The following is a 144,179-nucleotide window of genomic DNA, read 5'->3' as shown; positions in this document are numbered from 1 at the left end:
GGTGTACAGCACAATGTTTCAGTCATACATGTACATACACATATTCCTTTTCATTCACCACTTCTTTAGCTTTTAAAAAATTGTATTATATTAAGAAGAAATTTTTTTGTTTGGTCTTCTCTTCGATGCCTCTTTAACACATGCTCATTTCCCTTTTTTAACAAAGTGAGAGCAAGTCTCAAAGTCAGCTAGTGCCTTTATTAGTATTACACTTCTTTCGGATCCTTGGTCAATGTATCAGTTAGGATTAGATTCCACAGCATGTAACAGAAACCCAAATTACAGTGGTTTAAACATGATAAAAGGTTATTTTTTTTCTCCCAGGAAAGGAGCTTAGGGGTAGGTATCCGGGGCTGATATGGCAGCCCTACACACATCTAGGACCCAGGATTCTTCTTTCTGCTCTCCTATATTTGGTACATGGCTCCGGTCAAGATTGCTTCATGGTCCATGATGACTGCTACAGCTCAGCCACTATCTATACACATTCTAGGCCGCAGGCAGGAGGAAAGGGCCAGGGCCAAAGATTAAATGACTTGCATTAGTTAGTTTCCTTTACAAAGCTTTCTCATAAGTCTCACCCAATGACTTTTGTTTTCACCTTCTCAGTCATCAATATCTGCAGGGAAAGCTGGAAAAGTATTGGTTTATAGCTGAGTGCATTGCCACAACTAATAATACAGAATTTCTGTTCATAACAAAGAAGGGGAGAATGAACGGTGAAGAGGCAACTAACAATCTGTAAATCTCAATGATTGTAATTTTGTGAATTGTTTGTAGCATATTCTGAACACTGCCACTTTAAGACAATAGAGGTCATCCTGAGGGGTCAGGATGGAGGATCTTCCACAGGGTTCCCTCACAGGGGAGGGCTTTCCACAGCCCTTTATCCAAAGCCATCCTGGATGCTTCCTCTTCTTCCTTTTTTCTTGCCAGTGCTGTGACCCTCCCGCCTCTTACATGCCAGTTCTCTTGTTTGGGTTTGGTGACTCACACACTGATGCCACTCTAGGCTCCTGCTTGTGCCACTCAGCCTGGTGACCTACCCAGTTCCCCTTATTTCTGATCTTAAATCCTATCCCATTTCCAACTTTCCCATTCTCAGGTGGTCCCTGACCCCTCAAAGCATCCAGCCTTACATAAGGAATAAATTTCAGTCCTAATGGCTGATAGTTACTATCTCCATCTACATGTTTATCTATTAAATCATAGCCCTCAAATGTGGAATTTTTAATAACTAAGGGTAAATTGCTTAGTGGAAAGAGCACCAATCTAGCAGGCAGGAAACCTGGGTTCTACAGCTTCATTCTTAATTTTTTCAACCAATAGTTTTTTGAGCATTTATTTTGTGTAAGTCACTGGCCCAGCTCTGCTACTAATCACATGTGGGAGCTGAGGGATGTCACTTCACCTCTTCATACATTTTTCCCTGGGCTGAATGAACTTGAAAGCCATCTTAGTTTGTGTTCTTCTAGAGGAAGACCCCAAAACAAGGATTTGGAGGAGTAGCAGGTGTTTTATAGCATGTCCTCTAAAGGGAGGCTGGTTTGGTGTGTTTTTCTCATGCTTATGGGTTTAGGGGAGAGAGACCACAGAGATAAAGTGTAATTCTCATCACATGATATCAAGTGTACATACTGTCAGCATGACATCACTCTTAATGTTGACCTTGACCACCTGGCTGAGATAGTGTTTGTCAGGCTTCTCTACTGTAATTCTGTTCCTTCCCTCAACTTTCTATTCTCTTCTCTTTGTAAGGACATTACTATGTACAGCCCACACATAAGAAGTGGGGAGACATATTCTACCTCCTAGAAGACGGAGTAGCTACATAAATTACTTGGAATTCTTCTGCACGGAGACATTTGTCTCTTCTTCCCTATTTATCTGTTTATCTATTCAGTCATTTATATCAGTATGGACTCATGAAAACTTGGGTTATAACCCAATACTATTTTATTTATTTTGTTACTCAAATTGTCTTTGGCCACTGGGAGCTGTTTCAGTTGACTCTTTGTCTTTTGCCATACCCCCCAGGTGTGTGTGTGTGTGTCTGTTTAGTATTACTTTACCTTCTGGCACTACGAGATGCTCTGGTCTTATTTTGTATATTCCCTGCCTCCGCTCTAGAATCAGCCATTTCTTCAAAGAGCCTGGGTTCCTTTTTTTTAAAATTAGAAAATGGTATTAGAAACCAATATCTAGGTACTTGGTGTGTTTATTGCTACAAGCTTATCATTGCTTCTAGGCATTCTCAGCTGATGGAGCAAGGAAATATATGTGTGTATACTAACCAGTGTATATCTACATATTTATAAATATTTCTATATGTATTCATCAATATCTATATTAAGCTAAACGCATCTCCATACTGATGTCTCCAGCTCTAATCCAGTACCATGTGGATTGTTCTAGCCTTCTCCTCCTTGCTTGTATGGAACCTCCCACTCTAACAGTGAGAAAACTGGCTCCCATGATCTGCCATCTATTTACTTAATTGTTCACTTCCAGTACACATGTACAGCAGCGCTAGAATTGGTAACATCTACCCTCCATGGGAAACCACTTTATTAACCAGAATATAGTGCTATATACAGTTTCTTTTGTTTTTAGTCTTACAGTATCCACTCACTTCCAAAGTTACTTAGGAACTTACTTACCTTTTCCCCCACCCCCTTCAGTGATGTTATATCATATATTTGTAATGCAGGTAGATTCTTTTGTCACAGTCTGTATTCCACCCTGGGATCCCTTGATCTCCTAAATGACTTCTAAAAGAAATTTGCACACATTAAGCTCACTCTTTATGCTGTAAATTTCTATGGGTTTTTGACAAATGCATAGCATCATGCATCCACCATGATAGTATCATACAGAATAGTTTCACTGACTTAAAAATCCCCAGTGCTTCACTAATTTGACCCTCCCCCTTCCTCAAACCCCTAACAACCACTGATCTGTTTACTGTCTATACAGTTTTGCCTTTTCCAGAGTGTCATATAAATGGAATCATATGGTACATAACCTTTTCAGACTGGGTACTTTCACTTAGCAATATGCATTTAAGATTCATCCATATTTTTTGCATAGTTGGATAGCACATTCCTTTTTATCATGGAATAGTATTCCACTGTATGGATGTACCATAGTTTGTTTATCCATTCACATATTGAAGGACCTCTTGGTTGCTCTGGTTTTGGGTAATTATAAATAAAGCTGTTATAAACATTCACAGGCAAGTTTTGTGTGATATAACTTTCAAATCAGTTGGGTAAATACCTAGGAGCACAATTGCTATATTGTATGGTAAGACTACGTTTAGCTTTGTAAGAAATTACCAAATGGTCTTCCAAAGTGGCTGTACCATTTTTGCATTCTCACCAGCAGTGAATGAGAGTTTCTGTTGTTCCACATCCTCACCTGCAACTAGTATTGTCAGATTTCTGGATTTTAGTATTCTAATAGGTGTTTGCTGGTATCACATTGTTAAATATAATCTTTGGTGGAATGTAGTATTTCTCTTGCTCTGACATTTTATGTTGCCTTCCCCTTGGGGACATCCATCTGGGCAAGATTTAGGGCATAAGCTCCTCACCTTCTCTACATTTCTTGGTGGAAGAAGAGCTAGCTGCAGCCTTGGATACAGCTTCAAGTGCATTGCTGATATGGATGATATAGTATATCTCTGTAATGAAGTGGGTGTCTAAAACCAGTACTTCCTCACTCACATCCTTCAGACAGCATAGCATTGAAGGTGTAATTCCAAGTTTTTGCTAGCACTTGGCTAGCCTGAGATATGATGCCCGGAGAACCAAATTGCTCCAGAAACTAAAAAGTAGCTTGCTTAAAACAAATTCTGAGCCCTTTCTCATCCATTTCTGCGGGGAATTCAAAACTCTGTCTTGACCCAAACTCATAGTACAATTCAGTAGCCACCTGCCCACGTGTAGCTGGGCAAATGTTTGGTGCTTAGGTGGCCTCTGGGGGCTCACCAGTCCTCTCACCATCTTTCTTTCTAACCAGCTGGCCACATCCACATGGCAGTCTGGGCCCCACTTCAATATTCTTTTATTATAAAATAAAACACAGACAAACACATAAAACAAGTGTATAGATTAGTGAATTATTATGAGATCACACCTTTATAACTACCATCCATCCAGGTGAAGAGGTAGTACTTTGCCAGCCACTCCAGAAGTCCCTCCATGCCCATGATCCTGATTTTTATAGTCATAATTTCCTCACACTTCTTTATGGCTTCATTATACAAGTGAGCGCCCTTAAACACTCTAGTTTAGCCTTGTTCATTAAAAAATAATTGAGTCATCTTTTAAATCTCTTTTAATCTAAAGGTTCCCTCTTCATCCCTTTCTTCTCCTTATATTTTACCCATTGAAGAACACGAACAATTTGACCTATAGAGTTTCCTACAATTTTGAATTTTTGCTGATGACACATTCAGGGTGCATTTCAACATGTGTTCTGCCCACAGCTTTTCTTGAAAATAGTTATCTGGATTCAGAGGTTTGACCAGATGTAGGGTGGATTTCTTTTGCAAGACTCTAAGCAATGTTGAGTTCGTTCATCAGGAGATATTGAATGTCTGATTATGTCTCTTTTTGCAACATTAGCAGCTGTTGATTCTCATTGTCTAGATCAATTAATTCATTGAGAGTTGCAAAATAGTGATAATCTAATTCTGTCATTTTATTTGCATGTATTAGTTGGAGTAATTTTATAAAGAAATGCTTCCCTGAGGTACTATTTGATTACCTAATGGTATAATTTCTGTTGGAAAAGCAGGATATATGTTTGATTCTTTCCCTTTATTCTTCAGATAATTTAAAAATTTTATTTTTAGTTTTCAGATGATGAATTGTTTCCCTGATAGCCTCCAAAATGGCTAGTTTTAAAATATCACCATAAATTTAAAAACTTTAAACATACTTAATGGGTTTTAATCCATTATATTTAAAAAAATTGTGGTCAAATGCACATAACATAAAATTTACCATTTCAACCATTTTTAAGTGTGCATTTCTGAGGTATTAAGTATTCATTGCATTTTATACTTATTTGAGCTCAAATTGTCTCATCTATTCTAATTTTTAAAATCTTTAAATATTTCTTAGAGCAGAGCCTCTTGAATAAAAATTAGCAGAACCCTAGTCTCACATTTACTTTCGTCTTATGTCCCTACTTTCCAATCAGCGCAAGCAAACATAAGCCAAAGTGAGAAGTGAAACACCCTGCCTCGCAGATGCTGTCTGCAGTGTCACAAGTTATGACTCACGTTTCGCCCAGAGATTGTCGCCAGAGTCAGCAGGAGGAGACAGGCTCTAAAACTGTGCCAGAGTTGAGGTTTCAAAATTAATACAGTTTAAATATTGATGATGTTTAAATCTGAGTTGAAATTTCCTCTGTCCTGCATACAAGCTCTATTAAAATTCATCACTGGATTTTTAATGTATGAAAATGTTTGGGTTAAAAATACTTGAACATTTTTTTAATTGGAAGATATGTGCATATAGAGCTTTCCCTTTTGAACTTTAACCCAGGCTTCATTAGCTAAATAGACAGCTGCCGAAAACTTGCACAACACAGTTGAATAGACATGTTGTTCTAACCTTTATCGATTTCTCCCCTTTTGAGTCCATTGATTTCCTATTTTTATTTCCCACTATTTTCCTCCTGGGTTTACCCACTCAGTTGGACAAATAGTTGGGAACCCAACCTATAAGTGTACAGGGAGGCATTACAAGTTTCTAAAATCTATAGGAAAAATTTTCATAAAGAAATCAAAGCTCATAATGGAATGAATTTCGGAAAAGTAAGAGCCCACGTAAAACTGTGCTAGATATAAGGAAACATTGCATCAGGCACCATCCCGAAATGCTTTAAAAATTACAGTAACCCATGTACCTCAGTGATGTGATACCACTGTCTTAGGTACTGGAGGGAAAAGCTTACTTGGGGTGACAATGACAGGAGACTGATGACCCTGTCAAGTAAAATGGTATTTCCAAGTCTATTTATGGAAAATAAAGAATAAATAAAAATGAGTAATTTATTCATTTGACAAATATTTCTGAAGTGCCAATTAAGTACAAGCCCTGGGCCCAGCACTGGGAGTGTGACTGTGAAAGCTCCTCATGGGTCCAAAGGTTGAGAGTAAGAAGCTACTGATGTCAAGAACTGTGAAGGTTCTCAATTGGATAAAGCAGATGTGGTCGATACATACAATGAGATACTTAAGAGCCATTAAAAAAAGAAGGAAATCCTGCCATTTGTGAAGGATGGATCTTGCAGGCATTATGCTACGTGAAATCAGCCAGACAAAGACAACTACTGTATTATTTCAGTTATATGTAGAACCTAAAAAAAACGAGAACAACAACAACAACAAACCACCAAAAAACCAAATTCATAGAAAAAGAGATCAGATTTGTGGTTGTCAGAGATTTGGGTAGGGGGAGGAGGGATTGGATGAAAGTGGTCAAAAGATACACACTTTCAGTTGTAGGATAAATAAGTAGTAGAGATGTAATGTACAACATGATGACTGTAGTTAACACTGCTCTATGGTATATTTTAAAGTTGCTAAAAGAGTAGATCCTAAATGTTCTCATCATAAGAGAAAAAAAATTTTTCACAGGTGATAGATGTTAATTAAATATGTTGTGGCAATCCTTTTGCAATATCTGTAAGTCATGTCATTATACTGTACACCATAAACTTATAAAAGCACTGTATGTCAATCATAGCTCAGTAAAACTGAGAAAAAATAAACATTTTTATTTTTAAAATAAATCATGAAGGGTTTTGAGATTTTACCCCATTAACTTGCCAGTTTCCTGGATGCTGGCAAGAGACATGTGACTTCTGGGTCAAAGGCAAAGGATTTTATGACTCATGGCGCAGCAAGCAGACTTGCTTCCCAGGTCTGATAAGGCTGATGTGGATAGGCTCAGATGGATGCCTGCACTCACAGCAGATGGCGTTACATGAGAAAAACTCCAACGTTAGGGAGCTTGAATCTTTTATAATAGATAATAAATAAGCATGCTTGCCCTTTGCTCTGGAGGGAGATACTATCCCTGTCTTCCAAGCCTATGAGCTATACAAACATCCATGAAAAGACAGTCCGAAACAAGCCAAGCCTAGTCTAGATCAGCCAATAGGCAACTACTCCCAGACCCCATGTGTGAATGAAGCTCGCCAGGACCAGCAGGGTTGCCGAGCTGGCCTCCAGCTGACCCCAGATATGTGAGCATTGAGTGCTGCTGTATATCACTGAGGTTCTGTGGTTCCTTGTTACACAGCATTATTACAGCAGTAAACAGCTGATACCATCACCAACAGCTTCTTAATTCCCAAATCCAATTTGTGTTTCCCGTTGTAACCAGAGTTCTCCTTCTTAAATACAGATCTTATCAGAGCACTTTCCTGTCTAAAAGCCTTCAACTACTGACTGCAGCCCAGACATGGAATCCAAAATCCTTGCTGCTCTGGTTCCCATTTTCATTTCCAACTTCATCCTTCACCTCTCTTCCCCTCCGTCCTCCTTCTTGCTTCTGGTGTTCCACTCATATAGACCACAAAATGTCCCTGAACTTAAAAAAAGAAAATAAAATTCTTTGGAACACTTTTTAAGATTCTAAAAATTAGTTACTCATTTTAATAAATCTGGGAAGTACAGAAAAGTGCAAAGAGCATCACTCAAGGCCACCCTCCCCTCAAGTCTTTTTGCATATATGGTGTATGCTAATGTCGAAGAATTTTAAAAATTATCACTAGGTGTGAAGGTATTTTGTATTTGGAAAATTTGGAGAAATTAAAAAAAAAAAAACAAACACCACCACCACTAATGATATTAAAAGACAAGTGAACACTTAAGAAAAGTAATTACAGTATCTATGAAGACCAATGGAACAGAATCAAGAGCCCAGAAATAAACCCCAGCATATACAGACAACTAATATTTGACGAGGATGCCAAGAATACACAATGGGGAAAAGATAGCCTCTTCAATAAATGGTGTTGGGAAAACTGGATATCTACCTGCAAATGAATGAAATTGGACCCTTACCTTACAACATACACAATAATTAACTCAAAATGAATTAAAAACTTAAACATAAGACTTGAAACCATAAAACTTCAAGAAGACTTCTAGAAGGGAAACATCTCCTTGACATTGGCCTTGGCAATGATTTTTTTTGGATATGACATTAAAAGTTCGGCAACAAAAGCAAAAGTAAACAAGTGGGACTACATAAAACTAAAAAGCTGCTTCACAACAGAGGAAATATTCAACAAAATGGAAAAGCAACATACAGGTTGGAGGAAAATACTTGCCAACCATATATCCAATAATGGGTTAATATAAAAAAAAAAAAAGGAACTCATACAATTCAATAGCAAAAAAAAAAAAAATCTGATTAAAGAATGGGCAAGGGATCTGAGTAGACATTTTCCCAAAGAAGACATACAAATGGCCAATATCTACATGAAAATGTGCTTAGTATCACTAATCATCAGGGAAATGCAAATCAAAACCACAATGAGATACATCACCTCATGCCTGTTAGGTTGGCTATTACCAAAAAGGCAAGAGATAATAAGTGTTGGGTGAGGATGTGGAGAAAAAGGAACACTTACTTGTACACTGTTGGTAGGAATGTAAACTGGTACAGCCACCATGAAAACAGTATGGAGGTTCCTCAAAAAATTAAAAATAGAACTACCATACAGTCCAGTAATCCTGCTACTGGGTATATATCCAAAGGAAATCAAATCAGTATCTCATAAAGATATCTGCACCCCATGTTCATTGCAGCATTATTCACAATAGCCAAGATATGGGAACAACCTTAGTGTCCACTGACTGATGAATGGATAAACAAGATGTAGTATATATATTACAATGGATTATCATTCAACCTTAAAAAAAGAGATCCTACCATTTCCTGGAAGACATCATGCTAAGTGAAATAAGCCAGACACAGAAAGAAAAATACCGCATGTTCTCACTTATATGTGGGATCTAAAAAGTTTGAATTCATAGAAGCAGATAATAGAATTGTGTTGGTTACCAAGGGCAAGAAGGTGAGCGAAATGGAGGAGATGTTGATCAAAGGGTACAAAGTTGTAGGGTGAATAAGTTCTGGAGATCTAATGTACAGCAGTGATGACTATAGTTAATGATACTGTATTGCATACTGGAAATTTGCATAAGAGAGTAGATACCAGCTCTCACCACACACACACACACACACAGGCACACATAACATGCACACACAAATGGAAATTATGTGAGGAGCTGGATGTGTTAATTAGTTTGGCTGTGGTAACCATTTCATTATGTATATGTGTCTCAAACTTCATGTTGTGGATCTTAATATATACAGTTTTTATTAAAAAAGAAAGCAAATAGAAATGACAAAATTCCCCAAAATAGGAAATTGACTTAGTTATGGTATATTCAAGCAATGGGTTGTTATATGCCCATTAAAATTTTAAAGTAGAGCTATATTTATTGACATGGAAAGATGTGCAGATGTTAAGTGAGAGAAGTGGGATACAGAACTGAATGTTTCAGACGGTCACCCCTATATATACCCAGGGGAATACAGTATTTCTTTATCATATATTATAATTTATTATATATGTATATATAATTAATACATATAATTTATTTAAAAAATACAGCAAGATATGAGTGGTTATCTCTGGGTGGTGAGGTTTTGTAATTTTTTTCCTTTTTTTTAAATATTCACTTTTTAATTTGTATAAAATACAATATTGATTAATTATATATTTAATTGGGGGAACAACAGAGGATTGATTGGTGTTTTAGTTATTTTAAATTATATTTTCTTACATATATTATATATACTCATAGCCAACACAGTAGGAAATGAGTTCAGAACGCTCTTCATGGGCTCCAGACATCAGGCCACTTCCTAATTACTCTCAAGTTGGAAATCTTTAGCCCTTCTTTCATTTAGTCCTTGGGTGGCCACCTGAGGCAGGGAGCCCTGGATCTCTGTGAGGGGCTTTCAAGACTCCCAAGCATGGCACCTGTTCAGAGATTCTTAATTCGACTTGGATCAAGCATAGTTCATTTGGTAAAATTTTAGAATGATGAGTTTGCTTGCTAAAGTGGGGGAGGATTTAAATATAAAGTGGCATGGATGCCAAAGGCTTAAATAGGATTTCCTATGGGAAAATTCTGATGTCCTTCTCTCCTAGAATCCATACTCTTTACCTTCTTATAGTTCCTGTATTATTTTATCTCTTACTGCATGACAAATTATTCTAAAACTTAGTGGCTTAAAACAATAATAATCCTTTATTATCTCTTATGGTTTCTGTGGGTCAGGGATTCAGACAGGGGACAGTAGATACAGCTTGTCTATGCTCCACAATGTCTCGGCCTCAACTGGGAGGACTCAATGACTGGGAGCTAGAAAATCAAAGGGTCACTCCCTCACATATCTAGTGGCTGATGATGGCTGTCAGCCAGAACACCTACACGTTGCTTCCTCAGATGGCTCACATATCATGGTGGCTGGATTCCAAGAGTGAGTATCCAGAGAGAGACAGTGCAGAGCCGAAGCCGTATCCTTTTTATGACCTAGGCTTGGAAGTCACATTAGCATCATTTCCGCCACACATCATTGGTTGGATCAGTCATGAACTTCCACTTCATTTCCAGGGGAAGGAACACATACCTCACTCTTCGGTGGGAGGGATGCCAATGTCCCATTGAAAGAAGAGCATGTGGGATGGCATATGTAGAGTGATGCGGCCATACTGGGCACATACAGTGTATCACATTTCCCAAATTTCTACAAGAACTTTCTTGGATCTTGGATCTATATTTGTAAAAAAAAAAAAAGAAATCAGAATCTCAGAGGACTTTCTTTTCTTTCTTCTTTCCCTTCCATCCTCCCTCCCTCCCTCCCTCCTTTCAGTTTTAAACAGCACAACCATCAGTGAGTTATTGTCTCACGGTGTGAAATCTTGCCAGCAGGCTCATTTTCATGGTCTGCCTGGCGCTCCCTAAATAATTTTATTTTTGCTATGTTTACATTTTAGTTTCCACATTGCCACCAGAACGCCGTCCTTCCAGTCTTTTGTTGTATCACACCCAACTGTTTTCAAGAAACATTATATAACATTAAAAAACTTTAGAATTGGAACAATGTTTTTATTTAACAAGTACTTTAACATGTGCACCATGTGTCAGGCACTGTTCCAAGCAGACCCTTTACAAATATTAGCTTGCTTAATCTCCATACTATTATTCTCAATTTGTAGATGAGGAAACGGAGACAGAGAGAAGTTAAGTAACTTGCTTAAGTCACAAAGCTATCACATGGGTGAGTTTGATACCTGTATCGGCTCCCAAATCTATATTCTTAACCATCATGTTATGCTGCCTCTCCATCATCGTTTTATTCCACTGGCCCCTTACTAACTTGAGCAATAAGGAATATACAGTCTCTGGAAAAAAATATGAGCCCTCAGATGTACAAAATAATGGAAAACTAAGGAAATATGCCTGGATGCCTGGGACAGGCCTGGGAGGAAGGGATATGTACCCCCAATCCAGCCCCTGCTCCTTTCTCAGCAGTTTCACAGGGAGCAGGCTGCCCCCTGGCTGCCCACCCCTAACAGTTCTCTGCCCCAGAGTGACTGACTAGGACAAGGGATAGTAGTTTGCTAGCTCTCCTGGGGTGAAATATACAAGAAATGCAGAGCATTCTGTTAATATTTCATAATATTTTTCTCATAGAATTTCTGTTAAAGGGGTATTGTTGCCTCCGTATTGCAGCTGGAGAGAGACAAAGAGATTTAGGGTGACTTGCTCACATCACACAGTCAAAGGACTTCTGAGAAGTGAACAAAATTCTGCAGACATCAGGCCTCTGGCTTTTACCACTGCAAAGTAATCTCGCCGGAACAGTCTCTCCCAACAATATCAGGTTTCCTCAGCTGAGTATTTAGGAGGCTGCTGGCAAGTCTAATCACCTGGGACATCTTAACAACCAAAGTCACATTTGATGGAAAAACTCATAAAGAAGCTGTGGGTGATTGAGGGCATCTTGTCAGAAGTCTGGCTCCAAATATGCATGATGCCACATATTTGGAATTCTGCGAGGAGAATGCAGAAATATTTCAATAACAAGTATCAGAGAAGTTTATCTGATTCTTTGAATACAGTGTTTTCAAAGGAGAAACAAGTGTTTTCAAAGGAGAAACAAGTTCCCCATTAGCTTAAAAGAACCATTTGTTCAAAACAGTAAATGAAATATTTGTTATCAGTGTAAACAAAGACACAAAATGGAACCTCAGGCAGACTTTCAGGAAACCAGGAGCGAAGGGGAGCAAAGAAAGAAGAACCGAAAGAGAGAGAAGGCTTAGACAAAGAAGCAGTTTTTGTGTTGAACGTTTGCCAGGGAAAGCTGGGTAATGAAGGATGAAAAACAAAATGAAAAGGAAACAGGCTAAGGAAAGTGCTACAGGGAATAAATGGCTGGTGACGTGGTCCATATAAATGAAAAGATCCAAATCTCATAGTGGGTGGGGGTGGGGTCGTGGGGGTCAAACTCCGGGTTACAAAAATAATGATAATGGCAAATCAAGGAGCAGAGGGGAAAAGCTGAATAAGGAGTGAGAATAGAAAGAGGAAAGGAAGCGCTTTGAACAGGAAACCAACTGAAATAGACAAGTACAGATAGTGCCATGGGAAGGGAGAGGGGGAGAAGGGGCCATTAACACTAGGCCAGCAGAGGAATTCGAGGAGAAATGGTTTTAAATATTAAAAAATGCAGGCCTTTCAAATGACCTTCCAATTCTAGCTCTGTGAATTAGAGAGGATGGAAGCTCTGGGTGTTGTCACAGGGATGATTGGCTCCTATGATTTTCCATCCCAGAAGTCAGCCATCTTTCAAGGCCCCTGGGCAGGATCCTGATGGCCAGTTTTTTAAGTGCTCCAAAAGCTTAGGGAGAGGGGCAGGGGGATGAGAGATGAGCGAGGCCCTGAGGAAGGCACTGTGAAGGATGGGTGGGTTGGTTGGCCAGAACCCCTGACCACCTGGTTGCAAATGTCAGAGTAGGGGCCCAAACGTTGCCTGGTCTCAGAGAACTTCGTCCCTACTGCTGGGGCTGCTCGATGTCCATCTGTTGGTGCAGGCTTCCCTAAGCTTGAGGGCAAATTTTGGCCCCAGGCTGGACTATCTCAGGAGCCCTGGCCCCAGAAGTTGGGACCTAGAAACAGGGCAGCCTTGCTGATAATGTCATTTTGACCTTGGGCATTTTGCCTCCCGAACTGGAAGCCACAGTTCTACTTTCGACCCTCTCTTGGTCTTGGACTTTTTTTCTTTGTATTTAAGGCCCTGCCTTGGGCACCTGTCTGGTTCCTAAAACTCTCAGGCTGGGAGCCCTGACTTAGCCTTGATGCGCTCCTTCACAGAATCCCAAGTAGTACCCAAACCCTTTGCCAGTGAGTGGCCCCAACTACTGGAGGCAGATGACTCTCACCGGCTGCCCGTCTGTCCCCCTCGCTCTCCAAGCATCACCTATGCTTGGATTCACATCACATGCTCTGAGCACCTTGAGGGACATTTTGTTCACCCAAGTTTGTCCTTCCTAATGCTACGTACATCACACGGTCAACTGCACTTTGCCACGGCTGTCAGATGCCATGGGCTCTCTGCTATGCTGAACTGCTCTCATGCGAGGTGCTGGGTCTGTGCCCCACGTCCCCACAGCTGAGGCTGTCCCACCAGCATCGGTGCCATTCCAGGGCGGAAGGGGGGAGTTTGAGATGTGAGTCCTTCTTAGCCTGCCCCATCTTACGGCAGCCAACCCAGTCATTCCCAGGCAGCTTCTGAAAGAAAGGAAGGAAGGAAGGAAGAAATATAATAAATAAATAAATAAATAAATAAATAAATAAATAAATAAATAAATAAATAAGAAAAAATATAAATAATAAAGTTTCAGTATCTTCAAAAATATTTTACTGATAGGGTTGTATATTCAACTACATGAGAGCCCAGAAGAGACTGGGAAAGGCATTTTGAATTCAGAGACATGGCTGACGCTGTCAGTGCCCCACTCACAGCACCTTGGCACTCACTGCCAGGCTCCCTACGCACCTGTGACTCAGCCTGTGCACTTGCTCTCAACTGTGGGCAGGGCAGGCAGGAAATGCCAGAGAGTTAACACACCCCTGGGAGCAGTCCTCAACCAAAGATGAATAGGAGTTGAGGATAAATACCTTCGCTTCCTTCCTTCATTGTGAGGAGGTGACTAGACACCCCCAAAGTGTGTTCCACCTTAGCGCCCAGAGTTCCCCAGAGGGACGGAGGCTCGGTTGCTCATAACTGTAACCTGCTCAATGACTCACACTTTTTGGCTTCCTTCTCTTCTCCACTTCATCTTCCCACTCTCCTACTGATAGTTCCTGAGATCATCTCCTCCCTGGCCCCCAAATTTGTGCTCAAATTCTTGTCTTGGGGCCTGCTTCTGGGGGAGTCCAAACTAAGGCAAGAGATAGCATATCCAAGGTTAAGGATTTAACTGTTTCCTGAGAAGGTACACCTGTTTTGAACACTAGCATGATAGCATGTAATAATATACTTTCTATAATGTATTATTAGAGGAAAAAATGCCAAAGTCCCCTCTGAACAGCACTTTCTACTTGGGTTGCATGAACTCTGCTGGCCTTTGACATGCTAATTGGTGTAATGAGATTTGGGGGTCAAACATGCTTGGGTTAAACAAAATTAAGCAGATTTCTTCACTTCAGTGCTCCTATAGTCTTTAGGAAATTAATGGACTTTGTAAATTGCCAAAAGTACAGACTATAGGCTTCCCAAGTTCGATTGATCTTGGAATCCCTTTTCCTCAAGAAGCCTTGTTAACACCTTGCAGGAGGTTGGCATCTCAGAGAGCACAGTGTAGAAAAGGCCTTGGTGTCCAAACAAAGAATTAAAACATAATATTGAGATGTACATGAAGCAAGTGTTTCCAGTGGCGAGAATGCTGCATTTCAGGGCATCCATGTTTTCTTTCATGTCTCAGCCAACTAGAAGAAGGACAGCCACCTACAGGCTGAGCTTAGATGTTAATATTTCTCTTACACGGAAAACCAGTCATTTAATTTGTTTGATCCGAATATTCATTGAGAAGACAGGTGGAGAAACTTGTTCTTCAGATTGCAGTCTGCGGACCAGCAGCATCAGCATCCCCAAGAAGCTTGTTAGGAATGCAGAATCTCAGATACCTTCCCAGACCTACTGAATGAGAATTTGCATTTTAACAAGAGCCCTAGATGAGTTTAGGCACATGGATATTTGAGAAACACTGGCAGAGAGGTCAACTCATCCAAACTTGCACATGGTGAAAGAATCTTCTCCTGTCTGACCTTGGAGAGTAATTTGTCACCCAACTTCTCCTTGAAAATTCCCAGTGGCCAGAAACTTACTATCTCGTTGAGTTGTTAGAAGGTCCGATCATCAGAAAACAGATCCTCCTCTTGGCCAAAGCCTGCCCCTCTATACCTTCTACTTTTGATCCTTGGTAAGGAATGACACAAAACAAACGGAGCCCTTCCTCTATAAAGCAACCTCTTGGATATCTGAAGGCAACTAAAGGGTCTCCTCTAAGTTTCATCTTTTCCTGGTTAAATGTTCATTCAACTTTCAAATATTTATAGACCATCAGTTATGCGCCAGACACTGTGTTAAGAGCTGAGGATACAGCAATGAACAAGACAGAAATGATCCTTGCCAACACGAAGCTCATGGTCTAGGAAGGGAAACAATTCATAAAATGTTATCTCTTTTGACTTCCACTTCTGGAAATAAGACAGGTGAAGCAGAAGTACTTTTTCTTATCCCTCCCACTAAGAACAGCTGACACCCCTGGGTATTATACACAAAACAAACATAAGAAAATTCTGAAAGGTGGTGAGATGGCAGACTAGCTGGGGATCTAGGACCTGCAGGATGACATGATGACAGTGAGTTCCCTGGGTTTTCCTTCATCCGTCCCTCTGGACACTGGAGAAGCTGGCAACCCAGAAATGCCAGCCTTTACCAGTCTGTAAGGAGGGACTCTGAGCCTCTACCAGGGGGTGTCAGGACTTTCATACCGAGTGGGTGGTAACAAGGCTCCCCTCTCTGGTGTTAGTGGGAACTATCTGGGGGATTCTGGTCATCTACCTCCACCCACCAGTAATGGGAAGCCCCTTCCCCTCCTTGCTGAGGTGGTGTCAGAAGAAGCCTTCTGAAGATTCAGGACTCTAACCACTGCCCAGGAGCAGGAGGCCACCCCCTGCCTCGGTGTCAACAGAGGCAACATAGGGACAGTAATGAGGTCTCTGTCCCCCTCCCAGCCAGGTATCAGCGGAGGCCTAATGGGGAGCCTCAATGCCCACGCCTACCCAGAGGTAACAAGGGGCCCCTCCCCACCACTTCCCCAGTGTCAACATAGGCTGAGTGGAGAAAGGGGATGTCTAGGCCTACCAAGCAGTAATGAGGTGACATCCCCCATTCTCTGGCCAGAGTGGTGCCAGAGGAGGCCTATTAAAATACACAATTGAAATAACATCCCAGGTCTCATAACAAAGCTTTCAATAGAAAATCACTCATCAAACCAAGAGCCATGGAGATCTCAGCCTGAAAAAGCCAATCAATAGATGCTACTACTGAGATGACAAAGATATTAAAGTTATCTGACAAGACTTTTAAAGCAGGCATCATAAAAATGCTTCAGTAAGTAATTATGAACATGCTTAAAACAAAAAAAATAGAAAGTCTCATCAAAGAAATAGAAAGTCTAAGCAAAGAAATACAAGATATAAAGAATAACCAAATGAAGTTTTTAGAACTGAAAAATATAAACTGAAATTTAAAGAAAAAATGAATGGGCTTATAGCAAAATGGAGAATACAGAGGAAAGAACCATGACCTTGAAGATAAAAAATAGAAATGACACAATCTGAACGACAGAGAGAAAACAGACTGAACAGAAAGAATAGAGTCTCAGGGATGCATAGGACTGTAATAAAATATCTAACTCTTGTCATCAGAGTCCCAAAAGGAGAGGACAAAAGTATTCAAAGAAAGAACTGTTAAACATTTTTCAAATTAGGCAAAAGACTACAGATCAAAAGCTGAGTGAACCTCCAACAGGATAAATCTCACAGAAATTCACACCAAGACACATCATAGTCAAACTTCTGAAAACTAAAGACAAAGAAAAATTCTTGAAAGCAGCTAGAGAGAAATGGCACATTATCTGTAGGGGAAAAACTATTAGAATTACAGTGGATTTTTCATCAGAATCCACAGAGGCCAGAAAGAGGTGACGCAGCATTTTTAAGTGCTGAAGGAGAAGAACTGTCAACTCTGAATTCTGTATGCAATGCAAATATCCTTCAGGCATGAAAGGGGAAAAACAAGGCATTCTCAGATGGAGGAAAACCAAGAGAATTTGTCACCAGCAGACCAACCCTAAAGAATGGCTAAAGGACGTTCCCTAAACACAAAGCAAATGATAAAAGAAGGAATCTTGTAATATCAGGAAGGAAGAAAGCACAAAAGGAGTAACAATATGAGTAAATTCAGTAGACTTTCCTTTACCTTTTGAGTATTATAAATTATGTTTGATAGTAGAAGCAAAAATTTTAACATTGTCTTATATGATTCTAAAATGATATAAAGGAAATATTTAAGACAATTACAAATTGGGGGAGGGTAAGGGGTACAAAGGGAGATAAGGCTTCTACACCACTCAAACTGGTAAAATGGTGACACTGGTAGGCTGTGATAATTTGTATGTGTGTGTATGTGTGTGTGTGTGTATATATATATATATATATATATATATATAAATATGAGTATGAAGAACCAATAAGAAAACTATACAAGGAGATACATTGAAAAATACTATAGATAAATACAAATGCAATTCTAAAAAATATTCTAGAAACCCAGAGGAAGGCAGGAAAAAGAAAACAAATGAGAAGCAGAGAATAAGCAGAACACAAAAAATAAAAAGGCAGACAAGATTTTACATAGCAATAATTATATTACATTTAAACGGCCCAAATGTACCAATTATAAGACAGAGAATGGCAGAATGGATTTAAAAACTGACTCAATTATATGTTGTCTATAAAAAATACACTTCAAATATGATAGAGGTTTATTGAAAGTAAAAAGGTGGGAAATTTCATAATTCAAATATTAATCAAGATAAAGCAGGAGTGGCTATATGAATATAAGAAAAAGTCGACTGCAGAAAAAAGAGATCACCAGGAACAGAGAATGAAATCACATAATGATAAAAGAGTTAATACACCAGGGGGAGGGATAAATTAGGAGTCTGGGATTAACAGATATACACTACTGTATATAAAATAGATAAACAAGGACCTACTGTATAGCACAGGGAACTATATTCAATGTCTTGTAATAATCTATAATGGAAAAGAATCTGAAAAAGAATATATACATATATATATGAATCACTTTGCTGTACACCTGAAACTAACACAACATCATAAATCAACTATATTTAAATTAAAAAAAAAAGAGACTCAATACAACAAGAAGATACAGCATCCCTAAATGTGTATGCACCAAAAAAACAGAATAATTAAATATGTGAATCAAACACTGGTAGAACTGAAAGGAGAAATAGACAAGTCCACAATTATAGTTGGAGACTTCAATTCCCCTCTCAACAATTAATGAACAGCTGGACAGAAAATCAGCAAGGGTACAAAGGAATGCAACACTGCCATCAACCAACAGGATCTAATCAACATTTACAGAACACTCACCTCACAAAAGAAGAACACACATTCTTTTCAAGTGTCCATGGAACATACACCAAGATAGAACATATCCTGGGCCATAAGACAAAGCTCAACAAATTTTAAAGAATTGAAATCATAGTTGTTTTCTGCCCACAATGTAATCAAACTAGGAATCAACACCTGAAAGATACCAGGAAGATCTCCAAAAACTTGGAAATGAAACAAAACACTCCCAAATAATACAGGTGATAAAGAGGAAGTCTCAAGTGAAATTTAAAAAAAATATATTGAATGGAATGAAAATTAAAATGAAAACACATTTTATCAAAATTTGTGGGACACGGCTAAAGCAGTGCTGAGAGGGAAATTGATAACATTAAATGCTTACATTAGAAAAGAGGAAAAGTCTCAAATCAATAATCTAAACTCCCACCTCAAGAATCTAGGAAAAGAAGAGCAAAATGAACCCAAAGCAAGTAGAAGAAGGAAATAATAAAGATAAGGGCAGAAATGAATGAAGTTGAAAACAAAACAAAAAAAAAATAAGAGAAAAATCAATGAAACAAAAAGCTGGTTCTTTGAAAAGACCAATAAAACCTGTGGTGGTTGTTACACAAATCTACATACATGACAAAATGACACTGAACTATACACGCATTATACCAATGTCGATTTCCTGGTTTTGCTATTCTGCAATAATTATGTCAGATGTAATGATTGGGGAAAACTGAGTAAAGGGTTCATGGGACCTCTCTGTACTATCTTTACAACTTCCTGTGAATCTGTAATTATCTTAAAATAAAAAGTTAAAGAAATTGCAAAACATCTGTACAACTAAAAATCTGTTTATATTACAGTGTTATATAAATTCCTCACAGGAAAACTACAGGATATTCAGATAGCTTATAACAAATGGGCCCTATTCCTTAATCTGTTTTTAATATTACATGGTTCCTTGACATTCTAAAAGCCTGAATGTTGTCTAATTTGTCAGTGTCCTTAAATACTGATGCCCAGAAGGGAACACCTGCTTTGGATGGAATAGCACCTCCCTTGTTCTAGACACTATACCTTTATTAACATGGCCATGGTCTTCTCTGGCTTTTCAAAGGAGTCATAGCACACATTCTTGCATGGTTTTTGGTCCTGTAGTCATGTAAAATTTTCAGCTCCTTTCATATGAATGGAAAATATTCTCACCATTAGTACTTAAATAATTGGTTATCATGAAGCTCAATGGAAGATTTTTCATTTATCCTTGTAGGATTTAATCTTGCTTGTTTCTGTCCAGCTTTTTTCCAGCCATCAAGATAGTTTTCAAATTCAATTTAGTTGCCTATCACAAGAGCTATCTTCACATTTTGAGTCAGCTGCAGATATGTTAGTATCTATCATTCTATGGCTTCATCTCAGTCACTGCTATAAAAGTGCTGAACAGGACAAGGTACAGTAACCATGGAGGTATTCCACTCTGATGTTCAAGAAGGAACTTACCATTCAGCTGCACGGAATGCAGTTAACTTCATGCACAGAATGCAAGTAACCTTTACAGTTAATGGCTTCAGGCTCTGCCTCAATTTTTTTTTAAATTGTGGTTTAAAAAAAACATGTAATATGAGATTTACCCTCAACAATTTTTAAGTGTAAAATACAGTGTTGCTAACTATAAGCATATGTTGTACAGCAGATCTCTGGAACTTTTTCGTCTTACATGACTGAAACGTTATGCCCATTGAACAGCAACTCCCCTGCACTCCCTAGCAATCACCAATCTCCTTTCTGCTTCAATGAGTTTGACTACTTTAGATGCCTCATATAAGTGGAATCACGTAGTATTTGTCCCTCTGTGACTGGCTAATGTCCTTAGCATAATGTCCTTAAGGTACATCCATGTTGTAGCACATGACAGTATTTCCTTCTTTTTATGGTTGAATAATAATATTCCATTGAACCTATATACCATTTTTTCTTCATCCATTCATGTGTTGAAAGACATTTAGGTTGTTTCCACCTCTCGGCTATTGTGAATAATGCTGCAGTGAACACAGGAATGCAGGTATCTCTTTGAGATCCTGATTTCTATTCTTTTACATAAATAACCAGAAGTTGGATTGCTGAATCATATGTAATCCTATTTTTAATTTTTTGAGGAACTGCCATACTGTTTTCCATAGTGGTTACACCATTTCACATTCTTACCAACAGTGCACAAGGCTCCAATTACTCCATATCCTTGTCAACTCTTTTTTTTTTTCCATTTTTGTACTATGTAGTGTTTTTTTCTTTATTTCCAATTTTATTGAGATGTAATTGACATACAGTACTGTGTAAGTTTAGGCATACAGCATGATGACTTTACTTACATCATGAAATAATTATCACAGTAAGTTTAGTGAACATCCATCATCATATAGATATAACATTTTAAAATAGAAAAAAATTTTCCTTGTGATGAAAACTCTTAGGATTTACTCTCTTAACAACTTTCATATGTAACACACAGCAGTGTTAATTATATTTATCACGTTGTACATGACATCCCTAGTACTTACTTATCTTATAACTTGAAGTTTGTACCTTTTGACTGTCTTCATTCAATTCTCCCTTCCCCCATCCCTGGCCTCTGGTAATCACAAATCTCTTTTTCTATGAGTTTGTTTTTGAAGTATAATTGTCTTACAACACTATGTTGGTTCCTGTTACACAATGTAGTGATTTGATATTTCTATACTTTTCAAAATGATCACCGTAAGTCTAGTTACCATCTGTCACCATACAAAAAGATTGCATGGTTATTGACTATACTTTCCACACTGTACACTTCGTAACTGTGACTCATTTATTTTGCAGTTTGTACCTCTCAGTCTCCCTCACCTATTTCTTTCTTTTGCCCACTCCCCTCCCCTCTGGCAACCACCTGTTTGTTCTCTGTATCTGTAACTCTCTTTCTATTTTATGTTTGTTCATTTGTTTTTTAGATTCCACATATAAGTGAAATCACACAGTATTTGTCTTTCTTGCCAACTCTTGTTATTTTCTGTTATTTACTTATTTTTATACTGTCCATCCTGATAGATCTGAGGCAAAACACATTGTGGTTTTGATTTGCATTTCCCCAATTCTTAGTGGTGATGAGTATCTTTTCATATACCTGGTTGGCCATTTGTAAAGTCTTCTTGGAGAAATGCCTATTTAAGTCCTTTGCTCATTTTAAAAACAGAATTATTTTTTGCTATTGACTTCTATGAGTTACTTATATATTTTAGATATTAACCACTTATCAGGTATATGGTTTGCAAATATTTTCTTCCATTTCATACAGACTTTTCACTCTGTTCATTCTTTCCCTTGCTGTGTTGAAGCTTTTTAGTTTGATGTAGTCCCACTTGTCTAGTTTTGCTTTTGTTGCCTGTGCTTTTGATATCATATCCAAGAATTCATTGCTAAGACCAATGTCATGAAGATTTCCCCTTATATTTTCTCCAAGGAGGTTTATAGTTTCAGATCTAATGTTGAAGTCTTTAATCCATTGAGTTGATTTTTGTGTATGATATAAGGGTCCAGTTTCATTCTTTTTCATGTGGATATCCAGTTTTCCCATCACCATTTATTGAAAAGATTATCATTCCCTCATTATATATTCTTGGTCCTCTTGTTGAAGATCAGTTGACCATAAAATGCATGAATTTATTTTGAACTCTTGATTCCATTCTATTGCTCTATGTGTCGATTTTAACTACTTTAGCTTTATAATATGTTTTGAAGTTAGTAGGTGTGAGGCCTCCAGATTTGTTCTTATTTCTGAATATTGCTTTGGCTATTCAGGGTCCTTTGTTGTTTCATATCAACTGTAGGATTGTTTGACTTCTATTTCTGTAAAAAAAAAAAAAAAGCCATTGGAATTTTGGTAGGGATTGCACTGAGTCTATAGATGGTTTGGGGTAGTATGGACATTTTAACAATATTAATTTTTCCAATCCATTAACTCAGGATATCTTTCCATTTATTTGTGTCTTCTTCAATTTCTTTTATCCATGTTTTATAGTTTTCAGCATATAGATCTTTCACCTCCTTGGTTAAATTTATTCTAATGTGTTTTATTATTTTTAATGCTATTGTAAATGAAATATTTTTCTTAATTTCTTTTTCAGATAGTTCATTCTTACTGTATAGACATGCAACTGGCTTTTGTATGTTGATTTTGTATCCTGCAGCTTTACAGAATTTGTTTATTAGTTCTAATACTTTGTGTGTGTGTGTGTGTGTGTGTGTGTGTGTGTGTGTGTGTATCTTTAGGGTTTTCTACATTTAAGTTCATGTCATCTATAAAGAGAAATAATTTACTCTGGCTAGGACTTCCAGTACTATATTGAATAGAATTGGCAAGAGTGGGCATCAATCTTAGAGGAAAAGCTTTCAGCTTTTCACCATTGAATATAATCCTTTCTGTGTGCTTGTCACATATGGCCTTCCTTATGTTGAGGTACATTATTTCTAATTTGTTGAGAGTTTTTTGTTATAAAGGGATATTAAATTTTGTCAAATGCTTTTCCTGCCTCTATTGAAATGATTACATGATTTTTCTCCTTCATTCTGTTATTGTGGCTATATCACATTCATTGATTCACATATGTTGAATCATCTTTGCATCCCAGGGGTAAATTCCACTTGATCATGGTGTGTGATCCTTTCAGTGTACTGCTGAATTTGATTTACTAGAATTTTGTTGAGGATTTTTACATTTATGTTCATCATGGATATTGACCTATAATTTTCTTTTCTTGTACTGTGCTTTCTGGTTTTGGTATCAGGGTAATGCTCATCTCATAACATGAGTTTGGAAGTGTTCCCTCCTCTTCAGTTTTTTGGAAGAGTTGGAAAAGGATTGGCGTTAATTCTTTACACGTTTGGTACAATTCACCAGTGAAGCCATCTGGTCCTGGACTTTTCTCCGCTGGGAGGTTTTGATTACTGATTCAGTCTCCTTGCTCATTATTGGTCTGTTTAGATTTCTTCATGACTCAATGTTGTTAGGTTGTATATTCCATGAATTTATCCATTTCCTCTAGGCTATCTAATTTGTTGGTATATAATTGTTTACAGAAGGCTCTTATGATCCTTTTTTATTTCTGTAGCATCAATTGTGATGTTCTCTTTGATTTTATTTATTTTGATCTTCTCTCTTTTTTTCCTAGTATAGCTAAAAGTTTGTCAGTTACATTTATCTTTTAAAAAAAACCCAAGTCAATTTCATTGATTTTTTTTCCTACCGTTTTTCTGTTATCTGTGTTATTTACTTTTACTCTAATCTTTATTATTTCCTCCCTTCTGCTAACTTTGGGCTTAGTTTGTTCTTCCTTTTCAAGTTCCTTGACTTATAGAGTTAGGTTGCTTGTTTGAGATCTTTGTTCTTTTCTTAATGTAGGAGATTATCATTGTAATATTCCTTTTTAATACTGCTTTTTGGTACCCCATAAGTTTTGGTATGTTGTACTTTAGTTTTCATCTTTCTCAAGGTATATCTGATTTCTTCTTTGACCCGTTGATTGTTCTGGAGTGTGTTGTTTAATTTCTGCGTATTTATGAATTTTCCAGTTTTCCTTCTGCTATTGATTTATAGCTTCATTCCATTGTAGTCAGAAAAGATACTTGGTATGATTTCCATCTCCTTAAAGTTGTTGACACTTGTTTTATTGGCCTAACGTGTGATCTATCCTGGAGAATGTTCCCTGTACACTTGAGAAGAATGTGTATTCTGCTGCTGTTGGGTGGAATATTCTGTAAATATCTGTTAGGTCCATTTGGAGCATAGTATTGTTCAAGTCCTCATTTCCTTATTGATTTTCTGCCTGGATATTCTACCCATTACTGAAAGTGGGCTTTGAAATGTCCTCCTATTGTCATGTTGCCATCCATTTCTCCCTTCAGTTCTGTCAATATTTGCTTCATATAATTAGGTGCTCTGATTTGGATGCATATCTGTTAATAATTGTTATATCTTCCTGGTGAGGTGATGCTATTATGTAATGTCCTTCTTTGTCTCTTGTGACAGTTTTTGACTTAAAGTCGATTTTGTCTGATGTTACTGTAGATACTTCTGCCCTCTTTTGGTTAGAATCTGCATGGGATATTTTTTTTTCCATTCATTCATTTTCAGCCTATGTGTACCCTTAAATCTAAAGTGAGTCCTGTAGACAACATATAATCAGATCTTTTTTTATCCATTCAGCCACTCCATGTCTTTTGATTTAAGGAGTTTAATCCATTTACACTTAAAGTAATTATTGACAGGGAAGGACTCACTACTGTCATTTTAATAACTGTTTACTGTTTGTCTTGTAGCTCTTTTGTTCTTCTCTTCTTTTCTTGCTGCCTTCCTTAGAGTTTCATTGATTTTTTTTTTGTAGTGACATACTTTGATTCCTTTATTTTCTTTTGCATATTTTCTGTAGATATTTTCTTTATGGTTCCATAGGACTTACATGAAACATCTCATAGTTGTTGAAATCTATTTTAACCTGATAACAATTCAATCATATATAAAAACTCTACCCTTCTACTTCTCCCCCCTCCACTTTATGTTATTTATGTCGGAAATTACATCTCTTATATTGTGTATCTATTAACATGATTTTATAATTATAGTTATTTTTATACTTTTGTACTTTAACTTCTGTACCACAATTAAAAGTGATTTATGCATCATAGTTACATTATGACAGTATTCTGTATTTATCTATATATTTATCCTTACTAGTGAGCTTTCTGTTTTCATATGCTTTTGTGTTGCTATGTGTTTGCATTTCAACTTGAAGGACTGACTTCAGCATTTCTTGTAAGATTGGTCTTGTGGTGATGAACTCTTTCAGCTTTTGTTGATCTGGGAAAGTCTTTCTCTACTTTATTTTTGATGGACAGTTTTGGTAGACATAGTATTCTTGGTGAGCAGTTTTTTTCCCAGTACTTTGAATATATCCCTTTCAGCCTACAAGGTTTCTGCTGCCAAATCCACTTATAGTCTTAGGGGGATTCCTTTCAATGTGATGAGTCACTTCTCTTGCTGCTTTCAAAATTCTCTCTTTGTCTTTGACTTTTGACAGTTTGATTATAATATGTCCATTGGGGTCTTGGATCTGGATGCTATTTCCTTCCCCAGACTTGGGAAATTTTCAGCTATTATTTATTTAAATAAGCTTTCTCCCTCTTTCTCTCTCTTCTCCTTCTGCGATTACCATAACATCTGAATTGATCCACTCGATGGTGTCCCATTAATCCCCTAGGCTTTCTTCATCCTTTTTCATTTTACTTCTTTGATTGGATAATTTCAAAATGAACTATCTTTGAGTTTGCCAAGTCTTTTTTTTCTGATGTTGAACTCTTCTAGTGAATTTTTCAGTTCACTTATTGCATTCTTCATCTCTAAAATTCTTTTGGTTCTTTTTAATATTCTCTATCTTTTTGTTGAACTCATTATGTTCATGCATCATTTTCCTGAGCTCATTGTACATCTTTATGATGGTTATTTTGAATTCTTTGTTAGGTAATTCATATACCTCCACTTCTTTAGGATCTTTTTTTTTTTTTTTTTTGAGATTTATTTTGTCCCTTTGATTGGGCGATTTCCCCCTGTTTCTTGATGTTACTTATAACTTTGTGTTGATATCTGTTGATATTGGAAAAAGCAGCCACCTCTGTCTTTTTGGACTGGTTTTGTACAAGGGAAGACCTTCACCAATCAACCTGGCTAGAAATTCTGGGGGCTTCTCAAACCTTTCCTGTGGTTGTGTCTTCTCTGGACTTGCACATGTAGATTTCTCATTAAAGAGACTTGCTTATTTCTTTCATTCAGGAGCTCAAAATCTTTTGCTTACTCTGGTGACTGTCTGCTGTACTGTGGGTTCTCTGAAGTAGCAGCATGCCACCTAGCTTTTTTTTCCCCAGCGCCACCCAGGCATCTAGAGTATGCCAGGTCCAGTCAGCACCCCAAGTTGTGCTAGACAGAAACCAGTCCCTTGGGCTGCCCCCTGAAAAACTGGAACATTAAACATACATTCTACTCTTCCCTTTCTGCCTGAGGGAAAGGCCCCTTGAGTGAGAGGCTCTGTCTGCTGAACTGCAGGTCCTCAGAGGCAGCAGCATGCTGCCAGCTCTTTTTGTTGTTGTTGTTCTCTGCGGCCCCCAGGCATCTAAATTATGCTGGATTCTGTCAGCGCTCTGAGAGAGGCGAGACAGAATCCAGTCCCTCGGGTAGCCCCTCCTGAAAAGTCAGAATGTTGGATGTACAGTCTGGTCTTTTCTTGCCCTCCCTATGGAGAAGCCAGGAGCTGGAAGTTTCCTCACGATCATATGTAACTGTGCCAAGGGAAGGGACTATCGGGAGAGGATGCCACAAAATTTTCTACTTGCTTTAATATAGCTGGTTTCTTGCTTGCCTAGGGTACAGGAGCATTTTCACTGGTTCCTGGATTTCTCATAAAGGAATTTCTCATCCAAGTATTGTTGAATTGGTGTCTCCATGGGAGGAAGGAAGGTCGTATTCTGCCATTTTGCTGACATCACTGTGCCTCAGCTTTTGAGCCAAGGCCTTTCTCTTCCTCGGTTGCTCCCACACGATGTCTGACTATGGTGGGGGTACTAACTAGACCCTTGCTGTGGCTGCAACGTGGAACTCGTGTAATGGGCAATCGTCACTTTGGAGCTCCCCAGTGTGTTGGCTGAGCCTGTCAAGTCTGAAGCTGGCCTTGCCTAGCCTGCATTCTCTCCCTTTTAACTTTCACAAGCATTACCTACGAATAAATCTCCTCACTCCTAACTCTGTCTTAACATCTGCTTCCCGGAAGACTCAACTAATAAACAAGTCCGAGATCAATGTCTTGTGGCTCTGCCTCACAGTCTTCATTTTTGGCTAAACTGATCACTCAGTGAATATCCTTTGGGGAAAGTTGTTCAAGTGGTCTCGCCTCAGTTCATCCTCCACCACCACTAATTTGCTTGTGGCAAAAGACTGACTGGTTGTTCACCAAACCGCTTAATTCTTCTTGGAAGCATTGCTAGACTACATTTCCCACCCTCCCTTGCAGTTAGATGAATATCAAAGAAAATACATTTATTTTCTTCTCTTGATACTTGTAGTGGTTCAGGTGTGTTGAAAAGAGTATATGATGGACTTTGAGATGTATGACCAGTGTTTCCTTTTTCTTGGTTCTCTCATCTAGAAGGGACCATATTTCAACTAACTTTTAAAAATGGACTCTGAGAGACTAGATGGAGAGATATGCCCTTGAATGGCAAAGAAAGGCAATGTCACGTTGTTTTGCAAAACCTCACTGGGAACTCTTTAATTGGATGAGAGGGGTTAGAGTTATTGTTCATCACTGCCACCACCTGGAGGTAATGTTAGAGCGTTCATTACCATAGGGCTCCAAAAACAGAGGTACCTGTGCTTTTAAGGCCTGTGATAGGCTCACCCCAGAGAAACCCAGCTCCCCATGGTGCCTGCCTGTGAATGCTGAACATTGTTCACAGTTATTGTTCTGCAGTGACACTTTAGGCATTGGTTATGAAACCGGAAAATACTATTTATCCTTTCTGGGAATGACTTGAGGCCACTATTCTAACCTGTGCCAAATTCTCAATGAAGCTTTAAATGTCTTAATTAATGATGCTATTCCAGAGGCGTTGATATTACAGAAGAACATCATCTGTGGCATGTCTAATGATCCTCCATCCTCCCAGATCCATGACATTTACCACCTAGCCGCTGCAGCATCTCCTTGCTGTCGTAAGCAATATTCCATGGTGTAATCTCTCTAGTAATGGTTGACAACATGACAAAGGTTAATAACCTATCTAAACTTTACTTGGAATGCCACCAGCATACTTGCCTTTGTTCTACTATTATTACCATTGTTCGCTTAATTTCAATTTTTATTTTCTTTCATGGGCCACTTTAAAATAAGTTACACATTGGCAAATGTTTAGCCACTTTGAATTTTTCCATTGTTTCCATTTCTAAATTATCATAGAGTAAAATAGACTTTTTTCTTTGGTATACAATGCTACAAATTTTAAACTGTATATAGATTTGTATAACCACCACCACAGTCGGGGTGCTGAATTGTTCTGTCACCCCCAAAACTCCCTCATGCTTCCTCTTTATAGTCATATCCCCTCACCCCAAACACCATTGATCTGTTTTCTATCTCTTTAATTTCACTTTTGTGAGAATGTCATATAAGTGGACTCATACAGTATATGACCTTTGGAGACTGACTTCTTTCACTCAGCATAGTACCTCTGAGATTCATCTAGGTTGTTCTGTGTAATAATAGTTTATTTCTTTTTATTGCCGAATAGAACTTCATTATTATGGATGTATCAGTTTGTTAATCTGTTCGCCAATGGAAAGACATCTGGGCTGCTTCCAGTTTGGGGCAAAAGAATTAGAGGGGATATAAAAGTTAATGTACAAATTTTTGTATGAACATAAGCTTTTGTTCATCTAGGGCAGAGGCTGGCAAACATTTTCTGTAACGGGCCAGATAGTAAATATTTCAGGCTTGATAGGCCACATAGTCTCTGTAACATATTCTTAAAAAACAACAACAACACAATTCTTTAAAATTATAAAAAGCATTCTTAGCATACGGGCCATACAAAAGTAGATGCTTGCTAAGTGAAGTAAGCCAGAAAGAGAAAGAAAAATACCATATGAGATCACTCATATGTGGAATCTAAAAACAAAAACAGAAACAAAACAAAACATAAATACAAAACAGAAACAGATTCATAGACATAGAATACAAACTTGTGGTTGCCAAGGGGGCGAGGGATGGGAAGGGACAGACTGGGATTTCAAAATGTAGAAGAGATAAACAAGATTATATTGTATAGCACAGGGAAATATATACAAGATCTTGTGGTAGCTCACAGTGAAAAAAAATGTGACAATGAATATATGTATGTTCATGTATAACTGAAAAATTGTGCTCTACACTGGAATTTGACACAACATTGTAAAATGACTATAACTCAATAAAAAAAATGTTAAAACAAAAAAGTAGATGCTTGGCTTCATTTGACCTGCTTACTGTAGTTTGGTGACCCCTGTTCTAGGGCAAATACCTAGAAGTGGGATTGTTGGAACATATGGCAAGTATAATCAACTTTATAAGAAACTGCTGTACTGTTTTTCAGAGTGGCTGCACGATTTTGCCTTCCAACCAGTAGGGAATGATAGTTCCAGTTGCTCTGTGTCCTTGGCAGCATTTGGTATTGCCAGTGTTTGTTTTGTTTTATTTTGTATTGTTTAGCTAGCCTAATAGGTGTGGGGTAGTATCTCATTGGAATTTTGTTTTGCATTTCCCTAACAGCTAATGATGGTGAGCATCTTTTCATGTGCTTATTTGCCATCTTTATATCGTCTTTGGTGGAAGTCTTTTTATGTCTTTTGCCCATTTTCTGTTTGTTTTGTTACTGTTGAGTTTCGAGAGTTCTTTATTTATTCTAGATACAAATCCTTGGTGAGATTTGTGGTTTGTAAATTGTTTCTCCTAGGCTATAGCTTGTATTTTCATTTTCTTGACAGGATCACTCACAGAGGAAAATTTTTAATTTTGATGAGGTCCAATTTATCAATTTTTCCTTTTAAGGATTGTGCTTTTGGTGTCAAGTCTAAGGATTATCTGCCTAGCCCTCAATCCTAAAGATTTTCTTCTAGTTTTTCCTAAATGTTTTCTAGTTTTATGTTTTGCATTTAAGCCCGTGTTCCATTTTTAGTTAATTTTTGTATAAGATGTGAGGTTTAAGATTGTATAAGATTGAGATTCTTTCTTTCCCCTAAAGATGTACAGTTGTTCTAGCACCATGTTGAAAAGGCAATTTTCCCTCTATTGGATTGCTTTTGCACCTTTGTTGAGAATCAGTTGTACACATTTCTGTATGTCCATTTCTCCATTCTCTTTTCTGTTCCATTGATCTATGTGTCTATCTTCCTGCAAAATACTGCACCATTTTGATTACCGTAGCTATACAGGGAGTCTTAAAATCAGGTAGTGTGTTTCCTCCAACTTTATTTTTCTTTTTCAAAACCATTTTAGCTCTTCTAGTTCTTTTGTCTTTCCATATAAATTTTAGAATCAGCTTGTTTATATTTTTTAAAAAATGCTGGGAATTTGATTGAAATTGTGTTACATTTGCTGATCAGTTTTGTAGAATGGACATCTTTCCTCTGTGGAGTCCTCCAGTTCATGAAGACAGTATGTCACTGTATTTATTTATGTCTTTGATTTCCTCCATCAGCTATTTCTAGTTTTTAGTATGCAGATCCTATACATGATTTGTTAGATTTATACTTTGGAGCTATATAAACGGTATTTAAAATATTTTGGTTCCCAAATCACTAGTATATAGAAACATGATTGCCAAATTGTTAATATACCAAAATATTGTGTGTTGACCTTGTATCCTGTGACCTTGCTAAATTCCCTTATGAGTCCTACAAGAAAATTTCTGTGGATTTCTTGGGATTTTCTGCATACACTACCATGTTGCTTGTAAAGAAGGCCAGTTTTATTTCTTCCTTTTTAATATGTATACCTTTAATTTCTATTTCTTACCTTATTGTACTGGCTAGGACTTCCAGTATGAAACTGATTAGGAGTAGTTGTTGCTTTGTTCCCAATATTAGAAGGGTAGTGTTCAACGTTTCATCATTAACAATTATATTTGCTGAAGTATGTTTTGTAAATGCCTTTTATCAGATTGAGAAAGTCTCTTTCTATTCTTAGTTTGCTGAGAGGGTTTTTTGTTTTTTTTAATGAATGGATGTTGATTTTTGTCAAATACCTTTTCTGTCTTCTTTGATATGATCATGTGGTTTTTCTTGAATATTCTGTTGATAAGATGGATTACATAGATTTTTGCACATTAAATGAGCCTTGCATTCCTGGGATAAACTCTATTTGGTTACAGGGTATTCTTTTTATATATTCCTATATTTGATTTGCTAATTTTTTTGGATGATGTTTGTGTCTATTGTCATAAGGGATATTAATACGTTGTTTTCTTTCCTTGTAATATCTTTATCTGGCATTGGTATCACAGTCATGCTGTCTTCATAAAATGAATTAGGAAGTGTTCTATTTTCTGAAAGAGATTGTTTAGAAGTGGTGTTATTTATTCTTTATATGTTTGGTCGAATTTGCCAGTAAAACTATCTTTCCCTTTTGAAAGGTATTTAAGCATGAATTCAATTTCTTTAATAGTTACTGGATTATTCAGGTTATCCATTTTACCTTGAGTGATCTTTTAATAGTTTTTGCTTTTGTGAGGAATTGGTCCATTTAATTTGTCAAACTTTTGTCCACAGAGCTATTCAGACTATTCCTTTATTATTCTTTAAATGCCTAAAGGGTCTGTAGTGATATTCTCTCTTTCATTCCTGATATTGATGATTTGTGTCTTCTTTCTTTTTCCTTGTCAGATCAACTTTACTGATCTTTTCAAAGGACCAGCTTTCTGTTTCATTGATTTTGTTCTATTGATTTTCTGTTTTATTTCATTGATTTCTGCTCTTGTCTTTATTATTTCCTTCCTTCTGCTTGCTTTGAGTTTCTTTTGCTCTTTTTTTTTTCTAGTTTTCTTTTTTTAGCATAGAAGATTAGTTTACTGATTGGAGATCTTTCTTCTTTTCTAATATCAATATTTGATAAATATCCATCTAAGTACTTCTTTAGCTGCATCCCACTAATTTTGAAATGTTAATAGTTTCATTTTTGTTCAGTTGAAAATATTTTCTTATTTCAATTGAGGTCCATGAATTATTTAGGAATGTGTTGTTTAATTTCCTATTTGAGATTTTTCTGTTACTGACTTCTAATTTGACTCCACTATAGTCAGAGAACATACTCTATGATACTAATTCTTTGAAATGTATTGAGTTTTGTTTTATGAGCCAGGATGTGATCTATTTGGATGAATGTTCCATGTGCACTTGAAAGGATGTATTCTGCTCTTGTTTGGGGAATTGTTATATAAATATCAATTAGATCCAGTCGACTGATGGTGTTGTTCAGTTCTGTATTTTTGCTGGATTTTCTACTAGTTCTGTTGATTACTAGGAGCAGAATGTTGAAATCTCCAAATATAATTGTGGACCTCCCCCGCATTTTAGTTCTCTCAGTTTTTGCTTAATGTATTTATTTTTACAATAATACTAGCTTTAATAATTGCCCATGTGTTTACTTTTACAGAGAGTTTTATTTCTTCATATGGATTTTAGTTAATGTCTAGTGTCCTTTCATTTCAATATGCAGGATGCCTTTTAGCATCTCTTGGGGCAGGTCTAGTGGAGTTTTTGCTTAATGTATTTTGAAACTTTGTTTTTTATTGGTGTGTGGAGACTGTTTATATTTAATGCAGTTATTGATATGCTTGCATTTAGGTTTACTATTTTATTATCTGTTCGTTCTGGTTTTTGTTCTATTTCTATTTCCTGCCTTCTTTTGCATTATTTGAACATTTTCCATTTTACTTTAACTTATCCATTTTTGAGCTTTTTGTGTAGTTTTTTTCATGTGTGGGGGGAGGGTTACTCTTAGGATTACAATAGACATACTTTTCAGTCTACTTTGAGTCAGTATTTTACCACTTCAAGTAGAATATATAGGTCCCACTATATAGGTCCCTTTATCTACCTCTCTTTATGTTACAGTTGTCTTACATACTACGTCTACATACATTGAAAATTCCACCAGTGATATTCTTTTTACTTTCAATTATCAAATATATTATTAAAAAGTTGAGAGAAGAAGATTGGTCTATTTTATCTACTCAGATATTTACCATTTCTATTGCTCTTCCTTGACTCCTTCTGTTATTATTTCCCATCTGTCTGAATAACTTCCTTTAGCAATTCTTTTAGAGCAGTTATGCTGGCGATAGCTTCTCTTAGTTTGCCTGAAGATGTCATTGTTTCACCTTGATCCCTAAAAGATATTTTCACTGGCTATAAAATCCTGTACTGACTTCTTTCAACACAAAAAATGTGTGCCACTTCCTTCTTATCTCCATGGTTTATCATAAATAAACTGCAGTCATTCAAATACTTGTTCCCTGATAGGTATTACCTTGTTTTACTCTGTCTGCTTCCAAGATTTTTTTTCTTTGTCTTTAGTTTTCAGCAGTTTCCTCCATCAGCTTTAAGTGCCTGGGTATGGAATTATCTTTGCTTATCTCTTGGGGATTCATCAAGCTTTTTTAATCTAGAGGTTTAGGTCTTTTACCAAATTGATGAAGTCTTCTGTCACTATTTCTTTAATATTTTTTTCAGCACCACATTCTCTTCTCCTTTAGCTCAGATAACATAATTGTGAGCCCTTTTGTTATCATCCCACAGTTCTCTGAGGCTCCACTAATTTTTTCAATCCTTTTTCTCTTGGTTGTTCAGATCAAACAGTTTCTCTTGATCTACATTTAACTTTAGTATCTCTTTCCTCTGTCATCATCATTCTGTTATTGAGCTCATTCTATTGAGCTCATCTTATACCTTGAGGTGCTCCATACTCTGAACCTCAGAAATGTTTTGCTGCTCAGAGTACAACCTTGTCCTTTATGCATTCACAAAAGAGCTGGTCTAAGAAAATCAATCATCACTGAAATATTAGTAATAATAAAAAGGAGACATTATAGGAACTATATAAAAATATACTCAAGAATAAAGGTGCATGACCAAGAGAAAGCCAAAGAGCACACACCAGAAATAGTTGAACCATGGAAAAAAATGGAAAATCATGACTAAAGATTTATATAGGAATGCAAAAAAACACTTAAAACAAAATCTATGAGTTAGGAGCTTAAACAGAGATAAAATAGCTTAAGAAAAATAAGATAAAGGCATAAAAATGAGCTGGCAAGAGTTCAAGAAAGAAATGGAGAGACATAGAAATAAAGGAGAAATGAAGGTCATAATAGAAACTGCAGAAAGCAAAAGAGACATTGCTGAAAAAAAAAAAACCATGAGCATGAAAGAAATACTTGAGAAAGGTGAGTACAATGAATGAGAATATAACAAATAGTTTTTAAAAGTGTAAAAGGATTAGAGAGAAAATGAGAAAATGATACATAGAACAAAGAAGATCTACCACATGTATGATTGGTGTTTCTGAATAAGAGAATAGATTAAATGGAACAGCAACATCAACAAAAATGTTCAAATGTATAATTCAAGAGTGCTTCCAGAAAGAAGACTTGAATTTTAGCTTGAAAGAACAAAACTGTCCCAGGTAAAATTGATATAGAACAACTAACTTTAACACAAAACCTGACTAAATTAATGGACTTCAGAGATAAAAAAAGAATCCTATGAGAATTCTTGCAAATAAGCCAAATCACTTGTGAATGGGGCAAAAAATTGTCTGGCTTCCAGTCTCTCTGTAATAGCAACCAACATTAGAAGATGGAGGAGTAATGTCTACCAAGTCTTCAGGGAAAGAGAATGTGTGCCAAGTCAGACTGCCATCCAAATATAATGGTGCAAACAGGTTTATTGCTCCCAAGAGCCTTTCTTGAAGACACAACTGCCTGATAAATTTCTAACAGATATAAAAGTCAAAATGACTAGTAGTGATCAATGGGTCCATTAAAGGCTATGGCAACTATAGAATATCATCTGAATGTTATATATACTATGGTGATATAGATAGAAATCATGATCTAGCCAATCAAATGCTGGAGATCCTAGAGGGGGAAAGCATGGACGTAGTGTAGGTAGGCCAATCTCCTTATGTTTTGAGAAGTATTTAAATCCAACAGTAGAGACATAAGTATTTTTCTCTGAAGGTATAAATTCACTTTAAGAAAGTTGTTATGTGGGAGGGGGAAGGTAGAGCTCAGTGGTAGAGTGTGTGCTTAGCATGCACGAGGTCCTGGGTTCAATCCCCAGCATCTCCATTTAAAATAAATAAATAAATAAACCTAGTTACCTCCCCTCCCCCCCCAAAAAAAACCCAAAAGAAAGAAAAGATTAAATTGAAGAAAGAAGGTTGTTATGTGTAGAGATTAAAGAACATTTATTTATTTTTAACATTTTGCTTTAAAATAATTTTACATTTATGGAAGAGTTGCAAAGATAGTACAGAGTATTTCTGTATCATCTTTACCCAGTTTTCTCTAATGTTAACATCTTACATAACCATTGCTATGATATAAATGTTTGTGACCCCTCAGAGTTTATATGTTGAAATCCTCATCCCCAAAGATGATGGTATTTAGAGGTAGGGACTTCAGGAGGTGCTTAAGTCATGACAGTGGAACTCTCATGAATGGGATTACTGCCATATAAAAGAGGCTCCAGAAAGGTCCCGACTCCTTTCCACCATGTGAGGACACAGTGAAAAGGCATCTAGTATAAACCTGGAAGAGGGCCCTTACCTGACCATAGTGGCACCTTGATCTTTGATTTCCAGCCTCCAGAACTGCGAGAAATAAATTTCTGTTGTTTGTAAACTACCCATCTGTGGCATTTTGTTATAACAGCCTGAATGGACTGAGACAACCTTGGTACATTGATCAAAACTAAGAAATTAACATTGATACAATACTTTTTTTTTATTGGTACAATACTTTTAATTAAACTACAGACATTATTTGGATTTCCCCTTTCCTCTTTCAAAATCTGATCTAGGATATCACATTGCATTTAGTCATTATGTCTCCTTAGTCTCCTCAAATCTGTGATAATTTCTTGGTCTTTCTTGGTCTTTAAGAAACATTTATTTGTAAAAACTTTTTATTATAGAAAACTTTAAAATTATATATATATAATAAAATTATATATATAATTTCAGTAAACAGCTCTACCTAATAAGGACATTGAAAATAATATAAATACTATGCCACTATTGCATCTTAGAAAATGAACAATAATTCCTTAGTTTCATCTCATCCCAGGTTATATTCAAAGTCCTCCAATTGTCACAGAGATATAACTTTCAGTTAGTTTGTTCACATCAGGGTTCAACCAAGTTTCATATGTTGCATTTGGTTCTTATAGCTCTCAAGTATTTTTTATTCTATAATGGCCCCACCTCCTTTTCCTCCATATCCTTGATTTATTGGAAAACCTGGGATCATTTATCCTGTAGGGTGTATTATATTCTAGATTTCGTTGATTGCTTCTGCAGGGCATCATTTAACTCATTCTCTGTTCCCTGTGTTTCCTGATAATTGGTAGTTAGCTATAGAAGCTTGATTAGATTAGTGGGTTTTTTATAAGCAAAAATATTTAATGGGTGATGCCGTGTACTTTCCATCACATTACATCAAGAGGTAGATAATGTGTGTCGTCTCTCTTGTAGTGATGCTAAAATTGATTAGTGGGATTGCGTGGTGTTAGCCCGACTCATCTGTTGTAAGGTTTCCTACCAATCTTTTCCCTGATGGTTTTAGCAGCCATTCGTGATCATCACTAAGATCTGTTATTTTACTAGGACCTGAAAAATGATGATACTCTTATTTTATCATTATTCTGCACATGAGCTAATTCTTCTAAAAAGAAGAATATTCTTCAAGTATTTGGCTACTTAGAAATTCAGTTCCTATACAGGAAAGGCAGGATAAGTGTTCAATTTTTTTCTCTCTTTTTAAAAACAAAATTTCAGAACAATGAATTGGTGCTTTAGCAACCTCCAATGATGACAACTGAGCTTTCTGTTTCCTTCTTTATTTTTTAGTATCATTGTGAGCTCATAAATTTAAAAAAATTGATGTTTGTCCATCAGTTGCAATACTTACTCAGTTTGATGCTTAAATTATTCCATCTTAAACCAGTGGGTGCACCTTTAAGTTGGCTTCTGTGTCCTTTTGACATAACCCCCCCAAGTAGTCACTGATAGCTTCTTTGCTCATTTTATACACTTCCAACTTTTGAGTGGAACCAGCCATTGTTTCTAAGGAGCCCTGTTTCCTTTAGGCGAAAATGGTATTTAGAGACCACCATTTTGGTACTAGTGTGCTCACTCCTATTTAGGCACTATTGCATCTAAGCCTTTTCAGTGTACAAAGCTAAGAGATGCCATTTTTTAAAAAATAAACTAAATCATGAGTTTATACTGATATTTCCAATTTGAATGTATGATTAAAGGGCTTGTACTTAATTTATTTAGTTTTATACTAGCATCTCTCTTTACTCTTTTGTGGAAAATCTTGATTCCTGGCAACATTAACATAATTATGAATTAGGCTTATCCTCTGTATATGTGTGAAAATAGCAATATTAATGTTACTAGCTCAGACTGCTGAAAGCAGTTTAAGATATTTTTTTAGAGTGCTTTGTCCTTAGGGCATATTCCACTGGGTTTGTGTAGTCAGAACACTGCATTTTAAACAATTTGAAAAAATGATTTTTCACTGTGATACCATGCTATCATCTGATGCATGCGTGCCTCTAATTGGCATAACCCAAATCACATCCAAAAGCCTGGCTGCAAAGGAGCCTTTAATCTTTCCAGGCTCAACACACTGAAATGTGTGTTGAACAAGTCAGCCTGCCGAATCTACCTCTATAAGGTTACAGGTAAGGGATTCAAGGTCATCTGCTGAAAGGTTAGTAGGGTAGAGGATCAGAAAACGTGGTCACAACTTAGAATACCTGCTTTGGAGAAGTGAGAGGAAATGGACCAGGAGACACATAGATTTCTAATTATAGTGCTTAGGACCCATCTGAGAAAAGAGGGCCTAATGGCATTCCTAATGGCATTGTAGGCACGACTGCATCTGGAGCCCATGTAAGAGGTGAGGACAGTGGACTTTGCAATGGTGGGAGTGTAAAAGAACAGGGGGCTCAGGATGCTGGGGTGCTGGCAATAAAGGAATTGATGTGATATACCATGAAGCTCTAGGCTGGAAGAGAGAAGAAGTTAAACTAGACAGAAAGATAATGATAAGCACTTGCAATGAGCCAGACACTGTCTTCAGCACTTTGTATCTGTTAACTTATTTAATTCTTACAATGTGTTAAGGCATGTATTATTATTACCATCCCAGTTTCACAGATCGAGAGACAGATCCTGAGAGGTTAATTTGATCAAGGTACACATCTAGTCAGAATTTAAGAGCTGGAGTTTAAACCCAGCAGTCTGGCTCCAGACACAGAAGCAATGAGACGTTATTTTATACCCGTAATTTGGCAAAAAAAATTTATAAAAGGTTTTATACCTATAGCTTGTGGGAATGTGGATTAAAGAGTACTCTTGTACATTGCTGGTGGACACTGAAGTATTACAGCCATTTTAAAAGCAATATGGTAACATCTGTTAATATTAAAATATTTCATTTCCCCAACAACTCCGCTCCTGGGAATCTATCCCATAGGAATGAAAGTACTAGTAAGTAAGGACATATGTAAAAGGATGTTTTATTGCAGCATCGCTCAGAGTTGCAAAAAAAAAAACCCAAAAAACAAAAAACAAACTAGACGCCAAGTAAAAGCCTGTGAGTAGAATAATGGTTGAATAAATGATAGTACATCCAGACCACAAAAATGACGCAGCCATTAAAAACGATGCCTTAGGGCTATACCAGGTGTCTTGAGGGAGTCCCGTGAGGTATTGTGAGTTGAAAAAAACCAAAAAACCAAGATGCAAAATTGCTAACAGAAGAAAGGGAATAAATTTGAATATCATCATTTTATAATCTCTAATGAATTAATGGATCTAGGTATCAATCACCATAGCTACTAACATCACAAAAATTGCCAACCAGACATTTTATGCTTCCTGAAGGAAGGATACATCGCCATCTATGAAGTAGTAATAAAAATTGGACCTGAATCTGATTAAGCCTCTAGAGTCAACTATAAACTTACAGGAAGTACAGAGGAAAGAGCATCTTAAACTAGACCGTGAGACTACAATCACCAAAATCTAAACTGGGAAATGCTACAGGACAAATGTCTTGTTTTTGTCAACAAATAAATTGCAAGAAAAAGAAAAGTAATGGAGGGGGAGGCTATAGATTTACAAGAGACTCAAAAGACATACCGATCAATTGCAAGCATTAGCCCTCATTTGGATCTTGATTTAAGCAAACCAACTGTTTTTTAAAAAGCCAGGTACAATATTTATTGGACAATTGGAAATTTGACATTGGATATTCAGGGATATTAATTATTTTAGCTAATGGATTTGTGTTTTAAAAAGAATCCTTATCTTTTAGAGAGGCATATGAATTATTGACAGATAAAATGATATGTCTGGCATTTACTGCAAAATAATAAGAGGACAGAGTGGGTGGGGCTAGAGATAACATGAAATTGGCTCCAAGTTGATAATTGTTGAAGCTGAATGATGGGTAGGTGGGGTTCATTATACTATTCCCTCTACTTTTTAAAAAAATTTTTTGAAGATTTTCCATGATACAGTTTTTCTAAAATATTCTGGGAGGGGTCCTAGATAGATGCCATTTGTCCCTCCAGATCCACTCTCCCACCCTTTTCAGCTGTGCCGTGTCTGGGAAGCTGACCTCTGGGGATAGAATCAATGGGCTCCTGTGCCCTCTGTTGGGCTTGGAAAATGGGATACCTATAGGTGATGGAAGGAAGGAAGGAGAGTGAGGTTGGCGTTTTTAATTTCCCAGGCTCTCTCCCTGATGAGTCACAGTGAGCTGGCTGCTTTCTCTAATCAACCACAAGCCTCAGTTCTTGGCAGGGCCTTCTCTACCCATCCCTCTCTACTGCTGGTCCCTCCTCTTGCCCCAGGGTACTGCCCTATCCACAGTGATCTCCCTATACGCTGCCCACACTTTCATAAATAACCCTTTATTAAACTCTTCTCAAATTACCCAATTTAAGTGTGCCATCTGTTCCTTGCTGGGCCCCCGTCTGATGCCAGAAGGTAATCAGCAGCAACAGGCAGAATCAGGGGAGGAAGCCCAGGGTAGTGGGGAGGAGGCAGTAGGGGTGATTGAAGTGAAGATGAGAAGCAGCTGAGGACAGAGGTGATTGCCAAAATACTTAACAACTGGTAGACCACAGGTACTTCACCATCAGAATGGATTCTAGGTGTAAACAGCTAGTGCTGATATTAGCACTGAAACATCCCCGCTGAATCTCAGCGCTGCTTGAGTTGGATACAGATCTGCAGGACAGGACTGGTTGGGTTGTTTGAACTCAAGTTTTCCCAGATGGTTGGGGTTTGGTAGTTAGCGGGACCATCAGGTTCTCACGTCCCTGGGGAATCTCAGCAGGGGCCCTGGTGCAGCTGCAAAGCCTTGGTGGCTTCTGGGAAAACAGCACTTAAATTCTCCCCGGGGAGCTGGAGTAGGAAAGAAGAGGTGCCTCTATTAAAGGATAGTGTTCAGGTTGCAAAATCCAAACCTGGGGCCAGGGGAAGAGTCTCCTTCCTATGCTGACATCCTGGTCCCATATAGCAAAGGAAACTGGGTGCGTGTGTTGGGGCGTGGGGGAGAGGCGGCTAATGCTATAAAGATTATGTGGTTCCCCAACTCTATTGAACCAAAGCCTCTTTTAAAATGTTTTAATTTTAAAACACATGCATTTAACATTTTCAATAGCTGATAGTTCAAAATGGTGCAGAAATGAACAGTAGAGCCAGATACACGGTGAAAGATGTCCCTCTAAAGCCTGTCCCCGGCTACCTAGTCCCCTTCCTTCTGAACTAGGCAGCCACTGTAGCCTTCCAGAGATTTTTTTTTTTTAATGCAAGTATGAGCAAATATGTATATATATATATATATCCTCATTCTCCTTTTAACATGATGTGTGCTCTATTCGGCTTTTCCCCTTAAAAACATATTGGAGATCCATATTTTATTTATTTATTTTCTTGAAATATAGTTGGCTTACAATATTGTGTTAGTTTCTGGTGTACAGCAAAGTGATTCAGTTACACGTATATCCGTATTCTTTTCCACATTCGTTTCCATTATAGTTTATTACAGGATATTGAGTATAGTCCCCTGTGCTAGCTTGTTGTTTATCTATTTTATATACAGTAATTTATATTTGCTAATCCCAGACTCCTAATTTATCCCTCCCCTATCCCCTTTCCCCTTTGGTAACTATAAATTTGCTTTCTATGTCTGTGAGTCTATTTTGTAAATAAGTTCATTTGTGTTATATTTTAGATTCCGCATGTAAGTGATATCATATGATATTTGTCTTTTTCCTCTGTGGTTGCCTCAATTGAAGTTAGTGCCCTGTGGGATCCATCTACCCAGCTGGGCACTGTCACCAACCCTCTTTGATCGCAACATGTCTGAATCTAAGCCAGACCTTCTATATTAGTGTTCTGTGGCTGTAGTAACAAATTACCACAAACTCAGTGGCTTAAAACAATGTGAATTTACTACTCACCATTTCATGGGTGAGGAGTCCTGGCATAGGTGAGCTGGGTCCTCTGCTCAGGGTCTCACCAGGCTGAAATCAAGGTGTCAGCTGGATGAGGCTGTGGTCTTGTCTGAGGCTCAGAGTCCTCTTCAAAATTCATGTAGGTTGTTGGCAGAATTCATTTTCTTAAAGTTGTAGTATTGAGATCCCTACTGTCTTGCTGGCTGTTGGCAGGGGCATCTCTCTCAACATCTACAGAGTGCCCTCGGGTCCTCACCATGTGGCCTTCCCATAACATGGCAGCTACATCTGCAAAGCCAGTAGGAGAATCTCCTAGTCTGCTATGGCAGAATCTTGTATAATATAACCGTTTCAGTGGAATGATTATCCCACCATATTCACAGATCCTGCCCATACTCAAGGGAAGGGGATGATACAGAGCATGGGCAGGACTTTTGGGGGCCATCTTAGAATTTTGCCTACCACTCCTTCCTTTGTTTCTCAGCCCAGCTTTACTCAGCTATTGGCTTCAGCCTGAATTTTGGCTCTGGCTAACCTGGCTGCTGTCCCTGGTTCAGGGCTCCATGTCACCCCCTCTCCGTCCTTGTGTGCGCCAAGGCCACTCCTGTTTGATCCTTGCTTTGACTGTGCGTCAGTCTCCTGGTTGCTGGCTGCATAGTCATACTCTTTTAAAGACCAAATCATTTTAGCAGGCGGCTCTCAGCTGCCTACCTCCAGCATTAGGTGTTCTTGCCTCAGCCAACCCAGGAAGGTTGGTCAGCCTTTCTAGGGTAGGATTCAGAACCTGCAGACACCATTGGCCAAATGCTAAGCCCATGGCCACTAACCACACCAGTCACCTCCTCACCCCTCCTCTCTGTCTTCTTCCTCTGAATACTCTATCTTGAAGGTGGTCCACGCTGATACATTAATGCTACTGTCTTCATGGTTATGTCTTTAAAATGTGTTTCTCTTGTTTCTTTTGGTCCTCATACAGTCCTCTTTAGAATATGAATGACTAAATTATTAGTACAATTTCTTCTCATCTTTAGACATATTTCCTAAACATCTTAGGCTCACCAAAAAGAGACATTGGTTCCAAGAGTCTCTCTTTGAGTCTTTCCTGCCCATCCCCACCCCTCTGGCTCCCACTTCTCTACCAACCTTCCCACCAGAGCACCACAACAGGAGTTACCCAGCCCAGAAAAAAACCTCTCTACCTGACAAAATTTGTCTTTTTCATTTTTGCAACCCTATTTGTAATGCTGGCAGTATTTTCCCTCCCAAAGAAATATTTTATGAGTCATCAGGAGACCATTATTTTGAAACCACATCTGAGGACCACGAGTATTTTCTCTCTAATAAAATTTAGATATTTTGAATATTTAGCTAGATAGGACTGAAATGTTTTCAACAACAAATTCCTCTTCGTTGCAGATTCCAAATGTGCTCATCTTTTAATATGTAAATCACTAATGTTAAATTAAATAAACACACAGGGCACCAAGGAAGATTTTTAAGTCTTTCATGTCCTGGGCTAAGAATGCCAGATAAACATCAAGCACAAACTTCTGCTTTGCTTTTATTGATGACTCCAAATTTTACAATGGGTAATATATGAGGAATCATCCTTAAGTCATCCATATGTAAATATTAGTATCTCTCTGTATCAGGTACTAGGGTTGACTTTAATGAAAATAGCAAAGGGCTCATCTCTCTCTCTTCTACTGACCTGCCACCATGCCTGAAATTACACCATTTAGATGCTTTTCCTCTTAGTCTTACAGGCTTTCTGCTCTTTACAAAACTCTATTTTGAAATAATTATAAATGTAGTTATAAGAAATAATACAGAGATTCTATGCATCCTTTGTCAAGTTTCCTCCAGTGGTAACATCTGGCAAAACTATAGCACACTTTTACAATCAGGATATTGACAACGATACAGTCAAGGTACAGAACACTTCCGTCATCACAAAGATCACTCATACTGCCCTTTTATGGCCACGCCCACTTCCTTCCCATCTCACCCCTCCTTGACCCCTGGCAACCACGAATCTGTTCTCCATTTCTATGATTTTGTCAAGGAAGTTATATAAATGGAATCATACGATATGTAGCCTTTTGAGATTAGCGTTATTCACTCGACATAATTCTCTGGAGATCCATACAGGTTGTTGCATGTATTGATAGCTTATTCCTTTTTATTGCTGGTGGTATTTCATGGTATGGATGTACCACAGTTTGTTTAACCAGCCACCTGTTGAAGGACATTTGGCTTGTTTCCAGTTTGAGGCTATTATGAATAAAGCCGCTATAAACATTTATGTACAGTTTTTTGTGTGAACACAGGTTTTCATTTCTCTCATATAAGTGCCCAGGAGTACAGGTGCTGGGCCATATGGTAACTGTATATTTAGATTTTTAGGAAACTGCCAAACTATTTTCAAGGGTGATCATAATCATTTTACACCCCTCTCCTCCGCAGCAAGCTATGAGTGATCTAGTTTCTATGTATCTTCGCTAGCATTTGATGTTGTCACTATTTTTTATTTTAGCTATTCTGATGGGTTCGCATTTCCCTAAAGGCTAAATTTAGGTTCTTCAGAAACTGCCAAACTATTTTCCAGGCTGGCTGTATTATTTTACATGTCCCTCCCTCAACCCCCAGTAAAGTATGAGTAATCTAGTTTCTCTGCATCCTCGCCAGCATTTGATGTTGTCACTATTTTTTATTTTAGCCATCCTGATGAGCTTGCATTTCCCCAAAGGCTAAGGATGTTTTACATCTTTCTGTGTGCTTATTTGCCATCTGTATATTCTTCAGTGAAATGTCTCTTCATGTTTTCTGTCTAGCTAGCTATCTTTATTTTCTAAATAGATTATTTGTTTTGTTTTGCTTTTCAACTGTTGAGTTTTGAGAATCTTTTAAAATATTTAATTTATTTATTATTGTATAATTTATTTTATTTTGGTGGTGGTGAAGGTAAGTAGGTTTATTTATTTTTAGAAGAGGTACTGGAGATTGAACCCAGGACCTCCTGCATGCTAAGCATGCACTCTACCACCTGAGCTATACTCTCCCCCTTGAGAATTCTTTATGTATTTTAGATGCCAGTCCTTTGCTGGATATGTGATTTACAAATATTTTTTCCTAGTTTTGTTGCTTTTTTTTTTTTCTCTTAGGAGGATATTTCCTGGAGCAAAAGTTTTTCACTTCGTTGAGGTCTAATTTGTCAAGTTTCCCTTTATTGCTTATGCTTTGGGTATCAAGTCTAAGACCTCTCCGTCTAGCCCTATAGCTCTAGGTCCTGAAATTTTTCTATATTGTTTCTATACATAGTTTTATGTATTACATTTATGTTGGTGACCCTTTGGGGCAATTTTGTATCAGGAAGTCGAGGTTCATCTTTTTTTTTTTTTTTTTTTGTATTTAATTTTATATAAGGAGGTTGACATTCATCTTTTGCCTGTGGATGTCTAATTGCTCCAGCACTATTTGTTGAAAGGGCTCTATTTCCTCCATTTAATTGCTTTTTTAAAACATTTTTTATTGAGTTATAGTCATTTTACAATGTAATGTCAATTTCCAGTGTAGAGCACAATTTTTCAGTTATACATGAACATATATATATTTATTGTCACATTTTTTTTCACTGTGAGCTGCCACAAGATCTTGTGTATATTTCCCTGTGCTATACAGTGTAATCTTGTTTATCTGTTCTACATATGCCTGTCAGTATTCCATTTAATTGCTTTTGCACCTTGTCAAAAATAATTTCACCACTCTTGTGTGGGTCTGTTTCTGGGTTCTGTATTCTATTCCATTGGTCCATGTGTCTGTCCCTCCACCAATACCACACAGGCCTTATTATTGTAGCCATATGATAAGTCTTGAAATTGGGTAGAGTGATTCCACCTGCTTTATTCTTTAAACTGATAAGTCTTGAAATTGGGTAGAGTGATTCCACCTGCTTTATTCTTTAAACTTTGTTTTAGCTATTCTAGTTCCTTGGTGTGTGAGTTGCTGTAGTTTGTGTTTTTTGAGTAATTGATATATTTCCTCTAACTTGTCAAGTTCATGTGTGTAGAGTCATTCCCAGTATTCCTTTATCACCCTTTTTTATGTCTGCAGAGTCTGCAGCGATATCCTCTGTTTCATTGGTATTTTGTATCTTTTCTTTTTCTTTATCAGTCTTGCTAGAGGTTTTTCAATTTTATTGATGATTTCAAAGAGACAGCTCTGTATTTCTTTGATTCTCTTTACTGTTTTACTGTTTTCAATTTCATTGACTTCTGCTTTTACCTTTATTATGTCCTTCCTTCTGCTTGCTTTAGGTTTATTTTGCTCTTCTTTTTCTAGATTCTTGAGGTGTATTCTCCTGCTGTTGTGTTCAGTGTCCTATAAATGTTGATCAGATTCTGTTGGATGAAGGTATTGTTGAATTTTTCAATATCTTGATGACTTTTCTTCTAGTTGTCCCTTCATTTGTTGAGAGAGGGTGTTAAAATTTCAGACCACAGTTTTGAATTTGTCTATTTCACCTTTTAGTTCTATTAGGTTTTAATTCACATAATGACTCCTACTTTATTTTGATTAATGTTTGCATTATATATATATATATTTCCCATCATTTTACTTTCAATCTGCCTTTATCATTATATATGAAATGCATTTCTCATAGGCAGCATATAGTTGAGTCATGGTTTTTAAGCTACTCTGCCAATTTGTCTCGTGTTTGGTATATTTAGACCACTTACATTTAGTATAATTAAATCTGCCGTTTTATTTCTTGTTTTCTCTTTGTTCTCTCTCTTTCTAATTTTCTATTTTAGTTTTTTCTGCCTTCCTGGGAGTTCTTTGAACATTTTAAAAAATCCATTTTGATTTATCTATAGTGCTTTTGAGTGTATCTACGTTGTTTTCTTATTGGTTTCTCTAGGAAATACATTATATACACATTACTTATGACACTTTACTTGTGTCATCACTTTACCAGTTTGAGTGAAATATAGAAACCTCTCCTCTTTTTGTATCTATTTACCCTCCCCCACTTATAATATAATTGTCTTGAATATTTCCTCTACAGGCATTTTAAACTACATCAGATACTGTTATAATGTTTGTTTCAACTATCAGATACAATTTATAAAACCCAAGAGGAGAAGGAAAGTCTGTTGTATTTGCCTGTATTTTTGTTTACCATATTCTTTCTTCCTTCCTCATGTTCCAAGGTTCCTTCTTGTATTATTTTTTTCTGTTTAGTGAAATTCCTTTAGTCATTCTTAAGGGTAGATCTGCCAGAAACAAATTCTTAGTTTCCCTATATCCAAGAATGCCTTTATTTCTCCTTCACTCCTGAAGAATATTTTCACTGAATATGAGTCTGGATTGACAGTGATTTTCTTTGAAAGGTACTGTGCTACTTCCTTTTAGCTTTGTTTCCTGATGAAAAATCTTCTATTGTTCAAATTGCTTTTCTCCCATCATATGGTGTCATTTCTCTTGTTGCTTTCAAGATTTTTCATTGTCTTTCGTTTTCATTATATTTGTCTTTCTTTTGGTTTATCATATTTGGGATTCACTCAGCTTCTTGAATCTTAGGCTTATATCTTTTGCCAAATATGGGATGTTTTCAGCCATTATCTCTTTGAATACTTTTTTTAGCCCTGCCTTCTTTCTCCTCTCCTTTTGAGACTTTAGTGGTACCAACAGTAAATCTTTTGTTAAAATCTTAACATGTCCCTGAGGCTATTTATTATTCATTTATTTATTTTTCCATCTACTTTCTCTTTGTTGTTCAGATTGGGTAATTTCTATTGTTCTTCCTTCCAGTTCACTGATTCTTTCCTCTGTCTCTTTTATTCTGCTGTTGAGCTTATCCACTGAGTTTTTAAATTTTGGTTATTGTATTTTTCAATCTAAAATTTCCATTTGGTTCTTTATGTCTCCTATTTCTTTATTAACACTTTCAATTTTTTAAAAAATTTGTGTCAAATGTGTTTGTAACTGCTCATTGAATTGTGAAGGCTGCTTTAAAATCTTTGTCGTATAATTTTAATATGTGTTTCATCTCAGTGATGGCATCTTTTTTCATTTAGTTTGAGATGTTACCCATTCCTGGTATCAAAAGTGAGTTTTGATTGAAACCTGGATACTTTGGGTATTATGTTATGACTTTGTATCTTATTTAAACCTTCTGTTTTAGCTGGGTTGGTTTGTTTGTTTGTTTTTTTGACACACTTCTAGCAGGAGAGGTGTGGTGTCTCCCCCCTATTACTACCAGGTCAGCATAGAAGTCTACTTGGCCTCTGTTGACACATTTTGGAGGGGTGCCCCTTATTACTGCTGGGTGGGATGGGAGTTCAGGCTCCCCACTAGGTCTCCACTGACACACCAGGGAGAAGGCGGCCTCAATGTTGCTGAGCAGTCGTGAAAGTCCTGACTGTCTACTAGGTTTCTTCTGATATTACCTTAGCAGAAAGGACACAGGGGGGAAGAACAGGTTTCCAGGAAGAACAGGAGGAAAAACCATGTGGTTTCCTCATTACCACCCAGCAGGGACAAAAGAGCTGGCTCCACACTTGGCCTTCTCTGATGCCCCTCCGGTGGGTGGGGTGAGATAGTCGTTACAGCACAGCCTGGCAAGGGTGGAAGTCGAGGCTCCTCACTTGGCCTTTGCTGGCATGAATGGGGGTGGGGCCACAGTTTCTTCTGTGGTGTTTAGCTGGAGTACAGCAGTTACTGTCTAACAAGTTTTCTCTTCCCATATGGTTCCTTTCCTGGACCTTTGGCTAGAAAGAACAGGGTTTTGGGGACTTTTTTGATCTGCACTTGTTTGAATTTCTGGATGCAAGTATCTTCAGCTACAAATCTGGGATATATGAGTCAAAAAGAAAATCCGGAGAACTCACTACCATGTTGTTCCTTGGATACTGAGGTCCTTAACAGGTCTTTTTTCTTTCTCTGCTTTCAGAGTCTTCTTATATTCATTGCATGTGCAATGCCTAGAGTTTTTAGTTGTACTTAGTGGGAAGAAGAAGAAAAAACATGTCTATTCTATCTTCTTGGAAACACAAGTCCTCAGGTTTTAAAAACTTGTTATTAAAGCATAACATACAGCAAAGGGCACATATCTTACACATACAAGCCAATGAATTTTCACTAACAATACACCTATGTAAACAGAACTCAGTCAAGAAACAGAACATAACCAACACCGCTTAGAAGTACCCTCATGCCTCCTCTGATCACTAGCCTCACCTGCAAAGTTAACCACTACCTAACTTGTGACAGTATAGGTTACTGAAGGCTGTTTTTATACTTTATATAATAAGTCCCTTTAAGAAATGGAAATACCCCTGGGAGACTTAATGACTTAAGGATGTCATTGACCAACACCTTATAATGGATTAGTTTATCATATAATTTTATTTATGTTAGAATCATAAATTTATTAACAATAATTAATATTACAAAATACTTTAAGATTCCTAACAGCTTTTCTCATGCTTTATGTCATTTGATCCTCACATGTTCTTATGAGGTGCATTATATTATTATCCTCATTTAAGTTGAGAAAATTGAGGCTCAGAGAAGTTAAATGACTTGTCTGTAGTCACCCACGTAAGAGGCAGAAAGATTTAGCAGCTCCAGGAGAAAGAGTCCTTCTTTGTCCCTTTGTCCATATTATCAGTTTTAGAGAAGATTCTGATTGGCTCTGCTTTGGTCATGTGACTACCAAATGTCTATCAAAGATGGGGCAGGGCAGTATGACTGTCCACTGAGCAGGATCATGTGGAATAGAAGGGATCTTAAAGTGACCCAAAGGAAGAAATGGGAAACCATGCTAGACAGGCAGAACTTCAGTGACCACAATCCCTAGTGGGACAAAATCATTTCTACCTATTTCTTGATTTCTATGGAAATGTTAAAATAATCAAAATCTCTCTATATCCACATTTTATGACTCATTTTAACAGTTCAGAGTTACATTTTGTGAAATCTGGAATGGACTGTAGGGAACATTTATCTCATTACAGAAAGGAGGAAAAGGAGGCTGAAAAGAAAATGCCTTGTCCAATTTCATATAAATATTTGCTTTGTGTTTTTTCCTCCATTTTTTAAATTATAAAAATCATTTTACCAGATTAGCAATTTTAGTGAAAAAAGTATACAAAAGGCAAAATAAATAATTCTAGAGATCTGCTGTCCAACATAGCACCTACAGTTAAATATGTTAAGAGCCTAGATCATGTTAAATGTTCTTACCAAAAAAACTCCCCAAAACAAAAATCACCACAAAAGAACACAAGGAAATTTTTAAAGTGATGGATATGTTTAATACTTTGTGGTGATGGCATCACAGTTGTATGTGTACGTTCAAACCCATCAAGATGTATACATTAAAATGTATACAATTTTTTTGTATATCAATTATACATCAATAAAGCTAAAAAAGAAAATTCTCCATCAATACTCAATATAATGAATATTTTCATGTGTATTCCAGTCTTTATCAAGATACGAATCTATTTAGACATAGTTGTCATCATGGTGCCCACTTGCTTTCAAAAAATGACGAGAGGCCACACATTCATACTCTTCTAACAAATGTTAGCTTATTTCTATATTGCGAAATTTGCAGCTAACTGGCCTATATCTGCCACCTGGTGAGAGGTGGAAATGCCCTCACACAGTGGCAGGAGCTCTTGTTTTTCTCCTGCTTCTCTTAAGCTGGATCAGCACCACCTCCTGGCCCAGAACCTTGGCCTTGAGCAAAGCTGTGGAGTAGGTGGGGGCCTCTGGAGCCCTCCGATTCTCCATTAGGGTATATTCTTCCTCCAGTGCTGTTCCAGATCCTCCCCTCCTCAGCCCTGGCCTCTTCCTGGGGTCTCTTGTAGCCCTCAGAGTGTTGACAGATCACTCTTGCTCAAGGACTCACTGATTGTTTTGATCTTGGCAGAAAAATCATTCAAAGTGCATGTTTTGATCTTGGCAGAAAAATCATTCAAAGTGCAACCTCTCAGGGACATCATTACTGGAGAAGGAGATCCTTCTAGACAGAAAAGTGTTCTTGAACTGCAAAAAGAGGAGAAACCTGTTTTTGGAGGGCCCCTACTGAAAAAATAGATCCTGTGATAGTACTGGGGCTGCAAAGACAGACAGGCAGTCTCCGCCTCCAAAAAGTTCAAGTTCCCAGCTTCATTCCAGGTGCCTGTAGTAACCTCCAGTTATCTACAGGCTGCCCCCCATCTGCCTAAAACAATAAGGGGTCCTTGGACTCTCCATCAATAGGCCTCTCAGACAAGCCATCTGTATCATTCCGGATCCTGGCAGGAAACAGATGGTACCTTCAGATTGGGTAAATTGAGATGAATTTAATAGATGATTTACAAAGGATATCAGGGTGCAGGGAAACCACCGGCCAGAAGGAGCAGAAGGAGGGAGCAGTTATTGGAACCTCACGAGAGAATTCTGTGAAGAGGGCATCTTGACAAGAGCAATGACTTGTGGTTCAGGGATACAACCAGCCAGCCCTCAGAGACCCAGCAAGGAGGCATTTGAGGAAAATAGATACCCTGATCTCTCTCCTCCCAGCCTCCCATCTCCTAGTGGTGGCCAAGGGCAGCTGGAAGGCAGAGGGCATAGGAACCCATTTCTGGAGTCCACTGAGGTCTGATTGCAGCATGCAGAGGAGATGGAAGAGGGTAGAGTGGATCTGGAGGGGGAAAGGAAGCCATCTGACACACCATCTGAGTTTGGAAATACCCTGCTGTGGTTCTGCCCAGGGTAGTTTCTACCAGCACTCCCGAGGGTAGGAGTGGAGCTGAGGGGTGTTGGGTGGTGTCTCTCCCTGAGTAGTTCTAGCAGCAGGTGAGACAGCCTAAATGGTCCTCTTCTGCCTGGGGCTCTTGAGCTTCCTCTCTGTTCATCCTCCAGTGTCCACAAAAGGTGGCGTTGCCCAGTATGGAGGGTACCGCTCTGGGTCCCTGCCTCTGGGCAGGGAGCTGGCTTCCTGCACCCATCCTGCCAGCCCTGTTTCTTGTCCCCTCTCATGCCCTGAACAACTAGCTGCCTCTGTAGGTGGGCTGACAGACATCCCCTTCATTGCCAGTGCACAGGTCACACCCTACCAGATGCCCTTAGGTTCCCCACAGCTGCCAGAAGTCAGGAGGCGCTTTCCCTGTGTCTGTGAGGACTCCTAGACCATCAGTCCCCCTGGGGTCTCCACTTGTGCTCCCTCCAGCCCCCATGCCCGACTGGCCTCTGGCCTCTGCTCCTTCTCCTCTAGCCAACTCAGTTCTTTATTCCTAGCCTGAAATGCGGGATCTGCTGAAGGAGAATGCTTTTCCTATCCATAAAATTTAACCAATTTGCAACTTAATAAACCAGGATGTTGGTGGGGAGGGTATAGCTCAGTGGTAGAGCACATGCTTAGCATGCTTGAGGTCCCGGGTTCAATCCTCAGTACCTCCATTAAGTAAATAAATATACTGTATAGCACAGGGAACTATGTTCAATATCTTGTAGTAATCTATAATGAAAAAGAATATTAAAATGAATATATGTATGTGTATGTATGATTGAAACATGCTCTACACCGGAAATTGACACATTGTAACTGACTATACTTCAGTTAAAAAAAAAAGAATAATTGCTTATTACATGGAAAATACAAAGTTAGGTCCCTATTTCTTTAATTATAGATGGATTAAAAGGCAAACGTAAAACACACAAACATTCTAGAAGTTAAATTTAGGAGAATATTTATATAATATTTAGGTAGGGAGACCTTCTTAAATAATACAAGAAATTCAGACGGCATCAAGGAAATGAAACAGATTTGCTAATATAGACAATTAAAATTCTCCAGTGGCAGAAGATACCATAAAAAGTGAAAGGATAACATAGGCTGTGAGAAAATAATTGCAACAAATTGCAGATAGAGGATTCATATCCATAGTATTCAGTTGAACTATATGAAATTGCGGATAACCCACTCTTTATGACCAAAAAGAACGGCAATTTCAATACTGCAACCCAACGTACAATGGAATATTATTAAGCCTTAACAAAGGAAGAGAATTTTGACTCATTCTACAATCTGGATGCATCTTGAAGACATTATGCTAAGTGAAATGAAACAATCATAAAAAGACAAATACTGTATGATTCCACTTATATGAGGTGCCTAGAGTAGTCAGATTTTACAGAGACGGAAAATCAAATGGTTGCCAGGCGCTGGGGGGAGGGGGAAATGATAAGTTATTGTTTAATGGGTACAGGGTTAATGCTGGTGACTTCAGGGGGAAGGCTTAGAGTGGGGAGGTAAAGTTTTTTCCTAAAGATCCTATGCTTTATTTAATTGGTTGCAAGGTGTGAAACACCTTTGCAAGTCAACCAAAGCAAAAGAGAGAGAGAAAAAAACCTCACAAGCCATACTGGTTTGTGGGTACATCATGGAAGGCAATATTAAATTGGGTTAGGGTCCTAAATTCTCATTTATTAACATCTATTAAGTACCTACTGTGTGTCAAGGACTGAACAAGCCTGGAAACACAAATGTCAGCAAACCATACTCTCTATCTTTGGGGAGCTCAGGAATTTGCAAGAACTTGGCAATCAAAATGTCTGCATTTGTGGACTATTTTACTGTGTATTAAATGAATTAAATCTTCCTTGCTCTACTGGTCTCTGAAACTGTCATCTAGTATCATGGGTGGTCCTGTGAGGCCCGCTGGGAACTGTGCCAATGTACATACAGAAATGGTTAAAATGATAGTAGTACAAACCATGCTTTGAAGGAAGTTAGTTGAGTTTCTCCTAGTTAATGAAGCAGAGTTTTATAACACCCAGATGGAAGGATTGAGACTGGGGGGTCAGATGAGTTTTCTTTTTGAGGATCTTTTTTGAATTCATTTCCTAATGTGGACACTGAAGAGGGAGATTAGAAAACTGTACAAAGCAAGCCATCAAGTAAATCACAAGTAAGTGTGAAATTAGAATTCCACCCTGTGATGATCGGCGGTAATGGTCTGTTGGTGCATTTTAGGTCTGGGTTAGTAAGATCAGCCTTCAAAAGGCTGTGATTATTTCCTGCTACATGGTTGGTTATGCTTTAGAATCATCTGAGTCCTTTAAAAAAAAAATGAAATTCCCAGCACTGTCCCTGGAGATTCTAATTCAGTAGTTCCTCCCTCCCTCTCTCCATCATGAGAATTCCCGTCTCAGATCCCTGACTGTCACAAATGTAAGGTGTAATTGACCATGGGCCCCAGCTACAGCCTCTGAAATCCATTACCACATTGGCACTGGGGCCATGCTTCCCCCAGGCTGCTCCCCATCAATGACTGAACACAGTGGGGATACTGAGGCAGGCCCTTTCCTGGGAGACATGGAACTCCTTTGACAGGCAACTTTGGCTCAGAGACTCCCCATCGGCCTTGTCAAACCTTCCTTAGGCTGAACTGCAGTCTAAGATGCTTCCATCTAAACTTCCTTCCTACCTTTTTCCTTTCCTTCCCAGGTCAGACCTGCATCAAGGCCTACTGGGTTCCCAATCTTTTCCATCTCCCTCCACATTTTCCCTTACAGGTGTTTTCTTTAATACATTTTTTGCAGGCTTTATCCCATCTTCATGTCTTCTTCTCCGAAGACCCAAACTATTACAGTCCTTGTCTTTCTCCCTCCCTCCCTCTCTCACTTTCTTCTTTCTGTGCTCTGGGCCAGCCCTAATGGAAGTGCATAGATGATTATGACCTGGTCCCTATTTTTAAGGTTCGCACAGTCTATTAAAGGAGATAGACCCAAAATAAAATATTATAACACGGTGAGATCAGGGGAGTGATAGGGCGAGGCATCAGGCATCAGCAGGGCCCAAGGAAGTGTATCTACCCCAACTTGGAACTAAAATGGAGAGAACCTTCAAGTAAGGGTGAGTAAGAGTCAGCAGGTGAAAGGAGGTGACAAGAGGCAACGGTAAAAAGACACTCCAGGTTGTTGTGCTGGTGAGACTGATGTTTTGAGGCAAAGAGGGCCAGGAGAGGCAAGCAGGGGCTGGACGTTGGAGGGTTTTGAATGTTACCTGAGGGTTTGACCCTTATCCTGGGGCCAGTGTCTACTGATTGTTGGTCTGGGCCAGGCTACATAAGTATCACCTGGCACCTGATAAAAATACCACCCAGATAGAGTGCCCAGCCACAGGGGGATTAAATATGTATTTTTTTCCCTTTCCGTTTATACCAAAATTTGTCCCTTCAGCTCTAGAGGGGGCTAGAAAATCCCCTAAAGGAATTTTTTTTTTCTTATTTTCTGAAGACTTTCTTCACCCATCTTCCTTTGCTAGTATAAGCCTACTAGGCCCCATTGCTCTGGGGAAAGTTTTTTTGTGTTGTTTTTTTGATGGTTAAAGAGGTTTCTGTTTTGTTTTGTTTTCAGGCCAGGCAAAACAATAAAAGTCCTGTTTACGGTTTTCCCCCACAACAGTTGAGCGGTGGGACCTCCGTCGTCCCTCGAAGGGAGCGGGGATACCTGGGGCCATCTTCTCCTCAAATGACCGCAGCAGAAGGGCTCATTCGAGCACCCAGAGTGGTAGGAGAATTTGAGAGTGCAGTCCCCCCTCCTTCTCTACCTCTCATCCAGAAATTTTAAGGAACAAGTTTCCTCCAATGTGCCTGGCCTTCCTGATCCTCCTCACTCTGGAATCCAGATCTCTGCCATCCTGATCTTGTGAGGCCTGACCCTAGAACAAGTTCCACTCTACCACACTGAGGGGGAGGGAGTGGGGCAAGCACCTAATGGACTTGGCTAGATGAGGACCAGAAAGGAGCTTAAGCCCAAGGGCCCCAGCCTAAGATGAAGAAGTCGCTGGTAGTGGAGCCACCAACAGAAATGGCAGGGAGCTGCATGAGCAGGGGGTGGAGGTTCAGACAAGGCAGGGTGAGCTGAGATGCTGTGCTATTGCAGAAAGGCTCTCAGGTTGACAGTTGTTGGGGGGGGGGAGTCTAGGATATAGAGGAGTGGCCTGGTCTGGATGTGTGCATTAGGGAGAAAAGTGGCCATTGGATGACATAGTAAGAGATGGTCCAGGAAACGGGTGTAGAGTAAGAAGAGAGGGGGAAAGCAGCATTTAAAGTGGAATGGAATATTAGTTAGCCATAAAAAAGAATGAAATTTTGCCATTTGCAGCAACGTGGATGGATCTAGAGATGATCATATTTAGTGAAGTAAGTCAGACAAAGACATGTACCATATGATATCACTTATGTGTGGAATCTTTAAAAAATGATATAAATTCTATTTACAAACCAAAAACAAACTCACAGACATAGAAAACAAACTATGGTTACCAACGGGGAAAGGGCAGGGAGGGATAAATTAGGGGTTCGGGATTAGTAGACACACATTACTACTTATAAAATAGATAAACAACAAGGATCTACTGTATAGCAAAAGGAACTATTTTCAATTTCTTGTAATAACATATAATGGAAAAGAATCTGAAAAGAAAAAAAATGTATGTATATGTGTAATTGAATCGCTTTGCTGTACACCTTGAAACTAACATTGTGAATCAACTACACTTCAATAAAAATTTTTACAAAAAAGTGCAGGCAAAGAAAGAGAAGTCTTTGGAAAACAAGAAAGAAAGTTTCATGATATATTAAAAAAAAAAGAAGTAAATATTATCAAAACAACTGAACTAACATTGAATCCTTACTCTGTGCCAGACACTGTGCTAAATTCTTTATATGCAGGAATTCATTTTGCAGAGAAATCTTCTGTGGTGACCTGTAGCAGATGTTCTTTTTTAAAAATTGAAGTATAGTTGATTTACAATGTGTTAGTTTCTGGAGTACAGCATGGTGATTCAGTTATATATATATATTCTTTTTCATATTCTTTTCCATACTACTCAGCCATAAAAAAGAATGAAATAATGCCATTTGCAGCAAGGATAGACCTAAAGATTATTCTAGTAAGTAAAGTAAGTCAGACAGAGAAAGACAAATATTATAGCAGATGCTTAGTGCCTTACCACTTCAATGTGCTCCAACTGCCAGTATCTGCCTGAGGGCTCAGCCTGGAGTATGGCAGACTGGAAGAGCCAAGGATTTTGACAATCCTGTGAGAAGCCCTCAACCAAAGACTTATGGCTTGTTAGTGTATAAATACCCCAGCTCCCTCTCTCACAATGTGGGATGACACTGAGGCTCATGTTCTACATCATTTCCCAGAGTTCTCCAGTGGGATTAGGCCCCAGTGGTCCACAGTTGTATCTTGCTGGATAATCCACCCTTTAATGCCTTCCCTTCATGGACTCACTTCCCTACCCGTGTTTTCCTTCACCTCCCAAATAAACTACTGAACTTGCTCTTGAACCCTTGTTTCACAGCTAGCTTCTGGAGAAATCCAAACTAAGATATAAAAGAAGACCATAGAAAAATCTGAGAATGAAAGATTAGAATATAAACATCTAAATGTAAATGAAAAACGATCAGTAAGATGTAGTGGTTGTTAATCACCAATTCTCCAGGCTTGACAAGAACGTATATTTAAACCCACGCTAAATCTTTTAAGAGGTAAAACTCTTCCAGGAGCATAAAACCACTCAGGGATTTCTCACCTTTGCCAAGCAGCAAAGCTTTCTCCCTGCCCTTTTGTTCTTGAGAGGAAAAAAGCCCTCCAAATGTCTACCTAAAAAATACTAGCTTAAAAAGAGCCCAACTTTGCTTTTCTAAATCCTCTGTTCTCAGACTGAGAAATATCTATTACCTGATTTTAGAGGGATCCTAATTCTTTTCATTTGCAAATTTGAGCTAACTAGACAATAAGCTTTTATAAATCATATTTTAAGGGGCTATAATGAAGACAAAAATATATTAAAATGGTCTCTCCACATACACTCTTTCAATAAGCTAGCTGCTTTTCTAAATGCTGGAGAGTAGAAATCCTACCAATATGTTTTATGTTTTGCGATGATTATGCTGATCAAACTTTAATCAAACTTTGGCTACATTGCCATTTATGAAATGTGTTAGAATATACCACCAACCAACAGAAATAATGTCAAATAAAAGACACAGTAATGAATTTTTAAAACTATGACAATATAGCAAGACAAGAATAGGGGGAAAATTAATGAGATGACTAATTGAAGTTCTGTTGGTACTTCCTGACTGTTTCCATCAGTGGCCATTAATCTGCTTAAAAGGGCATTTGTGACTCACAATTATGATAAAATTTCATAAGTCTTGCGTTTTGTACAAGGCAACCTGGTTCAGTCAACATTGTAGGCTTTATTAAACAAATAAATACTCTTGAGAGTATATAAACTCAAGAGACGCAAGTTATATATTTGCTTGCTGATTCCACCTGATTAGGGTAAAAGATATTTGGGACCACTTACTATTTAGCTGATAAATGTTGGTAATAAAGCTGGCCCTGCTGTCCTGCAAGAAAATGTATATGTTTAAAAAATTATGAAAAAAAGCTATTTTAAGCCTAGGAGATAAACTCTACATCTTGAGGTCTGTAAAAGCCTTTTACATGGAGAAAAAGTCTTGCCATTGTATTTGAATCATTGTTATGACATAGAAACAACAACCATATCACTTAATTTATTTGAGGTCTACTTGACTATAACTTTGGGTTTTTCATTTCCTTCCATTCAGTTCAACAAACTTAAATGTTTAAATGTTAAATGTCATCTAGTTTTGTAGATAGTCACCAGTAAACTCATTTCATAGCCTTTTCAAGGCCCTTTCATACGGTTCGGCTCATATATACCGTATTTGCATAAGAAGAATGAGAAAGGATAGCATGGAAGCTGTAATGACGACAATTACAAAAGCAACAAGGGCTGACATTTATTCAGTGCTTACTGTGTGCTGGGTATTCCTTATATATGCTGTCTCACTTTAGCCTTATAACAAGTCCACGTGGTAAGTCTCACTGTCATCCCTATTTTAGAGATGAGGAAACAGGCACAGAAAGCAAAGAACTTGGCCAAGGTCAAACCATTAGGGATGGCAGCGTGGGACTCAAGCCCAGCATCCTAGACAAGCCCTTGGTGCTAGTTTGTGGTCAGCCATTGCTGAACCAGCAAAAATCAGTTGTCGAAAGTAACTCCTGAACAAATATGAGAGACCAAACCTCGGTTTGTGTCTACAGTTGTCAAGAGATGTTCTTAATTATAACAACCTGTGTTTTACTTTTCAAGTGGTTTTACCTGTGTCGCCTTTGAAGCCAATATCCTGTCAAAGGGATTCATTAATCACTCTAAGAGCTAAGTCTGAGGGCAAGGGTCGTTTAGTTTTGCCAGATTGTGAGGATGCTTGAGGGTGAATGAGGTGATTTAGGAAAGGACCCAACTATATAATAATTTATTGGCCCCAGTCTTGCCTGATTCTTCCAGTCCCATCTTCTGCAGCCCTCACTGACCGCTGGAGCAGGCTGAATAATGTTCCCCAAAGATATCAGGTCCTAAACCCTAGAACTGTGACTGTTACTTTTATTTGAAAAAGAGCCTTTGCAGATGTGATTAAGTTAAGAATCTTTTTTTAAAAATTAATTAATTGATTTTAAATTGAGGTATAGCTGATGTACAATATTATACACGTTTCAGGTGTACAACATAGTGATTCACAATTTTTAAGGGTCATATTCTGTTTATAGTTATTATAAAACATTGGCTATATTCCCCATGTTGTACAATACATCCTTGTAGCTTATTTATACCTGATGGTTTGTACCACTTAATTCCCTACCCCTATATTGCCCCCCCCACTAGTAACCACTAGTTTCTTCTCTATATCTGTGAGTCTGCTTCTGTTTTGTTATATTCACTAGTTTGTTATATTTTTTAGATTCTACACATAAGTGATATCATACAGTTATTTGTCTTCCTCTGACTTATTTCACTTAGCATAATACCCTCCAGGTCCTTCCATGGTGCTGCAAATGGCAAATTTTCACTCTTTTTAATGGCTGAGTAGTATTTCATTGTGTGTGTATGTATGTATGTGTATGTGTATGTATATATATATCACATTGTCTTTATCCATTCATCTGCTGATGGACACTTAAATTGCTTCCATATCTTGGCAATTGTAAATAATGCTGCTATGAACATTGAGGTGCATGTATCTTTTCAAATTACTGTTTTTGGGGGTTTTGGGGGCTATATACCCAGGAATGGAATTGCTGGCTCAAATGGTAGTTTCTATTTTTAGTTTTTTGAGAAATCTTCATCTATTTTCCACAGTGGCTGCGTCAATTTACATTGCCACCAACAGTATACAAGGGTTCCTTTTTCTCCACATCCTCACCAACATTTGTTATTTGTGGCTTTTGTGATGATAACCATTTTAACAGGTGTGAGGTGATACCTCATTGCAGTTTTAATTTGCATTTCTCTGATGAATAACAACATTGAGTGTCTTTTCATGTGTCTGGCCATCTGTGTGTCTTCTTTGGAAAAATGGTTATTCAGGACTTCTGCTCATTTTTCAATCGGGTTGTTTATTTTTCTGATTTTGAGTTATATGAGTTAGATATTAGCTCCTTATTGGTCATATCCTTTGCAAATATTTTCTCCCATTCAGTAGGATGTCTTTTTGTTCTTTGGGACCGAGAGGTGGTCATGGAGCCCCCATAGTTCTACCAGCCCTATCTCTAGTGGTTTCCCTATACCCTGCCCACACTTTTACAAATGGTCCCATATTAAACTCTTCTCAAATTCCCCAGTCTGAGTGTGCCACCTGGTCCTTGCTAGGACTCTGACTGATACATACAACCATGGTAATATAAACAATGAATATTGACTTAATAAAAAAAACTCATGATGAGAGGTAAGGAGGGGAAATATGTGCATATTTGGAGAAGGTGCATGGAAAGGAGCTAAATCCACATTTTCCATAAGAGGAAAAATGGATTATATCTAAAAGAAAAAAATATTAAGAAATAGAAGGGTATTCATATTATTTAGAAATATGGAAGTAAATCTCAGAAGAAATAGCAAAAAAAAAAGAGTTGAAATGAAGAGCTTTCTGATCTATTATTTGAATATCTCAGGAATAGCTTTTAAAATTGTGTTTTGGGGACGGTGGTTCGAGACCCATTAGCAGGATTTGAAATTGATTTTGTATCAGTCAATCATTTTAGTAATTAGAACAGAGTAGAAATTATCAGCATTTTCCACAAGGAGTGAGAGTAAATACGGTTTTGTTAAGCTGTTCAGTTTTCTATTTGTGTGTGTGTGTGTATGTGTGTGTGTGTGTGTGTGTGTGTGTGTGTGTGATATCAAATGTATTTGAGTTGGGCTCAAAAAAGCTTGAAAGTCACTATTCTAAAAGATAGAATAGTGGCTGGGGACAGGGCGGAGAAGTAAATGTCCTAACCAAATGGGGTTGGCGGGGTATGTTATTCTCTGTGGATGCAGTTACATTTTGTTGATGGTTTCCTTTGCTGTGCAAAAGCTAAGTTAAGGATTTTGAAATGGAGAGAGTATACTAGATTATCCAGGTGGGCCCTAAATGCAATCATATTTATCCTTATAAGAAGGAGAGGCAAAGGGAAATTTCACAACACACACACACACACACACACACACACACACACACACACACAGAGTGATGTGAAGATGGAGGCAGAAATTGTAGTGATGTGGCCATGAGCCAAGGAATGCCGGCAGCCACAGGAGCAGGAAGAGACAAGGCATGGACTCTCCTAGAGCCTCTGGAGGGAGTGGGGCCCTGCCAACATCTTGATTTTGGCCCAGTGATACTGATTTGAGACTTCTGGCTTCCAGAACTATGAGAGAATAAATGTGTGTTATTTTAAGACATCAAGTTTGTGGTCATTCGTTAAAATAGCCACAGGAAACTAATACAACCCCTAATCCTTGCGGAGACCTTATGTTCTAGTTTGAAAAGGAAACTGAAGTCCTATTTTAGTGTGTGGTTTTATTGGGCAAATGAGCATCTGAATTGCGATCCGGGATTTTCCTCAGTGACACACGCAGAACATCACCGGTGGTGTGTGTGTGTGTGTGTGTGTGTGTGTCAGGAGGCACTTCCTAAGCCGCGTGTCTACTTTAGCTCTTGCTCGCTGCTGCTGCTGCCGCCTTGGGTCACCCCACCAGCGCAAACATCCCATGACCTTGAAAGATCAAGAAGAGAGTTACTGTGTTCTTCTAATGGGTGGGAAATGCCAGATCGCAAAGGTCACTGAGGCAGTGCATAGAGACGTCAACAATGTGGGACTGGAACTCTGTGTACATTCTGCCTTGGGCTCACTTAACAAATGAACATTTTTCCCATGCCTTTTAGCCGCCTGGCATCTCTGCACATCCCTTCTATGTTAGGAAGACTTTGTACATTTTGCCTCCCGAGGCAGAAGGCAGAAACTTGCTTTCTCAGACTGACTTGCAGCCAGGGTGTGGGTATACAACGAGGCTCCTATGAGACCCTTTGATTTGGAAGAGAGTGAAGGCAGAGGCATGGCACAGATTCCATTCCCGCGAGGATGGCAGAACCTGAAGGAGAGACTTCCAGCTTTCAGGACAGCAGTGGCCAAAGTCCTAGTGGGAGGGTCCCGTGCCCGGCACTGGCCATGTGAGCAGTGCTGTTCAGGCCCAGCAGCGGGAGCAGTCTGGTGGCACAGTTCCAGCTTACAAGCCTGATTCTCTCACCACCCTGGAGATCCTGTGAGGTCCCCTAAGACCCCTCAATACATCCCTTTTGGTTTAACTGATCAGAATGGATGTTGTTCGCACCAAAGAAGCTGCCTGATGCACCTACCGGCTGTGTGGTTCTCTGTTACCCTTTCACTGCCTGGCTGTTTCAGGCAGAAGGTGGGCCGGCCCTGTGGGCTGTCTGTGGGACTTGGTTTTCCTGGCACCCACTTCTTGTAACCCAGCTTTTGATAGCTTATCAGGAGGTAAATGGCAGCTTAAGGTAGACGGGCATCTGGGATTTTTGAGATGCTGAGCGGATCAGCTCGAAGGTTGATGGGTTTCAGTGATGGGCTCCAAAGTGCATGTTGGACCTTGGGTTCAGTTGGTGGCCCAGTCAAGTCCACTGTAGAAAATAAGAGCCTTGCTCTAGTCAACAGCCCACTCACAGCAAGCACGACTCCTCCAGACCAGCCAGAGTAGGGCATCAGGGACACAGATCTCTCTCGCTGGACTTATTTCTCCATCCCCACAACTCATGTCTTTATCAGATGCCATCTGACATCACGCTCTCGTTGTCTCATGAGTGCCCAACAGGACCGACATCCCCTCGAGAAGAGGATCCCATCTCCTCCTTCGTTTGGCTCTTTATGGCGACTGGCGCAGAGGTGAGTGGACAGGAAACACGCCATACATGCTGCTGGACATATAAGCCCGCGGGGTGGAGAAGCAGCCTTCATTTCACCCTTTTCAGTCCAGTGTTACACTCTGAGGAAAGAGGAAGTAATGACATGGGTGAGCGCAGGCTTCTTGCTGCTCTGTATTCTCAGGTGGAGTAGGGATGTTCTCCTGAAACCAGAGCTCTGGGGACATCCCCTCAGACTTGCTTTGACCTTCACACTGTCACACAGACCTGAATATACCAATGAATTAAAAAGCTGTTCTGTAAGGGCCACCTTTTCATTGACGGTCCATTCACAACTAGTTGTTACAGTAAATAAATAAGTGTATACATATATATATATATAGAGAGAGACTTGAAAGCATTTATCAGGGTTTATTCTCATGATCAGAAATTTTGCACTTGTCCTTTGTGTTTAGAACTCTGAGGAACAGAAAAGGCTGGACATTCTGGTGTGTGGCGCTGATTGGTTTTCTTCTGTCACCTGTTACTCACTTTATACAAGTTGGTGGAAAAATTGGGATTTAGAGCCTCGTTTTCCTCCCAACGTATATATTCATATAATTACATAAATTAGAGAAGAAATAGAGTAGGAATACCATAATTATGTAGAGTTTCAACTAGGTATGATAAATACGGTACCGTCATGAAGATTTAATTTCAACTTACTTCTTTGCTAGATTGAAAACAGTACACTTTTCCCATTTATTCCCCCAGTCTGGACCTCATTTTCCATCTCTCTAACAAAAGGAGAGTTAAATCTTTAGTCCTATGAGACGGTGTTTTTGGTTTTACGTTCTAGGAATTGTTAGCTTAAGCCCTGGATCACCTGGCTGGTACCTTAAGTATCAGTTAATTGCAATGAGGTCTGGATTTCCACTCCATTTCCTACTGCACTGGATGTAATTTTTATTCTTGCTTAAGAGGCCTATTGTGGTGTTCCCCCAGCCCCATCTCGAACAATTCTGCTTCTTTGTAGGTAGTGGCTTCTGGGATAAAGCAATCTATCGTTCCAACAGAGAGGCTCTGAATTTATTTCTTTATTAGCTGTTGAGCCAAGAACATTATAATGTGCAGGGAGAATGAAATAAGAGCTGATGTGGAACTGTGACCCTGCAGGGCCCCGCACAAGTGCAGTGAATTATTACTCCCGTCGGCCACTCAAAATGTAACTGCGTCCACAGAGAATAACATATCCCGCCAACCCCATTTGGTTAGGACATTTACTTCTCTGCCCTGTCCCCAGCCACCATTCTGTCTTTTAGAACAGTGACTTTCAAGCTTTTCTGAGCCCAACTCAAATACATTTGATATCACACACACAGAAATAGAAAACTGAACTGCTTAAAACCATATTTACTCTCACTCTTTGTGGAAAAGGCTGATAATTTCTACTCTGTTCTAATTACTAAAAGGATTGACTGATACGAAATCAATTTCAAATCCTGCTAATGGGTCTCGAACCACAGTCCCCAGAACACAGTGTTAAAAGCTATTCCTGAGATATTCAAATAATAGATCAGAAAGCTCTTCATTTCAACTCGGTTTTTTTTTTTTTTTTTTGCTATTTCTTCTGAGATTTACTTCCATATTTCTGAATAACATGAATACCCTTCTATTTCTTAATGTTTTTTTCTTTTAGAGATAATCCATTTTTCCTCTTATGGAAAATGTGGATTTAGCTCCCTTCCATGCACCTTCTCCAAATATGCACATATTTCCCCTCCTTACCTCTCAATATATCATGAAATTTTTTTTATTAAGTCAATATTCATTGTTTATATTATTATGTTGTATGTATCAGTCAGGGTCCTAGCAAGGACCAGGTGGCACACTCAGACTGGGGAATTTGAGAAGAATTTAATATGGGACCATTTGTAAAAGTGTGGGCAGGGTATAGGGAAACCACTAGAGACAGGGCTGGTAGAACTATGGGGGCTCCATGACCATCCCTAGGTCCCAAAGAACCTGGAGGCTGAGGGTTGTGTGTAGAGAGAGCCGCCTGATCGCAGCGGGCACCATTGTGAAAGCGTGGAGCCAGCCTGAGATGACCACGCTAGGAAGACAGCCAGGAAATACATACCCCTCACCTGTCCTCCTCCCTCCCTCTGTTGTCCTGCTGAGGCTCTCCTGGAGCAAAACCCACCTGGAAGCCAAAGGGCACAGGAGCCCACTGAGAGTGGGATCCTATATTGGGATCCACAGAGGTCCACCTCCTGGGCATAGAGCAGGTGTTGAAGGATAGATGGTTCTGGAAGGTGAGGAGAACATTGTTAGCATATTATGTAACTGGTACTCACAGCTGAGCACATTTCATGTTCTTTCCTTTCCTGAATAACTCTTATGTACCTCAGAGTTAATAAATGGTTCCTTTTCTTAAAATATTTTTCAGAGAGTTTCTTATGTTTTCAATCTAGTTTTTATTTTTACTTAAGTTATTCCAACTCCTAAACCATCAGGTCTACAAGGCTAATAAGAGAACAGTCCTCTGTACCATCACATCAATTTCCCACTCTCCAGAGGCAACCATTTGCTCCCCTGCTGTTTCTTTTGGTATTTCCCTCCACGTCACTAAATAACATGCTTATGGCGACAACTCTTGCTTTGTGCAGTGTAGGAATTATCTGTTGATTCTCAATTTGGAAAATGAAGATGTTTGCCCTTTCACGAACTCCCCCTCTCCTTGTTTACCACATACAGCCACACTTTCCATTCCCCCAGCCTCCCAATATAGATGTATCCTAATTTGTTTGAACCAATATTCATTCTTTACATTGTTATGATATGTAAGCGTAATTCATGGCTAAGTTATGTAGTAGCCCACGATTACTTTTCCTTGCTTGCTCAGCGTTTTCTTTTTCCTAGAATTAATAGTTGTCTGGTTTTCTAATTTGTGTCATTTCCTACACACTTCAAATGAATCCATCCCCAGTCTTTCTTTGTTGTCTTAATCTCCTTTCAATATGTTCAAATTCATCAAGTATTCCATCAGTTTCATCTTCTTGAAGAACTCTTTCCTGGACATATCCTGGAGATGAGACTCGTTCGCATCTGTATTGATTGCCCTCTACTCTTGGGGCTCAGCTGCTGTCCTAGAGTTTCCTTTCACTCTCATCCTGGGAGCTCCTAGCACCTCTCTCTTCAATTACACCCCCTGTTTCCTGGACCCTGTGTCTTTCTCTTTCTTGGTTCAGTCCCTTCTTTTGATGGAGCAGTTCCTGTAGCTTCTGAGAGTTGGGTGCATGGGAGGTAAATTTTTTGAGACTTTGCATATCTGAAAATGTCTTTAATTTATCCCCACATTAATTGATTGCTTTACAAGTACAGAATTCTAGGTTGGAATTCATTTTCCTTGGCATTTTAAAGGCTCCATTGTCTTCTAGGTTCCAAATGTTGCTGTTGAGAATTTCAGACCCATTCTGACACATGATTCTATGTATCTATTTTTTTCCTGAAATAATAAGGAAAATTTATTATCTCGCATAACAAGAAGTTGAAAAGTAGGGAAGTTTCAGGATTGCTTAAGTTCTTTCCAGCTTTATGTACTTCCAACATCAAATTGCAGGCTTTCCTAGGCTTCCTCCCCTTCATGGTCATAAAATGGCTGCCACAGGTCCAGGTGTTGCATCCAGATACTACCATATGCAGCAGCAGAAGAGAGTCATCTCTTTCTTTTGTGTCTTTTTAAAAATGAGAAAACCTTTCCCAGAAATTCCTCACTGATTTTCCTTCCCACATCTTTGGCGAGAACTGGGTCACAGCCTGCCTTTAATTCGATCACTGACAAAGGGAAATAGGATCACTCTGATTGACTTGCACAGTCATGCTGGAGATAAATGTCCCTTTTCCTGAGAAAGAGATACCTGAACAAAATGAAGATTCTGTTAGCAGGTAAGGGAGGGATGGGATAGCTGTTTGCTAGGCAGCCAACAATGTCTGTTACAGCATGGAGTCTGGCACATAGTAAGCATTAAATATATGTTAGCTATTGCTGTTATTAATTCTTAACAGCTGTGGGGACTTATTCAAGTGACATACCTCCGAGAGCTCCAATTTCCTCATCTTTAAAATGGGGATAGGATTATCTCATTTGTTGGATGGTTATAAAATTAAAGGAGATAACATTTGTAAGGTCTTTGGTCTTTATCATTGTTAACAAATGGTAGCTATTTATTATAGTTGCATCTAATTATTGCCAGAGTACTTGAGCAGTAGGTTGAGGTTGCTAACAAAGTTTCCTGAGGTTGGCACCTGCCTGGTGTAACTAATTTTTCCCCTGCAGCTCATAGAATATTTTCTTTGCCTCCTGTATCCTAAAATTTCATGATTATGTGCCATGGTTTAGTTTTTGGTTTTTTTTCTCAACTCACACAGTGAACCCTTTCAACCAGGAAATATATCCTTCAACTCAGAGAAATTTTCTTGAATTATCTCTTTTTTGATTTCTACTCTTCCATTTTCCATGTATTCTTACCCTGGAACTCATGTTTTTCACATGTTAGACTTCTCACCTGACCCAGTGATTTTTTAAAAAATCTTTTATCTCCTCTTTTTCCACATGACTTTTTGCTCCATATTCTGGGAGATTTCCTCAACTTTAACTTCCAGTCCTCCTATTGAGTTTTCATTTCTGCTATCCTATTTTTAATTTCGAAGGATTCTTTCCTATTCTCTTAGTGTTTTATTTTTATTTGGTCACATTATCTTCTCTTATTTTCAGAAATTATTAGACATCAAAGATGATATGTCTCAGCATAGTCTCACTTTCCTCCAAGTTCTTCTTTCTCAATGTTTTGGCCTCTCTCTTGTACCTTAGAGAGTTTCCTAAGATGTCTGGTAGTCCTAGGCTATCTTCTCACATTTAAGATTATAATCTAAAAACCTGGCTAGATGAGAGCTTGGTGGAGTTTACTGATTATAGATTTCACTGTAATCTAAATATCAGGATAGTTCGGTCTTTTGTCTTGGGCTGTCAGGTTTTCAGAGAAGAAGCTTTCAGTCTCCTGCCCGGAGAATATATGTCTGACACTCAGTGGAGGTCATTTGGGAGAAGAGGGCTGAGGTCCTGATCTTCACTAAGCCTTCGCTTAATCCCTATTTTCAATATAGGATCCCACTCTCAACAATGCTTAACGTCCCCCAGTCCAGAGACCCTCTACCCTCCAGAGAATATACCTCAGTATTCAGCTGCAGTGGAAGTTGCTTTCCTGAGGTTGAAGATGTGGGTTTAAACTTGCTCCTAATACCAACACTTCCAGTTATCATGTTATTGTCTCCTAGCTCTGAGCCCAGCCCTCCTGTATTCGGCTTTGCGATGCTGGGTTGGGGATGCTGCAAACCACAGTGATTTTGCCAGCTGTTCCTTGTTAGGCTCTTCCCATAGAGGGCAACAGAGGGAAACTGGAAGGCTGGGAAAAGAAGGAATAAGCTACTTCCGGTTGTCTTCCTAGTGCCGTAAGCCACACCCAGCAACGCCTCACTCCAGCAGCAGTTCCTGCAGTGACAGGAGTCAGTCTACAGGTTTTCCAACACTCGCAGAACCAGCCCCATCATACCCCCACAGCAGAGACACCAGCACCAGCTGAGCAGCAATCCCTTCTCAGGGGTCTGGGTTCCAGCCCCGTTGGATCCTCCTCCAAACTTCTAGGTTCTAATAACTCCATCCTTTTTCCTTTCCCTGCCCCCAGCCCTGGGAGTGGTAGCGGCTTCCCATAGTTACTGCCTCCATGATACCTTAGAGTTCTCTTTTTATCCTTTCAGTTACCTAGTTAATAACTTTATGCCTCGTTAATAATTCTTTATATTAAATCCCTTCTGTTCAAATAATTGGAGTGGTATCTGTCTCCTGACTAGATCCTGATTAATACACCCACTTTCAGTGAAACTTCTTGTTTTCTAGCCCCAGTTACACCCCACTTTCAGAGGTATGGGTTGCCTCCAAAGCCTGAATCTTTTTGGAGTTTCAGAGCAGAAATAAGCTTGCTTCTTGGTCTCCCTAACCTCCTTCCAAAACTTAGGAGTCAGCCTATTCCTTTCTGCCGGGTCAGTAACTACTTGTCCATCTGCTTTCTTGCTTTTAAAATTTTGTTGTTGTTTTCTTTCCCAACCTCTTTGTCCCTGTGGAGTTTTGCTTTTAAAAAAAAAATCTTGTGTATTGTCATAATGGACTTTGGGGGAGAGAACTCATTCCTTAAAAAAAAAAATAGAACAAAAGATTAATTTTTAAAAGGGATTAACAACAACCTTGGAAAAATACTGCGACAAGAAGTCTGGGTGGTTTTCTCCTCTGGGGGAGGAGAGTGGAGTAGGGTCCAGAAGGAAGCAATGGGAAACTTCTTTTACTCTATTGCTAAATCCTACATATGAGTATTAATCATTCTGTGCATGGTAAATTTCCCAATTTTTGAAAGGTTAACTTTAGCATACAACTCTATCAGTTACCATGTATTCAGCTGCACAGAATAGAAGCTTAACCACAGAGCTTCAACCAAATAGGAGTACACTTTCCTCCCATAATGAATAAGTTCAGGAGAAGGCAGCTCAGGATCAGTATGATAGCTCTGTAGTGCCAACAGCACCCAGGCTCCTCCTAGTTTTGGGTGCACTCATGCTTGGCTTTTGTCTCTATGCCTCTTAGATTGTTGTTTCATCTCTGATGATCGCATCCGTATTCTGGGAAGAATGGTGAAGGACAAAGGGCAAAAAGCCAGAGACCAGCTAGCTGAGTTGGCCTCCCTTTAAAAAGCTTTCCTGTGCTATATAGTAGGACCTCACTGTACAATTATTTTCAATACCTTGTAATAGCCTATAATGAAAAAGAATTTGAAAGGAATATATGTATGAAACTGAATCACTGTGATGTACACCAGATATTAACAAAACACTGTAAACCAACGACTCTTCAATTAAAAAAAAAGCTTTCCTGGTACACCTGAAATTAATATAATATAATATAATTATAATATAATAATATAATATAATTATATCTCAATTTGAAAAAGTAAATAATGAAGTTTAAAAAAAAACCCAAAATAATGAAGTTTTTTTAAAAAAATGAAACCAGGCCCTCATATGTTTAAATTATGATTAAAATCTGTTTATGATAAAATTTAAAGTAAGAACTAAGAAAAGAAAGCAAGAACTAGAATTTGGGGAAAGGATATGAAAAAAATAAGCAACCATGTTGTGCTTAATTGAAGTTTAGATTTATGGATGGCTAAAATGGCATACCAGCCCCAGGCACTATTTCCAAAATGTCCTTTCTCTCAGGTTGTTTACTGTAAAGATTCCACATCATAAAATGAAATGTATGTGCGTAATTGTCTCACAAACCATGCTTAGCCTTGTGTCTTGGCTCTGTGTTGTAAATAGAGGGGCAAAGGTACTGTGTTGACCAATATTAAGTTACCTGTGGGTAGAGTTTGATCTGCCCTGTTTATTGTTGGATTTAAAAATTATTGCCAGATTTAAAGACACTTGCAAAATTTGCACATGTAAGTCTGCCCACATGTATGGCCATGAAAAATTGGATAAATGGAGTTCCAAACAGTCCAATTTTTTCTTACAAACCCAGATCTATGTAGTGTAAACCCTTTCTCTGGACGTTACTAGGAGGCAGATACAAACATTACATATATATTTTGATGATCCTTTAAAAAAACATTAAAAAAAAAAAGCTTTCCTGGACTGCCCAAGCAGCAACCTTGTTTCCTTCTTATTGTCCAAGATTCTGTCACAGGCTTCCCCAAACAAAGAAGTCTGGACAGGTGATATTTTTTACCTGAGTACACTGTCACCCTGAACATAACCAGAGCCACATGAAGAAGGGGGATTTGTGACGAAAATTCTTTGGACAGGGCTATTTTCATGCTATGAGTATCCCCTCCACTGCCCAGGGGGAGCCAGAGGAGCTGCCTGCTCGCCCAAGCATCGCGAGAGGTGTAAGGAAAAAGAGCAAAATGGATATTATGTAGGCAGCTATCGGTATCAGCCACAGTTGCCATAAGGATTAAAATAGACAGCATTGTGGGGAGGGTAGAGCTCAGTGGTAGAGCGCGTGCTTAGCACGCACGAGGTCCTGGGTTCAATCCCCAGCACCTGCATTAAATAATAAAGAAATAAAATAGACAATATTTACAGACCCCTTAGCTCAGTATCTGGCACAGTGATCATCCAACAAATCTAAACGTCTTTAAAAACTATTCACCCCTACCTATCTGGTCCATGAAAGAGGGCGGAAAAAAAGAAAGGAAAACCAAATAGATAATTTCAGTAATACTAAATATAAGAAACATAACATTGTCTATTGTTCTTTAATGCTTAGCTTTTTTTTTTTTCTTCCCCTAGTTTGAGGTTGCACTTTGCAAGAGTATAACTTCTCATGTGGAAAGTCTAACGCACAGAATATACATTCAATTCGTGTGAGGAGAAATGCATTGCAGGTAACTTCCTTTGCAGTAGCATATGTATAGCTTACTTTTTTTTTTTAACATTTTTTTATTGATTTATAATCATTTTACAATGTTGTGTCAAATTCCAGTGTAGAGCACAATTTTTCAGTTATACATGAACATGTATATATTCATTGTCACATTTTTTTCTCTGTGAGCTACCGTAAGATCTTGTATATATTTCCCTGTGCTATACAGTATAATCTTGTTTATCTATTCTACAATTTTGAGATCCCAGTCTATCCCTTCCCACCCCCCGCCCCCTTGGCAACCACAAGTTTATATTCTATGTCTGTGAGTCTATTTCTGTTTTGTATTTATGCTTCGTCTTTGTTTTTGTTTTTAGATTCCACATATGAGCGATCTCATATAGTATTTTCCTTTCTCTTTCTGGCTTACTCACTTAGAATGCCATTCTCCAGGATCATCCATGTTGCTGCAAATGCGTTATGTTGTCAGTTTTTATGGCTGAGTAGTATTCCATTGTATAAATATACCATATCTTCTTTATCCAGTCATCTGTTGATGGACATTTAGGCACGTATAGCTTACTTTTAACTCCATCTACAATTTGGTGAAGAGCATTCCCTCCATCTTTTCATCCCTTTTTGGTCACCTATTCACTCTGTGTCTAGTACCTGATTTGTCTTTTCCTGCACTAGAACCCTGTGTTCTCTCTCCTCTGATTGGTACCTGTTCGGCTTCGTCATCTAATAAATGAGTATTAGTCATGTTATAAAGAACGATATGGTACTAAACTGTTGGCTGTTTTGGTTAGAATACTTTTGGTTGCAAGGAGAGAATACTTGGGTAAAACTGACTTTAAAATAATGGCATTTGTTAATTCATATAATATGTCTGGAGGTAGGTGGTTCCAGAGTTGCCTAATTCAGTGGTGGAATATTACCAAGGACTCAGGTGTTATTTTTTTTAAATTCCTATTTCCCTATTTTTAGTATGTTGGGTTTTCTCTTCACATTTGTGCTCATGATCACAAGATGGCTGCAGCAGCTTCAGGCATCACATCCTTACAAAATAGCATAGAGTGGGGTAGCAAAAAAAGTGGAGATGTTTCCTGTCTTGTGTTCCTTTCTAAGAATGAGCAAAACTTTCCCAGAATTCTCCCTAGGAGACTTCCCCTCAGATTTCATTGGCCAAGTTTGGATCTTATACCTATGCCTAACCCCACCGCAGATAAAAGTAATGAAGTCACCCTAATTGTCTGGGAGTAGGGGGTGGAGATTACTTTCCTTGAACACTTGGCCATAGAAGATGATTCCAGAAGCAGAAATGGATTTGAGTAGATAACCAACAGTGTCTGCTCTATTGGGATATTCTGAACTACTGCAAATACGAAAAAACGCTGGATATGCTTAAAAGGAGATAAAGGTGGGGAGAATCCGTTGGCTGGTTTTCCTGATTCTGTCATAGAATAATTTCCAACTTCTGACATGAAAAGCCTTATCTGTGGTTTCAGGTTCTTTCAATTTACCTACCTCCCTTACTCCAGACACCTGGCTACTGGGTACTAGAACTTGGACTGCAGCCTAGTTTTGCAATTTGGGTTAAACTGTTCATTCCAAGTACTAAACAGACCAAAGTGTTATGGAGGAATAAATTCTGCCCTGACTTGATGAGGGGCCACACTTTATAATCTCACTCTGCCCAATGCACCACCACAAGCCATATCAGCTACATAGAACCTTCCTCTCTTTTTTTTTCCTTTTTTAAAATTTTAAGTTATAGCTGATTGACAACATTATGTAAGTTTCAGGTGTACAACATAGTGATTCATAATTTTTAAAGATTATGCTCCATTGTTAGTTATTATAAAATATTGGCTATATTCCCTGCATTGCACAATGTATCCTTATAGCTTATTTATTTTATATGTGATAGTTTGTACCTCCTAATACCCTACCCCTGTCTTTCTCTGCCCCCTTCCCTCTCGCCACTGGTAACCACTAGCTTATTCTCTATAACTGTGAGTCTGTTTCTGTTTTGTTATATTCATCAGTTTGTTGTATTTTTCAGATCCTACATATAAGTGATATCATATAGTATATGTCTTTCTCTGTCTGACTTATTTCACATAGCATAATACCCTCCAGGTCTATCCATGTTGTTGCAAATGGCAGAATTTTATTCATTTTTATGACAGAATAGTATTTTATTGTATATATACCACATCTTCTCTCTCCATTCATCTGTTGATGGACACTTAGATTGCTTCCATATCTTGGCAATTGTAAATAATGCTGCTATGAACATTGGGTTGCATGTATCTTTTCAAATTAGTATTTTCATTTTCTTTGGATATATGCCCAGGAGTGGAATAAGAAAACATAGGCAGAACACTCTTTGACATAAATCGTAGCAACATTTTTTTTGATCTGTCTCCTAAGGCAAAGGAAACAAAAGCAAAAATAAACAAATGGGACCTAATTAAGCTTAAAAGTTTTTGCGCAGCGAAGGAAATTATCAACAAATCAAAAAGACAACCTACTGAATAGGAGAAAATATTTGCAAATGATATAATTAATAAGGGGTTAATATCCAAAATACATAATTAGTTTACACAATTGAACATCAAAAAACCAAACAACTTGATTAAAAAATGGGCAGATGCCTATAATGAAAAGAGTATGAAAAAGAACATATGTGTATAACTGAATCACTATGCTATACATCAGAAACTAACACAACATTGTAAATCAACTATACTTCAATTAAAAAAAAATGGGCAGAAGACCTGAATGGACATTTTTCCAAAAAAGACATACAGATGGTCAACAGGCATATAAAAAGATGCTCAACATCGTTAATCATCAGAGAAATGCAAATCAAAACCACAGTGAGCTATCACCTCGTACCTGTCAGAATGGCTATCATCACAAAGACCAGAGAGATGAAATAACCTAACTCAAATCAAGCAGTAGGTTTGCCATTCAAACCCAAACTTGTCTCTTCCAAAGCTCTCATTCTAGGACAGCAGGTAGACATTTCCCAGATTCTTCTCTCTCTGCTTTGGTACATTCCCACCTTGGTCTTCCCTTGATGGGGGAGAGGGGGTGAGAACAAATCTGGAGTCAGAACACCTAGCCTGGGATCCCAGAGTCCTCATGTGTGACCTCAGGCAAGGCAGGTCACCTCACCAAAGCTACTACTTGATTTGGAGTTAAGTTATTGAGTTAGGTTATTTTATCTCTCTGGACCTTGGATGATAATATCTACTTCTGATGGTTCTTGTGAAAATCAAATAAAATAGCCATGTGAAATGCCCAGCACAAGGCTTTAAAAGGATATATGCTCTCACATGTAACATGAAAGTAATGAAAACATATACCTCAGAGGGTTGCTGTGAAAATTAAGCAAAGTAATAGATCTGCATTATCTTTATAAACTCCAAGCACTATGTGAATAAATTAAGTCATTATTGTGGATGGATTTATTATTTACCTACATAACAAGATATTAAAATGGGACCATCTTGATGCTGGTTTGCACCACTATGAAAGACATTATATTTCAAAATGAGTGTGGACAGGCGCACAGAGGCAGACTTTACGAAAGACATGCTTTGAGAATCTCGAATGCCCGCAACAATTTTGATTATAAAGGGATCAAGAGAGGGAGAGAGAAGGAGGATTTGTGCAGAGGATTTTTTTGGAGAAGACTATTGCCAGGCTATGAGTATTCCCACCCCTGGGATGGGAGGAAGGAGAGAGCTGCCCTCTAACTTCGAGCTTCATGAGAGGAGGCATTAATGAGGCTCCTTAAAGATGTTGCTGTGTGTTCCCTGTGGCTGGGGAGGCAGGACTAGAACCTGAGTTGAAAACAGCCTATGGCAGTGGGAGAGACGGGCTGCACTGAAATTAGGCAGCATGCCCACGTGTGGGAGTCATGGGGGAGAAAGAGTCAGGCAGGAGTCTTCTTTTGTTAACCTTTTGGGAAATATAAGATATGTATTAAAATGTGCACAAATAGGTTTACAACTTGAGGAGTTTTCACAAACTGAACATCGCCATGAAACCAGAACATGAATTACCAGCATCCCATAAAGTCCTTGGACCCCATTTTAGTCACTGCTATTACCCCTCAAGTAAAATTACTTTTCTGACCTCTGAGAGCATAGATTCACTTTGCCTCTTTTTGTTCTTCATATAAATGGAATCAGACACCATGTACCCTTTAGTGCCTGGCTTTAGTTGCTCAGCATTATATTTATGAGGTGCATCGTATTGCTGTACATGGTTCTAGCTATCCTCACTGCTGTATAGCATCCCGTTGTATAAATATTTCACAAGGTATGCATCCATTCTATGGGTGATAGGCATTTGAGTAGTTTCCAATTTGGGGCTACTATGAACAGTTAAGGACACTCTAGCACGTGTCTTTTGGTAAGCAGATAATATACACATATCTGACATGCAGATGTGCCTAGGAGTGGGGTTTCAGGGTCACATCAGGTATTTGTCATGTCTGGAGCAGTCTGAAGTCTTGCCCAAGAAGACTTCTTAGAATGTGGCATCAACATTGAAAGTCTGGACAGAGCGCCCCCACCTCCACTGTCTCACCTCCCTCCCAGAGTTGGGGGCCAAAAGGGGAGTGGCAGATGGAGAAGCAGTGGATAGTCCGTATCAGAAGACCTACAGTCAGAGGGACCCAGCAAAGGCATCTCCCCTGAGTCTCACGGAGGAAGCCACATGCCCAGGAACACCGCTTGACCTACAGAAACATTCGAATCGAGCACAGCGTTGGCCCCATCTCATTATGGGTGTTGTGAAGGTCTGGTATTAAAGAGGGAGCATTAGGGCCCTGGTTCTGGACACCTGGTTTTCACCTGAACAATTCCATCCCATGGCTTTGTAAGCTTGGGAAGGCCATTTTCCCTCTCTAGGCCACCCTTTTCTCGTCTTTGTGATATATGGCTCCTTTCTGCTCTGAACATCTCAGAATTGCCTGTGTTCTAAACTCCTTACTCCTCGAGTTGAGAAACAGGGACCACATCTTCTCTTTCTTCCGTATTCCTGAAGAGCACCCAAAGCTCTGTACACCTATGGGCACCATAGGTCACTGGACAAGAAATGTCTTGCAATTTCATTTGCTAAAGAGAAAGCTGCTTTTATGGGTCCAGCGATGCACATAACGAGGATTAAATTGGTGCATTAAAATTAACAGCGTGGCATGGGTGCCTGTCCAAATACAGATGTTATATTGCATACCAGCTTTATGGAAAAATCTATTTTCATTCTTGTCACACAACTGAGCTTCTCTAAAGGAACAGAGCAAAGACTGTCTGTACATTGTAAATTTATTGACTCACTATTTTATCCAAGGACATTGGGTAATTAGAAGATTCCAACATAGACGCAGAGAATTCTTCTCTTCATTTGGGAACATGTTTTATCACTTGCTACTGCCTTGTTCCTAATGCTTAGCATTTAAAGGTTATATTGCGGCGGCGGTGGGGGGGGACTCCAGACATTATGTAGTCACTGTCTGGAACAGCATTATATTTCAACAGGATATTATCACGCAGGCAAAAAGAAATCATTTTTACTGGGTAGGAAATGATTCCATTGTGCAGTATTATTCAAGCAATTAGAAATTGCATTGTGTGACAAATTATCAGATCTTCTCACTGGAGTTTGTTATTGGACTGTTCATGTTTAAAATGTGGGGCTGCAGAGAGAAAGAAGCTTTTTCAGTAGAAGCATGGGTGAAGAACTCAGGCAGCTGGGCAGGTGAGCCACGATGTCATTTTGTTTCCCAGGAAATTCTTTTGGAGTTCCCCTGAAGTTCCCCATCTTACTAAACCCATCAGCAAACCTCAGTTCCTTGGATTCATTCCCTTATAGCAAAGGAAAACTTAGCCTGGCCCCCTAGGACTTTATAGGGAACTGACAACTTAAAAAATTGGTGTCATTCCAAAAGTTGGTTGGAAAATCTGTCTTAGAATTCAGAACAGCTCGTTCTCAGTGACTTTGGTTCCCAAGTAGACCACTGGAGCACATGTGCCCCATGACGAAGTGGGACTCTAGTATTAATAATGATTAGAAACCATTTATCAGGTAGTGTTATTTCCTGGTGAAAATCCACTCTAAGTTCCCACTTGGGAGAACAGAAACACAGCTGCTTTCTTTCCTTCCTGTGCAGTTGGAAGTGGGGCTTCCTACAAGCTTGGGGGATTGGAGTGCGCAGGGCAGGAAGAGGAGTTGGAAGATGTCCAGAAGCTGAGGCAGGGGCTTCCCAGCAGTGACAGAAAGAAGCAGGGAAAAGGAGTGGGGGCGGGCCCAGCAGTGAGACAGGGGCGGAAGTGGGAATATTTATAGCTTCAGCTGCAATCAAGAGGAAAGTCCCTGGACCCGGTGGTGATTTGGCTCATGGGATGCTGGTAACTTGGGCGGTCATCATGGAGGGAACATCCCAGTCCATGTACAAGTCGGTGGTTTAACTTTGTCCTCAAGCCCCCTGAAACCTAACCTTTTCTTTCTGCTTTTAAAAAATCATTATGGAATATTTCAGATCTACAAAAGGTGTACAGAACCATATAACAAACACTCAGCTTAAGGTATAAAACGTTTCTGATAGAGTTGGAGCCCTCTGGGTACCCCTTCTCATTCTCATCCTCTCTAGCCCCAAGACAACCCCAAATTTGAAGTCATCATTTCCACGTGTATTTTTATAGTTTTCTTACATCTATATCACACACACACACACACACACACATATATACACACACACACACATATTATAAACCCTATATAAGTTATATCCTATTATAATTCATTAGGGATATATATATATTTAAACTAAATGGTTTATATATTTTTGCATGTTAACATTTTATAAATGGTCACGCACTCTGTGTATCCTTCTGCAACTTGCTTTTTCCCTCCAAAATTATGTTTTAAAAATTAATCCATTGAGAGTGTGGCTCTGGGTCAGTCATTTTAAGTGCTGTATAGTATTCCAGCTTCTGAATAGACACTCCTTTTCTACCAGCCAAATTCAGAACCCAGCCGTGTACTCACTTGTCTTTCCTGCCTCACACAGGATGTTGGCTTTTTAATTCACAAGCATACCAACATCCCGTTCTAAGGGTCAAATTATCCAGGCCCCTCAGCTGAGCCCTCCTTCAGGCCTCTGGAGAAGCTTTGTTAGAAGTGGCTGGCTGCCTGGTACGTATGGATTCAGAACATTATCTGACCTTGAGAGAGGGTTTGTCCTTGCCATGGGATAAGGACTGAAGAACCGCCTCTACCCCTGGTGACAGGATGACTCGTGTACATGGAATTCCCTAGCTCTTTCCCCTGGATGGAGTCCAAGTTATGCCGTCAATGTTTCATTAGTTCATTCTTTATAAGGGAAAAGGAATCTTCAGAATTTAGAATAACAGAAGCAGACAATGCAAGAGCTAGAAGAGTAACTTATCCCTCTCTTCTTCCCCAGCACCTCTGTTTGGGACAAGAAATATTTGGGCATTAGCCAAGCCAACCATCTGAGAAGGTTTCGAGACAGCAGTTACTTGATGTCTTTCTGGAAGGGGGCGGGGTCGAGAGGGGGTGAAGACTAGACAAGAAGCAGCAGCAGCAGGAGCAGCTGGAATGGTTGAGCATCACCCTTGGTGATTAATCGGTGACATTTAGAGTTGTTTCTCTCTCTCTCAGCTTAGCTCAACAAGGCAGGGAACCTCCTGGCAAAAGGCTCTGTTCCAGGATTTCTGGCATTTGGTTTTCTGGCCTGTGTCAAGCACTTCTTGAGACTTGTCTGGCCAGTGAAGGGCTGGCGCCTGCCACGTTGTTCTTAACAGCATCTTTGAAGTAGAAAAAGGGTTTCTTAGAGTTCTAACCAATGACTTTGAGTGCATGGAGGCTGCTAATTTGCCCTACTTGGCCAGTTCCCCCATCACCCCTCTATAGGCAGAATCTGAAAAGGAAGCCCAGAAGGTTAGAGCTGACATGAACCATAGAGATGTTTCCACTCAACACCTGATTCACTGAGTTAGTAATTTAATAAATAGGTGCCAAGTGCCTAGGGTGTGCCAGATTCTGTTCTGGGAATAGAGTGATGACCAAAACCAGGCATAGCCTCTGCCGTCTTGAAAATCACATTATAGTAGGTCAGGCAGGGGGAGAGGGGAGAGGTGACCAATATTAATCGAGTAATCACACAAATTTAAAATATACCATGCTATGAGCCAGGCTTAGGGAAATCAGAGAGGGCTTCCTTGAAGAGGTGATGCTTGGGCTGAGATGTGAAGCATGAGTAGGTGTTAATAAGGCTGAGAGGGGAGAAAGGGCTTTATAGGGAGAGGGAACCAAAAGGGGTAAGATGGTGCATAGCAAATAAAGAAGGACATGTGACCTTTTATAGCGAATATAGAGAGCAGGCTGGGGAGATGAAGTAGCCCAGGGGAGGCTACACCACATGGAGCCTTGAGGCCTGTGTTAAATATTCCCTTCTTTTTCCTAAAAGCAATGGGAAACCATTAAGGGTCTTCAAGTGGGGCATGGGTGATTGAAATTGACTTTTCAAAAAGAGCATTTTGAATGCTGTATGGAGAACCAACTAGAGAGGGGCCAGTTGGGAAGTTATTTTATTTTATTTATTTTTATTAGATCTTTACAATCAGTTCTTCTGTATTAAAATAAAACTCAGGTGACATTTTTATTGAGAAACTATTAAATAGAGATCCAATTAAATATTGCATTGGAGAGAAATGACAGCTTTATAATGCTGTCTTCTTTTGCCCCCCAGTTTTATTGAGATGTAATTGACATACAACACTATATAAGTTTAAGGTGCACAGCATAATGATCTGACTTACATACATCATAAAATGATTATCACAAGTTTAGTGAATATCCATCATCTGATATAGATACAAAATAAACAGAGGAAAAAAAATTTTCCTTTTGATGAGAACTCAGCATTTACTCTCTTAACGACGTCCATATACAACATATAGCAGTGTTAATTACATTACTCATGTTGTACATTTCATCCCTAGTATTTATTTATCTTATAACTAGAAGTTTGTACCTTTTGACTGCCTTCATCCAGTTCCCCTTCCCTCCACCTCCCCGCCTCTGGTAACCACAAGTCTGATCTCTTCTTCTGTGAATTTGTTTGTTTTTTTTTATCTGTGTTTGAAGTATAATTGACCTACAACATTGTGTTAGTTCCTGGTGAACAATATCATTATTAGATATTTCAATACATTTCAAATGTTCACCATGAGAAGTCTAGTTACCATCTGTTACCACACAAAGATATTACATAATTATTGACTGTTCCCCCCCTACTGTACATTTCATACCCATGGCTCATTTATTTTGTAACTGGAAGCTTGTATCTCTTGTTCTCCCTCATCTATTTCCCTCTTCCCCCCACTGTCCTCTGCTCGGCAACTACCTGTTTGTTCTCTGTATCTATGACTCTGTTTCTGTTTTGTGTGTTCATTTGTTTTGTTTTTTAGATTCCACATATAAGGGAAATCATACAGTATTTGTCTTTCTCTGTCTGACTTATTTCACTTAGCCTAATACCCTCTAGGTCCATCCATGTTGTTGTGAAAAGCTAGATTTCATCCTTTTTTATGGCCGAGTAATAGTCCATTTTATATCTATATCTATATATCTCACATATTCTTTATCCATTTATCTATCAATGAGCAGTTAATTGCCAAGATTTGGGAGGTTATTTTAGGTAAGAGATACTGGTGGTTTAGGCTAGGGTGGTGCTGATGGTTGTGGTAAAGCGAAGGGAACAAATGTGAGAGAGATTTAGGAGGTTAAGTTAACATGACTTGGTGATGGTTTGAGTATAAGGGTGACAAGGAGGTGGGTGTCAAGGAGAGTTCCTAGGTTTCTTCAGTGGGTGGTGCTGTTGAGTGAAATGGAGGACCAGGTTTGTGATAGAGGAATGAGTGTTGAGCTTCAGGTATCTTTGTGATATCCACAAGGAGATATCAAGCAGACCACTGACTGTATATGGGTCTTGGACTGAAAGGAGAAGTCTGAACTGGAGATCCATATAGTCGTGAGTCATCTGCAAAAAGGCAATGATTCAATCAGGGTTCTAAAAGGAAACAGATGGCATAATCAAATTAGGATAATTCAATGAGGATTAATAAAAAGACTATATTAGGTTTCTGCTGCATAACAAACAGCACCATAACCTCAATGGCTTAATAGAGCAAACACTTTACTTTTTGCTCACAGGTCTGTGGGTTGGTTGTAGTTCAGCCTATCTAAGTTGGGCTCAGCTGGGTCAGGCTGACTCCAGACATCACGTCCCATTCATGTCTGCTTTATAAGCCTGGACCCCTCAGGGAATGGTGCCATATCAAAGACTCATAGTTGGCCTCTGCTGCCTGTGTTGTGGATTCTAGATCACTGAGTTCACAAGATCACCGAGTCATCAGCAGGGTAGCTAGAGGAAGAGGCTGGCTGACATCCAGGGATGGATCATCTGGTCCACCTAATTATCACGAGCCTCCTCTGCAGTAGATGCCCTCCGGTGGGCATCATATTTTGGGCTTAGTCCCAGAGGTCCATCCATATACCTGCCCTAAGGACGTCCTTGTCACCAATTTTCCAATCTTGTTCCTTCCAAGTCCTTGACCACTTGGATAACTCAGTTGTCATTGCCCATGAGCCAGTGTGGATCCAGTCACCTGGCCATCTCAATCCTGACAAAGTAAACAACCAAAAGTCTACCTCCTGGGAGGATTTGCCTTCATCACCATTCTCAGGGCCACTCCTGAATGGGGCTGTTGTGCAGCCATTATCCACTTCTGGCTCGTGCCAGCATGCCATGCACTCCCAGTTGGGAAGCAGACCCAGCAGATCATTGAGAACGGAGGCCACGAGGCCACAGGTGTAACTGAACGCGAGGCAGAGTAGCAGTAAGAGTAGGTGCCGTGGGAGTCTAAGCCACCTGCTTGTACAGTTTTCTCTTGCTTTCCTGAAATGCTGCAGCCTGGTTTTACATATTCCACTTCTGTTTTATAGTTGAAAACCGTGATGCATGTCCAAGTTTATGGTTTGGTAGATCAGATAACACCCAGCTCATTAAAAAAAAATAACTATTGAGTAGTTGTTGAATTTATTGAATGCTATTACATGATCTACAAAAATAGGCATGTGATTTTTTTCTTTGGCTCTATTAATATCTTGTATCAGACTAATAATTTCCTGTGCACTGAACCACCCTTGCATTCTTACTATAAACCCCAGTTGGTGGGAGTAATTTATTCTTTTAGTATGATGCTGGATTTGGTTTGCCAATATTTTATTTTGGATTTTTACATTGATATTCATGGGTGAGAAGGGTCTGCAGTTTTATTTTGTGTGTTATTTTTGCTAGGCTTGATTTCAGTGCTATCTTGGCTTAACAGAATTATATTTTCTTCTTTGTCTATGGTCTGGAACCCTAAAAACATTAGAATTATCTGTTCCTTAGAGATTTGCTAGAATTCACTCCTGAAACCATCTGGCCCTGCTGTTTTGTGAAACAAAACCTCCCAGTTCTGCTGAGTTTCTTTGGGTCAGCCCATCCCTTGGTCAAGAAAGCTTTCTTTAACAGACCAAACTGCTGGCAGGCAAGCCCTTCAGACCATTGTTTCTCAGAGTGTGGCCTAGAATCACCTGAGATACCAGTTAAAAGGCCTTTGATCTTTTGAATTAAAATTTCTTAGGGGAAGCAGGGGAGGGTATCGCTCAGTGGTGGAGTGCATGCCTAGCATACATGAGGTTCAGAGTTCAACCCCTGGTACCTCCATTGAAATAAATAAATAAGCCTAATTACCTCCCCCCACCCAAAAAAATAAAATTTCTTAGGGAGGGGCCAAGTTTGTATGTTGAATGGGCTCCCTGGGTAATTCTCGTGTGCACTCTAGTTTGAATTCCCTAGGTTATCGAGAAGCTTCCAGTTTCTCTGTGTTAAACCAAGGACTATTCTGTTTCAAGGCTTCCCCCCTTCTAGGTAGGTGCCTGTGAACTAGGCAGAGCTAGAGCACTCGTTTTCCTTCCCTTGCCCTTGTATCTTTTGATGGCCTCAAGGAGGATTATGTGTCCAGCAATTCCTTTCTCCTTTCCCAAGAGCATCCTCTTGGTTTCTGTTCACCCCTACTTTACCAATGGTGCCTGTTTGGTTGGAAAAGCTTCATAATTGTGGCCAGAACTTCACTGGCCAGAAGGTCAGGGATGGGTAGAATGAAAAACCATCCCAATTTACCCACAACTTTCCTGTTTTAGTGCTGAAAACCCCATGTCCTGGGAAACCCCTGGGACCCAGGCAAATGAGGACAGTTGGTCAGCCTATATCCTGCGGCAGAACTGGCATTATCATGTGGTCCATCAACCTTTCACCCAACTCAGCTGTCCACAGATTATTTCTGGGAATGAGTTGGAAAGAACATTGTTCCCACCACCATCACCACCACTCTCAACTACACTTAACCCCCTAAGTTCTGGACTCTGTGCCTGACCTAAACAAGATTCACATACACATTAAAGTTTGCAAAGCACTGCCCCAGAGCTCTTGCTCTCAAACCTGGCTGCACAATGGAATCACCTGGGGAGTTTTTAAAAATACTAATAACCTGGGTCTCACCTCCAGTGATTCTGATTAACTTGGTCTGGGTGTGGCCTGGGTGTCTGAATATTTTTCCAGCTTTATTGAGATATAATTGACAATAACATTGGGTAAGGATATACAATGTGATGATTTGATACATGTATATATTGTGAAATGATTACCACATTAAGGTCAGTTAACAAATCCATCACCTTATGATTTTTTAATAATTTTAATTTTGTGGTGAGAACATCTAAGATCTACTCTCCTGGCAAATTTCAAGTACACAATACAGTGTAGGTAATTATAGTCACCACGCTGAACAGTAGATCCCCAGAACTTACTCATAACTGAGGATTTGTAGCCTTTGACATACATCTCCCCATTTTCCCCACATCCCCAGCCCCTGGTAACCACGATTCTACTCTGTTTCTGTGAGTTTGAATTTTTTGGATTCCACATATAAATGAGATCATGAGTATTTATTGTTCTGTGTCTGATTTATTTCACTTAGCATAATACCATCAGGTTTCATCCATGTTGCTGGAAATGACAGGCTTCCCTTCTTTTTTCTAGCTGAGTAATAATATTCTATTGTATATATGGTTTCTGTTTTTTTTTTTTAAACATTCTTCAAGTGATTCTAATGTGCAACCAAGGTTGAGAACCACTGCTCTAGACTAGAGAACAGAGTATGTTCAGTCCAGATGCCAGGGTAGGCTTGGATGACTGTCCAAATCTAACAACTTGCACCATATTGATTTTCTATCCTTTCCATCAGCCCTCTTAATAACCTGCAAAAAGGATAAATGCTAACACTGCACTTGGCCCATTTTTCTTCCCTTCTTATCTAATATTCCCTGAATCTCTACTCTGCTCTACTGCTATAGGTTACCAGCCACAGTCCTTGATGTTTCTTTATAATAGCAACAGTGATCATGCCCTGTCCAACTCCGATTACCTCCATTAACTTCTCCCCAGCTCTTGTGCCTCTGGACTTCTGTTGCATTTGTAATCAGGACCATGCAGTATAACACTGTATATGTGTTGGCTTTTATTGTTCTCTAGTTATTTGGTCTTTATTTTATTAACCAATGCTCTTTTGGTGACAAGTGACAGAAGCCTAACTCAGCTTGGCTACCATGAAAAGCCAAGTGCAGACATACTGACTTCATTTAGGCATGGCTGGATGCAGGTACTCAGGTGATGCCATCAGAAAGACGCCTTTCTCTCCTTCCCTTAACTCCAATTTCCTTTGTGTAGGCTTCATTCTCAGACAGGACCTCTCCACTTGGTAGTGAAAATGGCCATTCTGAGGTGCAGTAGTGATGCAGGAAAACGGATGTGGGGCGTGAGAAGGGCCGTGTGCCAGGCTTCGGTGGAGCCCGTGGGACGTGCCCCACCAAGTGTGGGTCCTTGGCTTCGTCCAGGAAAGAACTCAAGAGCGAGCCACAGTTGAGTGAAGGTAGATTTATTCAGAGAGATACATTGAAAGGCAAGAGAAAGGCTACAAGGTGTGGGGGCTGGGTGCTCAGATTAAAAGTAGGTACACATTCCATAGACAGAATGTGGGCCATCTCCGAAGAGGGAGAGAGAGGGGCGCCCCGAGGCGCAGTGTTGCTAGTTTTTATGGGCTCGGTGGCTTCATATGCTAATAAGTTGAAGGACCAGTCTAAGTAGCCTGGGGAAGGGGCTGGGATTCCCAGGAAGTTGGCCATTGCCCACTCTTTGACCTTTCGTGGCTAGCCTTGGGACTGCCGTGGTGCCTGTGGGCGTGTTATTCACCATATTAATATATTACAATGGGCGTATAATGAAGCTCAAGATCTGCTAGATGTTAAATCTCTCAGCATCCTGAGCCTCAAGGCCTACTGGGGGTTGAATCTTTCACCATTTTAATGTTAATTGCTGTGGCACTCCTTGAATGGCTGTGCCCTGCCCCCTTCCATCCTTGTCTCAGTAGGTTGAGGGTTTTTAATTCTCATCACACTTTGAAATCCACATCAGATAATTTTGTTTCCCATTATGCCTGGGACCCCAGTGAGTCTACTTAGCTGCATTTTGCAGAAATTCAGCCCCATGAAGAGCAAATACATACCAGAGAACACAGACAAGCCCTGCGAACCCAAAAGATGGGAACTAAAGACCTCATTCTGATCTTTTATTAATGCCAGATACCAGGCCAAGATGGACCGCTACAATGCAAAAGCATTTCACTCATTTATTAAACATTTACTCACCACCTACTGTGTCTCAAGTACAGTGCTGGGGACTGGGCTGAATAAGACTCCATCCCTGTTTTGATGATATCAGAGGGTAGCAGACAAGACAGACATACTAACAAGCATAACGCAATATGGCAAGGGCTACCATGCAGGTGTGGGCTGGGGGATATTTGGGGAACATACTGGAAGCATGTACTGCTAATCTCTCTGGGCTCCAGTTTCCTCAGGTACAATATTTAAGAAAGATTGTGTTGAACATTTTCTAAATTCGCTCCCAGCTTGAATTTTCTGCTGTTTATTTCTCTCTCAAGTCCCCCTTCCATTGTAACAGGGGCAGTGATTTAGCTCGGTGGGGATGTGGGTGGACTCCTGCTAAATTCACTTACAGATCGCCTTAGGAGTTCTCTTAACAATGGTCAAAGTAGTTTTCAGAACAGCTGTTTAAAATTATTTACGTATGCTACAGAGGAAAATCAGTTAGCACGACAGAAGCAAAGGGTCATGAGTTGTAGGGAAAATGCAAAGTGGGTGTGTTGGATGAGGATGCTAGAAGGTCTGCAGACTTCAGCCAAGCTACAGGAAAGGGAAGAAGGGACTCTTGCCCAAGAAGAATTTCATTTGCATTTCCTCTTGCTGTGCATTAAAAAAGAAGAAGAAGAATTTCATTTGAATAGTCCATGTTCAAAATTCAGAGTGCAAATAGGTGCCAAGACCAGGAAATGGCTTTCATTTTATTTGGGCCTTCAAGTGGATATCCAAATGTGGACTGGAGGTTTTGTGTTAAACCTTAGGTATTGTTACACATCAAAATTTGAAGTGCCTCTGCTTCTGTATTCTGTATTAATTTTTCTTTTCTCCTATTAGCTGTTAGACAGCTGTCAGTTCTTTAGAGAGGAGGTCTGTGCATAATCATGGTCACCAGTTATGGATCACTTAACATATGCTACTGTGCTTTTCACCCTTCTCACATTTTTCATATGTCACTCGCTTATTTCTCATCCTACGAGTAGTACGTGGGTACTGTTGTTAGTCTGTATGGAAGGAGGACCTCAGAGAAGTTTAGATAACTTGCCCAAGGTCACAGAGCTAATAAGAGGCACAGAGGCAAGACTTGAATACAGAGATTTCTGGCTCTAGAGCTCATCTGAGGATAGCTGATAGAGATGGATGGATGGATGGATGGATGGATGGATAGAAGATAGATAGATAGATCGCTCGCTTGCTCGCTCAATCATGTTGATGAGGAAGAAAGTCTCTACTCTTAGCTTTTAGGGTGGTAACTAGAATCACAGACTTATTTAGAAGAGGCCTTAGGGAGGTGGTCAAGTTGGTTGCAGATTGAAACCTGGCATTCTCATGTAACTGCCCTTGCTCCCAGGGCACAGAGCCACCATAGAGAGGCCCAGGGGTTAGCCTGACTCTAGACCCACCTTTAGTCCTCCCTTCTCAGAGAAATTTCTCGGCCTTTTGAGCCAGCCAACATGGTTCCCAAGCCTTTTGAATGAAAATCACCTGAGGCAATTTAAAAATTCAGAGTTGCATGTTGAAATGATTATATGTTGAAATGATCGTATTTTGGATATACTGGGTTAAATAACATATTATTAAAATTTATTTCACTTATTTCTTTTTAATTTTTAAAATGTGGCTGTAAGAAAATTAAAAATTGCATATGTGGCTTGCATTATATTTTAGGAATAGAGCTGCTCTAAATAAATAGTGTGCCAACCTAGAAGGTCAGTTCTGAAGGGACTGAAAGTAGGGAGAAGAGATCGGGCAGGAGATCCATGGGGCTGCTTTCTCCTCCCCATCCTTCCCTGCCCCTTCACCTTCCCCAAAGTGAGGCTGGCAGTTTATCCTGGGGTGTTTCATAGTCCCCAAGCACAGGACACAACAAGAGAGGAATTGAGGTGGGAATGCTCTCTGTCCCTTATTTCTGCATCTTTCTCTTTCTTGGCATCTGTTCATTTCTTTCTCATGGCATATCCACCATCCCAGCTTCCTAGTCCATGTGGTAGAAAGTCCATGTGTGTACTTGAGACGCAGTAGATGGTGAGTTAATGTCTAATAAATGAGTGAAATGCTTTTGCACCTGCGGCGGTCCATACAGCTGAAGTGAGTTTAAGTCTTAAGAGTCAGAATGCCCAGAGAAGGATTGTAATTGGCCCAGTTTGCATTTACTCCCATTCCTGGACTAGTCAACTGTACCCAGGGCGCCATGGGCATATTGTACTAAGCCAGCAGTCCTGAGGATAAGAACCTCGTTACCAGAATGGGAGGGGCAGGATGAGTCCTGGAAAACCTGAAGTCCCAAGCAGACAAGTGCATGGGACTTCTGAAGCCAGGCAGTGTTGACACCTATGCCCACATGAAATGCTGGCCATGACAGCCAGCACAGGTGGTCCAACACTGCGGGTCTATGTTTGTTATAGAATGAATTGTGTTATCCACCCCCACTCCCGCGATCAAATTAATATGTTGAAGCCATAACCCACAATGTGACTTGACTGTATTTGGAGACAGGGCCTTTAGGGAGGTAATTAAGGTTAAATGAAGTCATAAAGGGGGGGCCCTAATCCAATAGGATAGGTGTCCTTATAAGGAAAGTAAGACATACCAGGAGCTGTCTCTCCCCCCAACTTACACAGACACAAGTCCGTGTGAAAACACGGCAGGAAGGTGGCCGTCTACAAGCCAGGAAAAGAGGTCTCACCAGAAATAAATCTTGATGATACCTTGATCTTGGCATTCCAGCCTCTAGAACTGTAACAAAATAAATCTCTGCTGTCTAAGCCACCTATTCTGTGGTATTTCGTTATGGCCGCCCGAGCACACTAATATAGTATTCTTATTAAATTCTAACTTACTGCCTGTCTTCCATTAAGCTCCAGTGTGATTTCTCTGAAATTAGTAGCAGGCTTTTGTGGAATGCACTTTTAGAAAAGAAAAAAAAAAAAAAGCATAGCAGAAGATCTTTGGGATCTAGGGGCTAGGCAGTGTTTTTAGACTTGACATCAAAAGCATGAGCCACAAAGAGAAATATTGATTAATTGGGCCTCATCAAAATGAAAAACTTTTGCTCTATGGAAGTCTATGTGAAAAGGCTGAACAGACAAGCTACATCCTGGGAGAAAATATTTGAAAATTTCATTTGAAAATTTCATATCTGATGTACGTGCATGGCTACAACTTGAAAATAGTGACAATACCAAATGCTGAAGAGGATGCGGAGAAACCGGATCTCTCATATGTTGCTGGTGGGAGTGTCAAATTGTATAGGCACTCTGAAAAACAGTTTATCAGTTTCTCAAAAACTTAAACATGCAATCACTATAAAACTCAGCCATTACGCACCTGGGCATTATCCCAGAAAAATGAAAACTTATGTCCACACAGAAACCTGTACGTGAATGTTCATAGCAGCTTTATTTGTAATAGCCTAAAACTAGAATTAGCCCAGTTCTTCAACAGATGAGTAGTGAACAAACTGTGGTATTCCATACTGTGAAATTCTATAAATTATATAAAACTGTAGTATATAAATATATATGTATATAAAATTATATAAAACTGTAGTATTCCATACCATGCATGAATCTCGGGAAAATCGTGCTGAGTATAAAAAGTCAATCTCAAAAGGTTATATTCTGTGTGATTCCATTTATAGAACATTTTTGAAATGACCAAGTTTTAGTGATGTAGAACAAGTTAATGGTGTAGGGGGTCAGGGACAGAAGTGGGAGAGAGGTGAGTGTGGTCATAAAAGGGCAGCAGGAGGCATCCTTGTGGTGTTAGGACTGTTTGATATCTTGACTGTGGTGGTGGATAGAAGAGCCTACACGAGTAATAATATTGTGTAGAGCTTAACACACACACACACACACACACACACACACACACGTGAGTACAAGTAAAAGTAGGGGAATCTAAATAATATTAGAGGATTATTTCAGTATCCTAGTTATGATATTATTACACGGTTTTCCAAAATATTACCATTGATGGAAACCAAGCAAAGCATACATGGGATCTCTCTGTATTATTTCTTACAACTGCATGGAGATCCACAATTACCTCAATAAAAACTTCAATTAAAAATGTGTATTACTTACTATAGGATGAGGCAATGGGGTCAAAAGCTACCACGGTTCTCTGTAAAGAACTTAAAGTTCCATTCACCACACAAAATTTTTATTGTTTCTTCCCCTGAGCTTCCACTATAGTGCTTACCGTACTGTTTTACAATTATCTGTAGACCATCTCCCTGACCACACTGAGCTACTTAAAGTAAAAGCCATGATTTATTCTTTGTAACCTTACTGGCAGCTCCATTTAAGCCTCAATAGGCTTTTTTTTTTTTTTGTATTTTATATTTTTTTATTTTGGGAGGAGGTAAATTAGGTTTATTTATTTATTTTTAATGGAGGTACTGAGGATTGAACCCAGGACCTTGTGCAAGCTAAGCATGTGCTCTACCACTGAGCTATACCCTCCCCCTCCCAATATGTTTCGGTTGAATTAAATTATTCAGCTCTATATACACCGTGGAATTTTGCATATAATCAGTCTTCAATAAATTTCGTTGATTTGAACTAAGTCATAGTGTAGGGCATGAGATGTCTTTTTGCTTTGTTCCTCAGCAGAGATGGGGGTGGTGCTCCTGATCCAATTAGCATACTTCTCATCAGAATAAAGGTAATGACAGTGAGGGCATTTCTGTGGCATATTTCTCCTCCATTTTAAGCTGCCATGTCATTAGTTGACCATCAATTTAATAAAAGCTTTTCAGGGAGGAGAAAAGAATTAGGTAGGACGTTTGATTATAGAAATGTTAAAACCCGAGGCCATTGTGCTCTTTTAACTCAAAGAATGATGGTAATGAAAGAAAAGTGACCTTAGTCTGAAAAGCTGCCTTTTTGTCCTGGGAGATGCTGGTTGGTTTCCTGAATTGGATACTGTATTGAAAAAAGAGAGAGAGAGAAAGAAAGGAGGAGAGAGAGAGAGAGAAGTGGGGGGAGAAGGGGAGAGGGAGAAAGGGAGAAAGAACGAAAAAGAATTTCCCCAAGTGAAGGAGGTAACTATTGGAGAAAGGGGCACGTCTGAAATGAGTTATACCATATGAACACGAAAAATCTGGAGTGTTTTTTTAGCTAATATTACCCACTAAAACCAAAGGGTGGAAGATTATGCGTTCCTGCTGGCTGATGCTGCTGACAGCATGCTGTTTGGACAGAATCCCAGGAACTGCTGGCAGAAGCATAATTTCTCTTTAACTCTTTAACTGCTAGTACATTCACTTTCCTCGTCTTTCCAAATTCAGGTCTTCTTAAGACTCTATTCAAATCTTCAGGATAGTTCTTGTTGCTAGTTGCGACCGAAATAAAATCACTTCCTTCTATGGGATGATTTGGTAGTTGCTCCCCCAAAGTGTCTGGCCCCTTCAGAAAAACTCACCTCATTGGCCAGCAACAGATGCTTGGAATTCCTCTTTGGTGAAAGGAATTCTCCTTTTCAGCCTTCACTTTTAAATGCAAATAACCTCAGAGTGGGGATACAATCTGCTGTGATGTTAATCAGTTTGTCAAGAGATTAGCGATGAATTCTTGCTCACACAAATACAATACAAAATAAAAAATGTATGAATAAAGGACTGTATTAGGGAACATGGCCTCTAGAGCATATTGACAGAGAATAATTTCTTTTGGACACTCATTTCCTGGTGTTTGTCGAGCAAGGGTGAAGTGCAGTAATTTTAAGGTAAAGCTCAGTTCAGCACCTACTGTGTTTCAGGGACTGAACTAGGTAGTGGAGATACAAAGTATAGTTCCTGCCCTTGACTCCCAGGATGAAGCGCAGGGAATAAAATACGTGAAAGGCAATTATAATATAAATGCTAAGTGTTGCAGACATAGAAAGCAAACTTATAGTTACCAATTGGGAAAGTTGGGGAAGGATAAATTAGGAGTTTGACATTAGCAGGTACAAACTACTATATATAAAATAGATAAACAATAAGGTCCTACTGGATAGCACAGGGAACTGTATTCAGTAGCTTGTAATAACCTATAATGAAAAAGAATATACATAGATGTATAACTGAATCACTATGCTGTACACCAGAACTAACACAACATTGTAAATCAATTATACTTCAATTAAAAAAAATACTAAATACTGAAGGATAGCAAAATATGCCACCCCAAAATATGCCACTGTGCCATAAGGATCATTTTGAGTTGAAGGCGATTGAGAATAAGCAGATACAAGAAAAGCTCTCTCTATTTGCCTGAAAGCAGTATATAAATTTGTAAAAGGCGTTCCCCTTCCCCTCTCTACCAAGAATGACAAAAGTTAATAACTGGGGACAACCCTAGACCCTTATCAGCTCAGAGACAAGGCCAAGGAATCTACATCCCAAACCTTACGAAATAGTCTTTATTTTCTATTAGTTCCCCCCAGGGCATTTCCCTTCCTACAATTTGCTGTCCTAGAAACTCGAAGTCTTTCTCCTTTGTCTTGTTATGTCTCGAAAAATGTATTGTTCTTTTGTTAAGATGTTACATAAGCCCAAGTTCTAACCACCTCTTTGAGTTACTCATCTTTGAGTGCTCCCATGTGTATGTGTAATACACATGCTAATAAACTTCTGCTTGTTTTTCTTTTGTTACTCTGTCTTTTCTCAGTCTAATTTACAGGGCCATAGCCAATGAACCTAACTAAGAGGAGTAGAGGGAAAAAAAGATAGGTGGAAAATAGTGAACTATGACCTCTAGCTAATACCATACACAAAAATTAACTTGCAGTGGCTCAAAGGCCTTCACTTAAAAGCTAAAACTTTAAAGCTTTTAGAAAAAAGAACTGGAGAACATTTTCTCAGTTTTAAGATAAGCAAATATTTCTTAGACAGGAAATAAAAAACATCAACCATAATAGAAATACATTTGACAAAATGGACTTTATCAAAATTGAAACATCTGCTCTTCATTTTAAAAAATGAAGAGACAAGCCACAGACTGAGAGAAAATATTCATAATACATCATTGAAGAAATAGAAAACCCATCCTAAAATTAATATGGAATTTCAAGGGACCCCAAATAGCCAGAACAATCTTGAAAAAGAACAAAGCTGGGGGTGTCACAATTCCTGATTTCAAAATATATTACAAAGCTACAGTAATCAAACCATTACACTTTCATGATAAAAACTCTTAACAAATTAGGTTTAGAAGGAATGTACCTCAATATAATAAAGGCCATATATGAATGCTGACAGCTAACATTGTACCTGACAGTGAAAAGTTGAATGCTTTCTCTCTAAGACCAGGAACAATAAAAGGCTACTCACTCTCACCACTTTTATTTAGTCTGTAAGTTTAGTCTATAAGTCCAAGTCAGTGCAATCAGGCAAGAAAAAGAAATAAAAGGCATACAAATCAGAAAGAAAGGAGTAAATCTCTTTGCAGATGAGATGATCTTATATGTAGAAAATCCTAAAAACTACACACACACACACACACACACACACACACAAACTGTTAGAACTAATGTATGAATTCAGTAGAGTTTCAGTTTATAAAATCAACATACAAAAAGCAGTTGCATGTCTGTATGCTAACCATGAACTATCCAAAAAGGAAGTTAAGAAAATAATTCCATTTAAAATAGCATCAAAAATAATAAAATACTCAGGAATAAAGTTACCCAAGGAAGTGAAAGGCTTACACACCAAAAACTACAAAACACTGATGGAAGAAAGAAGACACACAAAAAATGGAAAGACACCCCCATGTTCATGGATTCTGTAGGGAGGGGAAAAATGATTTTCCTTCTAACTTTCTAGGTTCTTGGCTGAGACACACCCCCCACCCATTATTGAAGACAGAGTAACAAAAGAAAAACAAACAGAAGTTTAATAACTTGTATATCTCTTGTATACATGGAAGATACCCAGTAAAACTGAGTAACTCCCTGGATGGCCCAAGACACCACCTTAAATATTATCTTCAGTTAAAGATGAAAGAAAGATGTTGGAGGACAGAGGAGCCAGTTATGAGATGCTGTCAGAAAAAGCACAGTAAACAAGGGTAAGGTTGTTATGCAGATTTAAGTAAGTGCCCTCTCCATTGTTAAGAATTTCTTGTGATTTAGAACTATTATTCTCTTCCTGGTACAGGAAGAGGGAGACATGCTTACAAATGGAAATTTCCTTTATAAATGTTAACATCCCTTACAAAAGGGTAACTTCCACTTGTTTTTCAGAACTTCTCCGGTGTCTGCTGTTTCTTAAAAATAACCTGTTCAAAATAACTCTTACTGCAAAGAGGCATATTCTGGGGTCTTATATTCTGCTCCACTTCAATTGGAAGCCTTGAAACTGTTAAAATGTCCATACTACCCAAAACAATCTACAGATTCAGTGCAATCCCTATCAAAATCCCAATAGCGGTTTTCACAAAAATAGGGGGGAAAAAAAGCCTAAAGTTCACATAGAACCACAAAAGACCCTGACTAGCCAAAGGAATCCTGATAAAGAAGAACAAAGCTGGAGGTATCAAACTTCCTGATTTCAAATTATATTACAAAGCTACAGTAATTAAAATAGTATAGTGCTGGCATAAAAACAGACACATAGATCAGTGGGATAAAATAGAAAAGCCAGAAATAAATCCACACATATAAGGGGAACTAATCTTTGATAAGCACACCAAGGATACATAAGGGAGAAAAGACAGTCTCTTCAGTAAATACTGCTGGGAAAACTGGATATCCACATGGAAAAGAATGAAACTGGACTGCTATCTTACATCATATAATAAAATTAACTCAAAATAGATTAAAGACTTAATTGTAAGACCTGAGACTGTAAAACTCCTAGAAGAATACATAGGGGAAAAATTTCCTTGATATTAGTCTTTGCAATTTTTTTGGATAGGACACCAGAAACACAGGAAGAAAAGAAAAGATAAACAAGTGAGACTACATCAAACTAAAAAGCTTTTGCACAGTAAAGGGAATAATCAACTAAATGGAAAGGCAAACTACAGAATGGGAGAGAACATTTGCGAACCATACATTTGATAAGAAGTTAATACCCAAAATGTATAAGGTACTCCTAAAACTCAATAGCCAAAAAACAAAACAAAACAAAACAAAAACCCAAAAAACCCAATTTAAAAATGGGCAAATAACCTAAATAGATATTCCTCAAAAAAAGATAAGCAAATGGCCAACAAGTACGTGAAAAGATGCTCAATATCACTAATCATCAGGGAAATGCAAATGAAAAACCACATTGAGCTATCACCTCATACCTGTTAGGATGGTGTTGAGATAACAAGTGTTGACAATGGAGTGGAGAAAAAGGAACCCTGCACACTGTTAGTAGAAATGTAAATTGGTGCAGCCATTATGGAAAACAGTATGGAGTCTCCTCAAAAAATTAAAAACAGAACTACCATATGTCTCCAGCAATCCTAATTCTGAGTATATATCCAAAGGAAATGAAATCAGTATCTTGAAGGATATCTGCACTCCCATGTTCATTGCAGTGTTATCCACAATAGCCAAGATATGAAAACAGAGTAAGTGTCTACTCATTGATGAATGGATACAGAAAATGTGATGTACACACACACACACACACACACACACACACACACACACACACACACAATGGAATATTATTCAGCCATAAAAGAGAAGGAAATCCTGCCATTTGTGACAACGTGGATGAACCTAGAAGACATTATGCTAAGTCAAATAAGCCAGATACAAAAAGGAAAATGCTGTATGATCTCACTTATATGTGGAATCTAAAAAAGTTGAACTTAGAGGAACAGAGAGTTGAATGGTGGTTGCCAGGGGCTGGGGGTTGAAGAAATGGGGAGATGTTGATCAAAGTGTACAAATTTTCAGCTATAAGATGCATAAGTTCTGGGGATCTAATAAATAGTATGGTAATTATAGTTAACAATACCGTGTGGTTGACTTGAAATCTGCTAAGAAAGTAGACCTTCAAATTGTTCTCACCACACACAAAAGAAGGTAACTATGTGAGGTGATGCATTAGTTTATTAGTTTGATTGTGGTAATTACTTCACAATGTATATGTAAATCAATCATCACATTGTTCACCTTAAATATATACAATTTTGTCAATTACATCTCTGTAAAGCTGGGGAAAAAGATAAACAAATGACCAATTGGCACATGAAAAGATGCTCAACATTATTAGTCACTAGGGAAATGCAAAGCAAAATCACAATGAGATACTACTTCACATCTAATAGGATGGCTCTACTCAAAAACTGGAAAATAACAAGTATTGACAAGGATATGGTAGAATTGGAACCTTCATGTATTACTTGTGGAAATACAAAATGGTGTGGCCACTGTGGAAAACAGTTGGCCAGTTCCCCAAAAAGCTAAACATAGAGTTAGTATATACCCAGTAAATTCATTCCTAGGTATATACCCAAAAGAATTGAAAACAAGGACTTAGGTATCTGTATGCCAGTGTTCACTGGAGCCTTATTCACAATCACCAAAAGATGGAAATAATCCAAGTGTCCATCACTAGATGAATGGATAAAGAAAATGTGGTATATTCATACAATAGAACATTATATAGTTGTAAAAAGTAGTGAAGTTCTGGCGCATGCTACAGTGTGGATGAACCTTAAAAACATTATGCTAAGTGATATAAGCCAGACATGAAAGGACAAATGTATGATTTCACTTATTTGAAATATCTAGAATAGGCAAATTCATGGAAACATAAAGTAGATAAGATGTTACCAGGCACTGAGGGAAAGGGAGAATGGAGGAGTTATTGCTTAATGGTTACAGAATTTCTGTTTGAGATGACGAAGAAGTTTCAGAAAAAGATAGTGATGATGGTTGCACAACACTGTGAATGTAATTAATGCCACTAAATCGTATGCATATAAACGATTAACATGGCAACTTTTATGTTGTCTATATTTACCATGATAAAGTTTTAAAAAATAAGGCTGAGAAAAATGAATAGAAATACCATTATAGTGTATGTATCCTTTGTTAGGAGACAATTTCCCACAGGTCTCTCATGTTTATACACATCTTGCAAGTGAGGCACTGTTTATCCTTCTTCTAAACTATCTTTTTAAGGAGTTTTATCTAGAGTACCCCCTTGAAAGACAGAGATAGTGTCTCCTTTTTAAGAAAAAGGCAGGCATGTTTACTGTCCAGTATAATAAAGATAGTGTTTATATCTGAAGCAGAGGGAAGGCATACTTACTCTGCAGTATAATAAAAATAATGTCTCCCTTTGGAATCAAGGGCAGGCATGCTTACTGCCCATTTGAAAGATGCAGATTCTCTGAGCTCAGAGTTTCTCCCCTGAAATGCAGCCCCCCTCCCTCCACCGCCTGTGCCGGTGTCACCTGGTCCTGTGAGAATTTGTCAAGCAGCATACAGAGAACAGCAAGCCCAGATCGATGCAGACAACTTATTCCTTACATCAACAGAAAAAGAAAGATCAGCGTGGTGTCAGCTCCCTGTGTTCCTTGTCCCCCAGGAAAACACCAAACTAAAGAAGCCAAATGACAGGCAACATGAGGGCCAGAGCCATTTCTATTCGGCATATCTACACTAGGTAGTTTTAGAGCCTGCGGCTCTAACTTAAGGAGGAGGGGGCAAGGTGGAATGTACCAGACCTCACTGGAACCAGGGAGGTGATGAAAACTGGCTCATGGCAGCCTTCTTCAAGATAGAGAGGCAGATGAGAAATGAATGGTTCTGCAGCAGCTCTTCCCAGACTGCCTATCCTCCTATGATCTAGGAGCATCACAGGGCCTTCCACCAAGGCACGGGTCCACCTGTAGTTGAGCCTTGCCTCCACGGCCTCTGGGGACATACGCAGTGTTGTCAGTGGCACTGGCACAGACGAGTTTCCCTACAGAATTGGGGCTCAAGAAACTGGTGCAAAAATGTTGATATCTGGCTATTGCTTTTGCTACAGTAATTAACTTTCCTTGTCTGAGCCAGGAGTTTCTTTCAGGTTCTCTACCAGAATCCATAAACTGTGGCAGGCTAGCTTGCTAGCTTGAGAGTAGAGTAAATCTCAGACCTTTCACAGCTCCTGAGAGTTTTGGTGATGAGGCTGGGAGGCCGACGGAAACATGGCTTTCTAGAAGAGGAAGGATGAGGATGTTGTGAGTGAATGAATGGGATTTGAGGGAAGCCCATGAGAATTGGGAAATGTATCAACCAAACTGTCTGCTCAACCAGACACTATGTGGTCCGTCCCTTAATTGCCTGTTCATCAGGAGGAATTGGAAAGGTGGATCCAGGAAGTAGGTTTGAATACAGACACCCAGATGGTGCCCTGGTTGGGGCAGAATCTCCTTCAGGTGGGGGACTCCCTCACCAACTTGGTGGCTAGCCTCAGGTATGGCCCACCATAATAATGGCACTAGGATTTGACCAAGGTGTGCCAAAGATTCCGTCCCCTTTGACACAACAGTTGCAGGGATGTAGGAAAGGAGGGGAATTCATGACCATTATAGGCAGAAACCAGGCAAAGCATTAGAAGTTTGGCTGGTTCACTTGGGAGATGAAGGAATGGAGCTAATAATTCTTACCAAGGAAGAGGGCAGTGGCTGTGCTGTCTTCCGGCTCAGCCCTTCCCGCTGTCTATCGTGTCTGCCTGAGACCCTCTAGGAGCGGACACTGAGAGGTCTCAGAGGGGTTTTGCCATCGGTTCTGGCTCTTACAAGGGAGCTTTGGGCCTCCCAGGGAGATTTCCCAGAAACAGAAAAACTGCCATAGGAAGCCAGAGTTGAGGCATGGACTAATCTTCAGGCTCTTAGTGCCTTCGATTGGTCAACAATTCTGGTGAAGGTGACCCACTGGAGAATGAGAAACTGACTCAGTCAAACCTGGGCAGATTCTTCCAATCAGCCCTGCTGCCCTGGAAAACTCCCCTCATGTTGAAATCAGGTGAGAACATAAGAGACTTTAGTGATGGGGCAACAGATGCCCTGGATTAAAGTGAAATCCTCAAAGAAGGCCACTACTGTGCAAACCAAGCTCAAGTCTGCCGGGAGGTGCCAACCCAATAGCTCCGGCCAGGAAGTCGTGAGGCTGTGACTATTCCTCATCCGAATGTATAATAGGATTGACGTGTTATATTCTTATCCCTTAAGTGCCAGTGTGGACTTTTAACATTGGGAAGAGCAGCATAGACAGAAACAGTAGTGGGAAGTTGTCTTGGTCAGTTCAGGATGCTATAACAATACCATAGACTGGGTGGCTTATAAACAAGAAAAATTTATTTCTCACAGTTCTGGAGGCTGGGAAGTTCAAGATCAAGGCTCTAACAGATTCATTGTCTGGTGAGGATCTGCTTCCTGTTTCATAGAGAGATGATCATCTTCTTGATGTGTCCTCACATGGCAGAAGGGGCTAGGGAGCTCTGTGGCTCTCTTTCATTTTTATTGTTTTTAAATGGTGCAGTATTTGCATATAACCTATGTGCATCCTCTCATATACTTTATTTATTTTGGGGTTTTTTTTTTGGCAAGGAGAAGTAATTAGGTTTATCTGTTTTTTTTTTTTTTTTTGGTGGAGGTGCTGGGGATTGAACCCAGGACCTCATGCATGCTAAGCACACACTCTACCACTGAGCTACACCCTCCCCCCAACCCACCACTGCGTTTTAATAAGGGCACTAATCCTCATTACCTAATCACCCACTAAAGTCCCCACCTCCTAAAATTATCACACTGGGGGGTAGGTTTCAACATATGAATTTTGGGAAAACACAATAATTCAGTCTATAGCAAAAGTGTAAATAGCTTTTCAATCCACCTCCCTGTCTCCTCTTGTGATCCACCAGAAGCTAAAGAACCCCACAGGAAAACAAAGAGAAATCACAGCCTTGATTAAAGACTTAAAGGCATCAAAGGTGGTAAGTGATGCAATATTTCAAAATGACAGCCCTCAATGACCAGTGAAGAAGACTAACAGGAGCTAAAGGCTTAGAGCAGATTATTACCAACCGATTTCAATGATTACTCCCATAGCCCTGGCTATTCCAGACATTGTGACTGCAACTGAATCCAGTGCACAGGCTGATGACAGGTGGTATGCAGTTTTTGACATCACTGACGCCTTCTGTGCCATCTTACTGACATCTGAGGATCAAGGTCAGTTTGAGTTCAGGTAGCAAGGCCTCCAATATATGTTTATAGTATCCTCTAGGGGTAACTAAGCTGCCCTGCCATTTGCCATGAGTTGGTGAGTCAGGATTTAGCATGAGTTTCTCTACCCTTCCAAGCTTTCACTATATGGATGATGCCTTGTTGGCAGGTCAAAAGCCTCAGTCTCAGTGACCTTGATGGCGGTGCTATCATGTTGTGGAGGTAGCCAGGAGGAAGAGCTGATAAAACTGACAAAATTCAGGGGCCTGCTCACCAAGCAAAGTTTCTTGGGACTAAGTGAGTGGATTTATAACACTCAATCCCTGTGGTGGTCATGAAAACACGGCTGTCTCTTTGGCCTTCCAAGCCAAACAGGAAGGCCAGCACCTTATTGGCCTCTTTGGGTATTGGAGACAGTGTGTGGCTTACTCTTTTATCAGCTAACCTGCTAATCAGCATCCTTTGAGTGGGGCTTATACCAACAGACCATGTTTGAAGCCGCCCTACAAGCTATGGCTTAGCTTTTTACCTTTAGGGCCCCATAAATTTAATTATCATGACAGATGGTTAAAGTTTCTGGCAAAGGGAGGCAACCTCCACTCAGAAATGCCCCTTGGGGAGAGATGGAAATGTTAGCTGTCTTGATTGTGGTAGTGGTTTCATTGGTGTGTACATCTATTAAAATTCATCAGATTGTACATTTGAAATATGTATCATTTACTGTATAGGAACCATACCACAATAAAGGTGTTAAAAAAAAAAAAAAAAGAAATGTCCCTTGGGGTTCTAGACTAATCACGTGACTCCCTGACACGGCTGCTAGAAATAACCCTTGGAAAAGCAGTTGTTAGCTTACTCCTGGGCTCTTGTCAAAACAGAACGCTTGACCCATGGAGGTCTGGTGCCTCTCCCACTTAATATTGCCATTTGAAGGTAGTTCAGCTCGAATGCAATGACTAACAACGTGGGATGGGCCCAATAAGCTTCACTATCAAAAGGAAATTGTTTATTCAAAAAGCAGCTGGCCTGGCCCAAGCAGCATCTCAACTTTACGTGAAAAAGTGACAGCTGTCCCTTTGGGAAATAATGTATCCCCCACTATGTTGCCTGAAACAGAGCTAATGGGACCCTTGATTCACAGAAGCCCCCCCTCTAATGCCTGGGCCTGGTTCACTGATGGTTCAAACTGAAACCCAGTGGTGTCCCCGGGGATGCTGTAGCTGTTCAACCTCACCACCAGCTATGTAGAACCAAACATGAACACGGCACCCCTTAGTGGGCAGAACTCCAGGCCATTCTCATAGCTCTGACCAATACTCCCTTTGATGAACCTTGTTTTATTTTCACTGACTCCTTGGCTGTTGCCAATGGCCTAGTTGCTTGGTCTTGGAAAACAATAGATTAAAAACATCCCTCTTTGTGGCCACATACTGTGGAAACAAATCATGACTCCTGATTAAACCATCTGGGTCACTCATGACAATGCCCATGGAAAGGCCAGTTCTCTGACGAGACCATCTGAAAATCAAACTGCTAATCAAGCCTGCACTGCTCAGATGATCACCACTGCAGCATAGATGAGACATGGCAACACATCCACCCCACAGATTGGGTACAAATGAATCGTATGCTTCTACTGCAGAGGTGCCACTCATGCCAGTCTTGTGACTCTTGCCAAAAGCTGGACCCATTTGTCTCATAATTAGGGAAGCCACATCACATGAGTCATTGACTCCAACCGGTCCTGGAATATTGACTACCTTGGACTTTGGACCCCCTCTCAGGCCTATCAGTGGGGCCTCATTGCTGTTGACACTTTTTCAGGTTACTGTCCTGTTGTTTCAGTCTGATCAGCTGAGTCCAAACAAATCACTGTGGTCCTTGAAGCTAATCTGTGTCATGTGATCAGCCTCGCAGACCATTTGCAGGCTGACAATAATGCCCCTTTTGTGGAAAAAGCCACACACAATGGGGTGATTGTCAAGGTATTCAATAATCCTCCCATGCTCCTACCATCCACAGGCATCTGGTGTTGTGGGTTTTGACCAGCCTCCTCAAAAATCAACTTTAAAAGATTTCTGACTCTATTTCCCTCACCTCCTCCTGGTCTGTACACCTGAGTAGGGCAGTTTGGTCACTGAATGCAGTTTCCCCCCCAAAATTATCATCCCTTTTCAGCTACTTCCTAGGTAGCCAAGGACGAAAGACATGGGGTTAGCAGAAACCTATTTTGAAAATTGAGGACTCCATCCTGATCATTTCTAGGCATGATGCTTCATTCTTTCCCTAATGGTAACCCCAAGTCAGCCTGGTTGATATATTCCCAGGGTGGCAGCTTAGTCCAAAAAGGGTCAGGAGGATCGAAACTTACCTCTGATTCAGCCATCTGGATTCTCTGTTATACTACCGTGGGCTAGATGGTAAGGATAATGACTGCTTGGCTGAGTATACTGCTCACTGAGTCTTCCTACAATGACCCACGTGGGCCAAAGTCGGGGACATAATGGGTCTAAGTTTTATTTAAAAAAACAAAACAAAACCCTTGTTCCTCTTGCACCTGACCCTTGTGGACAAAAGGTCTGGATATGAGTAACAGATGATTGAAAAAAGGCGAATTTATAGCTGCTGAAATGAGCCACACCAATTTTGTGGAGTACAACACCAGTGCCTGGGGAGGGAGCACCTTAGATGCCAAGATGAACAGAGGAGGGAGGGACACTAATGACCTTTTGTCTTTTAGAACCATCCCTGGAGCCTTTCTCATAAAGGAAAATGCCCTGGTGTGGCTCTCCATAGCCGATTTGCTTGCACAGTTTATAACTGAACTGACTGCTGGGTCTTTCGTTCTCTGCCAGACAGCTCTGACCATAATTTGATCACCATTGCCCTTAATCTTACTGAGAAGTCTATCAGAAACAGCAGAGAGAGCCCTAGCTGCTACACTTTCACACAAAACACCTATCAGCACTTCAGATCTCTTTCCCCAACCTCATTTTCAAAGCCATGACTCATTCCACAGGGTGGACAAATGTCTTTCGACTGGTGGCCTGGACAAATAGAACAGATTGGATAACTACCCTCAGAGTGCCTTCCCCAAAATGAGGACTAGACTCAGTTATTCAAACAATTGGGAGCCTAAGGTGTACCAGATGTCTGGGAGGCCACACTGGCGACATTTAATCTGAGTTCCCCGGCTGATGTAGGTCCCACTTGGGAGCCCCAATAATTGTCAGGCCTAGATTGACAAGTGTCTTCATGATGTCCCTTTGTTGGTGGGTAGAATAATAGTCCATCTTTTCACTGAAGGAGCTCTTTATTTTTTTTAACATTTTTTTATTGAGTTATAAAGAAGGAGGTCTTTATCTCTCATCTCTGCCATGATTCTTGTTTGCTAAGAACAATAAATTCATCATCAGTGCAAGCTTACCACGTTGGTTTTGGCTTTCTCTTTATTCCTCCTTCCCTTCCCAGATTTAATTATTTTAACCTCAGCTGTGCATTTTAAAGGATATTTGTTTGATCTGAGCCAGAACTCCTAGGTGTTTGTAGTTGAGAGTTCTTAAGATAACTAGGACAAATGGCACACCATATGTGAAACAGAAGTGGCCTCTGCGGTTTACTTCTTTCCTCTATTCTATATAGCTCTTTCCTACTTCTTAGCTTCTGCCAATGCACAGTTTTGGCTTCTCTGCAATTTTTCTGTCCTGAATGGTCTGAGCACTAATTCATGGCCTCTCTCTAGACATAAGCTCATCTTCAGCTTTCTCTGTCATTTGTTGCGTATCTTCTAAAAAGAAGTAATATGATAGAGCCAGTTTGGTGTTTGGGGCCAGGCTACATCGGAGGTTCCTGGCCTGTCCATGGATTGGCTCATTGGTCAGGTGCCTATCCTGGCTTGGTCAGTTGTGACCATGACAGGGATGGGGCAGAGGGTTGCACTGAGTCACACGGGACAAAATGTGGGACAGCTTTCTCAACAGGAGCTGAAGGGTAGGTCCCTTTAGAAGAAACTGTGGTTGGGGAAGACATTTGATATATATCTAAAGATTGTAGAGGGTAGAGTGGGTGTCTCTTTGGAACCTTCATCCCCTCTTTCTGGAGAAGAAGGGATCAAGAATGATGAGTTAGACTAGAAGGTGAAGGAACAGGGACCATCAAGTATGACCAATCCCAGGAGTCTAAGTTTTTTGCTTGGAATCCCGTAAAAGAAACTAAAACAGAACAAAACTACTTACCTTTTCACACATTTGGAAGTTATCTAATATTTTTCATTGTACATTTAAACAGTTCTAAGTTATGTGTATTAGTTATGGTTAAAGGCTATGTGCTGTAACAAAGATTCCCAACACCAGGAACTTAAAGAAGTTGAATTCTTCCTTATATCATGATCCCAAGGTTCAGGCTGGTAGGATACTCTGCTATCTTCAACCCATGCCTTCTAAGGTCACTCTAGTTACTTTTCCAGCTAGCAGAAAGAGAAGAATCCCAGGGCCAAGGAATTTCATTTAGGTAAGGGAAGCTGAAGTTATATCATTTCTACTCACATTCCATTGGTGAAATCTTTGTCGTATAACCATGGCTTCCTTTTGCTGCAAGGAAGACTGGGAAATGTAGTCCCAGGCCAGGCTGCCACAACATAGCCATGGCTTTATTGTTATGGAAGAAGAGAGAATGGAATTTAATGAGTGTGGCTCCCAATGGTCTGTGTATGTATTATCTGCTTCCTCCCTACCCAATATCCAGTGGTGATATGGGAAGAAGATAACTATAATGAAACTCTTATTTGGAAAAAGGACAAATTAGAAACACCAGTAGTCATTGGTCGATAGTGATTGTTATGCCCACATAGCGAGTAACGGAAAGACTCCCACCCCGGACAGTAGATTAAATTCCTTGACTATCTTGACTACCTTGATTCTACTGATGGGGAAAATGCCCATGTTCATTGTCCTCTAAGGAGCCTGAGCTTGCTCTTTGGGAGTTTCTTCTTTGTCCATTATTCCTCATGATCACATATGAAGAGGAAGTTGGGGAAATCCTCTTCTTGGGAGCTATACCATTTTCACAACCTGGTTCTTGCTGTTGTAAGTTTTCCCAAATATTACCATCCTTTGTGTCATCTAGGAAATTGATGATGCTGCATTAGTTAACACTCTAATATTGTTGCTGGGGTTTCCCAAATCATTGGCACCTATTTTGCAAGTCTTGCTGCTGGTACTTCTTGATCCTAACAGAAGAATTTGAACCTTCATTAATTTATGCCTTGCTGCTCTGCACCTTTTGCGGATGCAATAACTTTTAATTTCAATCCCAAATAATGGTATAATATTTTGAAAATGTTTTAGATGGCAACGAAACTTAACAGATATAATATCAATAGTGCATATAACCCAACCAAACTGATGGCAATATGAATTACTATGGCTAAATTCCTGCATGTTTCAACAATTACAAATACATCAGAACAGATGTTTGACAAGCAGGTATTGTAAGTGTCAATTGTAAGACACTCCCGATTTCTAGAATGATAAAGTGTCAAAAGAAAAAGCATGTCTTAGATTAATGAATCAAAGAGATATCCATACCTCCATGTTCATTGCAGCATTACTTACAATAGCCAAGATGTAGGAACAACTTAAGTGTCCGTCAACAGATGAATAGATAAAGAAGATATGGTGTGTGTATATATATATATGTGTGTGTGTGTGTATGTATACACACACACACACACAATGGTATATTACTTGGCCATAAAAAGAAGGAAATCCTGCTATTTGTTACAACATGGATGGACATTGAGGGCATTATACTAAGTGAAATAAGTCAGACAAAGAAGAAAAATACTGCATGATTTCACTTATGTGTGGAATCTAAAAAACAAAACAACCCCCCCCCCAAACGCATAGAAAAAGACATCACATTTGTGGTTATCAGAGGCAGGGGGTAGAGGATGGGAAAATTGGATGAAGGTGGTCAAAAGATACAAACCTCCAGTTCTAAGATAAATAAGTACTGAGGATGTAATGTACAACATAATGACTATAGTTAACACTGCTGTATGGTATATTTGAAAGTTGCTAAGAGACTAAATCCTATAAATTCTCATCACAAGGAAGAAAGTTTTTTTCTTTCTTTTCTTTTCTTTTCTTTTTATCTATATGAGATGATGACTGTTAACTAAACCTGTTGTGGTAATCATCTCACAATATATAAAAGTCAAATCACTCCGCTGTACACTTTAAACTTACACAGTCATACTTTGTAGTTATTGAAGTTTCAGTTCCAGACCACTACAATAAAGCAAGTGACACGAATTTTTTCATTTCCCAGTGCATATAAAAGCTATGTTTACATTATATTATTGTTTACCAAGTGTGCAATAACATTATGTCTAAAAAAATGTACATACCTTAATTTAAAATACTTTATTGCTATAAAATGCAAACCATCTGAGCCTTCAGCAAGTTGTAATCTTTTTGCTGGTGGAGGGTCTTGCCTCTATGTTGATGGCTGCTGACCGATCGGGGTGGTAGTTGATGAAGGTTGAGGTGACTGTGGCAATTTCTTCAAATCAGATGACAGTGAAGTTTGCCACATTGATTGATTCTTCCTTTCATGAGCAATTTCCCTGTAGCATGCAAAGTTGTTTGATAGCATTTTACCCATTGTAGAACTCCTTTCAAAATTGGAGTCAATCCTTTTAAATCTTGCCAATGCTTTGTCAACTAAATTTACATAGTATCCTAAATACTTTGTTGTTATTTCAATAATTTTCACAGCATCTCCACCAGGAGTAGATGACATTTCTAGAAACCACTTTCTTTTCTCATCCATAAGAAATAACTCCTCATCTGTTAGTTTTATCATGAGATTGCAGCATTTCAGTCACATCTTCAGTATTGGCTTCAGCTTCAAGTCACGGTCTGTATTAGCGCTTCACAAGAGAGTCAGCTTGTCCTTTGAAGCCAGGTATTGACTTCTCTCCAGCTATGAAAGTCCTAGATGGAATCTTCTTCCAATAGAAGGCTGTTTTTGTCTACACTGAAAATCTGTTCATTAATGATCTGACCTACATCTTCTGGATAACTTGCTGCAGCTTCGGCATCAGCACTTGCTGCTTCCCCTTGCACTTTGATGTTCCAGAGATGACTTCTTTCCTTAAACCTCATGAACCAACCTCTGCACACCTTTCTTCTGCAGCTTCCTCACCCCTCTCACCTTCACAGACCTGAGGAGAGTTAGGACCTTGCTCTGGATTAGACTTTGGCTTAAGGGAATGTTGTGGCTGGTTTGATCTTTCCAGACCACTACAACTTTCTCCATGTCAGCAATAAGGCTCTTTTGTGTTCTTATCTCTTGTGTGTTCAATTGAGTAGCACTTTTAATTTCCTACAAGAACTTTTCTTTTGCAGTCACAGCTTGTCTAACAGTTTGGTACAAGAGGCCTAGCTTTCAGCCTGTCTCAGCTTTTGACATGCCTTATTCACTAAGCTTCATCATTTCTAGCTTTTGATTTAACGTGAGACACATGTGACTCTTCCTTTCACTTGAACACTTAGAGGATATTGTAGGGTTATTAATTGGTCTAATTTCAATATTGTTGTGTCTCAGGAAATAGAGATGCTTGAGGACAGGGAAAGAGACAAGGAATGAACAGTCAGTAGAACAGTCAGAATGCATATAACATTTATTAAATTCACCTTCATATATGGGCATAGTTCGTGGCACTTGAAAACAATAGCAAAGATCACTGATCACAGATCACCATAACAAATACAATAATAATGAAAGGCTTTGAAATATTGCGAGAATTACCACAGAGAAGCAAAGTGAGCAACTGTTGTTGGAAAAATGGTGCCAATAGATTTGCTCGATGCAGGGTTGCCACGAACCTTCAATTTGTAAAGAATGCAATATCTGCAAAGCGCAATAAAGTGGAGCACATTAAAATGAGATGTGCCTGTATACAGTCAGCCCTCTGTATCCACGAGTTCCACATCCATGGATTCCACATGCGTGAATTCAACTGAGGATCAAAAATATTCAGGAAACAATTCCAGAAAGTTCTAAAAAGCAAAACTTGAATTTGCTGCAAGCAGGCAGCTATTTACATAGCATTTACATTGGTATTCAGTATTATAAGTAATTTAGAGATGATTTAAAGTATATGGGATGTGCAGAGGTTATATGCAAATACTATACCATTTTACAGAAGGGACTTGAGCATCCACAGATTTTGATAGCCACAGGAGTCCTGGAATCAATCCCTGTAGATACCAAGGGACTACTGCATCTCAATAAAATTGAAAGGAAAAAAAAAAAGATTGATGAAATATGAAAGTAAGTGTCTATTTAGTTTGCTTCCAGTCACTTTCACATGTCAGTATCTACAACCAAAGTAACTTGCTGGACATAATTCTTAGGCCTGCTTTACTCTTTACTTCCTCATTGTCTCTGTGCCTCTCATCTCTTAATGTATGCTAACCTGTTGCTATCTGGAACAATCAATTCGATGAGAGGAGGGATGCTGACCGTAATCTGATCCTTGCCTCCCTGCTGGGTCCATTGTTTGTCTTAATGTTTGACACAGAGGTCTTGCTGAGTCTTTAAATAAACTTTGATTAAGAGACAGATCTCTTGGGTCCAGGAGCAGTTGGATTTTCCAATCCTGTGAGGCTTTTGAGGGTTTTAATATGATTCTCTCTGTTCCCTTCCACCTCTGCATGCAAACCGGCTGTTTCTTGCCTGAGTTCATCTTTTTCTTGTAATACCTTGCTAAAGCAGCAAAGAGAAACGACTAGACATTGGCATTCTGGCTTTTGCCCTAGAGCTACCCGCTTGGTGGGTAGATGGTGTGCCTTCCAAGTTAACATAGGTTGCAGTTGTACCAGTTGTCTTGGGGTCCCCAGCTTTCTAGCCTGAACTATTTATTTTTTCATCATCTGCTGCCTAGGCATTAAGCAAATGCTGAAAATTTTCAGTTTTTGTTACAGCAGTGCTCCACTTCCATGGTACCAGCTCCTGTATTAGTTAAGGAAGACCTAGCTGCTGTAACAGAGTCCCTAAAATTTAGAGGCTTAAAAAGCAAAATTTATTTCTCTCATGTCACATTTTGAGCTGAGGATTCTAGGTCTCTACACAGTCAGACAGGGACCAATGTAACAGAATAGAAATAGATCTACACAATCATGGACATGATATATAGCAGAGGTAGTATTCCAGATCAGTGAGAAAGGATGTACTTTTCAATAAATGGTTTGAGACAATTGGATATCTGTGTGTAAAAAGAAAAAAAAAAAGAAATTAGACTGCTATCTTGTAACACACACAACAATTAATTCTAGGTAGACTAAAGACACTAACAAGCAAATTTATGCATCTTTTTTTCTTTTGTGGCAAGCTGGAGTGGGAAATTTATGGTTGGGGGCATTCAGATCTCTTCTCATTCATTTACTTCAAAGGTGGTTTGTGCCAAAGACAAATAAGGGCTGTCTTAGTCACATATTTCTCCACCCCTGCCATGATCTCTTTGGGTTTTACAGGCTGTGGTTACGGCTAGGGCAGCAGGCAGGGGCAGAAAGGAAAAACCACCTCTGCTTGCAATGCCAGGGGGACCGTACTTAGTTTTGCTTTCCCTGCCCCAACCTTGGCAAGAGAGCTTTGATTCCATAAAGCCATGTCCATGTAAGCAGTATCAAGGAAAGCCCTTGTGTGGGATCAGCTCTGGATTTCTCTACAGCCTAGATTCACTCAATAAATGTCAAGCTTCTCCATCTCAGAGATGGTAGAACGGGGGCAAAGTTAAAGACCATTATGGTCCCAATTCCTAAATGGTTCAAACATATACTCTCAATAGGTTGGGGTGGCTACACCTGCTGTGTTCTTATCTGTCACTATTTTTTCTGTCTCTTAGTTGAAGTAATTAACCTCTGAAGAAAGAGATGACAACTCACCTAGAGTCCCAGGCTCTCATGTCAGGGAGGCATCACTGACATGATTGTTTGGGCTAGGGAATTCTGCCTCTGCTATTCCGAGAGAATCAGGGCTGACAGCAGCGAGGCGCTTCCTTCCTCAGACCCAGAGGTGGGACTGCTGCAAAATTCTTCTATGGGGATTAACTCCTCTCCTGAAGACTTTTTCTACTGCAGGGGTGCTGTGAAATCAGCACCGGCCCAATCATCTATCCCAGATGCTATCTGTTGACCTTCAGCTTTATGCTTACTGTCCCTGTTATACCACCAGAGCTAGAAGCCTACAAACTACATTTCCCAGACTCCCTTGCCAGCTGGATTCTGATTGGGTTCTGACAACAGGAGGCAGTCACATCAGATTAGAAGACAGTAAGAAGGTAGATGCCATTCTGTTTGTGGAGTAGCCACGATAGTGGTGGTCCAGGTAACAGCAACTGTAAATGTGGGCTTGTGAGCTCCAATCTCTGGGTGATATCTGTCCAAAACCCTCTCCCCACAGAATAGCAGCAGTTTCCTTGTCTCTGAGTCACACCCACCCCTTTTACTCCTTTAACCCTTCCAACACCTTTGCAACCAGTTCCCTGCATTAAAGCCCTCTCTGCTTGAAACATCTAGAGTAGTTCATATGTTCTTGACCAGAAATCGATGGATACACTAGCCTTAGGATGATGCTCTTTTAAAAAGCTCTCTAAAACCTCATTTGAAAAATGCGAATTGAAAAAAATGAATGTTAATTAGGCCCTTTCTGAGTTCAGAGCAGTGTACTGCCTGGGATATAAAGATACCTAAGACTTGACCTCTGACAGCCTAGAAGAAATGAATAGAAATGTCCACAGATAAATAATGCCAGATGGAAAAACAAATGCTGTACATTGAAGACATATTTCTGAAACCACCGTATCTTTCCTGAACAGTCACAGGATACAATCACAATAATAGTAAGAGCAGGGTGTAAGTGCCCTAAATGATTATCTCCTGAATATAAAAAGGCATTGGGAAATATTTTGCCCGGAGGGAACCTGGAGAAAGATGGGGGAATTGAAATTCAGATAGACCTCAGCACAAGTGGAAAGACACTGAGTTCAAACGTGTGGAGTCAAGCCCCAAGAGGTTCTGTTTGTTTCTTAGGGACTTGAGATCCCTCCTACCCCATGATGCCCCCTGGCCTGGAGGGTGGTACTAACTGATCACAAATCTATATGCTACACTGAGCTGTCTATCCTCTGATCTCGCTGGCTGGGAACTATGGGAGAAGGGGGGCAGGGCTTCTCACTAGAGTGTTCTGGGATGAAGGAAGAATGAAGCCTTTGTATTTTGGTCACGCTGTGACCCAGCTATCTGAAACAAGTGAATTTTGTTTTCAGTCCAGTGATCTATCATTTAGGGAGAAGAGGAAGAGGAAAATGGACAAAATATAAATGCAGAAAGATTGTTGGGCCCCCCCAAATCAAAGTGATTTAGTACAGAGCTGAGTCAGAGGGACTAGTAGGAGGCTCCAGAAGGTCAAAGGGCTCTTCTTCCCAAGGCCTGAGAGGCTGCACTCAGAGCAGGGCATTGACCTTCCGGGGCCACCTGAGGATCATCCAGGAAATCCCAGCTTAAGTGAAGTGGGCATTTTCCCTCCATCTCGTAGCCTCCTCCATATGTCATCTGATGTCTGAAGTCTCCCCAGATAGGGTGTTTTTATCTTTAGCTTTAAAACATCCATCCCAGTTCCAATTAAAATGACTGCTCCCAGTCATTTCCTCCCTACGACAGCTGAAGAGTTTACAAAGGCAGACTTCACTGAGAATAAAAAGAAGAGACCAAGACACACGAAGACATGGACCCATCTTCTCCTGGGAAGATGGAGACAGAGTCGCCTTAGGGAAAGTTTGGAGAAGGAGAGGATGGCGATCAAAGTCAACTCCACATTTTGATGAGGACCGACTCTGGGAACTGGGTGTGGTGGAATGATCGGTGGGCCAGACGTGCCAGAGTTAATGCCACCAGGAGCAGCCCCGGTCAGTGAGGGACAGGAACTTGGTGATAAATACTATATGTGCACCATCTGCCTGGGCCATTCTCCTTTGCCCTGTGAGGCACGGAGACTGCCTGCTGTGCCACAGGTGATCCATTCCCTTGCCCCCAACCCAGGAGTCTCCTGCCTTCTGTCAGCATCTATGAGTATGAATCTGTGGCAGGCTAACTTAGTTTGTAAGTAGGGCAAAATCTCAGACCCTTCACATTTCTTGACATTTATGTCACTCTATATTTTTTCTGGAATTTCTCCAGTAAGCATTTTTATTATTTTGTAATATTTTAAGGGAATGAATGACCCTGATAACTTCTTGGCAATAATATACCCTTTATTGGCTTCCTTCCCCTTCCTGTCTCATGTCCCCATTCCCCCACTGGTGTTTTCTAGGTTTACCTCCCAAATAAACAACTGGCACTCATATTCTTGACTTGCGGGGGGGGATCTTCTTCTTAGATAACACAGCCTAAGACAATATATTCCATAGATGTTTACTCAACCACCCACCACATTCCGCACCCAAGTCTGGAAGAGACTTTACTGCAAGTTTGTACTACATTTAGTGGACTGGGAGATAGAGGAAGGGAAAGCCTGAGAATTTTATGTTTTCTTCCTTGCAGGGAAATGTGTGCTCTACATAAGCCCCACTGCTTTTCCCTTCTCTCCTCACCACCTTTGGATGCCCTTTCCCCTTCTTTCCATTGATTTAATTCCCAAATAACATATTCTCTTAATGACTGTGAAATGGTTTAGACTCCATGGATAATGGAATGTAATGATTGATGTAGGATGTGGTACATTTTTCTGAACATCAAATTACAGTAATAAACATTCATCAAATACCGAATAGGAAACACCACAAAATATTTAGTTTAAAAAAGCATTCTGGTAATAGGTGCAAATAAATAAAAGGCAAGGTCAAATTAAAATGCAAAATAGCAACTAGACAAAAAAACGATAAAGGATGGATCAGTGGGGGCCTTAAAGATAGCATGGAATTATTTAATTCAAAATGTTTTGCTCTAATATGTATAATAAAACATGCCATTCATATTTCAGTGTTCTGCACAATGTGATGAGGAAACAAATCAAATTTGAAATAATGATGCTTTTAAAAGGCAGTTGGAAAAAAGGGCAGTTGGACCTTTTTAAAAAATACAAAGTAAAATCAACTACTGTTTTGGGATGACCTTTTAAATTTTAACGATCTTTTCCCTCCTACCTGGAAAGTCCTCTTTTTCTTCCTCAACCTTCTGTCTATTCAAACCCTAAACAGCTTTCAAGGAAACAGCTTAAGTGCCCCTCCTCCTCCAGAGACCCTTCATGGCATTTATTATGTTTACTTCTCCATTTGGAGACTTAATGATAATAGCTACTTTTTAACGAGCATTTATTATGTGCCAAGTCCTGAACTAAATCTTCTAGGGTGATCACTGAACACAACAATCCTTAAAATAGCTACTATCATTATCCCAATTTACATAAATGGAAATGGAGGCACTAAGAGGCTGAGAAACTTGTCCAAGATCACAAAGTGAGTTGCAGAGTCAGGACTCTAACCTGGGTCTTTTTTCATTCAGAGAGCCACTGTACTGCCACTGTACTCCCCCGGCCCCTCATCCTAGAGCATTTTGAATCAGTGTTTGGCTCACATGGCACCCCTCTCCTTGGATTCTACACTTCGTAGGATAGACATTCTGGAACACTTGCCTATGATGGTACTATGATTATGTGTCATATTTTACTTAACAGACTTTTTTAGAGAATGTCACTCATTTTTTTTCCACTTATAAATTTAAGAGTTGACAGTTATGTTAAAAATGATCAATAATATTACCATGATTTATGTCAGAGAGTGCTCTGCCTATGTTTTCCTCTAGGAGTTTTATAGTATCTAGTCTTACGTTTAGGTCTTTAATCCATTTTGCATTTATTTTCGTATAAGGTGTTAGAGAATGTTCTCATTTCACTCTTTTACATGCAGCTGTCCAGTTTTCCCAGCACCACTTATTGAAGAGACTGTCTTTTCTCCATTGTATATTCTTGCCTCCTTTGTCGTAGATTAATTGACCATAAGTGCGTGGGTTTATTTCTGGGCTCTCTATTTTGTTCTGTTGAGCTGTGTGTCTGTTTTTGTGTCAGTGCCATACTGTTTTGATTACTGTAGCTGTGTAGTATTGTCTGAAGCCTGGGAGCATAATTCCTCCAGCTCTGTTCTTCTTTCTCAAAATTGTTTTGGCTATTAGCAGTCTTTTGTGTTTCCATATAAATGTTAAAATATTTTGTTCTAGTTCTGCAAAAAATGCCACTGGTATTTTGATGGGGATTGCACTGAATCTGCAGATTGCCTTGGGTAGTATGGTAATTTTAACAATACTGATTCTTCCAATCCAAGAACATAGTATATCTTTCCATCTGTTTGTGTCATCTTCAGTTTCTTTCATCAGCATCTTGTAGTTTTCAGAGTACAGGTCTTTTGTCTCATTAGGTAGGTTTATTCCTAGGTATTTTATTCTTTTTGATCTCATGGTAAATGGGATTGTTTCCTTAATTTCTCTTTCTGATAGTTTGTTGTTAGTGTATAGAAATACAGCAGATTTCTGTATATTAATTTTGTATCTTGCAACTTTACTGAATACATTGGTAAGCTCTAGAGTTTCCTGGTGGCATCTTTAGGATTTTCTATGTATGGTATCACGTCATCTGCAAACCAGTGATGGTTTTACATTTTCCTTTCCAATCTGGATTCTTTTATTTGTTTTTCTTCTCTGGTTGCTGTGGCTAGGACTTCCAAGATTATGGTGAGTAAAAGTGGTGAGAGTGGGCATCCTTGTCTTGTTCCTGATCTTAGAGGAAATGCTTTCAGTTTTTCACCATTGAGTACGATGTTAGCTGTGGGGTTGTCATATATGGCCTTTATTATGTTGAGGTATATTTCCTCTATGCCAGCTTTCTGGAGAGTTTTTATCATAGATGGATGTTGAATTTGATCAGTATTTGTTGATATGATGTATCATATTGGTTGATTAGAGGATATTGAAAAATTCTTTGCATCCCTGGGGTAAATCCTAATTGATCATGGTGAATGCTCCTTTTAGTATATTGTTGGATTCAGTGTGCTAGTATTTTGTGGAGGATTTTTGCATCTATGTTCATCAGGGACATTGGCCTATAATTTTCTTTTTTGTGTGATGTCTTTGTTTGGTTTTGGTATCAGGGTAATGGTGGCCTCATAGAATGAGTTTGGAAGTGGTCCTTCCTCTGCAATTTTTTGGAATAGTTTCAGAAGGATAGGCACTAACTCTTCTCTAAATATTTGGAAGAATTTACCTGTGAAGCCATCTGGTCCTGGACTTTTGTTTGTAGGGAGTGTTTTAGTTGCTGATTCAACTTCATTACTGGTAATTGGTTTGTTCATTATTTCTTCCTGGTTCAGTCTTGGGATTACACCTTTCTAAGAATTTGTCCATTTCTTCTAGGTTGTCCATTTCATTGGCATATAGTTGTTCGTAGTAGTCTCTTATTCTGTAGTATTTCTGTGATGTTGGTTGTAACTTCCTATTTCATTTATGATTTTATTGACTTGGGGTCTCTCCCCTTTTTCCTTGATGAATCTGGCTAAAATAGGACTTGATGGATATTTCCTTAATATGATTATATATATTTTATATGTATACACACACACACACATACTCACATACATTTTCTCCAAACATCTTACATTTTACAGCATCTTACTGAATAAGGAAATGATAAAGGCTTTCATGCTAAATTGAGGACCAAGACAAGGAGGCCTATTGTCTCCACTAGTTTTAAACATTCCATTGAAGGTATTAGCCAATACAGCTAGACAGGAAAAATCAAGTAGAGGCATAATAATTAGAAAGGAAGAGGTAAATGTTATCTTTTTTTACAGCTGATATTATTATATATCTGAAAAACCCAAAAGAGTAAATGAAAATACTACCACAAAGAAGAAAATTCATTTAAATATCAGGCTATTAAATTAACATGCAGAAATCAAAAGCCTTTATCTGTATAACCAATAACCAGTTAGAAGAAAAAATGGAAGCGATGACACCATTACAATAGCAAAATGAAAGAAAATAAAGTGCCTGGGCATAAACATGTTGAGGAATGTGAAAAATCTTTATGAAGAAACTATAAAACACTCCTAAAATATCTGAATAGGTAGAAAGACATAACCTGTTCTTTGATAGGAAAACATAGCAGCATGAAGATGTCAGTTCTTTAAAAACTAATCTATAAATTCAACGTGACCGCAATATAATTTCATCAGTCTTTTTCTTTTTTCATACAGCCAGAAATGTTGATTATAAAGTTCATTTAGAAGAATAAACAAGCAGGATTAGATATCCTTTAAAAAATAAAAGCAATGTAGGAGAGCTAGCTCTAACAAATATGAAAACATATTATAAAGTTTTTATAATTAAAGCACCATGGTATCAGCACACGAATGGACAAATGGAAAAGAATATTAAGAAGCCAGAAAGAGGCTCATGTGCACATGGATATTTAGTATCTGATGAAGGCTTATCTCAATCATGGGAAAAGAAACACTTTCTAATAAGTGGCATTGGAACAACTGAATAGCCATATGGGAAAAGTTAAAATTTGACTTATTCCCTACACTGGATAAATTCCAGATAGATAAAAATTCTCAGTGTGAAAAATCAAACTGTACAAGTAATCAGAGACAATACGGGTGAATTCCCTTATAGCCTGGGAGTGGGAAAACTTTCCTAACTGTGACTCAAATTTTAGAAGCAATAAGAAAAAAGATAAATTTGATCAAATAAAAGTAAAAAAAAAGTTTTGTATGGCAGGAAAAAACATAAGAAAAGTGAAAAGACAAATGACAAATTAGGAAAAATATTTACAACTTACATCATAATCAAGGGGTAAACATCTTTAATACATAATGAGCTTAAGATCGAGAAGAAAAGAACAAAACCTAATAGAAAAACTGGTAAGATGTATGCACAGATAATTCACAGAAAATGAAATGAAAATGGCCCTTAAACATTCAAAAAGGCATTCAACTTCCCTCATAGTAAGAGAAATGCAAATTAAAACTGTACAGAGATAGCATTTCTCACCTACAAGATTGACAAAAATTCCAAAGTTTGACAGCATATACTGTTGGCTGCCTAATCTCCCTTAGCAATGGTCCATTTTGAGGGTACAACATTGGTTTCTGCTGCTGGAAGATTGGGCATTCAGCAGTGGCAATAGTTAAACTGGCCGTAGTAAAAGGGAGTCCATGTTGTTGGGCCCATGTAGAGCCCCCAGCACTGCCACCATGATTACTCTGTTCAAAGACACTAGAGTGGCCAAGGAAAGAGGCTGGTGACATCCACAACACCAATCATCCCATGCACATAATGGACACTCTGTGGTGGGCATTAATGTGAGACACAAAAATCCACACTCTGTGCCCCTCTCATACTTTCACCCAGATGCCTCTTGCCCAGACCAGTGTGTCTTCAGGAACCTTTTTTTTTACTAGCCTGATGCTTACAATTTTCTCAATCAAGATTCTTAGTTATAGACAACAGTTTCATTCTAGCTAGTTTAAGCAGAAAGGGATTGGGTAAGACTCAGAAATAGTGCAGCCAGGACAATGTCACTAGTAAAAATACACAAACACCCCTTGGGAAAATTAAGCCTGAAACACCAACAATGGAATTGGCGTTAAGTGAGCCAACTTACAGTATCTGCACAACCAACACAGTCACTATTTCTTCTTCAGCCCATTTAAAGAGCATAATTAACTATATAAATCCCACTAAAGTTTTTAAATTTAAGCATCGTAATTATGAACTGCCCATATAAAAATCTTAATATCTTCAATATGATATCCAGTGTCTTTAATATGATATTCTGGCACTTAATAAGCACTTAATGAATACTTATTGAAAGACTGAGTACAGACCCTTCAAGAAAAACATTTTTTTCTCTCTGAAAATGTGCCTAAGAATTTCTCCACCGAAACACAGAGGATGGGTGGCACAGGTGGGACCAATTCCTAGTGAGCTGCCCAAACTCCTAGCTAACCTCAATGACAGAGAACAGCACCATTTGCAAAGTAACCTTGAATTTACCAGAAATTATAGCTAATAAAGAAAATTGTTCACAAATTTCCATTTTTTTTACATACTTCCTGACTGATCTTGATGTCTTAGGGTGAGGGAGAAGCACTGGTCTAGGCAGAAGTTGTGAGTTCTGGCCTTTAGAGATATAAGCTAGTGTGGTAGACAATCAAGTTTCTTTGTGTTTGCCGTTTAGATTCCTCCAAAAGTGGACCCTGAGACAAAGATTTGGAGACAAGTAGTTTATTTGGGAGGTGACCCCAGGAAGCACAGTGAGAGAGAGGGGAAGTGAGATAAGGAGAGGAGGGAAGCCAATAAAAGATATGTCAATGAGCAGGCAACTGGGGCTCAATCCAGCTGGAGCCCCTCTGACACTGAGTGTAACATACCTCAGAACCGCCCTGGTGAGGGCAAGGAAGCTGGAGTTAGCTGAAATCCCAAAGATTGCCCTGGTATTGTTAATTCCCAGACATTTTCAACGTGCTTTTTCATTTAGAAAGCACAGAGATGCAGAAAGTCATCAGTGTGCCTTGGGAGTGTCCGTAGTGACATCCGGAGTGGAAAAAGGGCAGTATGTGTGGGGCTTGATAGCATCTACTACAGTAGCCAAGCTGACAAGGTTAACTAACTGGATGGTGGGAGGTGGGGAAACTAAGAATACATTGGAAAAGTACCTCTTCCTGCTTGAACTATACCCTGGAACACTGTACCTTGGAATTTTCTTTCTTTTCTGGCTTCAACCCTTGTGGCAAATTTTACGATTTTTGTCTCTTAATCTTCATGCTAATTTATCAAGTGGTGGATCCACAACCTTGCCTTTACAAGTTGGAGTTTTCCCTTCTCATAAATTCTTACTTCTTGCTACAACCTTTTCTTTTCCACTTAAAGAAAACCTTTTAACACTTCTTTTGGTTCGGCTTAGTGTTGATGAATTCGTTTAGTTTTTGCTTGTCTGAGAAGTTCTTTATCTATCCTTCAGTTCTGAATAAGTTTGTTGTATGGAGTAACCTATGTTGCAGATTTTTCCCTTTCAGCACTTTAAATGTATCATGCCACTCCCTTCTGGCCTGCAAAGTTTCTGCAGAAAAGTGTGGTGATAGCTTTGGAGGGATTCCCTTGAATGTGACTCTTTTTCTCTTGCTGCCTTTGGAATTCTCTCTTTATCTTTAATTTTGCCATTTTAATTATGATATGTCTTGGTATGGGTCTCTTTGGGTTCTTCTTGTTTGGGACTTTCTGTGCTTCCTATACCTGAATATATGTTTCCTTCTTCAGGTTAGGAAGTTTTCAGCCATAACTTCATCAAGTACATTCAGTATTGCATTCTTTAACTCTAACTGGTTCTTTTTAAAGTATTTTTTAGTTCCTTGTTAAAATTCTCACTGTGTTCATCTGTTCTTTTTCCAAGTTCAATTAGCATTCTTCTTATTAATGCTCTGAACTCTTTATGTGATAAATTGTTTATCTATTTCATTAGTTGCTTTTTTTCAGGGATTTTTTTTTCTTGTTCTTTCATTTGAAGCAAATTCCTCTGTCTTCTCATTTTTTAAAGCTTTCTCTGTCTCTACGAAATTAGGTAAAATAGTCACCTATCCCAGTCTTGAATGAGTGTCCTTGTGTGGAAATGTCCCTTTGCAGTCTGCATGTGCCTGGTACCTTTGGCAGGAGAGCTGAATCTGACATGAGCACAGGTCAATCTTCCCCCAGGGTGTGCTGGCAGCTGTCACCTTGGTGAGAGGTAGGGCTGGAGATGGAAGGGCTTGAGCCAGAGCCAGGTGTGAGCTGGGGCTTCTCCTATGCTCAGTGACCATCACTGACCCATTGGGGGTGAGATTGGGCCCCAGGGTGCTGGAGAAGAAGCCCTGAGGGTTGGATCTGAGCTGATTCCTTTCTCTCTACGTGTGCACTCTCCGCACTCCCAGCAATGGCACTTTTGCCCCAGGGGAGAGCAGCCCTGAAGCAAGAGAGGCCAGAGTGGGCAGCAGGTGTGGGTTGGGACCCAGGCTAGGATGGTCTCAGCATACTAGTCAGTGCTTGAGACAACTCCCAATCCACTGCCTTTGCCAGTGTTACCCAAAAACTGGGTTCACCTCTTGGTGAATGTTGAGCCAAAAGACACAACCAAGCCAAGGACTGAGAGGAGGAAGGAGCTATTGTTACTTGCAACAAGTAAGGAGAGCACAAGGGATCTTTCCCAAAGCAGTGTTTCTCAGAAGGGTAAATAGGGGAAGCTAAGGGTGCATGCATATTCATGAAGGTGCTTGAATGGTTGACAGAATCCAAGCTTTAATTGACTGAAGTCACGAGGATCAGAAAAGGTCAACATCACCATCCCCTAAGTTCCAGTTGATCTGGTGGTTGAGCGCTTCAGGTTAATCTTTACCATTGAAACAGAACTGGGAGTCTTTACAACTGATATATTACCCTTGCTGTTGTTATTTCGCTTGCCCTATAATAGGCAATGTTTCTGCATTCTTTTGTTTCCTTAAGACTATTAGTTACTGAGACCTGTTCAAAGGCAAGCATTGTGACCAGGCTTAGATCACAAAATGCTTAGACCAAAAATGGCTTCGACCAAAAATGGCTTCTTTAAGTCAAGAAAGCCATACCTGGTTCTCTGTCTCTGGGGATCCCCTACCCTATCTGCTTACAGCAGTAATGGCCGCTCTGGCCATGTTCAGATGCAGTGTCAGGTCCGAGCTGGCTCTGTCCCCCCAAGTGTGCAATCTCATTGGTAAATGCAGCCTTGGCCCTAGTGGACAGCTGTGCCAGTGCTAGAGGGTCCAGGGCACATGCTGTGATGGTCACAGGAAACTGGCCAGAATCCCAGGCAGTTTCAATCTGCTTCCTCCACCTTGTTTCGGGAGCAAGAAAGTTTGTGTACATGTTCCTCAGGAGCAGAGTCTGTTTCTTACAGCCCTTCTGTAAGTCCCACTGGTTTTCAAATCAGCCAAGGGAGCTCAACTTCCTAGGTGCCTAATATGTGGTTTGAACCCATCATTCCCCAGGGAGGGTCTCCAAGCCCATGATATACCCTTCGTTTCTGTGTCTCCTATTGGCATGGGTCCCGACCTGATTGACTCTCTTCCCTTCCTGCCCAACTCTGTGTGGATCTTTCTTAATGGCCTTGGTTGTAGAAGAGTCTCTCTTTTAGTTTCCAGTTTGTTTTCAGTGAGAATTACTCCACATGTATATGTATTTTTGATGTGTTGATGGAGGGCGGTAAGCTCAGTGTCCTCCTACTCTGCCATCTTTTTAAAAAATTAATTAATTCCAGCAAAGGAAACCATAAGCAAAACAAAAACTCAACCTATGGAATGGGAGAATATATTTGCAAAATATGAGACTGACAAGGGCTTAATTGCCAGACTATATAAACAGCTCATACAGATTAATAACAAGAAAACAAATAACCCAATATAAAAATGGGCAGAAGACCTAAACAAGCAATTCTCCAAAGAAGACATAGAAATGGCCAATAAGCACATGAAAAAAAGCTCAATATCACTAATTACTAGAGAAAGGCAAATCAAAACTACAATGAGGTATCACCTCACACCAGTCAGAATGGGCATATTCAAAAGCCCACAAATGATAAATGCTGGAGGAGGATGTGGAGAAAGGGGAACCTTCCTACACTGTTGGTAGGAATGTAGTTTGGTGCTGCCATTATGGAAAACAGTATGGAGATTCCTCAAAAGACTGAAAATAGACTTGCCATATACTCTAGCAATCCTACTCCTGGGCATATATCCAGTGGGAACTTTAATTCAAAAAACTACAGGCACCCCAGTGTTCATAGCAGCACTATTTACAATAGCCAAGACATGGAAACAACCTAGATGTCCATCGACAGATGACTGGATAAGGAAGCTGTGGCATGTTTATACAATGGAATACTACTCGGCCATAAAAAGAATAAAATAATACCATTTGCAGCAACATGGATGGCCCTGGAGAATGTCATTCTAAGTGAAGTAAGCCAGAAAGAGTAAGAAAAATACCATATGATATCACTTACATGTGGAATCTTAAAAAAAAAAAGGCAAATGAACTTATTTACAAAACAGAAACAGACTCACAGACATAGAAAACAAACTTCCGGTTACCAGAGGGGGAAGGGGGTGGGAAGGGATAAATTGGGAGTTTGAGATTTGCAGATACTAACTAATATATATAAAATAGATAGACAACAAGTTCATACTGTATAGCACAGGGGACTTTACTGAGGTATAATTGATAAAAATTGTACATATTTAGGTGTGACTATTTTAGACTCCTCATATAAGTGAGATCATGCAGTATTTGTCTTTCTGTGTTTGGCTTATTCCGCTTATTATAATGTCCTCCAGGTTCACCCATGTTGTCACAAGTATCAGGATTTCCTGCTTTTTTAAAGCTGAATAATAATGTTAGGATCATAAACTCTTGACCCTGTGTCACAAGAAAAAGATGTATGAGAGGTTCACCCTATAACTTAAACTGCTTCCAAAGCTTCCTTCCTCTAATATTTACATGGACCATTTCTGGGCATATTCTGAACTGACTCCTCTCTCTTCCCTCATGGTTTTCCCCTGTCCTGGTGACCTGGCGGAATGCCACTGTTGATTTTCTATGTTTGTCACCCGTGAGCATGTATGTATATTTCTTCCTCCTTCCTTTGCTTATTATTTATTAATCTGTGATAATTACTTATTTATGTAGGTCACTTTACTTTAAATCATAGTTTTACAAAAGTTAAGTGGATGAGCATTTGTACTCCAAAGGGCAGGAGAGATGAACAAAAGACACAACGTGCACCACAGTGAGCTGGATTAGGAAATAAACATGGACCTGGAATCTCTTCTTGTACCTCCATCATCACCTGCCTTTTTTCATTTTAGGAATTGTCCTGATCTCCTGTTTTCAATGGTCCTTTACTATTTTAAAAACCCTTGTGATTGTTTTAGACTCTGCTACCTTGAAAGTGAGGCAAGGTTTGTTTGCTGTTTTCAAGCAGGAACCACAATGACTCTAGAACATGGCTAATCTAACCAAACTGGAGACTGGAGTCTGAGAGTTATGGATCCAGACTAAGCCAGGCCCCTGATTGGTCAATAAATTTTTACTGAGCACATACTATTTGTCAGGCATAATGTTTGGAAGTGGAGAGTAAGACAGACTGAGACACAACCCTAACTTAGTGGTCGAAAGTATTCCATATCAGGGTCACACTGGTCTCATCTGAAGAAAAGTATTGGGGAGAAGATACTGCCTACCACGTGGATGTGAATCCATCATTTAGGAATTGTGTTCATCTGTTAGTAACAGACACTCAATAAGGATGGCTGAAATAAATCAGAAGGCTATTTTTCTTTTTTTTTTAGGAAGAGGTAGGCAATCCAGCAGTGGCCTGACAGACCAATGAAGTCATCCAAGTCCCAGGTTACTCCTATCTTGCTGTTTTGCCCTTCTAAACATACAGTTTCCACCTGAAAGTTTGCTTCATGGTTGCAAGATGGCCACTGCAACTCTAGCCATTGTGTCTGCATTCCAAGCTGGAAGAAAGAGGAAAAGAGAAGAGGAAAGGGGCAGAAGAGCACTTTCCAGGTGAGTCAACTCCTTTTTAAATGAGCTTTCCCAGAATCCTCACCCAAAACTTCTGCCTACATCTCATTAGCCAAAACTTAGTCACTTGCTCACCCTTATCTGTAAGGGAAGATCTCAACAAAAAAATCCGAGTTCTGTGAGTGCTTTCTCATTTGTAAGTATAAGTCCAGATACTTGTTATATTGGCCCTGCTACTTTTAAAGTTAACTTTGCTGGTTCCTTTTCATCACTCAGTTATCTAAAACAATGGTCATCTTTCACTTAAAATACATAGTTATTAAAATTCTGACTAAGGAAGAGGAATAGTCCAGAAGGTGTATTGAATAAAAAAGGTGAATTAATACTAGGGCAAGGAGAAAGAAACCTCATATAAGTGACCCTTAATTTTGTAGTTGGCCACTTCTGCTGCCAGAATTCAAGGGTATAAAAGGATATCTCCTCTTTATGCTAGTAAGACACACCCTTTTGTTAGCTTAATCTTTAGCACTTGCTTGAAGTAGTGAGCCATTATAATAGGAGTTGGAAAATCTTAAAAGCAGAGCTGAGGCTTCCCTTAAACGGAGAAGAAATTCTGCCTGTGGACAACAGCTTTTGCCTGTGCCTATGAAGATCTACTCTGCTCAAGATTTTACCTTCCTGATTGAATGCTCTATGGAACAAAAGTATGATAGTATATTTACCATCAGAAACAATGCAAGCAAGATACAATGGGACAACATCCTTAAAGTACTGAAACGGAAAAAAGAATCAGCCTAAGATTCTATACCCAGAAAAAACATTTTCCAAAAACAAAGACAAAAGAATACTTTTCCAGACTTATAAAAAGTGAAAGAATTTATCACCAGCAGACCATAACTATAAGAAATGTTAAAGGAAATCCTTTAGGCAGAAGAAAAATGCTACCAAAGGAAATGTAGATCTACACAAAGATAAGGAAGAGCATTGGAAATAATAACGACATAGTAAATATCTAATATTTTCCTTATTCTTTAAATATCTTTAAAAGATATTGACTGTATAAACAGAAATAATTTAAAATGTAGTGTGGGTTTTATAATACATGCAAAAACAAAGTACATGATAAACAGCAGAATGTCCAGGAGGGGAGAAACGGAAACACACTATTGCAGGGTTCTTAAACTATGCATTAAGTGGTATAATATTACTAGACGTTTTACTATGACAAATTAAAGATGTATAGTGTAAGCGCAAAAGCAACCACTAAAATAACAAAATAAAGGGTTACAGCTAATAAGGGAAAAAAGGACATAAAATGAAATTGTAAAGGACACTCAGTTTGTTCTGGCTTTGGCCAATGGTAGCACTTTCAGGCTTGCTCATGTGTCACTTTGACATACTCTCATCTTTTTTGGTTTTTTGAACACTTCCTTATTTTCTAATACTATAAGATGCTCTGTGTCCTGGTCGTAAAATCAGCTATTTCTCTAAGGATTCCTGATTTCTTTTATAGCAGAAATTAAGGTCTGGATGTGCTTGTTGCTATTGGATGGCATTGCTTCTAGGCCCTCTCAATGAACAGAGATAAGTAATACATGTATGTATACTAACCTACATATACACACATATCTAAAGTGACTTATGTCTCTATTCATATTTGTATTAAGGTAAACGTAAGTTCATACTTATGTCTCAGTCTCTAACCCGGTATCATATACTTCATTGCTGCTTTCCTTTCTTGATTATCTTTCACTTTCCTCTCTGACAGTGAGAAACCTGGGCATACCATCCATCACGCATTTACTTATTCACTTAGCCCTAGTATACATGTAAAGTGATTTGAAAGATTATGTCCACACAAAATACTATACACAAAAGTTTATAGCAGCTTTATTCTTAATGGCTAACAACTGGAAGCAATGAGGTTGTCTTTTATCATGGGAAAGGATAAACAAACATAGGGATACTATTCAGCAATAAAAAGGAATGAGCTATTGATTCATTCATCAACATTGATGAATCTTAAGTGCATTTTACTAAATGAAAGAAGGCAAGCAGAAAGGCTACACATTGTATATATTGTATAATCCCATTCATGTGACTATAGGAAAGGCAAAATGATAGGGACAAAAAACAAATTAGTGGTTGCTGAGGGCTGGGAAGACTTGACTTGTTGACTATAAAGAAGATGCACAGGGGAGCTTTTAAGGTGAATGGATTGTTCTGTATGGTACTGGGGTAATAGATCCATGATTCTGTTGCCGAAACATGGCCTCTGTACTCTGCTTACCAAATTGAGACTTGAGGAAAGAGTTTTTGATGAAGTAGAAAAGGCAGCTTTATTTCTTCACCAGGCAAAGGAGGTCAAAGTGGGCTAATGCCTCTAAGACTGTGAGCCTCCTGGGGAGAGAAGGCAGGGGGTTTTATAGTAAAAATTCAAGAGTTCAAGGGGAAGAGCTAGTTTCCATAGAGATTATATACAGGGTAACAAATTTTTGTAAAGTTGTTTTTGCAAATGCAGCAGTCCCCTTCCCTCTGCTGGGTATGAAGTTCACCTCTAGATTTGGGACTCTTAATATTCTCATACCTAGAACAAAGAATGCATAGGAAGGGGGTCTATGGAAAAGAGCTCTGGAGAAAAACTTGTGCAGTTTAAAGTCAGGTTGATAAATGCTTTTAGCCTTTTAAGCAGGCTGAGGTCTGGCACCCTCTGCTGCAGGCTGAGGCCTGCAGCTCAAACAACAGGATACAAGGAAACCACAAGGCGGTTGAAAACAACTGCAGACATGCACAATTGGGGCAAGTTATGAACAACAAGATGCACAAAATACCCAATTGCCATTTCTGAGGTGTCAGGGTCAAGAGAAGGGCACTGGGTACAAAAGCAGGGCACTGAGCATGGTCCCCTCACACAGCACCATGAGGGTGTTGGGCAGACCACCCAAGCCTCCCTCCTCTCCAGCCTAACCCTGGTCAGCAAGAGCATGAGAAAAATCCTTTAAACCATTATACAGTTAAGCAGTTACAAACATAGCTATGGATATCAGATGGTCACCAATGATGACAATAGGGTTCTGCTCAGTTACAACTCTGCATCTGAAATGTATAGAATCTATAGAAATGTATATTTCAAAGGTGAACTCTAATGTATGCAAAACAAAAAAAAGTTGATTAATGTGAATTTGGAAGATGATGCTTTTACTGGAAACTACAAGGCTATAGGCAAAGGAATTGTACATACTCATTGTATTCTGATTGGTAGGTTTTTTTCTCATAAGGGTATGAGTTAAGAAATGCACTTTAAATATAAAAACACAAGTAGGTTAAAAGTAAAATGATGAAAAAAGAAATATCGTACTAACATTAATCAGAAGAAATTTTGAGCAGCTAGATTAATATCAGACAAAGTAGATTTCCATCAGGGAAATCCATCAGGGATAAAGAGCAGAGAAAACCATCAGGGATAAAGAAGATCATTTTATACTGATAAAGGAGTCAATTCACCAGGACATGATCTGAAACATTCATGTGCCTAATAACAGAGTTTCCAAATATATATGAGGCAAAATCTGAGAGAACTGAAGGGAGAAGCAGACAAATTCACAATTATAGTTTATTTCAATACCCCTGCTAAATAATTGATAGAGAAAGCAAAAAGAAAAATCTGTAAAGCTATAGAAAACTTGAACAACACAATCAACCAGTTTGACCTAGTTGACATTTATAGAACATGCCTTCTAACAACAGCAGAATATACATTCTTCTCAATTGCATATGGAACGTTGACCAAGAGAGACCATATTATAAGCTATAAAATGAGTCTCAATAAATTTAAAAGGATCTAAGTCAAATAGAACATGTTCTGTAAGCACAATGGAATTTAAATTAAAAATCAAGAACAGAAACATCTGAAAAATCCATAAACATTTGAAAACTAAATAACACACATCTAAATAACCCACAGGTCAAAGAAGAAATCAAAAGGAAAATTAGTATCTTGAATTGAATGAAAATGAAAACACAACCTAACAAAATTGTGGGATGCCACTAAAACAGTACCTAGAGGAAACTTTATAGCACTAAATACTTATATTAGAAAATAAGAAAGGGCTCAAATCAGTTACATTAGCTTCTACCTTAAGAAAGTGGTAGAGCAAATTAAACACAAATTAAGCAGAAGAAAAGAAATAATCAAGATCAGAACAGAAATCAATGAAATGGACAACAGAAAAATGATAAAGAAAATAAATGAAACCCAAAGCTGGTACTTTGAGAGCAATAAAATGGAATTTCTTGAGTTTGCTAAAAAAAAAAAAAATTGAAAATTTAAAAAGTGCTATATTAGATAAATGGAATTTTCAGTTAAAAAAAACTTTCCTGCAAAGAAAATACCAGGCCTGGATGTCTCCACTGGTGAATTCTATGAAATATTTAAGGAAGAAATAATATTGATTCTTTGCAACTCTTACAAAAAACTGGAGAAAGGAATACTTCCCAACTCATTCTATAAGGCTTGCACTACCTTGATACCAAAACCTAATAAGGACATTGCAAGAAGAGAAAATTAAAGATGAATATCCCTCATGAACATAGACACAAAAATTCTAAATTAAGTTTTAGCAAATTGAATCCAACAGTATATTAAGGGATAATGTGTCATGACCAAGTGAGGTTTGTCCCAGGAATGGAAGTTTGGATCAATATGCAAAAATCAATTATATTTTTAAATACCATTAACAATCATAAGTTAAAATTTTAAAATACTATTTAGAATAGCATCAAAAATAGTTAAAACTTAGCAGTAAATATAACAAAAGATGTGGAAAAATATGTATGCTAAAAACTACAAAGCATTGCTGAAATTAAACAAGACCTAAATAGAGAGATGTACTGTATTCATACATCGTAACACTTATTATGATTATGATTATGTCAATTCTCCCCAAATTGGTCTATAGATTAAATGCAGTCCCAATCAAAATTCTAGCAGACTTTTTGGTAGAAACTGACAAGATTGTCCTAAATTTCACATAGAAGTGCAAAGGACCTAGAATAGCCAAAATAACTTTGAAAAAGAGGAACAAAATGAGAAGATTAAAACAAATTGATTACAAAAACTTATAAAGCTACAGTAATCAAGACACTGTGGGACTGACATCAAGATAGCCGATTAGATTAAAGGAATGGATTAGGGTCCAGAAATAAATCTACACATATGTGGACAACTGATTTTTGACAAAAAACAATTCAGTGGAGAAAGGATAGTCTTTTCAACAAATTGTGCTGAAACAACTAGTTATCCATATGCAAAAAATAAATATATTTGAATCTATACCTCACAACAAAAATGGATTCAAAATAGATGAATGACCTATATGTAAAATTTTTTTTAACTTCCCGAAGAAAACATAAGAGAAAACTGCGGCCTTGAGTCATGCAAAAATTTCCTTGAAACAGCACCAAAAGTTTGATCTATGAAAAAAAAAAAAAGATGAATTGGATTTCATCAAAATGTAAAACTTCTCTTCAAAAGATACCGTTAAGAGAATGAAAAGATGAGCTACACATTGGGAGAAAATATTTGTAAATCATATATCTCATAAAGGGCTTGTATTGAAAATATATAAAGAAGTCTCAAAGCTCAATAATAAGAAAACCAACAATTCTATAAATAAAAGTGAGCAAAAGATTTGTACAGATGCTTCACCAAAGAAGATATATGGATGGCAAATAAGCACATGAAAAAATGTTTAAAATCATTAGTTATTTGAGAAACGGAAATTAAAGCCACAATGAAACACTACCTTACACCTTTTTAAATGGCTAAAATTAAGACTGACTGTGCCTAGAGTTGATATGGATATGAAAAAACTGTAATTTGTGTATACTGCTTATTGGAATATAAAATGTACAGCCGCTTTGGAAAACAATTTGGAAGTTCCTTAACAAGTGGTACGTACACCTACCATATGATCCAGCTCTTCCACTTTTAGGTATTTATCCAGGGGAAATGAAAGCATATGTCGATACAAAGACTTGTACATGCATTTTCATGGCAGCTTCATTTACTGGCCAAGAACTGAAACAACCACCCAAATATCCATCAATGGGTGAATGAATAAATAAATGGTGTACCCATAGAATGGGTTACACTCACAATTAAAAAGGAATGAACTATTGATACACACAATACAGATGAGTCCAAAAATAATCATTCCAAGTGAAATAACTCAGACCAAAAGTACACAGCAGTATAATTCCACTTATATATAATTCTAGAAAATGCAAACAAGTCTATAGTGTCAGAAAACAGATCAGTGATTGCCCAGCAGATGGTGGTGGTTGGTGAGGAGCAAGAGGGAGGGGGATGAAGAAACTTTTGGGAGTGATGATGTTCATTATCCTATTACGGTGATAAATATTTTATAAATAACCTTTTTGTTTTACTTTTTTTTTTTATTTGAAGTATAGTCAGTTACAATGTGTCAATTTCTGGTGTACAGCACAATGTCCCAGTCATGCATATATATACATATATTCATTTTCATATTCTTTTTCATTAAAGGTTACTACAAGATATTGAATATAGTTCCCTGTGCTATACAGAAGAAATTTGTTTTTTTAATCTATTTTTATATATAGTGGCTAACATTTGCAAATCTCAAACTCCCAAACTTATCCCTTCCCACCTCCCTTCCCCTGGTTTTATGGTGATATTTTAATGAACATATATATCTCAAAAGTTATCAAATTGTATACTTTAAATAAATGCAGTTTCTCATATATCAGTTACACCTCAAAAAATTACACCTTAATAAAGGTGTTAGAAGAAGGATTTTTAAAAAAATTTTATTGAAGTATAGTTGATTTACAATGTTGTGTTAATTTCTGGTGTACAGCATAGTGATTCAGTTATACACATATATTCCTTTTTATATTTTTTTTCATTATAGGCTACTACAAGGTATTGAATATAGTTCCCTGTGCTCTACAGTAGGACCTTGCTGTTGAAAAAAGACGTTTTGATGACTGTTCAATAGTCATTGCATGGTTGTACTTAACCATGTTCTCTTTGATTACCTCTAAATTTTTAGCATTACCTTTTTTCATAAATCTTTGAATGTATTTTAAGTTATTTTCTTAGGATAATAAATTCCTCAAAGTGGAATTACTGGGTAAAAGATTGTTAGAGTTTAAAATTAAAAACCTCTTGATACACCTTGACAGGTTGCTTTCAATAAAGGTTATGTCAGCTTACACTCCTACCAGCACTCTATGAATGACAGGCTTGAGTCATTTTAAAGAAATTTATGTTCAAAACTCATCAAACACTCCATAAACTCAAAATAACTTTCTTAGCAACTCTTACTATTGCTCTGTTCTAAAATTGTCTGAAATTACTTACTTCTTACTCAGTTATCCTCAATTTTTGCTTGTTGCTATGCTGTCATTACTTGATTTCACAAATATTCTTCTTCAAAAAAAATTTTATAACAGCTTTATTGAAATGTCATTCACATACCATACTGTTCATTTGGAGTGTACAATTCAATATTTTTAGTAATATTAACAAAGTTCTGTAACTATCACCACAATCAATTTTAGAACGTTGTCCCCTCAAAAAGAAACCCTGTAACTATGAGCAGTCACTCATTTCCTCCTAAACCCACCGGCCCTAGGCAACCACTACTCTACTTTCTGTCTCTATAGATTTGCCTATTCTCAACATTTCATATAAATGGAATGAACACAGTATGTGGTCTTCTATGACTGGCTTCTTTCTTGAATGTTTTCAAGGTTCATTCATATTGTAGCGTGTATCAGTTTGGCAATTCAATGGAGGAAGAACAGACTATTCAACAAATTGTATTAAAACAATTGGACATCCCCATGCAAAAAAAAAAAGTGAACCTGGATCTAAGTCTCACACCTTATCCCAAAATTAATTCAAAATGGATCCCATATCTAAATGTAAAACATAAAACTGTAAACCTTTTAGAATGAAAAGTTGGAGAAATTATCATTATCAATGGCTAGACAACGATTCTTTAAACATGACACCAAAAAGATGATCCATTGAAAAAAAGGACTTGTATCCAGTAGGTATAAAACTCTCAAAACTACACGATAAGAAAACAAACAGCCCAATTTTTAAAACGAGCAAAATCTTAAAATACAATCCAGCAATCACACTCCTGGGCATTTATCCCAGACGTATGAAAATTTATGCCCACACAAACTCGTACATAAATGATCAGAGCAACATTATTTGCAATAGCCAAAAAATTGAAACAACCAAAATGTTCCTCAGTGGTTGAATAGTGAACAAACAGTGGTACATCTATACCATGGAATAATTTCTCTGCAATAAAAAGCAATGACCTCTTGATACGTGCAACAACTTGGATGGATCTTGAGAGTATCATGCTGAGTGACAAAAGTGAACCTCAACCTGTCACATATTATATGATTCAATTTATATAGCATTCTCAATGTGACAAAAGTGTAGAGATGGAAAACAAATGACTAGTTTCCAGGAGTTAGGGATGTTTGAGAGGGGGTGCGTGGCTGACTATAAAGCACAAGGGAGATATTTGTGGTGATGGAGCAGCTCTGCCTCTTGCTTGCAGTGGTGTTTATACGAATCTCCACAAATGACAACATGGAGTAGAACTATACACACACATCATTCCAATGTCAATTGCTGGTTTTGGTACTAAGATACAAACATTGGGGCAAACTCGGTGAAGTGTACATGGGACCTCACTCTACTATCTTTGCAATATCCTGTGAATTTAGTCATTTTATAATAAAAAAGTTTTTTTTTTTTTAATGCCAAAAAACTTGAACCAACACTTCACCAAAGAGGATACAGGGATGGCAAATAAGCACATAACAAGATGTTCAACATCATTAGTCATTAGGGAAATGCAAATTAAAACCACATGGAAATAGCACTATCTACTTATTAGAATGGCTACAATAAAAAATATTGACAATGCCAACTGCTGACAAGGATGCACAGCCAGCTGGAACTCTCATACATTACTATTTGGAATGCAAACTGGTACAGCCACTCTGAAAAACAGTTTGGCAGTTTGTTTTTTTTATAAATTTAAACACACACTTACCATATGACCCAGCAATCACACGCCTAGGTATTTCCCTAGAGAAGTGAAAACATATTCACCCAAAAATCTAAATATAAATGTTCATAACAGCTCTGTTCATAAATGCCAAAAACAGGAAACAACCCAAATGCCCCTCAACAGGTGAAAGAATAAACAAATGGTAGTATAGCCATACAATAGAATACTACTCAGCAATAAAAAGGAAAGAACTACTGACAAATGCAACAACATGGTTGAATCTCAAAGGTGTTGTGCTCCAAATTCTCAAAAGGCTACACACTGTATTATCCCATTTGTATGACATTTTTCAAAGACAAACTATAGTGACAAAGATTAGTGGTTTCCAGGGGTTATGGGCGGGGCAAGGGCATGACTGTAAAAATGCAGAGGGACAGATAGTAAACATTTTAGGCTCTCTGGGCCACATGTGGTCTCTGTTGCATATTCTTTATTTTTGTGTGTTACTTTTGTTCTTTTTGCAGTGCTCTAAAAATGTAAGTGAAGTAAGCCAGAAAGAGAAAGAAGAATACCATATGATATCACTCATAGGTAGAATCTAAAAAAAATAAAATAAGATGCAAAAGAACTTATCTACAAAACAGAAACAGACTCGCAGACATAGTAAACAAACTTATGGTTACCGAGGGGAAAGGGGGTGGGAAGGGATAAATTGGGAGTTTGAGATTTGCAGATACTAACTACTATAGATGAGATAGATAAACAAGTTTCTACTGTATAGCCCAGGGAACTATATTCAATATCTTGTAGTAACCTATAATGAAAAAGAATATGAAAAGGGATATATGTATGTGCATGTATGACTGAAACATTATGCTATACACCAGAAACTGAAACAACATTGTAAACTGACTATACTTCAATAAAAAAAAAAACTAAACAAAATGTAAAAACCATTCTTAGCTTCTGTCCCTAAGAAACAGGCCACAAGCCAGCTTTGACTTGGTTGTAGTTTGCCAACCCTGCTGCAACGAGATAGCCCAAGGGAATCTGGGGTGGAGTGTATATAATGTAATTGTTCTGTATCCTAACCATGGTGGTGGTTACACAGCAATATAGATGTGTTAAAATTCATACAAGTGTATGCACACAAAAATGTCAATAATATTGTATGTTAATTAAGGAAAAAACAGTAACCTATCAGATCAGTTCAGTTCATCTCGGCCACATGAGATCGAAGATTGACTTTGCCTTAAAATATGGAGATCAAGAAATCTTTTTAAAGATATGGTTTCTGTCTATTCTACTTATAAAATTGTTTACTGTAGTCATTCCTTCAAATTAAATGGCATCCTTGTGTGAATGAGATAATGAATTCAGTTGTAACTTACTAGGTTATGAGGATGACAACTGTTTCTTTGAGGACAGGAAAGGCACGTGTTGTTTATTCTCTATTACAGGGAGATAAATGGATTTATCACTTACAATAATGTCCAGTCTATTAGCTAAGCAAAGAACACTTAAGCTCAAAGCAGTATGTGAGTTTCAGTCTTCAAATAGCAATTCACGCTGAATTGTTTATGAATAAGGTGCCCTTGTAAGTGTCAGAAATTATAACTTGTGTTCCAGAGAATATGCCCTTTCTTAACTTTTCCAAACTAGAGAAGAGAATCTAACACTTATTTGAATACTCTGGACAAGAGGGTCACTGTACCACAGCAGAAACCCTTTTTTCCACAGGCCTTGGTTACTGTCAGAGAGAATACTCAGCATATTGTATTTAAAAAAATAGCGAGCACTGATTTCTGTGGTCTGGCCAAATGAATCAATTTTTAATGCTTCCCTAAAAATAGTCTTTAAGAAAATAAAAATATTTAATCTTCAGCAGTGATTCTCACAGTGGTGGATGTGTGTACTTCAGGGCTGGGAATGCTTTAGGAAATTTATATGGCCTCATACCAGAATCACTGGCCTCGTGAGCCCTTTGAAAAAGAGTGTAGTCATTCAAACTATATTTATCAAATGCGTGCTTCTGGTGATCATGTGATAGAGAGTGAAAATATTTCCCTACATTTTACTCTGGATACAAAAGGATTTTAAAACTAAGCACAAAGCATGAAGCATAAAAGCACAGTGTTATTTCTGTGTCCCTGCAGGATGGAGTCACATCCATGGCTGGCTAGGTATTTCTCTCTGTGTTTCTTTTTTGTTGTTGCTAATTTTTTGGTGGGGTGAGGTAACTAGGTTTGCTGATTTATTGATTTTTAGAGGAGGTACTGGGGATTGAACCCAGGACCTTGTGTATGCTAAGCTTGCACTCTACCACTTGAGCTACACCCTCCCTCATCTCTGTGTGTCTTTAGGCACCATTTCTCTCCATCTTCCCCAAGTGCTGCCCATACTCCAAACCAAGTATTTATGCTTATGTGGCAGACCCTTTTTTCTCTTTACACCTGTAAGAATATGTTCATGCATCAAAAATTTATTGAGCACCTATTACTTGCTTGGCATACATAAGCAAACAAAAGTCCCTGCCCCTGGAAGAGTTTGCATTCTAGTTGGGGGGTGACAGACCACAGACAATAAGTATAATAAGTAGGTAAATTATATAATATGTTTGATACATTTGGATTGCTTAAGGTGACTGGTTAGCTACCTTTGCTAAGTTGCTGATAAGTTCTAATTCTCCCCTCTCTTTTTCTTGCATCATCAATTTCCCCCCTCTCTACTGGACTGTTCCATCAGTGTGCCTGCAAAGAAGTTGTTATTTCTCTGTTCTTAAAAGGAAGCCCTCTCTTGAGTCATTCCGTTCTCAGCAGAGCAGTCAGAGTGATCCTGATAAAGCATAAATTTGATGATACCACACCTCTGAAACTTCCAGCTTTTCAGCTCACTCAGAGTCAAGTTCCAACACCTCACGAAGGGTGGGTCATGTACTGCCCTCAATTACCTCTCCGACCTCTTTCTCTCTCTTTGAGTCTTCAGTGTCTTTCAATAAAGTCTTATTTTTGCTAGGGTTTAAATTACATTTTTCAAGTTTATATTTTGAAATAATTACAGATTCACAGGAAATTGCAGTGATAGTACAGAGAGATCCCAGGTACTTTTCACTCATTTTCCCCCCAATAGTTAATATCTTCTCTAAATGGGGAACCATATCAAAACCAGTAAACTGACATCTGTACAATGTGTGTGTAGTTCTGTGTGCCTTTATTCCGTGTGCAGATTTGTGTAACCACCACTGCAATCAAGATACAGAACATTTCCATCACTGGAAAGAACTCCCTTTTGCTACCCCTTTATAGTCACACCCACCTCTTCCCCTCGCCCCCCACCAACTCCAACCTCAGCAACCACTAATTTGTTCTCTAGCTCTATAATTTTGTCACTAGACAATATTATTTGAATAGAATCACAAAGTATGTGAGCTTTTGAAATTGGCTTTTGTTCACTCAGTATAATGCCCTTAGGATTCATCCAAGCTATTATGGAAGTAGAGTTGACTTACAATGTTAGTTTCAGTTGTACAGCAAAGTGATTCAGTTATACATATACATACATATATATTTTTTTCTTTACAGATTCTTTTCCATTATATGATATTACAAGAAATTGAATATAGTTCCCTGTGCTATACTAGGTCCTTATTTTTTTTTATCTATTTTATATCTAGTAATGAATAGTCACTTCTTTTTATTGCTGAGCAGTATACCATGGCACAGGGTGTACCAAAGTTACTAAACATCACCTGTGAAAGACATCTGGGCTGTATCCAATTTTGAGCTGTTACAAATAAAACTGCTGTGAACAGTCATATACAGGTTTTTGTGTGGGCATAAGTTTTTGTTTCTCTGGGATAAATACCCAGAAGTGTGATTGCTGGGCCATGTTGGAAGTGTATGTTTCATTTTTAAAGGAACTACAAAACTGTTTTCCAGAAGAGCTGTACCATTTTACATTCTACCAGCAATGTAGGAGAGATCCAGTTTCTCCATATCCTCACCCACACTTGGTGTTGCCATTATTTTTTTTCCAGTTTTATTGAGATATAATTCACATTGTGTAAATTTAAGGTATATATCACAAAATGATGACCACAATGGATTTTGCTAATATCCATCATTGATTCACTTGGTCAGACCTCAGGAATCAGTTCTGTGTATACTATATATCATATACTGTATGATCTCACTCGTATGTGGAATTTAAAAAACCAAACTCACAGAAACAGAGATCAGATATGTGGTTGCTAGAGGCAGGGGATGAGGGGTGGATGCGTTGGATGAAGGTGGTAAAAGGGTACAGACTTCCAGTTATAAGATAAGGAAGCTCTAGAGATGTAATGTACAACATGGTGACTATGGTTCAGACTGCTGTATTGTATGTTTGAAAGTTGCTGAGATAGCAGGGCTTAAAAATTCTCATCACAAGGAAAAAAGTTGCAACTCTCGGAGGTGACCTTATCTCTTATTTCTCTTCCCTTCCCTCACTTTGCTCTGGCCACACTGGTCTTGTAATTCATCCAACACATCAGACAAGCTCCTGTCTCAATGTCTTGGCATTTGCTTTTTCCCACTGCCTGGAATTCTCTTTTCCCAGATACCTTCACTTCCTTTAGATATTATTTAATGTCAGCTTCTTATTCATCTCCACACCACCACCATTACCCCCACCACCCAAGACATCTTATCCCCCTTCCTGGCTTCATTTTTTTTTTTTTCTCTTTAGCACTTAGCTCTTTTTGAATCTATATTTTATATGTATATCTATAACTTTACTTATTTCCTGTTTTTATCTATTTTCCCCACCAGAATATAATCTTCTGAAGGCACGAATTTTTATGTTTCGTTTTCTCATTAGTCTCAGTGTATAGAATCATCCCCGGCACATTATAGGGGCTCAAAAAATGTTTTCAATGAAATATGTTGCCTACTCTAATTAAATGTGTTTCAACAGGGAACTGTTGGCTGACATTTATGCTTTAAGAACTATAATGCTGGTCACTGGGCAAATATTTTCTACAAGCTATTCCTTCCATATCCTTCAGTCACAATACTTTGACTCTATCAATAGTTATAACTCTGAATAATGAAAGACAACATTGTCAGGTCCCATGCAAATGTATTTATAAGAGTTGTGAATGTGGGCTCCCCCTTCTTCTTCAGACGGTAGCTCTTAGAGAGCCAGGATTTTGTTGTTTTATTCTTACGTATGTGTTCTTTCTTCTCTCAGCAATTTCTTTGTGATTGCTTTTCTTTCTTTTGTCATTCATCTTCTTCTCCGGCTACCTGCCCTAAAAAATTGGGGAGATCTTTCATCTTTTACCTTAATCTCTTTTTCAGTGTTAGCTCAATTTTGAACAGGCTTAAGTGAAATAAATTATTTCTTAGATACAGATATTATTAGACATCCAGTTTTATTCATCCGGCTCCGCTTACTGTAAATCTTTCTCCATTGACAACACATGTCAATTATGTTGGTAAGATGAAGGAGAAAGCAGGGGAGGCTTCTGGAACTAGCATCTATGTTCCTCAAAAATCAGAATTACTTGATGATGTTTAATGAGGCACTTTGCCCATTAATTTTAAGTTGAATTTTCAAATTACTTGGACAGCATCACTCTGCAGTGTATTTTTGATTTTCCTGAGTAAAACCTTTAATTATTCTTCCTATAATTTTCAAGCATAACCAATTATTATGGCAGCAAATTGGAATAGACTAGGCAGTTGGGAAAATGTTGGAAACTAGATTGATTCTGAAATTAAGGTTTGCTTTTGAATGTGTGTACCTGAAAAATATTTGCAAGTATGTGTGTTTCCTTCTATGGCTTCTCAATAAAATATTACCAGAGAAGTATATCCCCTCCTTTTTTTTATGAAGGCTCAATATTCAAGATAAATGCTTCTTGTTAATCTTTACCTTTTTGGTTTTTGTAATTCTTAAAAATAATTTTTTGAAAATTTATTCTCAGCTAATGAATCAGAGTGACATTTCCAAACTCTGCCATCATAAATTACTGAGTAAACTAGGGAATTTTTAAGGTTTAAAATGCATGATTTTAAGCATTTGGGGAATAAAAGACAAAAGTACAAAGTTATTTGTGGAGAAATTCAAAATGTTGCACAATGACTGAAATAAAATTCTTGGGATAAGAATAGCGTGTGTGGAGGTGGGTTTGAAATATCCCATTGAAACACTTTCCTTTTTAAAAATGGAAAGTCCCTGTTTTAGTCACTGAGAATTCTAATCACATAGCATGCCAGATTTTAAAATGTTTATTTTTAAACTTGAATCTAGACATTTATATCTATATATGTATAAATCATCTTATGGTATAAAGGCATGGTTATTTGGTTATTTGGTTTAAAAGTTATCTACCTAGAGCCTTGAGATTACTCTCACTGACTTCAAATTTGTTGGACTTTGTTGAGTAATCACTTGCAGTTAGGTCATGAATCTTTGCTTATTTTACTTGTCTTCTGATAGCAGTTGAGAGTAAAATTCAGTCTGAAGGTCTCCTTCCTTGAACAGAGAATATACTATAATAACAGTTCTCATTATCCCACCACGATAAAAACCTCAAACATCCTTATTTGAAGGATTCGAATTACATCTATTGCAACACAAAAGTACCAGTTCATTAATTGCCTTTCTTCTCCACTCAGAACTATTTGTATAAAATATAATTCCACACTCCCTACTGTAACTTAATTTTCACTTAATTGTTAAAAAAGAAATTAGCAAGTTGAAGTAGCAGAGGTGAAGAGTGTCACTTTTTTCTGTTGTTTATTCCCTGTCCATTCCCAATTATTTCTGCCACCTGATGCACAGAAGATGTGGTCCAATAAAAGGGATTATATAACACACACACACACACACACACACACACACACACACATACCTGTCACAGACCTGGTCCCAGGAGTTGACATACTTCACTTTTGTTCTTTGGTTTCCCATTTTTACTTTTCAGTTATTCAGCTGCTAGCTTTCTTTTTAAACAGGAGCTATTTGTGCAACAAAACTAGATGATAAATTCTCCCCCACCCTGAAAAAAAATATGGGGAAGTAGGGCCAAACTAGTGACAGCTACAATACCTACAGTATCAGCTTATGTACAGAAGGAAGCACAGGGAAACAATAGGGCCTCTCACTGACCTGAGAACAACGATATAACCAACAGGTACTCACTGAAAGCTCGCAGAGCCAACATAAGGGCAGGAGTTAAACTGTGAAGGGTGTAACATTCCAAAGGCAAGTGAGTACCGTGGATCTACAGTAAGGTCTAAGAGGGCTAAAACAGCCCGACTGAAACTTATGAGCTCTTGGAACTAACCAGCCAAAGCATTCTTTGAGGATAAAGATCCACACTGAGGAGATCTACTACTGAATCTAAATTGAACAGGATAGTGACAATAGAGACAAAGGAAAGAACCAGTCCAGAAAAAGTAAAGGAGAGAAATGGAGACTGGAGATCGTAGAAATTAAGCCACTGTGGTTTTGGACACTTCACAAAAACAGCAGGAGAGAGCTCTAGACATAAAGTTATAAATCCATATCTCCTCTCTAAAAGTTCAGGAAAATTAAATTCACCTTAAAGTAAACAACAGAATAAAGGACAGAAACCACCTGATCATCTCAATAGATACAGGAAAAAAGGCATTTGACGTTCATAATACAAACTCAACAAACCTCGAATAAAGGGAAATTCCTCAATCTGATAAGGACGTGTACAAAAAACCTGCAGTTAACGTCATACTTAATAATAAAAGACTGGATGTTTCCTCTTAAGATTTAGAAAAAAGCAAGGATATCTACTCTTGCCACTTCACTGTTGCCACTTCCATGCTCTACTGGAGTTCTGGCCAGTGCAATCAGGCAAGAAAAATAAAAGGTATCCAGATTACAAAGGAATAAGTAAAACTGTCTTTATTTGTGGATGACATGATCCTATATGTATAAAATCCTAAGGAATTCACATACAAAAAAACTATTATAAGTAATAAATAAGTTCAGCAAAATCACAAGACAAAATCAGTATATGAAAATCAATTGTATTACTATTTACAAGAAATAAACAATCCAAAGTGAAATTAAGAAAACTTCCATTCACCTAAAACTAACATAATATTGCACATCAACTATATTTCAAAAAAAAAAGGAAGAAGAAAGCAATTTCATTCACAATAGAATTAAAAATACTAAAAATACTTTGGGATAAATTTAACAAAATAAGTACATGTACACTGAAAATTTTAAACACTGATGAAGGAAATTGAAGAAGATCTAAATAAATGGAGAAACATCTGTTGGATTGGAGGACTCTATTATTAATATGGAAATTCTCCCCAAATTGATCTGTAGATTAACACAATCCCTACCAAAATTCTAGCACACTTTTTTTTTTTTTTGCAGAAATCGACAAATTGGGTGTCAAGAGACAATTCTCCACTGGATATTTCACAGTTCTGCAGTTAGGTCTTCTGAGCAAAGAACATGTTTGAACAGCAAAGGCCTTGGAAGCTAGAGATTTAGAGATATGTCTCCCTAAGTGACATTTGCTTACATTCCAAGGTGATGTATTTAGGGGCCTTTCCTTCCCTTCCTCAGAGAAGATTTGTTTATAATCCTGAATAAAGATGCATCCTACACTGTCCTTCAAGATTCAAAATATTTCTTTCCAAAATGAATCCTTCAGAGGTTCTTAGGGTGACAGTCTGTGAGTGATAAGCTCCTTCCATCTTTGTCTGAAAATGTCTTTATTTTGTCCTTCTGTGAATACAAAATTTAATCACATGGGTTGGCAGCTTTGAAAATATGCCACTCAGATCACTTGCTATGGGAGTGTAATTGACAGATGGCCTCAGCTGCTGCACTCTGAATCCGCCCCCGCATCAGCATGGAGGCCACCAAGGCCACACTTCACCCAGGCTGCTCTCAGTCAGTGACTAAGCACAGCAAAGATACTAAGGCAGACCCATTGCTGCAAGACATGTGACTCCTCTGATGGGCTACTTTAGCTTGAGGACTCCTCACCAGCCTGGCTGAACCCTTCTTAGAACTGCACTGCAGTCTTAAGATCTGCCTACGCAACCGTCCCTTTTGGCCGGGGCTCAGACCTGCATTGTGGTCTGAAAACTCTTCCCACCTTCTGGGGCTCCCTCCCCTTTCACATGCACAGGCATTTCCTCCAATCAGTCTCTTGTATATCCAATTCCATCTTGACTCCTACTTCTCAGAAGACCTAAAGTAACACACATGGTTTTTAAATTAAACCAATATAAAATGTATACTTCAGTACTATGGATGTAATGTACAGCGTGATGACTATATTTAATACTGCTGTATAGTAATTTCAAAATTATTAAGTGAGTAGGTCCTAAGAGTTCTCATCATAAGGGAAAAAAACCCCATTTTTTCTTTTTTTTGGGGGATCTATATGAGATGATGGATGTCCACTAAACTTCTTGTGATAATTATTTCACAATATATATAAGTCAAATCATTATGCTGTACACTGTAAGCTTGCAGAATGCTAGATGTCAATTATATCACAATAAAACTAGAAAAGAATAAAGTGAGGTGTTAGCTTGAGGATAAAAAAGTAAATAAAATGTATATAGTAATAAAAAATCTCAGTCCTACCCTTGCCCACATCTCCTATTTCCCTCACCACAAGCACATTCACACAGATATACTACTTTTTATCATTTTTGATGTACCGTTTGAGTTTTTTATGGAAATATAATAAGATATAAATACACAGTCTTATTTTCCTCTTTTTTACTCAAAAGGTAGCATACTATGAACACTTCTCTGGGTCTTACACATTTTATCTTCCAGGTCTCTTAAACTTCTTTAAATATTTTCAATCTTTGTGTCACTGGGTCACAAAATTCTGGAACATTTCCTTGAATCTGTTCCATAGTTCATTTATTCTCTTTTTATCTATGTCTAATTTGCTTTTTAATTCATCCCTGAAACTGTTTTTCAGTACCTGTATTTTTTTGTCTTTATCTTTCTATGGTTATTTTTCCTAATCTATCTGTTCTTTTTTCATAGAGTCTTGTTCTTTTCTTAGTGTTTTGATCCTTCTTTTAGGTTTCTAAGGATCTAAAATATACTGATCTTATATTCTCTTTCAAATTTTATCTTATTATGTCTATTTTGAGGGGCTCTAATCCTCCATTTATTATGTCTGCTGATTTCTGCTTATGGTAGGTTGTTTCCTTATGAGGTTTTATAATTTTTTATTATAAGTTCAACAGCAGTGGGGTTTCTTTTTTTTTTTTTTCTATGTGTATCCAATATGACTGGGGCTCTTGGTACTTACTTTTGCCAGGTGTGTCAATTAGGAGAGGAGACAGAAGGCACACTAGTAATTTGAATATAATTAATACAAAGAATTACTAAAGTTAAAGGTGATTAGTAAATGGATAAGAGAGAGCTTTG

At 38.7% G+C, this 144,179-nt stretch overlaps 1 long non-coding RNA gene across 1 annotated transcript; it reads left to right on the top strand.

The window, feature by feature from the left end:
* The first annotated feature begins 71,889 nt into the window (after positions 1-71,889).
* On the top strand, positions 71,890-142,375 carry LOC123619451 (uncharacterized). The gene is made up of 3 exons (XR_006728056.2): positions 71,890-71,985; positions 124,458-124,680; positions 142,143-142,375. It is a non-coding gene; the product is annotated as an uncharacterized LOC123619451 (long non-coding RNA).
* Positions 142,376-144,179: the final 1,804 nt, after the last annotated feature.

This window comes from Camelus bactrianus, chromosome X (genome assembly GCF_048773025.1).
Source record: "Camelus bactrianus isolate YW-2024 breed Bactrian camel chromosome X, ASM4877302v1, whole genome shotgun sequence".
Classification (NCBI taxonomy): domain Eukaryota; kingdom Metazoa; phylum Chordata; class Mammalia; order Artiodactyla; family Camelidae; genus Camelus; species Camelus bactrianus.
This window is presented reverse-complemented; position numbering and strand designations above follow the sequence as displayed.